This window comes from Doryrhamphus excisus, linkage group LG8 (assembly GCF_037039965.1).
Source record: "Doryrhamphus excisus strain RoL-2023G ecotype Guam linkage group LG8, RoL_Dexc_Guam_v1.1, whole genome shotgun sequence".
In the NCBI taxonomy this organism is placed as follows: domain Eukaryota; kingdom Metazoa; phylum Chordata; class Actinopteri; order Syngnathiformes; family Syngnathidae; genus Doryrhamphus; species Doryrhamphus excisus.
The window spans coordinates 11,469,938-11,596,411 of NC_136364.1; the positions used below are offsets into that span (position 1 = coordinate 11,469,938).

General features: G+C 40.5%; 3 protein-coding genes and 1 long non-coding RNA gene across 8 annotated transcripts; 2 read left to right on the top strand and 2 right to left on the bottom strand.

Annotated features, from left to right (window-relative positions):
• The first annotated feature begins 14,077 nt into the window (after positions 1 to 14,077).
• On the top strand, positions 14,078 to 74,156 carry LOC131134684 (uncharacterized). The gene is made up of 5 exons (XR_013627981.1): positions 14,078 to 14,180; positions 47,270 to 47,361; positions 70,693 to 70,901; positions 72,088 to 72,253; positions 74,014 to 74,156. It is a non-coding gene; the product is annotated as an uncharacterized LOC131134684 (long non-coding RNA).
• Positions 18,568 to 48,687, bottom strand: kcnj5 (potassium inwardly rectifying channel subfamily J member 5). 2 transcript variants are annotated; one of them, XM_058080202.2, is made up of 4 exons: positions 48,456 to 48,685; positions 38,513 to 38,595; positions 34,143 to 35,016; positions 18,569 to 25,455 (listed from the first exon to the last, which is right to left on the bottom strand). In XM_058080202.2, the coding sequence occupies exons 2-4, from the start codon at positions 38,573 to 38,575 to the stop codon at positions 25,070 to 25,072; spliced, it is 1,323 nt and encodes a 440-aa protein (XP_057936185.1). In that variant the 5' UTR covers positions 38,576 to 38,595; positions 48,456 to 48,685; the 3' UTR covers positions 18,569 to 25,069. The 2 variants fall into 2 exon arrangements, with proteins under 2 accessions (XP_057936186.1, XP_057936185.1); XM_058080203.2 differs by lacking the exon at positions 38,513 to 38,595 and having other exon boundaries at positions 18,568 to 25,455; positions 48,456 to 48,687.
• Positions 58,714 to 62,013, top strand: LOC131134683 (ATP-sensitive inward rectifier potassium channel 1-like). Its single transcript, XM_058080204.2, has 2 exons — positions 58,714 to 58,805; positions 59,396 to 62,013. The coding sequence occupies exon 2, from the start codon at positions 59,414 to 59,416 to the stop codon at positions 60,533 to 60,535; it is 1,122 nt and encodes a 373-aa protein (XP_057936187.2). The 5' UTR covers positions 58,714 to 58,805; positions 59,396 to 59,413; the 3' UTR covers positions 60,536 to 62,013.
• On the bottom strand, positions 68,336 to 100,596 carry fli1 (Fli-1 proto-oncogene, ETS transcription factor). 4 transcript variants are annotated; one of them, XM_058080199.2, is made up of 9 exons: positions 100,393 to 100,596; positions 92,421 to 92,632; positions 90,505 to 90,656; positions 89,501 to 89,704; positions 82,436 to 82,504; positions 72,275 to 72,334; positions 72,110 to 72,169; positions 70,862 to 70,909; positions 68,336 to 70,765 (listed from the first exon to the last, which is right to left on the bottom strand). In XM_058080199.2, exons 1-9 carry the CDS (start codon positions 100,408 to 100,410, stop codon positions 70,236 to 70,238), a joined length of 1,353 nt encoding a protein of 450 aa, XP_057936182.1. In that variant the 5' UTR covers positions 100,411 to 100,596; the 3' UTR covers positions 68,336 to 70,235. The 4 variants fall into 4 exon arrangements, with proteins under 4 accessions (XP_057936182.1, XP_057936181.1, XP_057936183.1 ...); XM_058080198.2 differs by having other exon boundaries at positions 90,505 to 90,659; XM_058080200.2 differs by lacking the exon at positions 100,393 to 100,596 and adding an exon at positions 100,058 to 100,370 and having other exon boundaries at positions 90,505 to 90,659.
• Positions 100,597 to 126,474: the final 25,878 nt, after the last annotated feature.

Sequence of the window (126,474 nt, forward strand, 5' to 3'; positions counted from 1 at the left end):
TAAATCATTGATTCTAAATAATATATGTTAGAATATGTCTAAATGAGTAAAATAAGTGTAACATAATGATATCACTAGAATACAGTAAATTCATCAAACCAAAAATAGCAATAGTGACTGGTCCAGGATGTAGCAGGACGACCTAGCGAGTGGACATCTGGCTTGGATGAGCCACCGTGTGTCAGGGGCTCTCGCCGTGATGCCCCCCCCCCCCCCCCCCCCGTAATAGGGGTGAGGGAAGTTGACTTCCTTCCCAACATTCACCAAAGCATTTTTTTTTTGTTCTCTCCCATTAAATGTCCCAAAACGAAGCTACAGCTTCATCCTGAACCTCGATTATGCTGAGTGTGTCGGCTGCAAAGGTCAGCCAAGTCAGCTCATTTGAAGGCTAACATCGCTCTCAATGGAAAACCTGTTATTGCTGTGTTTGCTCACACTTTCTAATACAAACACGTACAGTAGATGCTAGTGCAGTGATGTGTGGGCCCTGGTGGTACTGCAGGTGGGCCACGAGAGGTCATTAAAAATATTCATTTTTGCAAATATTATTTTTGAAATTATGTTTATTGTAAAATATTTATTGCACGATTTAAAAAATATATCTATAGTTCTAAGTAATAACCTATTGAGTGTTATTGACCTGTCACAATATTTTAGGCACCTTATACATTTTATGATTGGAACGTACCTCTCTGGCCATCATTCCAGTCTTGAATACATACTTTCTGTAATATTAATAATACTATAAAATATTATATATGTATATTATTAATATTTTATAATATTAATATTTCAAAAAAGTATATATATATTAATATTAATAAAGTTTAATAATATTATTATGACAAAAAGTATGTATTCAAGACTGGCATGACCAGAGAGCTGTATTTTTTATTATTATTATTATTATTTTATTTTGTATTTTTTTAAAATACTAAATACTATTTTCTACCGCTTATCCTCACGAGGGTCGCGGGATGTGCTGGAGCCCATCCCGGCTGTCTTCGGGGGAGAGGCGGGGTACACTATATTATTATTATTATTATTCATTCATTCATTCATTCATTTTCTACCGCTTTTCCTCATGAAGGTCGTGGGGGTGCTGGAGCCTATCCCAGCTGTCTTCGGGCGTGAGGCGGAGTACACTATTTATATTATTTTTATTATTATATTACCATTTATATTATTATTATTATTAATACTAATAATGATTCATTTTCTACCACTTATCCTCACGAGGGTCGCGGGATGTGCTGGAGCCTATCCCGGCTGTCTTCGGGGGAGAGGCAGGGTACACTATTTATATTATTATTATTATATTACTATTTATTTTATTAATATTATTAACACTAATAATCATTCATTTTCTACCGCTTATCCTCACAAGGGTCGCGGGATGTGTTGGAGCCTATCCCAGCTGTCTTTGGGCGAGAGGCAGGGTACACCCTGGACTGGTGGCCAGCCAATCACAGGGCACATATAGACAAACAACCATTCACACTCACATTCATACCTATGGACAATTTGGAGTCACCAATTAACCTAGCATGTTTTTGGAATGTGGGAGGAAACCGGAGTACCCAGAGAACATGTAAACTCACACAGAGACGCCCGAGGGTGGAACTGAACTCTGGTATCGTAGCTGTGTGGCCATCGCGCTAACCACTCGGCCGCCATCTGTTGCTTCCAATTCTATAAAATGATACATTTTCTTTTAATGTATTCTGACAAGTCATCATGACGTCGGTAAAAGTCTGATTCAGCCTCCAGAAGGAAATGGTGGTGAGAAATTGGGGAGGGAGAAATATGCTTGGTGTCAGGACATATTCTCTGGCTTAGTCATAACCAAGTTGGAGTGGATGCAGCTGCTGTTATGTGACCTCGAGGTACGACATGTTCTACTAATGGGTACTACTCTTTGTACATCATGCTTGTCTCTTGTATGTACAGTACACCAATGTACTGTACAGTACACTAATGTAAATAGCTGTACAATAGCTCATGAGTCTTGGGACGGTGCAATTACCCAGCTCGCCGCTGGATGCCACTGTTTCCCACATACGAGTCCTGTGGGGATAATTCATGGAGTTGAATTATTTAGCTACTAAAGGAGCTACTTACATGCAGTTGATGTGTTTTTTATTTATAATTCGAAATAAAATATATTTCATATGTATTACTTATCAACTTTTAAAATGTAATATATTAATTAATGTGGGTTTTTTTTTCTTACTTTTAAAATATGAAATATATTTGTCTTTGTGGTCCATGTGACTGCCACTGACGATGACTGTGATGGCAACAGAGAACGTCCCATGTGTTCCCCGTCTTTCTAAGGCGGACCTTACGGAGTATTTGTTCTCTCGTCCGCTTGTTTGTTGCCACACTTGACTGTTCAAGCTCTTGTTGACTGTAAATCCAGTGCTGAGCCATAAGTGATGATAGAACCTGTCAATCTTACTGTTATTGTTATATACAAATACGTGAAAAGTCCACACACACGCATGTGCTAATATTGTAGGGCAGTGGTTCTCACCTGGTTTGGCTGCAGGTCCCTTAACGACAAGCGCTGACCCAAACTGTCGTCTATTTGAAACTCTGATATCTGATAGCTAATATTTAATGAAACGTTAGTGCAGGAGAACACTGGATGCTTTTTCTGTATCCATAAACCCAGAATGAGTGGAACAAAATGTGTGTACTTGCCATACCTGACAAGCTGACTGCATCCGTCCGTCCATCAATCCGTTCATCCATCAATTCGTTCAGCCATCAATCCGTTCATCCATCAATCCGTTCATCCATCAATCCGTTCATCCATCAATCCGTTCATCCATCAATCCATCCATCCATCAATCCATCCATCCATCGATCCTATTCTAGCTGACTTCGGGCCAGAGGCGGGGTGCACCCTGTACTGGTCCCCAGCCAATCACAGGGCACAACAACAAAGAACACAAATGAAAACTATTATTTCATTAATTTTTGCAAATATTATTTTTTTAAATTGTTTTTATTGTAAAATATTTATAGGCCTAAGTAATAACCTATTGAGTGTTATTGACCTGTCACAATATTTTAGGAACCTTATGCAGTTTATGATTGGAACGTACCTCTCTGGCCATCATGCCAGTCTTGAATACATACTTTTTTAAATAATAATATTAATATCAATATAATAATAATATTATTAATAACAATAATATTATATCATTAATATAATAATATTAATGTTACGTTAGCTACGTTCCAATCATAAACTGTACAAGGTTCCTAAAATATTGTGACAGGTCAATATTATTATTATTATTATTTATTTATTATTATTATTATTATTATTATTATTATTATTATTATTATTATTATTATTATTATTATTATTATTATTATTATTATTATTATTATATAAACGTTGTAGCTCACTGTAGCTAAACTGTACAAGGTTCCTAAAATTTTGCCCTGCTCAATTAGCATCGAAAAAGTTGCTCCCACAAGGTTACCCAGCATGCATTGCGGGTCGTACCATTTCCTTTGTTGCTCTTCTTCTGCGACAGCCAGCAGAGCAACCCACCGCTAGTCCACCAGTTGTGAATGCCTGTTAGACTGACCTGCCAGCGTAGTGCTGCCTCTGTCTTTACCAGGGGAAGTGTTTAATAGTCATTTCCTCTCCTGGGAAAATGCCTTTTGGGCTTACGTAATGTAATGTCATTTTTTGAATTTTTTCGCAGGCTTTTGTACCTGTCAACCCGCTCTCGCTGCGCTAATATCCTCCCACGTGCCTCTCTTCCTCCCTGTCTGCTTGTAACGCTGAGCCTTGAATAATGACCGTCCACAACAATGGAACCACGAGAGGGTGGTTTCATAAGGCTTTCAATTATTACTTTGCTTTTTTTTTTTTTTGTTGAGGGGGGCCTGATATAAAAATGTCCACTTGTCAGCTTGTTCACTGTAATGAGGACGGTAGAAGTTTGGATACAGGGATTTATTTTTGACTCCAGTTGTAGGGGAATGCGTTCTTTATGATACCTTTATCCAAGAGGAGGCCGAGGACCGCAAGAGACCATGGGGCCGCACAGTGGGGACTGTGGACTACAATTCTAGCTAACCTCATTTTAGCATGTTAAACATGTTGTTTATTATTGTCATTTCTAGCTTTGTCCTCAGCCAACGAGGGAATAGCAATCACTGTATTTGCTCGCAATGCTAACCAGTACCTGCTACTACAAATAGTACCCGATTCTTAAAAAGAGTCAAAAGTAATCCCGGTAGGTACAAAAACTCCAAGTGTTCTCATTATGGTTCAACGCTCTGACTGGTGCATGTCATTGCTAGTCTTTTGTCGTACCATCGCGAAAAAATAATGATTTCATTAATTACCTAATGGGATGGCACGGCGATCTAGTGGTTAGCGCGCAGACCTCACAGCTAGGAGGCCAGGGTTCAATTCCACCGCATGTTCACCCCGTGGGTTTTCTCCGGATACTCCGGTTTCCCCCACATTCCAAAAACATGCTAGGTTAATTGGCCACTCCAAATTGTCCATAGGTATGAATGTGAGTGTGAATGGTTGTTTGTCTATATGTGCCCTGTGATTGGCTGGCGACCAGTCCAGGGTGCACCCTGCCTCTCGCCCAAAGACAGCTAGGATAGGCTCCAGCACCCCCCGCGACCCTCGTGAGGAAAAGCGGTACAAAATGAATGAATGAATGAATAATTACCTAATGACATCAATTTGCTGCATTTAGGTGTGCTCGGAAATCACAGAAAATAAACTCAAAAACCCCTCATAGCTGATACACTTGCTATATCACGGTTTGATTATCACTTCCTGGCTACATCGTGGTTTTGAGTGGTCTATTATTCGTCAAAACTTGGGACACTCTGGTATTAACAACCCATTTTTGTGATCGGCATCCAAAGCCGATGACAAAAAACAATCGCCAAAATGCCAATTAATGTCATGGCAATACAAACATGACATGAACGTGCATTTTGCTGAATCTCCGCTCCACTCTGAACACACACAACCAAGACTCCTGCTGGAGCAAAAGCCCGGATCCTTCCAAAATGGCACACATTCACGGTCCTTGAGCCCTCAAATGGCCGTGATAGATGACGCTGTCGTCAGAAAAGCAATGGAGCTCATCTACGGGGGCCTTACTTGATGCTTCCTGGGTTGTTGTCTTGGCGTCTGCTCCTGCTTCTTGAAAGAAATGCATGCAAGAAAGCCATCTTAAAATCAATGAGGCTCTGTTTTAAAATAACAAGCTTGAGTATCACAACCTCAGCTCCTAATCTGCAGAGCCAGAAGCATACATATATAAATATATATATAAAAATAAAAGGAAACATATTAAGCTCAAGGCGACACACGTTTTAGCTTGGACAAGTCATCCATTCTTCTCTGACCACATGACACAACCTCCACTATATGCATTTAATCCACCAACAAGCGAGAGGAGGGTGGAATCCACACATGAATATGAACACCCGGGGGTGTCTCTGTAAATATGTTCAATGACGGTACAGTATATCCTGTATATACGTGATTAGAAAAGCAATACATCAAACATATTGCAGTATATCTGTAAAACAATATTTGCATTACTACATTGACCAAAATATGCCTCAAAGGCAAACGCAGTCAGCGTGTGTGACGAGAAAAACTATATTACTTATGTATGCATACCAAGTAGACGCACCAACATTTGGGAATGACCTCATTTATTCAGGTTAACTGGTTCCAGACCCTACCATGACAAATGGATTTCCGAAAAGCAGAATTGCTTATTTATAAATTGAATATTTTCATAATCAACCTGTACCATTTTTATTTTATCATTATTATTATTATTCATTATTATTTTTATCATTATCATTATTAGAGGGCGGCACGGTGGTCTAGTGGTTAGCGCGCAGACCTCACAGCTAGGAGACCAGTGTTCAATTCCACCCTCGGCCATCTCTGTGTGGAGTTTGCATGTTTTCCCCGTGCATGCGTGGGTTTTCTCCGGGTACTCCGGTTTCCTCCCACATTCCAAAAACATGCTAGGTTAATTAGCGACTCCAAATTGTCCATAGGTATGAATGTGAGTGTGAATGGTTGTTTGTCTATATGTGCCCTGGGATTGGCTGGCGACCAGTCCAGGGTGTACCCCGCCTCTCGCCCGAAGACAGCTGGGATAGGCTCCAGCAGCCCCTGCGACCCTCGTGAGGAAAAAGCGGTAGAAAATGAATGAATGAATGATTTATTATTAGAGCCCACGAGACATGAAATAACACCCCTATAGACACCTTTACACTCATATTACCCAATATAGTCGACATAAGAGAAAATAACCCGACTCGGATAAAACCTGTGGGTTGCGGCCGCAACATTATCCGTATTATCATTATGATTGTTATTATTGTGACTATTATGAGATCATTTAAACCGGTGATTGTCTCACTGGACAATTACTGACACCTAGTGACCAATTTAGATTACTACATTCACAATTTGAATTCCTTCTGAATGCCTTATATATTATTTTAGGTCATTTAGACATTTTTATGCTTGTAAATGATTAATTTGGACCAAAACAATTTGCTTAAACGTGCATAAATTTGACTTAACATAGGCAGAATTTAACTACAAAGCAGGGTAATTAATATATGATTGAAAAGCCGCAAAATTGGAACTGCGATGTGGTGAAGGAAAAACTATACAGATTTTCACATCATATTTCTGCACGCTGCTGGTTATACAGCGGAACCTTGGTTAGCGTATGGCCCAGTTAAGGTGTTTTTCAGTTAACACTGAAAATTTACACCAAAAGTTTGCCTGCCTATGCTAACTTTTGGGTTAGCATAGCATCAGAGCATAGCATATAACATGTTAACATTTTGGCAGTCTAGTTTCAGTTGGAGTCGGGACATTCCGGAATGGATTCATGACACTAACCAAGGTTTCCGCTGTATTTCATTTATTGAAGTTTTATTCCACAGTGGTTAAATTCTTTTTACATTTTTAAAGACAGCTAACCGAAAAGTTAGCGTAGCATCAGAGCATAGCATATAACATGTTAACATTTTGGCAGTTTAGTTTCAGTTGGAGTCGGGGCATTCCGAAATGGATTCATGACACTAACCAAGGTTTCCGCTGTATTTCATTTATTGAAGTTTTATTCCACAGTGGTTAAATTCTTTTTACATTTTTAAAGACAGCTAACCGAAAAGTTAGCGTAGCATCAGAGCATAGCATATAACATGTTAACATTTTGGCAGTTTAGTTTCAGTTGGAGTCGGGGCATTCCGAAATGGATTCATGACACTAACCAAGGTTTCCGCTGTATTTCATTTATTGAAGTTTTATTCCACAGTGGTTAAATTCTTTTTACATTTTTAAAGACAGCTAACCGAAAAGTTAGCGTAGCATCAGAGCATAGCATATAACATGTTAACATTTTGGCAGTCTAGTTTCAGTTGGAGTTGGGGCATTCCGAAATGGATTCATGACACTAACCAAGGTTTCCGCTGTATTTCTTTTATTGAAGTTTTACTCCACAGTGGTTAAACTGTTTTCCACTTGTAGGACAGGCACAAATGCTTTTTAAAAAGCACTGCAGGGATGTCAAACGCACAGAGATGATGATGACGCATAGTGAGACGCCAGTACGACTTTGTATTCATCACCACGCCGCCTTCGTTGTAACCTGCGGGCCTGTTTTCACAATTAGAATGCGAGAGCTGCAAAATGTCACTTTGGACTACACTTCTATTCTTCATCTGTCTTGTTCTCACTACATTTGAGACACTCTCCCCCCCTATCTAACCCTCTCAGTATAAGTGTGTGTGCACAATGCAAGTGTATTGGTCTCCAAGGGGCCTGTTAACCCTGGGGTACAGAGGCAGGGAGTAGCAGCTGGAGATGGACTCTCCCTTGGTTCCTGTCCCAATTAATTAGCATGGACAAAGACGTTTACATAAACACACGTCTTTCCCTTGCCCACACATGCAAACAGACACAGCAAGGTTTAGCAAATGATGCTTGTGTGATGTCATGATTCAAAAAGAAATAAAAGTGTGTTTGCAGCAGAATTTCCTGTGCCTTTGTGTTATTTTTAACTATTTGAATCTGTGCACTATATCTTCAGAAACATGATGTAGGCCTAATGTACATGTAAAATGTGACAGGGTAGTGTATCATCCCAATATTTTGTGCACAACCATCTATCTGCATATGACTGAAAGCTGTTGGAACATGTATTATTATTATAATATTGAGAATTCACAATTTTCATTGATGCATGTAATTGTTTCTTATAGTCTTATTGTTTCTTATATTCTTTCTCTCTCCCTTATTGTACTACTCTATTTTATGAGCTTGCATCAGATCGGATTTCAGTGTTGCCAAATAACTAAATCTCCCTTGCGGAAGTTTATAATACACATTTATTATTTAAATAGGCTTGACAACATACAGTGTCTACTTTAGCTTGTTTATATTTGGGAAAAGGACTGAATATTAAACGTATTTTTGGCTAGCTACAATCATCAGAATGGGGGAGTGAACGATCTAAACACACACCTGTTCTTTGGCTGCTGCTGTCTCGCCTATTATTGTCATTTAAAAGTAACTCGGAACTTCAAACTGTTACCCAATTGGCCATCAATTCACAAGTCGACTTAAATATATGAATGAAAACCGCTCCAATGATGAAAAAGGTGTTAAGCTCAACACTAAAGTCCGTTAGCAGTTTACTTATCACAGCAACGGAGAAAAAACAAATACAACTGAACATGATTGGCTGGCGCAAAACCCAATTCCCAAGATCCTGTATTCTGATTGGCCAATGATTCATTTAGCCAACCCTGGCCTAACTTGTTTTGGGAACCGGAAGTCTAATTGGCTTTGGCGGATGGGCAGGAGTGTGATGACGTCATCGCTTCTCGTGATTAGCTGTCAGCATCTACAACTGTATTACAACTGCAGCAGTTAGCAAGATAAGATCAGTTTAGATCGATTTATTAATATGTATTTAAACTCACAGTGGTCGACGGTGGCCAAATAATGGGTTAAGTGGTGCATATATACATACAAGAGCATAATTATCAGCCTTGAAGTGGATTAAAGGGACACAAGGAGAATTGTTTTTTATTTGACTGTTAGCATTAGCTTCCATGGCTGCAGGAAAGGACTGTTGGAAGAGAAACGAGGAGCAACTACAGACTTTGTCCGCAAAGAAGCAGTCAGTGAGTGTACTATTTATATTTATTCAGTATACGATTTTTAAAAATAGGTTTGGGGATTTATATTCTATTATATTCTACATATTGTACAGTTGAATAGATTAAAGTATACCTTTTCATTGGTACGGTTAAGTAAACTGGACATCAGTTGGACATTTCTTTATAATTAACAGTATTGAAATTATAAATGTATATTATCAAACACGTTTATTTACAACTTGGGAATGGTAGTCCATGGTGGTCTTTGGGTTACAAACTTGTTCCGTCTAATTTTAGTGTAGGTCAGATCACTTATAGTAAGTCATTTACATTGAATTCACTCACGCTGGACACAGAACCCATGAATAACATGAAATACAGTAATAAAACAGTATATGCAATAAATAAATGAAGCAGTAATACTGTGCTGCTTACTGTATACTGTATACAGTATATTTTATATATTATTCCTTTGGAGTGAATTGGAGTTGGAGCTAGCCTTCGTCGCACTTCCTGGTTCTGTTGTGTTTTTATGTTTTCGCTTCTTGTGAGCAGACCAACAAAATAATTTAATAATCTATATTAGGTGAGCATTATCTAAAGTTGGTGCCTAAAGTGGTGAGAAGAGGTGTGTTCTTTCTATTGAGTAGCTTCTGCTTAAAATTTGAAATTAAACTGAGCCCTCTTAGCATTTCCACCCACTGGGAGACACGGAGAAGCAACCCACACAGATCATGAACTGCATTTTGTTTACTTGCCGCTTGTGTATGTCTAACTATCTTTGCTAAAGTTGAGATAGAAGTGGGCCTGCATTTAAATCATTTAGAGCTGGAACACACTGCAGACTCTGCTAAAATGAGAATAAACTCTCTTTTTGTACGGATTGAGTTGTGAAACGGTGTTGTGTGGGCTTTCAGTGAAAATTCACAGCAGGATTGGCGTCATGCGCATGTTTGAACACAAAGCTGTGCATGGATTTTACATTGCACTAAGCTGGAAACACCCTTCAATTACTGCATGTGTTCAAGTCCTCCCCCCCCTTCTGTATGAGGTGCGGTGAGCTCGTCAAATCACATGACATTTCCCTGATGGTTCTGTCACTCAGCAGATGGCTGACAGCTCCTTCACATCTGCCCAGTGGGGATGTGAGCGCTTAAAAAAGAGAAAAATAACGACGTGAACTAGACGGTGTATGCAGACTGCACAAATCATTCTGAACGCCGCCTGAAATGACCACATGCTCAAGAAAGTTGGTTTCCATGGTGATTAAAAAAAAAGATTGCCTCAAGAAACTCCCGGATACCCGATGATATAAAGGTAACATCAACATTTGCAAGTAGAATGCGTGAATACACTTTAGTCGTCCATTTTGGACTATGCTAAGATGGTCCCACAGGAGGTCATCCATTGCTAATTAAATCCCCTTTGCAGCTGAGTCCTTGCAGCAACACATAAACAGGAACTCGGTTAGAATTGGCTGTTCTTTTGGGTTGGGATTTTATGGTTTTAGTAATACTTACTAATGGGTATTTGACGAAATATCAACTACCTAGCAAATGAACTAACCAGTTATTTAAAAAAATAGTTTCCATATTAATTTTAAACTTTTCAACATGGATGTCTTTAAGTGTCAAAGTGTTAAAAATGTATTTTTTTATTTCATGATTTATTATTATTTTTAGTTTTCTTTAACCATACATTTTCTACAGTTTATCCTCACAAGGGTGCGGGAGCCTATCCCAGCTGTCGGGGTACACCCTGAACTGGTGGCCAGTCAATCACAGGGCACATATAGACAAACAACCATTCACACTCGCATTCATACCTATGGACATTTTGGAGTCGCCAATTAACCTAGCATGTTTTTAGCATTTTTACCCGGAGAAAACCCATGCATGCATGGGGAGAACATGCAAACTTCACACAGAAATGCCAGAGGGTAAAATCGACCTCGGGTCTCCAAGCCGTGTGGCCGTGCAGCCTCCTTATTTTAATATCTATTTTAGACCGTAGTATTGCAACCATCATTTTGCCTCAGTTACATAATCAGGGAGTAATAAATTCCACCTCATTTATATAAGTCGACTAATCTATTGGTACATAAATAATTAATAATAACAGCGGTTAACATATTTTTACACTCGTGACAAGTTGGAAAGTAGTTTTTTTAAGAACATTGCCCATACTAATTAGTTGTCTCTTTCAATTAATTTTCAGTCAGTTCAGGGAATGTTTTGCAGGGTTGGGACGGAAGAAGCATTCCGACACTTTAAGTAAGATTGGGCTTTGCCTCATTTGCCAGAGGAGGTGTATTGGCAGGTAATAAAGGTTATAATGCAAAAAGCTGGCTTTACGGCCTGTCGTGTATTTTAGATGGATGATAGTCAATGGCTTCTCTGTGGTAGAATATCCACGTGGCCAGTCGAGGAAGAAAGTGGAGTCGGGAAGCATGAGGGATGTGTATGCATTATGTAAACACTTGCACCTGCATGGCTTGATCAGTCCACGTGCAATAATTGGTTTGGAGATGCAAAAAAATGGCAGCTTCCAAACATAGGTTTTGGACACATTTAAGCCACTTTTGATGGTTAGCATTGCAAATGGCACTGCTAAATTATCGGACTGTATTAGTAATTAATGCAGCAGCATTGTTTTGCATTTATATTGACAGGTAAAAAAGACAAAAATCTATCATTTACTGTTTTTTCTTGACCATTCTTTTTTTTTTTTTTTTTTTAAACACTATTAGAGATTTGAGCCTCCAGAACAGTGAGAACACTAGATGGTGCTTATGTTTCTGTCAGCGTGGGTAAAGGTTTGGCTTTTCCGACTGACCTGTTACGTCACATGTAAACAAATCATTGTGGTCAGCGTTGCCAGATTCGCTTATTATAAGCGACTTTGGCCTTGTGTTTTTCCAAGTTTCTTGTTGTTTTGGGGTTATTGCTTGTAAAATTGCTTGCAAAGCCCCATGTTTTCTGTTTTGGGCTCGTTTTCAAAGAGTTAGTCGCATCTTTCTTGAATGAGACCTGTCAACATGTTTTGGCTACATGAGAGACTTATACGGTGGTGACGGCAGAGTGATACACATAACGGTGTTCCAATTACAGTTCAGCCACATTTACTTTTCCTTGTCTTTTGTTGTCTTGCCACTATTTGTAGCCGCTTCAATCTTCCCCCGTTTTCTAACACCCGCTTATTTGTAATGTGGAAAAAATCCTCTACAACTTTTTGTAAACGAGATATTTGAATTATCTTTATATACCGTATTTTCCGTACTATAAGTCACACTTTTTTTCGTAGGTTGGCTGTTCCTGCGACTTATACTCCAGAGCGACTTATAAATGAAAAAACTGTTTCTGTTACATAAACACTGGACGCCTTTTCTGTTCATGTTTATTTTTTGTGTAGCTGAATAACTATTGTGTTATCTTACACCTATTCAGCCTGTTCGCTATTCTTTTATTGTTAGAACTTGCCTTACGTGATGTCTGTTTTGGTCAAGTAATTATGTACTACATACGTAATTATTCATTTTTGTCCTTGTGCGACTTATACTCCAGAGCGACTTATAGTCCAGAAAATACGGTGCGTGTATATAAATATATATACAGTAAAGTCTCGTTATATCGATATCGGTTAAAACGAATTACTACTTATTACGATACTATTTTCATTTCCCGGCAAATTTATAGTCTTTTATGATATAATTAGCTCCGTTAGTACGATACACGGTTATTATGATAATCCGGTTACTAGGATGCCCTTTTCCATCTCCCGCCAGCCAATTTGGTCTGCATATATCGATACAAAAGCATCTTAAATCAATCTTTGCTTAAGGATTTCAATACCAAAAAAGAACACGGTGAACGACTGCTTCCAGTCAACTTTATTTTTCACACTTCCACCACCAGAGTGCAGCACACACAGCGGAAAACACCCGTCCCTCGCGCCTACCCCTCCGGGTGGCAACACCTTCCCTATCGATAGTTCCGGGGTGAATTATGTCCCGGTAACCGGTAATCACTACAGCGTAAGTTTATTTTTATTTACTGTAGTACAAAATTTATTGTAGTACAAAAGCATGCTAGATACGCAATCCATGAACTCAAGGAGAAAATTACATGCCATATCAAAGATCCGCCCACTTTTAATGCAGTTCGGCGCAGGATCGGATATATGGATAGTCCGGTTATATCGGTATTTTTTCCGACTCCCGAGAATATCGATATAACGAGACTTTACTGTGTGTATATATATATATATATATATGAATGCCTTATGGCAAATGACAATCTTGAATCGTACGTAATACAACACTCTTAGGTATTACTCTATTTTATTTTGAAATTAGAACTTGGAAGACAAATGTTTAACTTTGGATCTTCCTTGAAGGTCCTTCCTTGATGTCGGCATTCAAATACTTGCTTCTTTCCTTTTTCTCAGACTAATCCAGATGCTTACAGATAAGCGATTTCCAGGGGTTTAAAAATAGCATCCATGGATTTTAGAAATTGACTCCTAATTAGAAACAGCGAGCCCAGTCTTCCTACTGCCAACTCCCTCATTTATATGTACCATCTATTATTGTCCAATATGTTTTTTTATGCTTTAATGTTTTTTTTCCCCTTACTTTCTCATCCTAAATAAGAAAAACCGGCTGTCCTGAAAGTGGTATCAATTTTAGATGAAACAGGCGGACTTTGCTTGTCTTCATCACATCAGGAAGCCAAGCGAGAAGAGACTTAACAACCCGATAGAGCCTTAAGTTTTATTAAAAATGCTGCAGATTGACAGCAAATTGTTTTTTTTTTCAAATCGTCGTCAGAGATGCTAGTTATGTAATACATTTCCTTCTCTTTGCTAGGTGTCAAACTGAGATGCACTTCAGTACCTGAACAACGTGAGAACTCCCCTCGCCCCGCACACCCATCTCCAGCTTATGCAAGCATTTCAACAATTAGATCACAGTAAGTGTGACCTGGGAAAAAATAGAAAGCCAGAATTTGGGGTAAAGATTATGGGCTTGGCAGAGTGTGTGTTAGAAGCTGTCAGATATGCCTTCCAGAAGCTCATTAGCATACTTCTTTTGTCTAAATATAGCCATGATCCCAAGCTGAAGGGCAAACAAACGAATCCATGTAAAAGGGTGTTGTTGATGAGCAGCCCTTTGAATGTTATCATGATGACGACACGCTGTTGTCGATGTCTCAAAGGGTGCGATGCCAGTGCCCAACATGCCGTTTACGACCCCGTTTGGAAGCGTTTACTATGCTGCTTGTGACGGAGCAAACTGCAAATGACTGCGGGCTGCAGTGATGCCAGGGGAATCTGCTGAAAGGTCATGGGCAAAACAAGCTTGGCTGCAGGGAGGACACGCGGTGACAAGGAAGCACGTGTGTCAAAAGACGCGGAAATCGCCCGGGACTTAAAAACAGTCTTGAACAGAGGCTCGCTGTCGCACTTTGCATGAAGAGAGTCAGATGCTGAGCGCTGTTCCCACCGGCCATCTCTCATTGGCCCGCTGTGTGTGCATTGAAACGGCGTGTGTTGTGCTGTACACTTGATGTGATTGTATATGAATCATAAAGGCTCGCTGCCTTATGCATGAAGTGTTGTAGCACAAAGCAGGTCACAGATGCATGTAAATGCCATGGCCCAAAGGAGACCATCGCTCTGGTTGAAATTATGTCAATTCAGCATAATTCAACATTGAGACACAACAAATATTTCATGCAATAAGTGCTCTAATTATAGCCAGGCTGTTTATTTACCTAAAATACAGTTTGAGGGCGGCATGGTCGTCTCCCGACCTGAAGGTTGCAAGTTTGATCCGCCATCATGATTGCCGTCGATCATGTGAAAGTATCCTTGGGCAAGATACTGAACCCATAGTTGTGCATCATCAGCAAGTAAAGGTGCTAACAGTGTCAAAGCACCTGGAGTACCTTGGCGGCGGAAAACCATGCAAGTGTTTACCATAAATGGAAGCGATTCATGTTCAAAGCTTGTGATATATGACGACGAGGTGTACTCCAGTCAGGGTTTCCGATACCGATCATGATTGGCCAATCAGTGCCGAAACTGATCACCAATTTTTCAACATATTTATGATGAGTGCTATTTAAAAGTTAATTAAATGAGGAGATTTCTTTGTGTTGTTGTTTTTCATGGGGCCCAGAATCCCTGGCTGCACCCTGGATATATTATCACCACCACTACCACTACCGCAAACCTTCTTCCCGTTGACATTGTTGTGATCATTTTAAAGGAAACTATTGGTGTGAAAGCCCAAATGGCATCACATGCTTGTGTGTGTGTGTGTGTGTGTGTGTGTGCCGTGATGCTGTATTTGCCCTGCAACAAATTAGTCATCCACAGGTAGGTGAGAACCGGACAGCACTCTCTTCCTATTCTCGTGTTGTTTTGGTGCGTAGGAGACCGAGAGGAGCCACAGGGGTTACCTACTCACTGAGCAGGGGAATGGGTGGAATTTATCCGTGAGATAAATATGCCGCACTAGCTTATCTGCCCATGAGGTAATGCAGTTTCCTAAATCAGTGATTCTAATTTTGTTTGCTCGCAGAGATGTCCTGTAGATTCTTGCATGCCTTATTTGTGAATATTTCATGGACTCCACTCTTGCTTTTATCAAAGAATATACATTTTAAGACCACTGCAAAATGTGAACAATTTGCATTTTGCACTGTTGGAACATAAGGGGTTTCTAAGTAGTTCAAAAGGCACAAGAAGAAATGGCCATTAAACTCAAAAAGGCTGTTCATCAAATGTTTAAAATCATAGCTCACAAAAACCCGTCTGGTTGCATTTTTTGGGGTCTACTACTTGACCCCTTTTGTGTCATAACCTTCAGCATCATTTAAGAAGACAGTCTTAGTGTGTTTTAACCTCAGTCGCAACGATGCGCCACAAGAGGTCTTGCAAATATTTTTTTGTCTTTGCCATCAAGAGGTTGTGACCGTGTGAATAACCGATGGGAAATGACACATTTTTGCCAAGATTTTGGCTTTTGAAGGCCAAACTTTAGATCAGGTGATGAACTTTATATATTTTTGCAAGATGTTGCTTACTGAAAAAAACGGTTCCTCTCTCTCCCGTTTCTTTGTATTGCATTTTGAAGCCCAACTGAGAACCTCTCAAGATCCAACAGTGCATCATGTAAATTCTTGCAGTTTTTCGAAATGGTCTTTATGTAAGAAGGCGTTTGTGAGTTAAAAAAAAAGCCTAAGAAGAAAGTGGGTTGTCCACAGTTCTGCTCTGCATTGCTTGATGGTACCAACAATTCATACCCAACCAGTTTGCCACTTCATTGGGCTGCAGAGGAAGATTGAGTAGCCTTTAACTTGCAGTGCTAGCCTTCTTTTTCTTCATTTTACATTTCTCAAACATAAAGCCCAGGCTCAAATAATGGCATCCATGTTTTTACTTTCAAGTGAAAAAAGAAATGAAAAGCATTGAATTTGTTTTATTGTTTTGCCTAATCAATAGCCAATTCTAGGCGTAAGAATGACTCCTGGTGCAATCCTTTTGTTATTTGGTGTTCAAAATAAAGACAACCAATCTCTTTTGCGGACAGCTGAGGTAGCAACAAGTTCAAGCCCACCCTCGTCCATCTCTGTGTGGCGTTTGCATGTTTTCTCCGGGTACTCCGGTTTCCTCCCACATTCCAAAAACATGCTAGGTTAATTGGCGACTCCAAATCCATTCCCTAAACCTCTTATCTTCATCAGGGTCACGGGGATATGCTGGAGCCTATCCCAGCTGACTTTGGGCGAGAGGCGAGGTATTCCCTGGACTGGTTGCCAGCCAATTGCCTTTGCCGTTCTTATCCGCTTGTGTTTGTCCATTTTAAATATTTCACAGGAAAGGCTAAATATCAGGAGTCCTTTGAGGTGCTTTTGTGATTCAGAGCTTTTACTTGGCACTATTGTTAGTTATGTCTGCAAAATAAATTCAGCAATGTGCCATTACACCCTTAACAACTACCATAATAAACATATTAAAGCGAGTTTACAGTTAATGTGCTGCAGGTGGGTTTGGCTCACCAAACCAAGCGCTCGTTTTCTGTGACGTTTGTCACAGTTTCAGAGGAAGACATTTAGCCAAATTCCGTTGTGATGGTAAAGAACATCAAGCTATCAGCAACTTGCAACGCCGGCATTGCTACAACACCCGGTCTGGGGCTTGTTCCTATCGCCACTGCATTTTAAAAGTGCAAACAAAGACGACTTGAGGGCTAAAGCGATCTGGGATCTTGGAGCCACAGTTTGTACTGCTATATTTTTTTTAACATGTTTTGGTAATAGTAGTACATGGTTAAGGTGAATCAATAGGTACAGTTTGTCAAATCCAACTTGAGTCTATACCTCCAGGTGTGCACAAACTACCGGTAAATCCACATTGAAAATAATCGTAAATAAATATCAAGAATCCTTGATTAATACCTCAAATAGCAATTACCTTTTGTTAAAGAGAGTATTTAATACAGCTCTTATATTGCTTTTTAATTCATGTGGTTTCCTGATTGCTCCCATATATAATTTACATTGTATGCCGTTATCCACTTTAATAGGCGGAGAATTTAAAGTGAAACAGTAAATCCAGTCTTGTCTCCATCACTGGTATATTACAGGAGGCCAAGATGAGGCATGCCGTCGAGAAATTGTGAAAACTCATAATGTTTACCAAGTCAAAATTAGGAGTCGGCAAAGTGTCTGTGCTGGGAAATGGTTTTGTTTTCATCTGTGCTTCTCTGCAGCTGAAATTTGGAAAGATGCACTCTGTGAGGCGATAGAAAGTGCCATCAAAGGCAAAAAGCTCTGTTTGCCTCCATGATGAAGGCAAAGGTTTCTCTGTCTTCTGAAGCTTTTAGTCACGACTCTGTCTTTCTAGCAGCCACTGTTTGATCTGTGTGCAAGGCACCGTGTTTTCTAATGTGGTGAGATTGCATGTTCTTGTATTTTCTGTATAGTTGCATTGGGACAAAATACAACAGCACTCTTTATCTGTGAGGGTAGTCCCACTTTTGTTGATGTGAGCACATTTTCTCCCTTTTTGAATGTTGTCTTAAATTGCATCACCTCAGTACCTCTCCTGATTGGTTGGACGCCTCTGTCAGGAGCTGCTTTTATACCCAAGCTTTCCATGCATGTTCACTTTCGATTCCCGGGGCTTACAGTACCTCCTTTTGTTGGAGGGAAAATACTTTCCAGGAAGCTCTTGAGGGTTTTTTTTCATGGGGATGCATGTGATGATGGTGCAGTGTGAATGCATCTTTATCATCCAGGTAATTTAAAGTAGAAGGAGGGGAATTGTGCATGAAACCTTACTTTCTTGTGGCTGTGAGAGAAGCAGTCACAGCAAGGTCAGTTCATTGGCAATAAAGGGCAGATGAGTGAACAATCATAACAACCCCGTTTTGGGCTGCACAATTCCACAAACAATGTAAAATTGTTAGGTGAAATATAAAAATGTAGAAATTGGATGTGTTAATGTGAATCAAGCTCACGCTCTTTCCTTTGTGTTGCCGTAATCCTCCGGCAAGTATTGTCTTTTTCTTCTGCAGCTGTTTTATTCCGACGACACATGTTAATGGCCTCATGTGCTTCCATCTTTTTCCACATGCATGCATAATTTAAAGGAGAAGACTCGTGTATTAACTAGCAATGGAGCAAGAGAGAGAGCGAGAGAACGGTGGTTCAATGTTACACTTTTGTATGGGTGTGCTTTACTCATGAGCAAATAACATCTACAGCCCAGCGTGACAAAATATTTTATTCATGAAAAAAAAAAGCAGCGCCTCTGTAGATCGAAAACAAAGAGTACAACTGATCAACTGATTACCATGAACTAATGCTGCAGTACATAATATATAGCAACCGTTTGAAATAGCGTTAGCCGTCCTTCCCTATTAGCGTTGGAACCAAGGTCAGGAGGCACAGGGGAGATTCAAATTGCAACTGCTCCAGGGCCCCACTTAATTATCTCTAACATCCGGGCTAAGACCTTGCCCTTAGAGATCATTGCTAACTGTCGGCGCCGTGCTCCCCCTACTCCACCATCATTCTTAAAGTGAAAGTAAACTAACCCAGAGGTGTCTTTGTTTGTGATTCCCTGGAACATATACCTTGGGGGAAATATTTATTTGAGCACACTTTTCCGCAATCGACTGAAATCCTGCAGTTTCTCTGCTCAATGTACAAAGCAGTCTAAAGTTGGCCGATGAAAACCTCAACTATTCACTGAAAGATCTTTGGACAATTTAATGTGATGACATTTTACATGACATTTTTTGTAGATCGGTCTTCTAGCCTAACGGTGACCCAAAACGTACAGTCAAGGGGACCAAGGAATGGTTCAAGAATAAGCACCTTAAGATCTTTGCGTGACCTAGGCTGTGTTCAAAACCGCATACTTACCTACGACTCATACTAACTCAGTGTGTCTACACTGGCAATATGCGATGTTTTGAGTATGTGAGAAGTTCCCGGATGCATACTGCATTTGCCAGAAATGTTGAGTATGAATCATCAGCTTACTACTCATACCCATATTACCGAGGATACGACGCGATGTGATGTCACCACATTAAAAAAAAAACATTGGCTGAACACTGAAGCAGCAGCAGCGGGACGTATTGCGAGTTGTTTCGCTTCTTGTTTTCAAAGTAAAAGCAGTGATTTATTGTTATGTTTTGTTTTGGATGAGAAAAGTAAGGGGGTGTTTAATTTTGTCAAAATAACCGAAAGTGCGTGGCTCACTTTGGCTAGCTTAAATTTTGCCGAATTTGTCCAAACGAAATTGTAAACAGTTGGTATTTGGACAAATAAATGGCACACTTGGGATCTAAACGGACACTTTCTCGCCTGATTAAAAAAAAAAAAAATCTCAATAAAGTGATGTATTTAAAGAGTTTAGAGCTAAAGTGAAATCAGCTTCAATTTGTCTATTTCGGCTCGGGTAGGAGTGCAATGCATTGTGGGTTATCATGTAGTACGCTGTAGTGTAAACGCTTTGCATACTGTCTGATAGATTGAGTATGCAGTTTGGAGTGTGGATAGTATGGGCATTGAAGTATGTAGTAGTTAGTATGCGGTTTCGAACACAGCCCCAGTCTGCACACCTTAATTCTATAAAAAATCTGTAGAGGGAGCTGAAACTTTGTGTTGCCTACTACTAAGCTTGCGGCTCAAATACGACCTTTTAGCTTTTACTTTGTTTTTTGTTGATTGATTGTGTCTTTGTTAAAATAAACCTGCTAAAAACCATTTATGGCCTCTTCATGTCCACTTACAAAACAGTGCGGATAAAATAATTATTTCCCCCCCAACTGTATCGTAACCCATCATGTCTCTTGCACAACACTCAACATGAGCACCCTCTTGCACCTGCCACGGGTACCGATCTCAACATGTCATTCATCAGATGCATTATATTACCATCGTGCATTATTCAATTTTGAATCAGGGACTGCCATCTTGCTGACGATCTGCCTTCCAAATGTAATAGCTCAGACAGAAATAGCCTTGACAGCACAGCGCTGTGATTATGTGAATTTGGACGACCCTCCCCTCCCCACCAAATGTAATATCATGTTTCTTTTTTTTTTTTTTTTGACTGGTGAGCTTGTTAAAAGTCCTCCTCGTGTCTCCATTGTTGCTAGGTAGGAGCATTAATCTGCTTTGACAACATTTATGTGTAAACCTGTAATGAGCGATAGAAACTACATACATTTGGCCTTATCAAGATAATGCATGTTGATGCCGCAATCTGGCTGATATACCAGCAATATTGAGCGAAACAAACTACAAGCAAACAGGCTGACAGGGAACAGAGCAGGTGAAAAAGGGCGGTACAAGATTGGACTCGGTTTGTGTGTAAGCTGTCCAACAAATCAGCAGAAGTCAGAGGGGGCAGCAATTATAACAAATTTGTTTTACCACCCAAAAATGATACTGACTTCTGCCATGTTTGCCGGTTTTTACTGTTGGCATGGCACTATTCCAAGAATTCTTTGCTTTTAATTGGAAAAACATATATATATGTACAGCACCAAATGTTGCCAGCTATTTTGTGGCAAACAAAAAAAATATATCAATATTTTTTCATATAATCCACTCTCGATTATCATGATTGTTTTATTAAACCATGTGGTATTTTTGATTGCTGCCTTGGTCCGACGCCTTCTGCAGACTCTGCTCGCATTTTCTCTGTCTGCATAATCACTTGTGTGGTATTTCATGAAATTATTAATCAGGTTTCTTGTGTTGCCAGTTTTTGAGGCCATACCTTGCACATTGACTTGATTTGCTAAACATCACTTGCCCAAACCCAAACCATGGCCACAGCCGACGCCGAGTAACCTCTGTGGGTTTAGCTCCACGTTTGGTCATTCTGTTTACCTCTGTGGCAACTTGTAAGTGGTGCAGAAAAAGATCAAATCTTATCATACTTTTCCACCATGGTTGAAGTAAATACTGTATACTCGCAGCTGATCCTTGTACTTGACCTGAAATTTATGGTGATCACGATCATATAATCTCCCACTGTTATTTTTTCACATTCAAATTTCATCAGGAGTGTTTATTGCAAAAGGGATTTTAGTCCATATCGCCCATCCCTGGTGTAAAAGTAGCTTCCATGGCACACAAAGCTGACTCAGGGATGCTGCTGACTTCTGTTTTAATCCTTCAGAATCCATGCGACTGTTAGACTTCAGAAAGGGACACAGATAATGTTCCTTCTGAAATGTATCCACTTTTCCCCAGCATGCACTTGACCGCCCCAAAAAAATCAAATACAAGAAAAAGTGAGAGACATTGTTGTTGTTCTTATCGCACATATTTCTTCCCCAAAGCCTTCACTGTATTAGGTTTTTTCCTCAAGACAAGATAGTGCTATACTGATCTTGTCATGCACCGCAAATCCAGTTTTCAGGTATATTTTGCTCACCCGGAGCTTTGTCAATTTGTTACACCACCATGCTATGTCATGCTCTTTTAAATTAAGGTCATTTCTATTCCTTGTTTGCATAATAATCTGGGAAAAAAAATATGTTCACTGATGGATGAACACAGAACATGTTGTTCTTTTGGTCGTATTATGTTTATTCCCATGAGAACACGCATAAAACAGATGACATTCCTGCAATGAAAGATGAGCACTCTCTAACAACAAACCTAGCAAATGGAATCTAACGCAATAATGTCACAGTGAAAATAAATGAACTGATTGGACAAGCATCTGTAAAACAATCGACTGGTGCGTTGGAAGGATTCAAACATGATTATGGATCTATAATTTATTTCAATAAATGAAAGCTGGATATTAAAATCATGATTTTTGTATATTGTAGAAATTGTTTTCGTTTTGCATGCCTAGAAAATACCCTGTATCTTTTAATATCGCTGTATTAAACATATTCCGAAGTCGAGGACGTCTAGGGGTCACCTCATGCAGGCAGTCTCAAATCAAGTCAGTCAGTTGCTACTGTCCGTCTCCATAAGCCACCACAAGGGCCGTTGAACAGAACACATGGAAGGAAACGAGTGAAGAGACGGAAAATGTGGAAAGACAAAGAACACTTCAAGTAATAGGGTGAGGACCGAAGGGAACCATGATGAAAAAAGGCAAATATTCCTGATGATCGACACAAGATGAGATCATCATTGACAGTTGCATTGTTGCAAGTGGGACTCCATTTGGAATAAAATATACATGGAGCATTTCATTGTCATCGTGTGTCTCATCCAGCATTTCGTAGACCATTTGAAAAATACATTTTGTATAAAATCCAGAGCCACAACATGCATCAGCCAGCAGCAATAGCTAGGTGATCTACAGCGATCAAACTGCCGCCATTTCCTCTTAATGTAATACTGAAAGTCACAGTACCGTTTTATTAACCGAGAGGTGGGTTTCAAGAAAGAATATGTGTACAACTGGACGTCAATCACAATCTGAGTGAGCAATGGCTTAATTTCTACTGTCTGTATCATTGCCATACGACACGTTCTCTGAACCTGCAGAGATCTTTGCAAAGATCTTTGATTGCATGTACATTTTGAAATTATTAGTTGTAGGTTAAATGGAAATTAAAATTGTTACGGTATTGCGCTATAATGATGGCAGATTGAATCTTGGTGTTTTTGTTTGATTTGATTTTGAGTGACTCTGATATTAACTGAAATTGCATCCAGTCAAACTATTTATTTATTGATGCGCTTTTTCTGCTGCACAGATCATGTTGAAATAAGTACAGGAAATGTGGGAAACCATTCAATCCATCCACAACAATTGTTGCTTTTTGTGTCAGCCGCCGTCACACGTGTTTACATTAGCCTTGAATGCCGCACACCCGCTGCGATGCAAGAAGCTGGGTTTTCGTTATGCAACTAAATTATTCCGTGTGAATAAAACCTGAAGTTAATTACATTTTCATACCTAAAAAATTATGTGTCCAGTCATCACGATCGTTATCATTTTTCACTGTACTATTTTTCATGAATTTAACATTGTGCAGTTATCGTTTTTTTTTTACATGTTTTTTTTTAATGAAAAGAATGAAAGAATGCAACTCTTAGTTGGCGGGTTTGAGAATTTGCCATACACTGCGCTGTACACACTTCAAGGGAGGCTTAAAATATTTTTATTTTTCAAACCTGCTGAGCTAACTTCGGTTGTGTTCAAAGGCAAAATGAATAGATTTTTACTTCCCGCAGTGAGAGTGAATAAACAGAGTCTGGGGTTATTCTCCACAAAATCTGTTTTTGTGGAGTTCGCATAGGCCAATTGTATCATATTCTCCAAGGGAGGTCTTGCTGTACCACACTTTGAAAACCTCTGGTCTGGCCTACGCCATTGCTAGAGTTATTTCCTGCAGCCATCTGTTTGTTGGTTAGCAGGCCATTTCTTGGTTTGTGGAGAATGGGGGTTGATTAATCCATTTCCATTATAAAATAATCATAAAACAAGAAAAGGATCCATAGTCTTGACCGCAACACTTGTTGAAGACATGATGTTTATGCTACAGACAAGGTTTGTTAGCTTCCAGCACATATAACGTATTAATTGGCATGAGTTTGGTCTTTTGTCAACTAAGAAGTGCATGGTAACTGCTGTCCACTTGTAATTTACCACCGCAGCTTTTAAGTAAATGGCACTTCACAATTGCGAGGGGAAGAAACAAAATCAATCAGTCACTCAGTTGCATTGTCTTCTTTTACCAGCCTGTGTTGCAGCTAATTACCCTGAAAATGAGCATAGAATGAGGTACAAGCTGGCTTATTTTGGGGCAAAGCTCCCAGTGTGTGCGACAGAGACAATTAGTCACACATAAATGACGATATACGCTACACTAAAGACAGGGATTTGAAAAAGAAAACTGCATATCGGTTGCATTTGGATGGCTTCCTATGTTTTCCTATGAGCAAACTATTAGCCTTACATATTCCAGTGAAGAGGAAGCAGGGGATGGAAACTGTTTTCTTCCATCACTGCAGAGAAGCCGTCTTTCAGACGCATTAGCTTTGTTGAAATCAATCAATACTCTTTAAAATCAGAGCAATGGTGTATCCATAAAGTGCCGGATAACCTGTAATCTTTAGATGGCGTTTCCCTCACACAACTGCAATCGTAGCAAGTGGACATGATTATAGGATTATAAAAAGACAATCGGCACCACCAAGTTTGAAGTGAAGATATAGATGCTGTACGTATGTGTGTCGGTACTTACAGTACAGTGTCTAAAAACCAATCTATACTATAGATTGACACTCTAGTAGAGGAGTATTGCATGAAAGTGTCCTTGCAATGGAACAAGCTGGCCATTAATGGCTTATCAGTCAGGTAGTCCATCGGCAAAGGGCGTCTCTTCCAAAGCAGCCGCTGAGCCATTGGTCTCTCCTCTATCGCCTCCTGATTCCCTCTCCTCCTTGTCCTCGTCCTGACTCAGTGGGTCCAAGTCGGACAGGCGGTTTAGAGGATCAAAAGAATGCATTTTTGGTTCCGGGCTGAGTAATGACAGCTGAGGCAATAGCGGCCCTTCCCGGAGCTTGGCGGCCATCTCCTTGGCGCTGCAGGTGGGGGTGTTGGTTTCGTAGACGTCGTGGAAGTTATTGTAGTCGACCTCATAGAAGCCCTTCTCCAGAGAGAGAACGGGTGTGAATCGGTAGCCCCAAAGCACTTCTGTGTCCAGGTAGGAGCTTCTTGCTTGGCACGTCATCCCTATACCGAGTCAGGCAGACGGGTGAACACACACACACACACAAAACATATGGAGTACACACACATCCACAGTGCACAGGTAAACACAGAGAAATGAAAAGAAATACGGAGAATGACATCAGTAAATTATTCATGCTTGTACACAAATTGAGAAAAGGCCAAAGCTGCAGAGCAGCTGGTAAACGCTGGTAGAAAATCATTGCTTTCATGTTCAACTCTTCAATTCATTTTATAGCATGCGGCCCACAATCCATTTTCAGTTGGTCTGTGTCAAAGTCTAAAAATATGACCCCTCATATACAGTAATATCTACTTAACTGTTTTGTTCTTCATTGTGAATCAAACCTGATTAAAGGTGATGAATGTAGCCGAATCCTCGGCCATCATAGCTCATAAGAAAATGGCTGTGTTCGAAACCGCATACTTACCTACTACTCATACTAACTCTTTGAGTATGCAGTGTGTCTACACTGGCAGTATGCGATTTTTGAGTATGCGAGAAGTTCCCAGATGCATACTGCATTTGCCGGAAATTTTGAATATGTATTGTCAGCTTACTACTCATACCCAAATTACCCAAGATGCAATGCAATGTGACGTCACCCCCCCAAAAAAAACAAAAATGGCTGAACACTGAACAGCAGAATGGACCAAACGGCGGTGTCAAGCAGGATATATTGTCAGTTGGTTTGCTTCTTCTTTTCAAAGTAAAAGCAGTGATTTATCACTGTTTTTTGTATGAGAAAAGTAAGAGGTGTTTTATTTTGTCAAAATATCCGGAAGTGCGTTGCTCACTTCGGCTACCTTAAATTTTGCTGAATTTGTCCGAATGAAATTGTAAACGGTTGGTATTTGGACAAATAATTGGCATACTCGGGATCTGAATGGCCACTTTCTCGCCTGACTAAAAAAAAACAACAAAAAAAGTCAAAGTGATGTATTTAAAGAGTTTCGGGCTAAAGTGAAATCAGCTTCAGCCGGGTAGGAGCGCAATGCATTGTGGGTTATCATGTAGTACGCTGTACTGTAAACACTTTGCATACTGCCAGATGGATTTGGTATGCAGTATGGAGTGTGGATAGTATGGGCATGGAAGTACTATGTAGTAGTCAGTATGCGGTTTCGAACACAGCCATTGTCTTCAACTCATTTTATTCAGAATTTGAGAGAGGTGAAAAAGTGAAAGGTTTGAACTTTCAACAGAAAAAAAATGGACACACTATTCCTGCTCGATCTCCACAGTCGTGTGCAAAAGTGATTTAAAAATAGAAGGACAGTAAATTCAGCGTCTCTTATGTTGCTGCACAAGAGAGGGCTCTGAGACTTTTGTTATTATTCCCTCTGGATATTAATGGCCTAGTTTGTACTTCTTACAAATGTTTGTCTTTTACTATAAATTTTGGATGACAAACACTTTTTTTTTCACACGCTTAAACAATGGTGTGGCTAGTTTATGGCTAAAATAACTACAATTCCCATGATACTGAGAACACAGAGTCAGGGAATTTGACTGGTGAAGTGGACGTTAACACATATGCAGTGGACTTTTTTAATCTGACAAATATTAAGTGAGTTTGATCCACTGTAGAATTATTACAGCTTCTGTTTAGTGTTTGGACCGCAACAGCTGTTGAATTCCGCTGAACTCACATCTCAGCACCGGCGCAGTCGAGTGTTGGTAGGATTGCAAGGTCTGGGTGGTAGGGTTCTGTGTAAATATCCCCTGTTACATCATGGACACCTGAGGCTTATAAGCAAGTATTTCTTCATTAAATTTGGTGGGTGCAGAAGTCTGGAATTTACTGTCAGAATAATTTCCTGTATTGCCATCTTTCCCTATGTAAGTTGCCATTTGTGACATGTACTGTCTAATATGCAATTTGTACTGTCCGTCAAATGTTTGCAGCATTTCTTGAAAGGCTGGCTTTTCAATAGAGATGCCAACATAAATTGTCCTGACAAAAATGTTGCATTCATTTTCCGGTTAGCGTCCAATTATGGCTTGTGTTTATATTTGTAATATATAAATTTATTATTGTTGTGTTATTAATACAATGTGTATCAAACTGCGTTCTTGTCACATTTTGTGCTACAATTAGCTTGCTAACGCAGTCATCCGTTGCACATCAAATTTCTGTTTATATATAAACATTAAAAGTCATGCTGTTTCATGGTTGAATACAGCCTATTCCATCAAAAGATGGGCTACTGTTGCAGCCGTAAGCCATACCACGATGAAACTCTGAACCACTGATGCCACTTCCTGTCCGTGCCACCACAACACGTTTACTGGAATCGTATTTACGTTTCAAATGGTGTTATGTGTACTAATATTGTGCAATACCAGTATAAACAAGACTGTAGCGGTGTTATTTCATGTTCATTGCTGTAACTACAAAAATATTCTTTTTAAAAATAAGAATTCCTTCTTGATGGAAATTCACTTTTCACAGTTGGGTCTGGAACCAATCCGTTTTGATAAACAAGGGATCATTGTACAGTTTACTCAAGTACAGTGTTCATTACACAAGCCAGTCCAACTTATAAGGTCAAACTTTTGGGGTTTTGTAGCATAAGAACATGGGGTTGGCCTAAACTTTTTCACGTTATGCCGTCAAGGGCGCTTACATCTTTAGGATCTAACATAACTTTTAGCATTCATGTTTTGCTAGCTGTCAATAAGCAAGAACAAGTACACTACCGCTCAAAAGTTTGGGATCACTTGCAAATTTCTTTCTTTTCCAAAGAAAAACACATTCTCATGCATTTCACAAACAATTAAAATTATTTTTCAAAGAAAGATCTATATTTTTGCATAGAGGCCTACTATCAACAACTGTCAGTCCTCTGCATCAATCTCCTGGTATGGCTTCGAATCCAAGTTCATCATTTTATAAGGCTAATAGATGATTAGAAAAGCCATCTAAAAATCTAAACTAAAACTAAAATCTCTTACCATGCTGTTAACTACTCCCTTCAGAGAGCAGCACAAACTGGGTCTAACAAGGACAGAAAAACGCTGCACAACTGTGCAAGAGAGTGTGTAGTTTAAGACAAAGATGCCTCACAGCTGCACTAAATAGTAGCCATCAAACACCAGTGTCAGTATCAACAGTGAAGCGGTGACTTCAGGATGCTGGACTTCATAGCAGGACTGCCAAGAAAAAGCCATATCTCAGACTGGACAAAAACATTTCCAAGTCATCCCAAACTTTTGAGCGGTAGTGTACATAACATTTAGCTTTCGTATATACTGTATATTAATACTTTATAAGATCACTTACAGGTAGGTGGATCAATAACACTGATTACTGAATGTAATCCTGGCCCATCCAGACATCTAGTATGGAAATACCCTTTTAGACCTTTTAAACCATCTAAGTAGAAACATAAAAGAGCACCTAATAACATAATTAAAGTTGTAGTCCATTTTCGGTGAGACACTTCCTGCTACTGTGCATGCTGACTTAATGGGATGAAGACATCATTAGCCGCCACTCCCCCACATGCATTCCCCTGCGTTCGTGTGGTCAGAAGTAATTAGCATGCCTGGTCTTATTTCCACAAGGTTTCTTTTAATCGTGGTAGCACGTGTTATGTCAAGTGTTCATACGGTGAGGACGACGACATGTCCACGTGTTTTTGTCCTTGTGTATTTTGCCCTTCTGTGTGGCCCTCAAGACTTCCCCGTGCACGCTCATGTCTTGCGCTGACTAAGCTTTGTTGCTGGTGGAAATCGCCCTTATGTGTCTCTTGGGGACTTTACTTGGCCCCCTCAAGGCTTCCATGTTCTTAGTCATCTCATGAGCTCGGTTTCAGCCCGCGCTATGCAGACGACTCATGCTTGATTCATTCCTGTCCCAAAAATGTTGCAGCTCAGGACTTATGTCAAATAATAAAAGGAAATGACGATTTACAATCTAGCAGGAAAGGGAGCGGCATTTAATAGGGGACATGTACTTTTCCATGCATTTTACCTTTAAATGGAAACTTAAAGCACTGCGCTGATAATTTTAATAAGGATAAGTCATAGTTAACCACGGGGTGTTAAACTCCCAATTAGATTCAGCTGAGTGAAATGATGCTTTTCTTGTAAAATCATCAGCTTGAAATGATCAAGGTTGGCACTTGAGGTACTGTATGAAGTAACCATGAGAGGGCTGTTAGCTCTCGCAAACAAATCTAGCGCAATCCGTGCAATGTGAAATGCTAAACTAATTAGTCACTTTAGACATCATAAAACAGTCAAACCTTCTATGCCCCAGTTTTTGTATGAATTGTTTTTTTTGTCAAAAATTTAGCCACGGGACAATATTGCACATAGCAAACTAGTCCATGTTCCCTGTACTGTATTGTTCCTTGAACTCAAGGGCCCGAATAAAGCAGCCAATGCGTTGTTGACTTACTGTCCATGCATTTTTTCATTGAGTGAGGCTTCTAAATAACTCACAATGGGGCCAAAGAAAGTCTTGTCATCATTTAAAACTATCATTGTCTCTAAAATCTATTTTTGTTCATGTTATTTGATGTCTGTAACATATTAATTAAATTTACATGACTTCCTTTGGGAAGAATTGCCTCGGTTTTTGGACGTCTTAGAACAGCTTAATGATGAAAACCAAGGTTCCACTGTAGTGTAGGGCTACAACTAATGATTAATTTCTGAGTCGATTAATCCAACACTTGTTTGATTAATCTGATAAACGGTCATGTTCCAGACGGACCAAATCAATATGAGGCCCATAACATATCAGAAAAGAGGCAAAAATGTTTTATATTAATAATGTTTTAATATTTTTTTTTCCAAAATCAAAGCTGATGGCTGTTTAATATATTTAGTTTTACCTGAAAAATCAAGAAAATAGGTTGACTTTCATAGACGACTGAGGAAATGTAAAAATTCACGACAATTTTTCTAGTGAGAAGATTAAATCAAAGGATATTTACATTTTATATTAAAATAAAATGATTGATGAAATACCAAAATAGTTGTGGATTAATTGGATAAAGTATTAATCATCAATTCATTCATTAATTTTAATTGGCAAGTTTGTACAAGAGAGACAAACTTTTTTCCCCATTTTTGCTGTTTTTTGTCCCAAATATTTTATCTCACAATCTTACAAAATTGCATTTTCCTAATTTAAAAAAAATCATGATGTTATTCATTATTTAAAATAAAATATCAAACTCATATTATCACAACAGTACTCAACAGTAAACTTACATTTTCTTGTTAATTATATATTTCTTTTAATATTTTGACTCTATTCCTGTCAAATTACTGCTGATTTTTCAATTTTTGCTGTTTTGATAAATTTTGTGAAATTATACTTTTAGAATCTGATGTGGGGCAATAAAACCAACAGCCCCGGGCCGCAGCTTGGACACCCCTGTACTAATATAACTGGCAAAGAGCCATTGCATTTGTCATTCTTTTGAGCTAAGCTCCACATATGCTTGTCAAAATGACATCCTCCCCCTCTGGAAACACATTCAAGTGCATACATGAATTACTACATTAATTAAGAATAATAAACTATTTGCTTCTATCGGTATTTGCATGGTGATGGACTGACTCAGTCTTAGAACATCTAGTACTAGTTCTAAGGTCTTCTGTGATAGAAAAAAAGCTGTATTGCATAGCAATAACCTTATTTCATGTGCCAATAACACACAGCGACGGAAACGAGATGACAAAGCTGTCATAAAACGTAACTATCGGACCTTTTGATAACGAAAACAAGGTTTGTTGTCGGCAACATGGGCGCACACATGAGCGGGCCTCTGACACAGAAACTCTGAAACTGTGCATCATCACCGAGGTATTTGCTTAGAAGTTGTCATAACAATAAACAGGAATATCACCATTGCAAACATGGATGGCCAAAGGGTATGATTGGATCGTTTTGCTGTCAGCTGGGATCTAAACCAACCTGGCTTTGGTTATTGTGTTGGCGTTGTCTATAGTACGTGTTTTATATGATGCAGCTGGAACTTGCATTGGGTGAAAACAATCGATAGTTGATCTGCACAGCTGCAGCAGGTGCTTAGGATAGGGGCGGTTCTTCCCTCTGGTAGCCTTCATTCATTTGCTTTCACATTCATATTTATACTTTGTAATATCACTTCTCTGGCAAGGAAAATTAAACCTTTTGGAAGGAGGATTTCACCCTTTTCAAATATTTAGCAATTATATTAGTGAACAGTTACAGAGCTGCGATTAAAAAGGCACGTGGCTTCATTTAAGTAATACACTACCGCTCAAAAGTTTGGTATCACTTGGAATTTTTTTTTGGTCCAGTCTGAGATATGGCTTTTTCTTGGGAGTCCTGCTATGAAGTCCAGCATCCTGAATTCGCCGCTACACTGTTGATACTGACACTGGTGTTTGATGGCTACTATTTAGTGCAGCTTTGAGGCAACTTTGTCTTAAACTACACACTCTCTTGCACAGTTGTGCATCGTTTTTCTGTCCTTGTTAGACTCAGTTTGTGCTGCTCTCTGAAGGGAGTAGTTAACAGCATGGTAAGAGATTTTTAGATGGCTTTTCTAATCATCTATTAGCCTTATAAAATGATAAACTTGGATTAGCAGCCATACCAGGAGATTAACAACTAACAGTTGTTGATAGTAGGCCTCTTTGCAAAAATGTAAATCCATCTTTGAAAATCATCTGAATTATTTTCATTGTTTGTGAAATGGATAAAAATGTTTGTGAAATGGAAAAAATTGTTTGTGAAATGCATGAAAATATGTTTTTCTTTGGAAAAGAAAGACATTTGCAAGTGATCCCAAACTTTTGAGCGGTAGTGTAGGTGCAGACTGAACTACCACAAGTCGTATTTCCAGACCCTTAACATTGTGATAGTAACCCAGCTTGTTATGCATTTCTCCACCTTAGGCTTGTGACCAGTTTAAGAGTCTTCGGAGGGAGATTGTAAAGGGGGGATGGGATACGAACCAGTCAGGTTGGCTGCTTGCCCAGCGGTCAAGGACAGTGACAGCATAACCCCCAAACGCTACGCCGGTTTGTGCTGCTGAGACGAGGGGGTGATTTAATGGCTGAGTCAAGTATCCAGCAGAGTGTGATCAGGGAGCATGATGACGACTAGTACTTACGGGAGAAAAAATATATATATATTTAAAAAAAGAAATAAATCAAACGGGAAATAGAGCAGAAACGTTCACATGCATGCAAAGCCATGCCTGATTGCATCAGGGAGCGCTGTGCCTTGTACACGTTTGCCAAGCAGTGGTGAGCACTCTTCCTATCCGTCACTGTGTCTCATTTACTGACGCAAACTGTATCCAATGCTGTACATGTCACGATAACCAATTGTACTGGACGATATTTGTCCTATAAATGATTGCTGATCAGCGATATTATATATTATATAAATTGTCATTTTTGTTGTTTTTCAGTAAGATATCATGCCTGCCAGTGTCAGCTGGTGTCAGGAAATTTTTTGGGAACTTTACAGAAGCACCTGGCGCCGTCTGCCTTTTTAAATGTAACCAGCCTGGAGCGGTTTTGGAGAGCTTGGCATTTACCCACAACAAGGACCAGCAGTGTGGGTAGCTACACTCAACTCATTTTGAAATAAACAATATATCAAAGATGCAACCTTGAAGTAGCAACAGTGGAAATGCGGGCCGGGGGGTGATGCCTTAGTTTGAGTGACACATACTTTTAAATGCAGAGCTGTCGGATAAATAAACATCAGCAGCTCTCGAGAACTGAGTCAGCTAGTGGAAAATCCTCACTTCAACAAATATTGAATTGCATTCTCTTCATGTCCCACTGGCGTACCCATTGCCATCTCACTTTAGAACGTGATGATATTTTGTCAACCAACACATTTAAAAGAAGTTGTACTTTTCAAGTTACATATTTCAAGAAGAGAACTGCATCCCAGCTTTGTGATAAAGGCGAAAGAGCGTATTATTAGTATCAACTTTGCTCCTTGCGCTTTGCCATTTTATGTCATTTTCCGCATATTTCAACTTTCTTCTTAAATAATCTTTGTAAAGTTGGAGTTTTCCGCAACCTAACTTTCAAAAAATGTCATTTGTAGTTTTTCCTGAATATTTCGACTCTATGCCACTAAAACTGAAACAGTTCATTCTTGTAAAACTGCTACTTTTTTGGGTTAGAATACAACTGTTTTCTCTAAATATTTTGACTTTCTTGAATGAAAATGACAGCCGTTTTTTTTTTTGTTTCTGCTGTTAGTTTTCCAAGCAGTTCAGCTATCTTTTTGTAATTTTTCTTGTCTTTATTACTTTTTTCCATAATATTTCGACTTCATTCTCATAACATAACTTTTCCCGCAACCACGTTTTTCAGAAATTATGTTTTTTTGTTTTCCATCTTGACAGTTGGAAAAAACAACATGTTTTTTTTTCTTTGGTATTTCAAAATTTTAATACTAAAATTGTGTTATTTAATCATTCTTTTTTATTGTTAGATTACAACTTTTCTCTTAATTCTATCTCTTATTAAGAGATAGAATCTCTTAATATTTTGACTTTATTCTTGTAAAATTACTGCAGATTTAAAATTTTTTGCTGTTTTTCTTCTTGTAATATATTTTTAAAGCAGGTAACTTATACTTATACTCTATGCAATGTATGTATCACCCTCCCACCCGTCAATGTGTTCCCTCATGTACCCAATTTCATACCTGTGGCCTCCACCATGCCCTCCAGGATAACCACGATCTCAAACTCCTCCTTCTCCATTTGTGCCAGGGACATCTCCCAGAAAGGACTCTTCTCGTTGATCTCATGTGAGATGATGAGCGGCGACACCAGGAACAGTCGGTCGTCCCCCGTGTCGAAGCCGATGTTTATGTCCGTTTGGTTGAGCGGGATAAACTCCCCCTCCTTTGTCTGCTGTGAGCGGATCAGCTTTGCTCGGATGGAGGCTTCCACAATGTGAGAATTCCTCAGGTCCCCCACCCGAAACATCAGGCACATCTTGTTGTCCCGCACCGATATCACAGCGTTGTGTGAGAACATGAGGGTCTCTGCTCGGTTCTTTGGCTGTGAGATCTTGACGAACATGCAGCCCACCATCATGGCGTTGACAATGGAACCCAGTATGGCCTGCACCAAAAGCAAAACGATACCTTCAGGGCATTTCTCCGTGATAACACGATAACCGTACCCGATTGTGGTCTCTGTCTCAATAGAGAAAAGGAAGGCAGAGACAAAACTGTTCAGGTTCTCCACGCAGGGGGTCCAGCCCTCTTCATCTGCATGCACGAGATCTCCACGAATTAGTGCAATCAGCCACCACAGAAATCCAAAGAAAAGCCAGTTGACGACGTACACCAGGGTGAAAATAAAGAGACTAAGACGCCAGCGGAGGTCGACTAGTGTTGTGAACAAGTCACTGAGGTATCGGTAGGTCTCTTGCACGTTTCCATGGTGGACGTTGCACTTGCCGTCCTTTTGCACGTAGCGCTGACGTGGTTTCTTGCCAGGGTCGGATATCAAGTGCGTTCGCTCTGTCGAGATCTGGGCTTCCCGTAAGTGTTTGGGAAGTTTCTTCACCTGTATGGAGAAAGCAGATATGGCGAGACAATGTCAGAAGTACAGGAACACCCATAAATGATCTCTTTCCATGAACTCAACAATCATTTACTGGGGTAAGGCTTTTTATGTGATTTTCTCACAAAATTCACTGCAATAAAACAGGAAGCACTCACCAACGCATCGGTGGATGGTGCACTTGTACACGTTAACATTTGGTAATGGTAATGGTTTTATTTCAGTTGAACATGCATCAGATTACAATTGAGTGCATCCCATAATCAGTTCACATTTCCACATGTCCAAAAGGAGTAGGAAGAAGCAAAGCTTATTAAATCCTACCCCTCCATCTGGTACTTTTACAATCAGTAACTGTTACATTTGTTCACTTCCTGCTTTCCTAATCCAAGTTTTTTTTATATTTATTTTAATTTTAAAAATTAATTAATTAATTAGCTAATTAGTTAAAAAAAGATTGTTACATACCGAAGTACGAGGTGATATGACCATACAATGACATAATGGGTACCATAGTAAGTGTCAATATAGTGATATATATAGCACATCATGACTGGTTCAAGACTCTTCATCCTTGTATTTAGCAAACATCAACTGCTTGTATTGTTTCTTGAATTGGCTCATCGTTGTGCATTGTTTGAGTTCCTTACTCAATCCATTCCATAGTTTGATTCCACATACTGAAATGCTATGGCTTTTTAACGTAGTCCTCGCATACAAGTGTTTCAAATTGAGTTCTTCCCTGAGATCATATCTATTTTGTAGAGAAGTATCGGATGACATTTTTAGGTAATTGGTTATTTTTAGCCTTATGCATTATTTCAGCTGTTTGAAGATTAACTATATCAGCAAGGTAAAGTATTTGTGATTTTACAAATAAGTTTAATATTATTAAACTGTCAATTTTAGAGGTTAATAGTTCTAATGTATTTCTCAGAAATTACAACCTCCAGAAATGATCGTCTCGTATTGCATTGATTTGGTTTTGGATTGGTTTTGAGCGCTCATTGATCTTGGTTGACCAGGCGTGTTGTGTTGGCAACCATTCAGCCCAAGTCTCTTGTTGTTGTTTAATCTGCATTGGTGTATACTAGGAGAAAGAGTGGAGAAAACCTCAGTTAAACAGATAACAAAACAAGGATGCTGAGTCTTTGTTGGCTCAACTCCAGAGAACCGATCTGGCTCTACTGCAGCTTCCTCTCCTTCCCCCGTCCCCTCTCCCCGATCACACTTGGGATCCTGGCAAGCCTCCACAGGAACAGCCGTGCATCCTCCATCCATCCCGTAGATACTAATTACATCCTTCAAAAAGAGTGATCACTCTTACTGCTCTCTTATGAAGACGACTCGCTTTCCAGTCCCTGCCAATAAGAGGGATGAAACACCAACACCGATACCGAACTTTGCATGACTTGTAACGTTCACAAATAAGAAAATCAATGACTGTCACGCTCTTGTCCCTATTTTTGGAATTGTGTACGCATGAGATGATGCTGATGGAGGGCAGCGGCGCCTTTTCAACGAGACCCAAGGACATGCTGGCATCACACCTGCAATGTTGACAACTGAAAAATGTTGAGTCAAGAAAACGTCTCTCTTGCCACTAATCAGACACCTGTGATTCATCGCTCTCCTGAGACGCAACCTCAGTAAAGTTGTTCTTATTGTGTACTCCTACTCAGCTTTTCATTTCAGGCGGCAACGGTCTTAAGGTGTCGAAATAACGTCCTTGCCAAGCCTTTGATTGTCGTAAAGAATGTCGTCTACAAGATGTTTTATTCAGGACTGGCAACTTCGACTGAGATGTCACCTCTCAATAAGAAATAAATTTACTTAGTCCAGCGCCTATTGAGTGTTCAGCTATCAATTGGAGGTGATCTTTATTTAAGGAACATTTGGACAAAGCAGACTTGAAAGACGATGCTTATTGACTTGGCAGTGCAATTAGTCCTTTGATGACTGCGCATTTACTAGATGTCAGTGGACGACATTTAACCAACTGTGCTCAAACTCCTTGATCCACAAGCAGACACCCCCTCATTTTTGAATGTGCTTCATATGATAAGACCAACAACTTTACAGAGAATTTATACAGCTTTGCGTATGAAGGGAAAAAGCAAGATGAATGACAAAATCTCTTCCTGGTGTGGGGCTGGAGCTAACTGAGTGATTGATGAAGCTGTCGAGAGCGGTGCCACCCAATCTTTGGCCTCTCAAGTCAACACAGTCCCTGGAGCAGGGTGACGGCCCTTTTACACTAATTCATTAATGTCTCCACACTGCGGTGCTAAGTGGGTGATGCGTTTTCTTATTGAGCTTTCCTGGCCACTAAGAGTATAAGTTGTAGTTTGTCTCAGAATCGGGCAGAGATAACAAAACCATCAAACTTCACCATCTCTTCCCAGGCCATCTTTGCCTTGACTCTTCATCCGATCAGCGCTAAGCAAACTTTACATATGGTATTGGTAATGGTTTAATTGTATTTGAACATGCATCAGGTTACAATGGAATGCATTATTTAATTTTATTTTAACGGTCAGTACGTTAAACGTATGCAGGTGCGTTTTAAATATCGATTGCACCGCTCTTGGTGTGTTTACATTTACATTCCTATTACTCATGACACAGGCTACGGGATCACTGTAGAGACAACGTCTCCAATTTACTTATTCTAAAATTGACATGTTTCAAAGAGAGACTTACCACTTCCACACAGACTGGGAGAACTTTTTTTCTACTCTGTCATTTAGTTCCATGCCATGGCTGACTACATGCAGTGTTAAGGTAATGCAATATCGTGTCAGATGTCATCAATGTAACATTGCTGATGCTTAATGACCAGACTACTACAAATAACTTTCATTCATTCCTTCATTTTATATACAACTTATCCTCACTAGGGCCGCAGGTGTATGCTGGAACCTACCCTGACTTTGGGCAAGGGGCAGGTTACCTTGGACTGGTCGCCAGCCAATCATAGGGCGAACAGCCATTCACACTCACATTCATACCTATGGACAATTTGGAGTCGCCACTTTACACGAATTTCCTTTTTATATTTTTTCACTAGTAATAGGCCATAGTCAACCACAAAACAGCGATCATTTATTAATCTCCCTTAGTCTCCCTTGACTAGGGAGTCCCCCCCGGGATCAATTTTTGGGCCCACCCTTACTGCTCTGTGTCTTGTCCCACTGTATACCTACCATTAACAAAAAAATCCCCTCAAGAACCAAAAGATATCTGGAATCGACATTGGTTCGGAACACGCCTACCTTTTCATAAATGGCCTTCTAGCCAAAAAGTTTTCATTTCCACTTTTCCATGCATTATTAAAGTAAAAAAAATGAAGTTGTTATATATGATTTTTCAAATATACATAATAAATGTTATCATTTTTGAAACAATTGCCCCTTTCAAATTATCGCTAGCTTCAATTAGGTAAATATTTATGTAGGTTTAAATTAAGTCCATTGGATAGATGGCTTTGCCTTATTACCTGTGCAGGTGTGACGCCTATCTCTATGTTGTGGTCCATGAGGACTCTGGAATCTCCTGCCATCCTCAACTGAAGCTGAACACCTACAAGACATAAGGCAATTATACGTAAGACGTCAGCTGCCAAAATGGGACGTTCCCCATATTGACCCGTCACAATAAGACCAAACAATACATCTGATGTTACCTTTAAACCCTCTTTCAGTTGTGGGAAAAAAACATACATGCACACAAGTGTTGTGCTGATGTCAAGTGCCAACCCTGCAGGCAAATTTATTTTCTTCCTGTCATTTAAATCGCCGCAATTTGTCATGATGTCAGTATATATCAGCGGCTATTAGACAGTACACAAATAACACAAGTGTAAGGTTAAAATGGGCACATGTTCTACAAATTACAGTTGTTATTATTAGGGGTTGATGTGTTTTGTGTGTGTGTGTGTGTGTGTGTGTGTGTCAGGCATATGAGAAAGCAAGCAAGCGGTTGTCTCTGGTGTTCAACTGACATAACAATAGATGGAAAAAAGCGGCACAATCAGAGCCCTAATTTCTGCTGTAATCCAGTTAAACCTTTTGAGTTCCACAAGAGGCAATTAATTTAAAGAGCCCCGGGGTGTAGTTGGAAAATCTGCTACTTTTAATTTAACAAAAGGACCAATGGAGTCCTAGCCAGCGCTCTGTAATCAACCGGGCAAAAAAGCAACACAGATAAATGACTTCTTATGGCGACTTCCTGACCCCAATGCCATCTGACATTTCCTCATCTGTCTTTAGCGTCAATCTATTTGATCACCAGCAAAGCCAAGGAGAGGTAGCGCGGAGGCGAGAGAGGAAAAAGTGAGAGGAACACATCACAAATCAGGCCCACACAGGAATGTAGTGTTGACATTGATGGGCCAAAGCAAAGGGCAGAGTGACGTGACGAGCATCTGAGCAGGCAGACAGACAGACCAACAGTGAGACAGACAGGATGTGCAGGAACCATACGCAAAATTTCTCTCTGAATACACAAGGAGAAAAAAATCCCCATGAATTAAACATGATTTCATGGAGATCTGTGAAGTCCAAACCTGTAGCAAACAACAGCTAGACTCTGATTGCGGTCTACTCGACCAACCCTGAATGGGAGGTATGACAACATGCTAATTTTGTTGTTGTCATAGCGTATTAAGAGGAGTGTATCCAAGTTGAATTTATATAGTATTGTTCCTTCAGACCATGTACTATAATAAAAATGTAAGTGCTGTACTCACTGTTATTACGATATATACACTACCGTTCAAAAGTTTGGGATCACTTGGAATGTTTTTGGCCAGTCTGAGATATGGCTTTTTCTTGGCAGTCCTGCTTAGAAGTCCAGCATCCTGAAGTCGCTGCTGGTGTTTGAATGGTACTATTTAGTGCAGCTGTGAGGCATCTTTGTCTTAAACTACACACTCTCTTGCACAGTTGTGCAGTGTTTTTCTGTCCTTGTTAGACCCAGTTTGTGCTTCTCTCTGAAGGGAGTAGTTAACAGCATGGTAAGAGATTTTAGTTTTAGTTTAGATTTTTAGATGGCTTTTCTAATCATCTATTAGCCATATAAAATGATGAACTTGGATTAGCAGCCATACCAGGAGATTGATGCAGAGGACTGACAGTTGTTGATAGTAGGCCTCTATGCAAAAATGGATATCCTTCTTTGAAAATCATCTCATTCATTTTAATTGTTTGTTAAATGGAAAAAAATGTTGGTGAAATACATGAAAATTTGTTTTTCTTTAGAAAACAAAATACTGTGCAAATGATACCGAACTTTTGAGCGGTAGTGTATGTTGTGTTCAAAAGTTTAAACCTGACTTTGACTTTAGTTTCCTTAGTTGCTGATGCTGCAAACTGCATTAATCTATTCAGTGAAACTTTGACTGCAAAACATCCATTACTTATATTGTATATCAACTCTAGTACAATTGTGCATTCATGCTTTCTGCTACAAAGCATGCCGTGGTTACAAATGGTAGTCGGGCGTTGCAAACTCAGCAGTATTCCTTTTATTTTACAATACAAATGTGACTTGCTCATCTGTAGGCTTTGTGGGTCACACATCACAATTTAGTTTTGTAGAGTCAAAACAACCTTCCTATTGGGAGGAAGCAAGGAACTTGAATGAAAAAGATGGAATCAAACACCAAAGCTTATCTTTTGTCCGTGCTTCTTGGCCATGGAGCAAAAGCAAAGAGTTATTGTCACGGCTATGGCCGCATAAAGTAACATAGCCTCATCCGTATCTCTGCTCACTTATGACACTTCCAGGTCGGCTAGGGCAAATGTCTAAAAACGTCCCCTACTCGTTTGGCTCCAGGCTGCACCGACACTGATATACACCCTCGTAGACTCGTATATACAAAGTTCTTGCCAACCCTCCCCTCCCCGTTTTCCCATTGTGTCCGATAGTGAGCCCAGTGTATCAAGTTGTGCCCTTCTCATGAGTGACCTTCTCCAAAGTGACACTGCTGCACTGAGACGTCCCTCTCACACTGGAGAAACAATTTCCCTAATGATATGTCAAACACTGTCAGTCACTCTCCCTCTGTCCTTGATTTATTCTTCACTTTATTGTGCTTGAGCCTATAGTTTCACGTGTGTCACTCATGCACATCATACAGTGGTGTGAAAGTGTTCCTGGTTTCTTTTTTTTAAAATTCAGATTTATGTAAATGCTTCCGATCATCAAACACATTTAAATATTAAATGTGATTGCGCCCCCGTTAAAACATTATTTGAGATCTATCAGTCTGTAAAAGGTTATAAAACTGTTTCTAAAGCTTTGAGTCTCCAGCAAACCATGTTTCAATGGTGAAAACATGGAACAGCAGTGAACCTTCCCAGGAATGGCCGGCCAAACAAAGTGACCCAAGAGTGTAGCGACAACTCATCCAAGAGGTCACAAAAGACCCCGCAACAACATCCAAAGAACCGCAGGCCTCACTTGTCTCAATTAAGGTCAGCGTCCATGATGCAACCATAAGAAAGACAGTGGACAAAACCGGCCTGAATGGCCTTCCAAGACCAAAACCACTGCTGAACAAGAACATTAAAGCTCATTTAAATTTTGCCAGACATTGTCAACTTTTGGAAGGTTTGTGTCCTATTACACCTGGTGTAAAAGTCATGGCAAATGTCAGAAAAAACGTCATACCAACAATAAAATATGGTGGTGGTAGTGTGATAGTCTGGGTCTGTTTTGCTGCTTCGGGACCAGGAAGACTTGTTGTGACAAATGGAACCATGAATTTTGCGGTCGGTGAGGTTGGTGACCTCAAGCAACCAACTTGGGTCCTGCAGCAGGGCAATGATCCTAAAAACACCAGGAAGCCCATCTCCGAATGGCAATGTGGAAGCATGACATCTTTGGAGTAGCCCAGTCAACGTCCTTCCCTGAATCCTATTCAGATGCTGTGGCATGACCTTACAAAAGGCGCTTCATGCTGGAAAACTCTCTAATGTGGCTGAATAACAACAATTCTGCAAAACAAGTGGGCCACAGTTCCTCCACAGCACTGAAAGAGACTCAACACTTGATTGCAGTTGTTGTTGCTCAGGGTGGCCTAACCTGCTATTAGATCTACGGAGCAATCATTTTTTCCCAAAGGGCCAATGTGGGTTTACATTGCCTTAGTAATGAAACTTTCATTTAAAAACTACATATTGTGTTCAGGTGTGTTGTCATTGGCTAATACACTACCATTTAAAAGTTTGGGATCACTTGCAAATTTCTTTGTTTTCCAAAGAAAAACAAATTTTCATGCATTTCACAAACAATTTTTTCCATTTCACAAACATTTAAAATGAATCAGATGATTTTCAAAGAAGGATCTCCATTTTTGCATAGAGGCCTACTATCAACAACTGTCAGTCCTCTGCATCAATCTCCTGGTATGGCTGCTAATCCAAGTTTATCATTTTATAAGATGATTAGAAAAGTCATCTAAAAATCTAAACTAAAATCTCTTACCATGCTGTTAGCACAAACTGGGTCTAACAAGGACAGAAAAACGCTGCACAACTGTGCAAGAGAGTGTGTAGTTTAAGACAAAGATGCCATCAAACACCAGTGTCAGTATCAACAGTGAAGCGGCGACTTCAGGATGCTGGACTTCATAGCAGGACTGCCAAGAAAAAGCCATATCTCAGACTGGCCAAAAACATTTCCAAGTCATCCCAAACTTTGGAGCGGTAGTGTATTTAAATGTTCTTTATGATCTGAAACATTTAGGTGTGACAAACATGCCAAAAAATAGAAAATCAGGAAGGGGGCAAACACTTTTTCACACCAGCGAACGTATTTTAACATTAGACATGCAGCTGAGTGGAGCTTGTATGGTTTACAAAGTCAACACCTCCTGAAACCACACCATCACCCTCTTAAACCGTGTTGGCTTAAAGTGTGAGCGATGGGGTGGGAAGACACGCATGGAGAGGGAGATGTTTCTTATCTGCTAGTGGTGTCAGACACCTGCTGTGATTGAGGGCTTAGATCTCATCCGCTCAGTGCTGCAGGCCTCACGGAGCTTTAGAGAGTGATGGACAAATAAAGGACTAAAGTGGACTGCCTGTATGTGTTTGTGGATGCTAACTCTTCTACCCTTGCTGCACATAAAAAAGAACATTTGAAAACTTAAAAAATTGTCAAAACCAGCACTCCTACTGTGTTGACTTACAATTATTTTTCTGGCAAATGCACCACATGGTTGCACTGTTATTAAACCCCATTAGTCGAATTGACTTTGTTTTTATTTTTCACACAGCTCAATGTGCTTTACAAACTAACTATACACTACCGCTGAAAAGTTTGGGATCACTTGGAAATGTTTTTGGCCAGTCAGATATGGCTTTTTCTTGGCAGTCCTGCTATAAAGTCCAGCATTTTTATGAATATGAATATGGTTTCACGGTTACAGGCGGCCCTCAAAGGTAACCGTAACGTTGAAAACAAGTTTGGCGGCCCTGAATGGTGCAATGAGACAGAGCTTTACAAACAATAAACAATCCAACGCTGGATAAGCTTCAGACAAGTTTCGCTAGCCCAGTTAAATCTTACCCTCTTTTATCTGCTAACATGTTAGAGGCAACGTTATTGGAGGCCATTGTATGTGGTATGCCTCCATACGACTACTCACATTCAAGGATTATTGTCCTTTTGTGTCATTGTTATTAAATATTGTATTGTATAGTTACCCGGTATATAAGTAGTGATGAGCGTAATATTTGATTTGTCAGTGTTTGTTTGATGATTAATCACATCTTGATGTAATTGCTGCATAATATAGTGCAGTATTGGCTGCAGGCAGCAGAGGCGCTGGTGATTCCGTGTCAACTACTTTGCAGATTGAAAGAAAAATTTTATTTGACTTAAATTTTAGCAGATCTCTTCTATTCAACTCCTCACACACTGGTATTGAAATAGGGATTCAGAACATTCAACATCCATTTCTTTAACACTACATTGTAGTTACCAAAAAGTAGGTTTAAAGTATCCCTGGCATGGAACAGCTCTCTAAAAGAATGGTTCAGGAACCGACTGACTCTGCAGTCCGTACATAAATCTGAATAAAAAGGGATTATAACTTTACATTTCCATGACAAGCTTCACCTCTTTGCTCCGGCAAGTGCGCTTCTAATATGCGTCGGTGCCACAAACACCTGCCCCCAGTCACTCCATCATGGAGAAAATTTGTCAATAAAAGAATACATCACACAGAGAAAATCAATGGTGTCGCCTTGTTAGCCGTCCCTCAATTTCCCCCCTTCATCCGTGTTAATGAGCTGCAAATGTATGGGAATATATTTCCCCTGGGTGACAAATGCTCACTTGCTGGATGCTTACGTAAAACCCGTGGGGGAAAAATTCTCCCAGATGTGAAGTAGGACTGAATGTGCTCGCTTCCCACGTCTTAATAGCACTGCAGTGATTAGCAGCGTCCATACTCAAAACAAAGTACAATTTCCATACATTGTCGTATCGGGAGACTTTCTCTTTCTTTGTTTACAATGATGATTTGTCCTTCCATTGCAGTAATCAGGATGTTGTAAGTGGATAGTGTGTTAGCTTGCAGCTTTACGAGGAACTACAATTTATGGGCCTTTTTGCCAGCGGGCCAATTAAAGTAATTTTGAGGTTGTGTTTTCCATTCTAAATTACACGAGAGCATTGCAACTGGAGGAGTCTTCCTTAGTGGTTCAGTTCAACTGGCCTGACCTGATTGGTTATCTTCATTGGGTAGACATGAGACATCAACGTCGACCTATCTTAACAAAAGGACCCCTCTTGAATTGGATAAAGGATGACCCTTTATTAAATCATTAAAGCCAATCTTAACCTCATTGGGCCCCAGGACTGAATGTTAGGGTACTTAATCTCACATAACCTGCTGCTTACAGATAAGAACAGAATCCATCCATTAATCAAGAATCTTCAGCAGACGAAACATAAGAGTCAAGAGGTCATCGCTGAAATATTCAAAATGGACGGTTTGCACCAAAGCAGAAATATAATAAGTCTGGTAAGGCTTACTGGTGATCAGTGAGTAGGCTGTACTATAAATCTCCATGCTCGGACTCGTAGGTGCAGTTGAATTTGCATTGCTAGATTTATGAGTGCTTTCCCTATGGGGGTAAGCAAATTACATAAGCAATTCTAACTGCTTAATATATTCATATAAGGTGAAAAGGCAAATTTGAATTAAAATTCAAAGCTCGCAAAGTTAAATTATACACTGTCATCTTCCTAGGCCCACTACATTCTAGAAGCAAGCAGTAATATTGTAGCTGTCTCATGAAAACCTAAAATGCCAACTTTTTTTTTTCCGTCACGGACTACTAACAACTAATATAAAAATGTTTAATTACACCACCGCTCAAAAGTTTGGGATCACTTGGAAATGTTTTTGGCCAGTCTGAGATCTGGCTTTTTCTTGGTAGTCCTGCTATAAAGTCGCCGCTTCACTGTTGATACTGACACTGGTGTTGGTAAGAGCATGGTAAGAGATTTTAGTTTTAGTTTAGATTTTTAGATGGCTTGCACAATTGTGCATCGTTTTTCTGTCCTAGTTAGACCAAGTTTGTGCTGCTCTCTGAAGGGAGTAGTTAACAGCATGGTAAGAGATTTTAGTTTTAGTTTAGATTTTTAGATGTTTTTTCTAATCATCTATTAGCCTTATAAAATGATGAACTTGGATTAGCAGCCATACCAGGAGATTGATGCCGAGGACAGTTGTTGATAGTAGGCCTCTATGCAAAAATGGAGATCCTTAATTTTCATTGTTTGTGAAATGCATGAAATTTTTTTTTTTTTTTTGCAAGTGATCCCAAACTTTTGAGCGGTAGTGTATGTGTAGTTTAGACGCGTATCTACTGGAACTGTCCATCAAAATATGTACTCTTCAGACATGTCCTCCATACATTTTGATGAAAGAAAATTGGTCAAGATGAGAGTTATTTTAATAAAGCAAATGAAGACAACCTTGCATTTATATGGTTCCTTATTATGAAACAGTCCCAATGTTCCAAAAGTAATAGGTGGCCCCAGGGACTGTTTATGAGCAACCAACGTGCACTTTAATAATATTCATATTCGGTTTGACCACCACCAGACTTGAACATTTTCGATGGCGCTTATCCTCACTGGAGCCTATCCCAGCTGTCTTTGGGCAAGAGGCCAATCAGATGGCACATATAGACAATCATTACTCTCACATTCATACCTATGAGTCACAGATTAACCTAGCATGTTTTTGGAATGTGGGAGGAAACCGGAGTACCTGGAGAAAACCCACGCATGCACGGGAAGAACATGCTAACTCCACACAGATGCCCAAGAAGAGATTCAAACCCAGGTCTTCCCGTGTGGCTGACATGCTAACTACTTGGGCACTGTGCTGCCCTGGGCTTGAACAACCCGCTTTTATTGCAGGTTTAAATGATCTCACGATAGGCACAATAACAATAACATAATAACAGAAACATGGGTTATTGTTGCGGCACACAAAAAGCTAAAACTCAACTCTGAACCGTCACTTCTTGTCTGCTTCCCTTCAAGATAAACTGTCTTAAGTGGCTTTTCCAATTAGGTAGGATGAATGTAAATGGGGATTATTTGCGGAAGTGGGTTTTCTCCGGGTACGACTGTTTCCTTCCACATTCCAAAAACATGCATGTTAGGTTATTTGACTACACCAAAGTAAATTTGAATGCTTCCTTTGTCGATATTACTTGGCTGGTATCTGTCTGTAGTGTCCCAACTCTAAAAGTATGTCTACAGTATGTTTGGCCACTCGACATGTTTGTTAGGCACACTTTTATGCCTTACAAAAGCCGAGAAATGTTTTTCGCAATATTAAAAATGAATTCTATGAAAAGTGAGGTTTCACAGTAATCTAATTGATGCATGCAGGCCAGAAAAATGTTGACTCCAATGTAAGATATCAATGTAATTTAGATAAACATTAGACATGAATGGTAAATGGCATCCATGAGACGTCCTGTTAATGTGGAAAAATAATCTCATAGTTGTTACAAGTGCATTAATGATTATAATTATGTATTTCTTGGGAGATATTTGACATTTTCCAAGGCAAGGGATTATTCCTGCATAAACCATTGACAGAATGTACGCCTAATTTTCCATACATGGCTTTGACCTCCAATTCATTAATCACATATCCAATTAATCATTCCCAGCTCCACATCTAACCTCTGACCCCTTGTACCCCATTTGCTAGGGAGATGCGGACATACAGTGGATAGCAGCCAAGCAGGAGTGGAGTGAAGTCCGCACTGATTCGCAGCTACATCGTGATGTGCGGATAATAAGGTCAAAAGGCTGTTCATCACAAAGCGTCACATCTTGGTTGTTCACACTTTCCCCCAGCACGCTTAAAATAGCCAATAATGATCCAAGCATCTGTGAGCGGGGGTCATTAATGATTACAGTGATATACTGTAAGTAGCTGCTGTGAAGTGCTTTTCTTGCTGAGACATTTCCAAATGTTAGAACTTGCCCTCCCTTCCCTGTTAATGAAGAGCGCCGATTTGGCTCGCTTTTGATGTTTTTCTCCCCCAGCCGACCCGAGAGAAACATTAAAAAATGATCGATTCGGCGTGTTGCCTACTTTTGACGCCTTGGCTCTGATGAGACAATAGCAGCAATGGAGAGATGTACTTGATTAATTCGGCCGCTAAGCCGCACTGCATTGCCATAAAAGTTTTACGGCTACTACTCTCGAGATGTTTCCTCCAGAGAGCACTGGACTACATGCAGGCCCTTACGACATGCAGAGCTAATCCAAGGGAATCAATATAAATGATTCCAACTCAATGCTTCGGTGTAGCCTGCAATATTCATGAAACCACAGCCAGCAGATATCACCGCCGACACTGCTGTATCGTCTAAAAGCAAAAACGTGCTATACAAGCCACGTACTATACAATACGGGCCACGTACTACCCCCTTCCCCCACTTATAGTAGCGCAGATGCACTCTGCAAACTCCTGCATTGCACTGTATGCAACTATATGGCACCACGCTGCGCACGAGGGGGGCGGACATGCGGCCATCACCCTGCTCCCTCCCCGGCCCTTCTTCTTCCTCCTCCTAACCACGAGGGTTGGTGGCTGACGTACGCCTCACCGCAGTGACACCGGCGATAAAAGATGAGGTGTGATGTGATTAGATTGATGGAGGAGGCTAATCCGGCCACATTTTCCCCATCATCACTTTTTTTGCTCCGTGTTCTCTGCATCTGCCTTTGTCACTTTGATTCCTGCTCAAGTTGCAACATACTGCACACTTTATTCAGCGACACCAGATGGGGAAAGCCGTCATGCAAACAGATCCACACTATGAGGAAGAGCTTCGATAGCTCCGCTCTCCCTATCGCCATCATCAGCGGCATTCATGAGGCTTACCTTCAGGGCATTGTGGGAGTAGCTGTCTCTTCCAGGCATTCTCTTCTTCTTTCCAGGACTGTGAACTCCTTTTTTTTTTTGTAGCTCTCCTACCGCTCCTCTCTCTTCCTGCCAGCCAGCTCCTTCTGCTCCTCACCACTCTATATCAAGTCCTGTGTGAGAGAGGGGGTCTCGGCCAGAGAGAATGGTAATGGTGGTGGTGAGATAGATGCGGAGTCAGAGCGGGAGAGAGAGAGAGAGTGAGAGAGAGCAAGAGAGGGGACAAGGCAAGGGGATGTAAATATGTGTGTGTGTGAGCGCTCTCTTGATTGCTTCTGTCTTCTCACTTCCACGTACATATTGCACCTCTCGTCCCTCGGGATATATCCTTCCTTGAGTGTGTGTGTGTGGATAGAATACACACACACACAACCATTTTAGACGTGTGTTTGTACCACATGGCTTGCATCTTTTCCCCTCAACGTAAAAGTCAAGTGTAGTTTTTACAAAGAGAGCGAGGATGAAGAGAAGACGGTGTGTGTGTGTGTTGAGGATGCAGACAAGGCAGGTCGTCATGGTGAGGAGGAGGAGGAGGAGGAGTGAGCTGTAATCGTTTGCCAGAAAATGCCTTAAGGGTTTGAGGGAGATGTAAGAACAGAAAAAGAGAACGGACAGGATCAGGGTTAGGGTTAAGAATTGTCAAACCCCAAGAGGTCATTTTGACCCCCAGCACCACCCCATGAGAAGGAAAGCTGTCATGTCAAATACAGCATGTGCCCACTATCCTGACTTACAGTGATTCAGCATTCACAGCCCCGTAAATACTTGAATGCTTGATAAATATATCGACAAAGTCACTACAGTCGGCGACACTGATCCCCCTCCCGCTGTGACTTCTGTCTTGTGCGTATGCGGTGTGGTCAGAAGCAGACATACGATGCATACCGCCACCTACTGTACAGAATTTTATAGACAAGCTTCATTCATTGACAGTCCCATTATAATGTGTTTGAGTGAGGGCGAACTGGCACGGTCAAATCTATTTGTGACAATACAAATTTATTTCGTCCCTTGAATTTGATCTTTTCTTGTTTAAATTCATCCCGGGGTGCGATCTTTTAGCGCATGCTCAGATACGCAGAACACGCAGCTCGAGACGTTCTTCAGTTTTAAAAATGGAGGCCAGCAATCGGCACTGGACTGCTGCGGAAAGTTTGTTTTTGATCCAAACTAAATTTCAAGACTGGATGAAGGAAAAACTGGCAATACGGAGTTATTCCAACAAGTGAAAGAAAAACTCGGGGAAGTCTGTAGCACGTGATGTTGATGTTTACCTTATTCTGTGTGATTATAGCGGCGCATGCAGACAAGAGATTGGAATATTCCTTTCCATGTATACCATTGTTTTCGGAAAGAAAGACAAAAACTCCTCATGTAAACGTGGCTACTGTAAATGTAATATATTGGATTTGGGTCACTTGGAAGTACAAACAGTCAACATCAGACCTGCAATGTTAATTCAGCCTAAGATGTTATTGACCTTACGTTGGCCCCAGTTGTCATTGTGTGCTCCATAAATTGCCAACAGAATAATGCAAGCTCATTTATGCAAAATTCTGCACCTCTGGAATGCACTGTATGCGTGCATATACATTAAAGCATGTCAAGTTGTCACCACCATACTACAGAGAAGATGTTCTGCATGTAAACGAGGAGGAGCAACAATGGCGGCAGACGGGGGGGGGGCTTTGTTGTCATCCCAAAGAGTCCTCATGTAGTACTTCCTGCATTGAGTTTCAAGAAGAGATTTATGACTCCGTCGCACCCTTTTGTCTCCCACCCCCCTACCCTCAATCTCCATCACTCGGGTGAATTGCTGGACCATGGCGAAAATGGAAGATGGCTGTCAGATACATCTTCTTGTGTTACTGGCTGCCACCGACCAGGGAGCCAATTATAGTGGATTATAGAACATAAAGGAGAGCCCGTGCAATAATGAGGAGCTTGGGATCTGCCAGAGGGATGGAGATACAAGTTCTGGGTCATTCTCCCAGTCCTCCCTACAGCGGTGCTGATCTTCATTGGAAGGATTCTAGTCCGCCTTTTGACGACGTTGATCTGCCGTTTGGTGCCCCCCTTTCCCCTGGTCTACTGCCTTCCCGATGGGCTAATCCAGGGCATGTGATTATTATTCCGCATCTGAGATCACACCCCTCCCCTGCACACTCACACCCCATTTGAGAAATCCATCCGGTTAGCTGTACCACCTCTCATTCATCACATAACACACATTGACAAATTGCTGGCACGTTCGTTACTGAGGAAACCTGTGTACAGTCCAGCCTTATTTGCCTAATAGGGGTGGGCATTGCTTTATAACGGGGTCTTCTTGGTTCAGCACATTAGAAAGATCAAACTGTGGATGCCCTGCAGGGTGAGCACACATCGCATCACTGTACAGAGTGTAATTTGATATCCCCCACTGCAGATGTCTGCATGTAAAGCTAGACTAGCACTCCATCAGGGATAGACAATCCTAATTTGCATCAGCACCAAATTATATAGATTTACATTACATATGTATATGTGGGGCGGCACGGCGGTCAAGTGGTTAGCGCGCAGACCTCACAGCTAAGAGACCAGGGTTCAATTCCACCCTCAGCCATCTCTGTGTGGAGTTTGCATGTTCTCCCCGTACATGCGTGTGTTTTCTCCAGGTACTCCGGTTTCTTCCCACATTCCAAAAACATGCTAGGTTAATTGGTGACTCCAAATTGTCCATAGGTATGAATGTGAGTGTGAATGATTGTTTGTCTATATGTGCCCTGTGATTGGCTGGCGTCCAGTCCAGGGTGTACCCCGCCTATCGCCCGAAGATAGGCTCCAGCACCGCCCGCGACCCTCGTGAGGAAAAAGCAGTAGAAAATGAATGAATGAATGAATGTATATGTGGCGGTCTTTACATTTAAGTTGCAATGCATTCTTTCTTGGCCCGTGTTTTTGCATATAAGCCACAATTAGAACAGCTCATCACCCACCAGTGCATGTTACTGCTTAAAGCGGTTATGGCTGTATTGAATGAATACAGGTTGAATTTGCCGATATTGATATACAGTATACGTATTTCAAGCAGCGACAGCTACTAACAGGACGACAAGAAGTCTGTTAAAGTCATTAGCTACAGCAAAAAGTAGCCAACCCCATGTCGGTGGTGAGTAAAGTCGGGTTTAAAGGTTTAAATGAGCACCTCAAATGTTGCTATATTATCCCTGGCTACCAATGCATTGTGGGTAAAACTATACTCCACATGCTTAAAGAAATAAATGGGTCAGTTTTTCCTCATATGCGTAATAAAAGTATGTATGGCTTGTATTGACATTGGTATCTTAAATATTGGTATTATATCAGAAGTTATAGTTATTCGATTTCATTTGTTTCTTAAATTAGGCAAAAATGGCAAAACTACACAATATTACACACATTTGATCATAGTAACAACAAATATCTCATTAAAAATGACATTTTTCAAGATCTCACCTTTTACTTAAAAGCCCCCAAAATACTTAATACTTTGTGTTTTGAGGAGGTTGAGTGGGAGTATTTTTTGTAATCTGATACTATCGGAAAAACATAACAATGCATGCAAATTACTGATATACGTATATCAGGAATTTTTGTTGTTCTATCTATTTGTGTTTATAATTTTTTTTAATTTGAAAGGTCATCATAAATGACGATGCTGGGTCACCCTCACACTCCTTTTGTGGGCGTAGGGAAAGAGGTGGAATTAATGGATGATAGAAGTTTCAGTCATGCTCGGGAAATATTTAGCAAATGAACCAAATAGCCGTCATACAGTACATGCAGTGTTGGCACATACGTGGGGGGGCATGATGCGGTGATTGTTTGAACAGGGAAGGTAAAATAATACACAAAATAATATACCAGCTTTGACTTCTGTCATTGGAACGGGAGTTCAGAGAATGACTATTAGGCTTTAAATTATGAATAATATGAGCATGTGACTCTACAGAGCAGCGCTGCGTTATGCAATTTAGACAGTGTACATTGTGTCTCTTTGTATGCAGCCTGAACATATGAGACGATGAAGCAGAAAGGCCGAAGACAAAACACCATTACCGCCGATGTGTATGTCACAGCACGATCTGATATGTTGTTGTTGCAGGGACGCAATTAACCCCCATCTCCACCCCCACCGTGACCTCTAACTTTAATGATGATGCTTCTGCTCACACCGACACGGCGACAGCAGTCGTGATATGGAAATCTGTTTGTCGTACGGCTCGTGAGATTACAACTTTAACTATGTTAAGCCATCACCTGGCACAATATTACACCGTGTGTACACCTGGAATTTTGTTTGCTCATTTTTCGGCATTTTATATAGAATTGTGGACTCCTAGAGAGCAGCTCCACACAATAACCCGCACAGAAAGCATTAGAGATCTTCCAGAATCTGCACCTATTCTAGCTGTATTTCCTTCACAGTGCAGCAGAGTGGGGGATGGCATCTTATATTCAGGAACACCCATGTAAGGAAGTATGGCTCCCTGTGATGTCACAGGGAGCCAAAATATACACTACCGCTCAAAAGTTTGGGATCACTTGCAAATTTCATTGTTTTCCAAAAAAAAAACAAATTTTCATGTATTTCACAAATTTTTTTTCAATTTTAAAATTAATCAGATGATTTTCAAAGAAGGATCTGCATGTTTGCATAGAGGCCTACTATCAACAACTGTCAGTCCTCTGCATCAATCTCCTGGTATGGCTGCTAATCCAAGTTCATCTTTTATAAGGCTAATAGATGATTAGAAAAACCATATAAAATCTAAACTAGATCTCTTGCCATGCTGTTAACTACTCCCTTCAGAGAGCAGCCCAAACTGGGTCTAACAAGGACAGAAAAACGATGCACAACTGTGCAAGAGAGTGTGTATTTTAAGACAAAGATGCCTCACAGCTGCACTGAATAGTAGCCATCAAACACCAGTGTCAGTATCAACAGTGAAGCGGCGACTTCAGGATGCTGGACTTCATAGCAGGACTGCCAAGAAAAAGCCATATCTCAGACAGGCCCAAAAAATTTCCAGGTGATCCCAAACTTTGCAGTGGTAGTGTATATTTAATTATAAAAATTATTTTTGTTTACTTTTGCTTTTAAGGGGGGAAGAAGGTGAGGGTCGCGGGGGGTGCTGGAGCCTATCCCAGCTGTCTTCGGGCGAGACCCTCGTGAGGAAAAAGTGGTAGAAAATGAATGAATGAATGAATGAATGAATGAAGAAGGTGAGGGTGATTAAATAAGATCTGCTTCTCCCGACTCCTCGTTGAACATGTTGAATTGTGCAAGTGCAAACGTGAGGTAGTTCTTGCAACACCGTTAAGCATGTTCACAATAAAGCAAACCTTAACCACAACCGTGCCTGGTACTCTTTGGGAAGGTTTCATTGTCAAACAACCATATCAAAAGGGCTAAGAGCTGCTGTCAGATTGGGGTGATTTTGCCTGAGCAAAAATAATCAGAACGTCCCTCTAGGCGCAGTCATTGCAGAGGTTTCCAGAAACCTTCAAGCAATGACTGAACTGAGAATGCTGTGATATGCAAGGAGATAACCCCCCCCCCCCACCCCCCGGCTCTTCTTTCACTCTCTGTATGGCCGTCATTACAGTGTAAGATGTAAAGCTGAGACCGGGCTTCGGAACATTATGTTCCTTGGAAGAAAACGACTTTGAGACAAAAAAAAGTACTTGCAAAACTGTGAAGAGAAATGTGATATGGTGACGGTGTAGCTGTATCCACAACGGAGGAAGGGTATTACCCCAGCAGCATTGTCATTGCTCGGTGTCACTTTACATGTCACACTTCACGTTGGAAGTAAGAGGTGACCGAGTGAAGTGATTTGGAGCGCTTAAGTCTGGCTATACACACTGGATGTTTTTTTCTCTTTCATTTACTTTATTATTCCGGCCAGGAAGCCGCCTAATCAAGCTGAAGTCCTTTGAGTGAGGGGGGGGGGATTGGTGACAAGAAGACAGAATCACAACTTGAGCAAAGAATACTGAGTAGGAACAAAATTACACACTTGATTATTTTATGGCTATGGAAGTCCATTGATTGAGCGGGATGGGGGAATCAATCAACTCCATATTTCATTATTTGATTGCCTTTTTAACCACTACTTTTATGTTTCTATATTGTTATATCGCGGTTTCCTTCCTCTCTAAATCCCCCTGGAACTAAGGGGACAATTCAAGATACCAAAAAAAAAAAACACTTTGGGTTTCTAAATGGCTGTGGAGCCTACAGTTATGGTTTGATTTATTTCTAATAAGCTTAATAAAGTTACAGTAAGGGGCATGTTATTGTGCAGGTACTTGCATGATTCATTGTGCCTGGAAAGGAGTAGGAACAAGCAAAACGGATTTAAATGACTCCAATTGATTAAAGTTTGTTAAAAACAATAAATGACATTTTTTCGGGTCATGTATCGATTTTTTGAATTCATCTAAATGAAAATACTCCAAGGCGGGGGCTTTTCTCAACAATGTAAAAAGGAGATTAATTACAGATTAATAATAAAATAAATTCAACAATTTTTTTAAGCTCTTGATAGCATATTTACTGATCACTTTTTTTACAACTAATAAACTACTGCTCAAAAGTTTGGGATCAATTGGAAATGTTTTTTTTTTGTCCAGTCTGAGATATGGCTTTTTCTTGGCAGTCCTGCTATGAAGTCCAGCATCCTGAAGTCGCCGCTTCACTGTTGATACTGACACTGGTGTTTGATGGCTACTATTTAGTGCAGCTGTGAGGCGTCTTTGTCTTAAACTACACACAATTGTGCAGCATGTGTCTGTCCTTGTTAGACCCAGTTTGTGCTGCTCTCTGAAGGGAGTAGTTAACAGCATGGTAAGAGATTTTAGTTTTAGTTTAGATTTTTAGATGGCTTTTCTAATCATCTATTAGCCTTATAAAATGATGAACTTGGATTAGCAGCCATACCAGGAGATTGATGCAGAGTACTGACAGTTGTTGATAGTAGGCCTCTATGCAAAAATGGAGATCCTTCTTTGAAAATGTATTTTAATTGTTTGTGAAATGGAAAAAATTGTTTGTGAAATGCATGAAAATTTGTTTTTCATTGGAAAACAAAGACATTTGCAAGTGATCCCAAACTTTTGAGCAGTAGTGTATATTTGTATGTCTTATCATTAGTAATAGTTTCTGCCTACCTTTTAAATTATTTGTGCAGCGCTTTAAAAACATTTTTTGGTAGAGGTGTTATCAAAAAAGGGTGCCAATTTTCAAAGGTTTGCTGTCACTACCCGATTAATAAAATAAAATACAAAACTCATGAAACCCCACCAAGACCGTTACTTACTTTGTGTGCAAATTCCGACTTTATCCCTATTAGAAAACATACTGAGAAGCATCTGAGGTTACCTGCTGTATAAAACCCAAAAGCATTTAGGCCCGGAGGCCAAGCAGTGAGTGGACAAGCGAGTGGAAAATTCCCACAAACCCCGTGGGCCTGTCGCCTCCTCCGTATGCTCGTACAGGCCTGGCAGCCCCAAGTTGTCGCCTACAGGCTTCTATTGATATGCACATTGCACCCAAGGACATCAATACTTGATTCGCAAGATCCCACAAACATTATGACCTGAAGAAACCCAAAGCTGAATATTTCAGACAAAAGCGTTTGCAAATAAATGATTCACAGCTTGTAACTGTACGAGCGTGGGGCGGGGGTCGGGTGGGGGATGGGGGTAGTTGGAAATGCTGTACAAGCAGATTTCCTCTGCTCGGGATTGCAAATGGTTGGCATTTAGCACGTTGCCATTTTTACCCTGTGAGTGATGGATGTGGAATATGAATGCTCAGTGACATGATGACCCAGCAAAACGACTATCAGTGCACACTAAAATGCGTAGAGCCATCCCCTGGCATTTACGTGAACCCTCTTTAAATTAAAATCCAAGTCCCATATCTCGTTAAAATCAAAGAACTACCGTTAAAAGCTTCATCCCAATCAATAACTATTACATTAACTGTTGAATCATCATTTGTTGCTCTCAGAAAGCTAAAGAACCATACCAAAATACACACTCGTCCGTTGTATTTATGCATGATCACCTGGCGACCAAAAGCTAATTGCCAGAAACTGATACAGAAACCACCATTGTTTATGAAAGGGCTCTTTCCAATGGGTGTGGGAGGGGCCAGGGGGTGTACTGCCATTGTTCGTTATATTGCTTTTTCGACCTTTACATCACCCTTTTCTATCAGTTTGGCACCAGATCAGGGGTGTCCAAATTTTTTTCCACTGAGGGCCAGCTATATCTACATACATCCGTGTAGATGCTGTATGCTGAGGCTTTAAAAAAACAGACTGAATCCCACCTTTGTGTTATCGGTGACAAAGTGTATTATTCGTAAATTCTCTTTAAATTACACCTTTTTTTTGCATTTTTTGTTTATTTTTACAAATATTTAAACTTTCTTGTGCTTTTTTTGGGCTTTCTTAATATTTAAACTTCCCGGGCACCCGGACTGTACTTTGGACCAAATCAGCAGGAGCCAAACATAGTTAGTGCTTCGGTCCTTGGCATATCGGAAAATGGTAAAAAACAAACAAACAAAAAAGCTGTTTTGCCTAAAACACAAAGATAATAGGTCTGTTATAATGGATCACTTAGGAAATGTTAAAAACTTGCACATTTAAATCACAATATTTCAGAGGATAAAAAAAATGATTAATTGAATACTAAAATAGTTGTTGATTAATTTGATAATTGATTGCTCATCGATTAATTGTTGCAGCTCGACTTCACATGCTTGAATGTTTTTATTTCCATGACTGTCAATGATGTTTGTGGCGCCCCCAGTGGGCTATATATGGCTTATAGCCATTTTTTTTGCTAAGTTGGTGTTGTTATGTGGAGCCCACCCCACTTACGGGGTATTATGCGGGTTTTTGCACAGACAACACACCAGAGTTGCATGTTTTGACACATTTTCACCCTTTTGTGAGCGTTGGTTGAGGAATAGAAGATGCATAAAACACAGGGTTTGCAGGACTGTTGCGGCTTGCGACAGAATCGGCATTATAAATGACCAATAATACGATCAATAAATGGATTATCAGGTCCACACAATGTAGTTCACATTGGGTTTAAAGTTGCCAAACCAGTATGGCATCCGTATGGCAACAAAGTGGCTATTTCCTGGCCTCATTGGCTACAATAAAAGGCATGGGGAATGATAGACTTGATCAAACAATGGAGAATCAAAAGAGCCTTTGAAAGCCTTGTGCTTGACGTCCTTTTGCAAGGGAACAAAAAAATAGTAGGACCTTAATGGTGCTATTTGCCAACAATACCGTGTAGTGGATACAGAGCACGTGTCCTACAACATGAAAAGTCAAACCATAGCCCTTTTTCTGTCACTTTTGCTCAAACAATAGCACTGAAAAACGACTCCCTGACTTCCCAACTTTTTTTTTACCCTTTCCTCTCAGCACAATATGTTGCTTTTTTTTTATCTTTTATCGGTATCTCTTGTCTCAATCCATCACCTACTTTTGTTCTGTGTTTCACATTTCATCACAACACCACCCTGTGGTTGCGGTTAAGGCATTGTACTGATGTTTGATTGACAGCGGCTACTCCGCGCATTGCGTTTTGTCCAGAACGGGAGGTTTATTTAAAAAAAGCTGCATTTTCTTGATAGACCTTGACCTTTTTTTAATCTGTACTATCAGTTCAATGGTGCTGCAAGATGACAGTGTGATAGCCAATGGACTGCAGCCAAATAAATGTGTTTCCACAGTAAATAATATCATGTGATTAATATAATAATATAATATATCCTGCATATACAGTATGTAGCTTCTCTATGAATATTGGAAAACACTGACTTGGCCTTTTATCCTAAATTGTGCCATATAATAAAATAGGAATTTTGCCCCCCCCCCCCCCCCCCCCATCACTCCTCATGGGGAGTGGATCGAGGTCAGCTTAGTCCTTGGTGCCAGGCGTCTGTGGGGTAAACACAACTTTGTCTGCGCAGCCGGGTGGGTGGGGTGGGGTGGGGGGTATGAAAGCATGCATGCATGCATATATGCATGTGTGTGTTTGGGTGGTTGGGGGGTGGTAATTAATGTCTCTGTGGGCGTAAACATTACCTGGGCCCACCCGTCGCGAGAGGACAGTATAAATGTACACAGGTGCTGTAGAGCAGGCACAAGAGGCGGACACACCTCAATTCTGTCATTCATCAGTGAGGAGGACCTAAGAGCTGGAAGTGGAGATCAACATTTAGCTGGATGTGCCTTCAAATCCTCAGAGGTAAGTGTAATTTCCTTATTATCATGTCGTTCACTTGGCTTATTTACCAACCAAAGCAACTATTTTGACGTTCATTACCTCATTTCACAGTCTCGGTGGTCATTAGCAAAACGTTTAGAAGATTTCATATCCCTGGGGGGGGGGCTGGTTTTACTCACCTCTTTAATGCATTTAATGTGCTGCTACTCCGACATCAAACCTTTGATGCTTGTCATTAAATTATCACAGCTAATGCATGCGAGGTAAATAAGAACTGAATGTGTTGTATTCGTGAAACAGAGCTTTCTAGCTGCAAGATAAGAGTGAAAGAAGCTAGCAGAGCAGTGTCATGATTTCATTTCCTGCACTTTGAGTTTGAAGCATGAAAAAAAAAAACTCCCAGAGCTGCCTGTACAAATAGTTTTGTACCAATTATTAGGACTCCAAGAAGCCTTTGAAGTAAATTTCATGACTCGGCAAGAATAGACGTTGAGGAGTTTGAGTCAGCTAACTGTGCCAGTCAGATATCGTTTTACTCGAGCTGCTTTACTACAATTCTTTGTAATTCGTGTTTCAAATACCAGATAACTCGTGTTTTTGCTTGCTTTAAGGTTTTGGACTCAAAGAAAATGTTCGGACCTTTCCGCAAACACATCCAGGACTACCTGTCTGAGAGAAGGAGTCGCAGGACCAGACTGGTTACCAAAGACGGGCGCTGCAACATCGAATATGGAAACATAAAGTACAGCAAACACTTTGCCTTCCTAGCCGACTTCTGGACCACATTCGTGGAGATTCGGTGGCGTTTTGTGCTCTTCTTCTTCATCGCGTCGTTCACCCTGAGCTGGTTCATCTTTGGCCTGCTCTGGTACTGGATTGCTCGCAGTAACGGAGACCTGACATGGCAGTCACCCCCCACGGATCACACACCTTGTGTTGATAACGTTGTCGGACTGACCACCGCATTCCTGTACTCACTCGAAACCCAGACCACCATCGGATACGGTGGCCGAGCGCTCACTCCAGTGTGCCCCGGGGCTGTAGCGCTCCTCATCATCCAGTCTCTCTTGGGAGCGATCATCAACTGCTTCATGTGTGGAATCATTTTGTCTAAAATTTCCTTACCCAAGAAAAGAGCAAAGACCATCACATTCAGCGACATGGCCGTCATCAGTCCAAAGAACGGCGCTCTCTGTTTGTCAATACGAGTGGCCAACCTTCGCAAGACCTTGATGATAGGAAGCCAGATCTACGGCAAGCTGCTGAGAACCACAAACACAGCAGATGGCGAAACAATCATCATGGACCAGGTCAACATTGATTTCATGGTGGACGCTGGAAAGGACAACCTTTTCTTTGTATGTCCGCTCACGCTTTTCCACATCATTGACAAAAGTAGTCCCTTCTTCGAGATGGCAGTGGACACGCTCCACAAGCAAGAGTTCGAATTGGTTGTCTTCTTGGACGGTACCGCAGAGTCCACCAGCTCCACCTGTCAAGTCCGGACATCCTTTATCCCCCAGGAGATCATGTGGGGATTCAACTTCTTACCAATCATCTCTCGAAGCAAAGAAGGCAAATACAGGGTGGACTTCTCTAATTTTTCCAAAGTGGTGCCTGTGGCCACTGCACACTGCGCCTACTGCTTTCACAACATCAAGGGTCATCACCACCACTTCAAAGATGGACACGACAACCAAGGGTTTGAGGTCATTGATATCGGTGATCCTCCAAGTATCACCAAGATGTAAGACTTGGGATACACCGTGAACAACAGACTCTACTTAGGAAGAGGGAACAGCATCAAAGGGAGTACTCCCAACTATTATATACTACTGTATATACTATATGTACATTTTCATTAGTAATGCTTAAATGATGCTGGTAAAAGCAACTCATACAGTAGTTTGTACACATGGGGGCATGTGAAAAAAATATCGGTCCCCCGTTGGGGCATGACGGTTCATAATTAAGAACCACTGTGTAAGGCTGCACGGTTAGGGCAGTGGGTAGCGCGCAGACGTCACAGCAAGGAGACCCGAGTTCAATCCCACCCTCGGTGATCTCTGTGTGGAGTTTGCGTGTTCTCCTTGTGCATGCGTGGGTTTTCTCCGGGTACTCCGGTTTCCTCCCACATTCCAGGTTGCTAGGTTCATTAGTGACTCCAAATTGTCCATAGGTATGAATATAGATAAATGGTTGTTTGTCTATATGTGCCCTGTGATTGGCTGGCCACCAGTCCAGGGTGTACCCCGACTCTTGCCCAAAGATAGGCTCCAGCACCCCCCGCGACTCTTGTGAATATAAGCGGTAGAAAATGAATAAATGAATGTGTAAGGTCAATTGTACCACGTTTGGGCCCACTGAACACCTCAAGTCCAGCATTTTTGGCTAGTGTGAGTTCAGTTCCGGATACTTCCATCCCTTTAGACTAGGCCATGGCCGTGTCAATATGTGGCACCTCATGCACCTGAAAGTGCTAACAAGCGATTGACAATAGAAATAATCCAAACAATATGAAATAAGACTGGAAATCATCCACAAAGTTAGATGAACCTCAGTGTAAAAGTGACAGCAATCCCGCCCAAGTCCAGCTCAGTACTACCAATGGCCTTGTGTGGGTACGCTCTACTTGTTCGGTCAAGCAGACCTACTTATTTCTTTCTATTGTGTTTAACAGCCAAGGAACATGAACGGGTCAAGATGTAAAACCACACCTGTCATTGTCTAGCCATCAAGAACCTGTTTTCGGAGGGGCTGCCAGGTCATTGGCTGAAATGCAACACGAGGGGTGAAGAAATGTATATACATATAGTACTTGTATTGTTGTACGAGAAATGTACTGGAATGAGCTCTTGCTGTATATGAAGATGAAACACTGTATTATTCTGTCTATAAATCTTACTTGAAGGACTTGCTTTAAGGGCCTTGCAGTTGTCACAGACGAGAAAACTATGTTTGTTGTTGAATAATTCATGCCAGCGTAGTCCAAAGACAAAAAGGCACTTGGACTTGAAGTTGTTGCTCAAGGCACCAGCACAAGCTTGGTGGTATCAGGGACCAACGACCGCCCATGTTGAACTTTTTTCATCTTGGATAGTAAAAAGACGACGTGGGAAAACACTCTCAGGAAACGCTTCAATGATGAACTATTGAATGAAAATCAAATCTTTAAGTCTTTTTTTTATTTCATCAGGGATATACTGAAATAAAACTATTTTTGCACTCATTATGTCTGTCTGTCCTGCCTGTAACATTATTAACATAATCGAAAAGGTCAACGCGACATTCTGCCAGCTGCCCGACCCCTATTAAGGATTTTCATCTAAACAAAGTAAAGTTGTGACAGCAAACAAGTTTCCAAACACCAAGAAGTAAGCCGACAAAGAGGCCATGTCCTGTGCTGATTAGCCTTGGATTCTTTAGTGTCTGGTTCACGGATGTGTGTCCGTTTATATTTGTCAGCGTGTATTTTCAAATTCTACTTAAGCTCCTGGGACCCGGCACTGCATCTTTGTCTTCTGTAAGAGACAAGTGTTTCATATATTAATTGAAATCCAAAACAACCTACAATAATCAAACCTGTTGTGCTATGGACAGGACATCCTAGGCTTTCTAGTGATTTTGTGGGCGTTTTCCATCCATCCATTTTCTATGTCGCTTATCCTCACTAGGGTCAGCTGCCTTTGTCCAATTGCAGGGCATATACACTACCGCTCACAAAAGCTTGGGATCACTTGCAAATGTCTTGGTTTTCCAAAGAAAAACACATTTTCATGCATTTCACAAACATTTTTTTCCATTTCAAAAACATTTTTATCCATTTCACAAACAATTAAATGAATCGGATGATTTTCAAAGAAGGATCTCCATTTTTGCATCGAGGCCTACTATCAACAACTGTCAGTCCTCTGCATCAATCTCCTGGTATGGCTGCTAATCCAAGTTCATCATTTTATAAGGCTAATAGATGATTAGAAAAGCCATCTAAAAATCTAAGCTAAAACTAAAATCTCTTACCATGCTGTTAACTACTCCCTTCAGAGAGCAGCACAAACTGGGTCTAACAAGGACAGACAAATGCTGCACAATTGTGTGTAGTTTAAGACAAAGACGCCTCACAGCTGCACTAAATAGTAGCCATCAAACACCAGTGTCAGTATCAACAGTGAAGCGGCGACTTCAGGATGCTGGACTTCATAGCAGGACTGCCAAGAAAAAGCCATATCTCAGACTGGACAAAAACATTTCCAAGTCATCCCAAACTTTGGAGCGGTAGTGTATAGTATGTAGCCATTTGTGAAGGTTTTGTCCAGTGTACAGTACTTGAATATTTGTCTTCCGAAGTTGACTGCCAAACTGACCAACATGGATAATGTTAGTTGTTGTGTGGAAAAAGTGAGTGTTTAATCGATAGATAATGACAGTATCAATATTTGTATCTGTTCACCAATTTATATTATCTGTATCTGTGTCCTTTACTCTGAGTGGGTGGGGCATAAACAGGAAATTGCAAGATTGCAAGCTGCAAATTTCTAGCAAAGTGTACCTAATGTATTGGCCAGCCAATTGGCGTCATGCTTTGCCTGTTTTGTGGCACGCACTTTTTTTGCGATATTTTGGCACCTGTGGCCGGTTGGTGGAGGTGTGAAATGATACTAACCAGATGGAAGGGACAGATGTACGTACTTTGGGCCCCATCAGATATTTTAATGAGTATAACAGGGATACAATCCCCTTCCGGCTGGTCTAATTGTAATTTGTTAAAGTGCTTTTCACTTCTTGACTACTAACATTATTCGGAAAAGGAATGTAAGAACTCCCTGGAGCTGACCGCTCCAAACATTATCACTTCCTATAACCGCTGGGATTTGGTACATTCCTTTTTTGGGTCATGTATTTGTAATTTGTTTTGCTTTTTTTATGTGTTTTTCACTTCTCGTCTTCGTCGTCTTTGTTTTGACATATGGAATAATTGTTCTGCTGTTATGAAGTCGATAACATTTTCCACTGCAGAGGACATTGCATTAAAAAAATATCTGTCTACCCTTGAAAACAACATTGCGGAATAATGTATTTACCTCGACAACACAATTATTTAATGCAAAAAAAAAACTTTCTTGGCTCTCATGGGGAAAACTACAGTATGCATGGAGTTGCGTTATGAAGTATTAATAGTCTCTGCGTTTCCCATGTGGATGTTTATACATTTTCATGCACTTCCAAGCAGGCAGGTTATAGTGATTACACACCCGCTGGTAAAAAGTCATGACATGCGGTGAGGTTCATGGCTTATGAGGCACTGAGTTTTGGATTTCAAATCTTCATAGTCCCATTTATTTTCATTTATTTATTTTTATTTTTTTATGAACTTGAAAATAGCCGGCACGGCGGTCTAGTGGTTAGTGCGCAGACCTCACAGCTAGGAGACCAGGGTTCAATTCCACCCTCGGCCATCTCTGTGTGGAGTTTGCATGTTTGCATGCGTGGGTTTTCTCCGGATACTCCGGTTTTCTCCCACATTTCAAAAAAACATGCTAGGTTAATTGGCAACTCCAAATTGTCCATAGGTATGAATGTGAGTGTGAATGGTTGTTTGTCTATATGTGCCCTGTGATTGGCTGGCGACCAGTCCAGGGCGTACCCCGCCTCTTGGCTCCAGCACCCTCCGCGATCCTCGTGAGGAAAAAGCAGTAGAAAATGAATGAATGAATGAATGAACTTGAAAACATTTGTGATCTGTGTATATGCCGTTCCTTCTCCAGAAGATACTTTGTTGTAAAAGTCATATTATTTTACCCTCATCCGTTCAGCTGAGCATAAAAAAAAAACAAAAGGAAAAACGGCAGTGACGAGTACCTTCCATCTCATACGACCCCTTCAGGATGCCTCCCACGTACAGTTTTATTTTCAGATTAGCAAGAATAATGCTGTCACACTTCCATTAAAGACATCACACAGGCTGTAGAAAGTCATGATATTATTGGCCACATGCTGACAAACACAAACTCATTGTGCTCTGAGATGTGTTATTGTTCGTTTTTTTGTATTGTTCATCATGAAAGGTGAAGTCTTTACTGACCGTGTGTTGCCGACATTTGGACACTTTACCAAGCTTCTTGACAAAAAAAAGCAGCCCTTGATACTATTCGTGTTCTGCTGTTACAGTTCCAATTCCGCTTGAATGGCGAAAGTGAGGTCTGAGCTCGAGATGGGCATACATTTGTTCATGATAGCAGTGTCGGTTGCCTTGTTGCATAATCCTTCTATTGAAAACACGGCACACACATTCTTCCTGCGTTGGTTTGCCAGCAGTGCAGCAGTTGTCTGCCGATAACTGCCGCAGACGCCGTGTTGTTTGCAGTCGTACAGTGCAAACAAATGACCTGGATCAACGTGAGGCGTTCTCGCTGATGGGATATTCTGCATGTAATCTCCTATTGTTATGACTTGATTTCAGCTGTAATGAATGGTATACAAAACTGTGGTGAGAGCAGCCATGTTGTTGGGTCTAGAGACAGTGCCACTGAGGAAAAGACAGGAAGCAGAACTGGAGGTAGCAGAGATGAGGATGCAGAGCTTCACATTGGGAGTGACCAGGATGGATAGGATCAGGAACGAGTACATCAGATTATTAATATTACTAACATTACATGTTAGAGGCCTTGGAGATAAAGTCTGAGATAGTTGGGACATGTCCAGAGAGGGCATAAGAGGAGGTTTATGGATGTAGTGAAGGAGGACATGAAGACAGGGTTGAATGGAGGAGATTGGTTTGCTGTGGCGACCCCTGAAGGCAAAAACCCAAAGAGAAAGAAGTTATGACTTGATTATTGTGGTAAAATTTGTTGTAATATTTCACCATTCTATTGATTCATCATCTCAATTGAGCATTCCATTGTGGTTGTAGCTGGAAAAATAAGCTAACATTACATTTCTCAGCTGTTCTTCTGGTCATGCAAGATCTGCTGAGTTCCATTGAGTTCCATTGAGCTGAAAAAAATGTTAAACGTATATGATCTTTCAATTTGCAAACAAAGGGCATCACAAATGTAAATCGGGTTGCCTTCGATGTTCCCAATAAAGCAGCGCCCTGAGTGCGTATCACATCTGCCAGCATGCGGCATTGTGTCTTTTCACGGTTTGTGCATGAATTACATTACACCGCCATCAGATAAGATTCCCATTGTTGATCAAGATAATGGCTACAAAGCATAGCGGCTGCTATCTTTCTGTAAAACACGTGTCATGGATGGAGAAGTCACTGGATGGCAAGTCATTATATTACAAGTGAACATCTTACCCGGAGAGAAACCTCAAAACAAGTTTCTTAAGACCGATTCCTCTCCAAACAAAGAGGCTGTGTTGCCATGGTGATACTGCTGAAGCCATTGACGGGTATCAAGGGAGAACTTGAGAGGTAAAAACATTTATTTGTCACATTTTCCTATACAAAAGCCCTTTTTCGAAAGGTATGACTTCATACATTGCAGGAATGACAATAATAATAATAATAATTATAATAATAATAAGGCATTGGTTACTTGTAAAATTATACACACGCAAAATACATTGCTTATAAGAAGTAGCATAGATCCCTTTTATTTCTTTAAGGCTGCAGTACAGATTTTGGGTTCCGTTTCTCTTTATTTCAGCTGGAAGCATGTGGATGTCAATACTAATTTGCATAATATGTCTTCATTTCCACAGATTCCAGGACTATTTGGTTTTGAATGTGATTAAAAGAAGCATCGGAATCATACGTTGCGTACAGAGTCAAAAAGTCCCTGGTTATTGCATGCAAGCAGCAGTCACTTGTGTTACGGGGAAGGCCAAAAAAAAAACAAAAAAAAAACATAGCTTGTGCACCCAAAGGCACTTAGATTGGTACACAGTTATTCTCAGAAGAAGTAATAACAATAAAAAGAAAATAAAAAAAGTACAAAAATGTACTGCCCAAATGTACAAATATAAAAACACTTCAAATGCCGAACAAACTACTGAGCAGAAATGGACTTCAAAGGTTTGCATTTTTGACCGAGGTCAACTCGTATTAATTCTCTTGTCTCTTTTATTTTTTTAATACTGTGTCACATATGAAAATAACTCTGCATAATTTATACAGTAAGTTGCTTTAATGCCTAGTTGACTGATGCATATAAAACAATACAAAATAGGTCTAACAAACGCACAGCGTTTGCGAATCTGAGGAATTCTTTGTTTCATCTCGTCATATTTTAAAATCGGTTTTGTTCTCTAATAAAAAGCCCAAAGTCGCTTGCTTTCAAGTGTTTTGGAGCGCATAACAACTTGAAAACCTTCTGATATGATGCGATAACAAAAGTTGGAGGTCCTACATTGAAGTTCGTGTACATTTTGTCTTTTTTCCTCTGGCCTTTTAGATCAGTGAGAAACTAACATTCAAGCATACATGCTGCTCTCAAACTAGGATCCAGCCCTGGTAAAATGCAACTTATTGAGAAAGACACTTCTCAAGATCCTGACTAGCCCCAGAAGGAGATGATGACACAGTGGCAGTCGTTACGGAAAAAAAAAATCTAATATTGTCAGATTTTTCATCAAGGAAATGAGACCAATTAAACTGTTAAAGGATGAAAGCAACACTGGTAGGGTTTGCTGTTAGTTAATGAGTCTAGTGACAGCAGCCATGTCTAAACCTGTACTACAAAAGACTGCATATGGAAAAAATGAAGTATGTGAGTGTAGCGTTTTATTTAATCGGTTACATGCAAAAATCAATGCGTTTTGCATTTAAACATACACTACCGCTCCAAAGTTTGGGATGACTTGGAAATGTTTTTGTCCAGTCTGAGATATGGCTTTTTCTTGGCAGTCCTGCTATGAAGTCCAGCATCCTGAAGTCGCATCGTTTTTCTGTCCTTGTTAGACCCAGTTTGTGCTGCTCTCTGAAGGGAGTAGTTAACAGCATGGTAAGAGATTTTAGTTTTAGTTTAGATTTTTAGATGGCTTTTCTAATCATCTATTAGCCTTATAAAATGATGAACTTGGATTAGCAGCCATACCAGGAGATTGATGCAGAGGACTGACAGTTGTTGATAGTAGGCCTCTATGCAAAAATGTATATCCATCTTTGAAAATCATCTGATTCATTTTAATTGTTTGTGAAATTGATAAAAATGTTTGTGAAATGCATGAAAATTTGTTTTTCTTGTGATCCCAAACTTTTGAGCGGTACTGTATGTAAAAGTGTTGTGTTGTCAGTGGACCCCCGCATATTTGCTATTCAGCATTTGCAATCCCACATATAACAAAAATTTTGATCTTTGATTTCCAAAAGTAGGCCATTTTTCTTTTGTTTTGTTTTTCCTTAAAAAAACCGATGCCTTTTACCCAAATTTCATGTCCTCCCTTTATAATGGGTTTTCAAAAATATATCAATTCATCGCTGTTTTGGGTTTGAATATGGCCTATTATTTAAAAAAATGCTTATGAAAGGAAATTGTATTTTTTTTGCTTAAATTGAGCATTTTCAAGCATAACATTTTTAAAGTAAGTAACAATTATAACAATTATGAGGGATGTAGAAGATGCATTCAAAGAAGACATGATAATACGTCATAGTCTTCTACACTGGTCACAAGGTGTCAGTAATGTTACATTGATGAGACAATAGCCACCACAGGAAGTACTCAGAACAGGAAGTAAAAAGAGTTCCCCAATGCTAACATGTGAAATTATATTATGTCTTGTATGTCATTTTGGGTAGACCTATAGGGGTGTTATTTAATGTCTAGAGAGCTCTAATAATGTCCATCCATCCATCCATTTTCTATACTGCTTATCCTCACAAGGGTCGCGGGCATGCCATCCCAGCTGTCTTCGGGCGAGAGGCGGGGTACACCCTGTACTGGTGGCCAGCCAATCACAGGGCACATATAGACAAACAACCATTCACACTCACATTCATACCTATGGACAATTTGGAGTAGCTAATTAAAGTCAAAAACTGTATTTAGAATACACGCCACCCTCTACTTCCTGCTGGTGCCAGAATAAGGTAATAATACTGCAGATGTACGGATATTTTAAAGCCGGGGTTTGACTACGGGACCAGGCATCACCTCTCAATTGACAGGCAGCCACCCAAATTGTGGATTTTTTCAAACAACTGTTAGCATCGATTACGTGGCTGCCAAAGCTCACACTTTGCGCCGGCATGGCAAGCGAATTGCACAGAAAAAAAACGAAAACACACATTTAACGGGTCACGGATCATCGTTCATTATCATTCATTAGTGGCAAGTAACTACATCCTGTATTTTATGTATTCTATCACAGCTGAATCTAATCTAGTTACTTTTATTGCAATTGTCATCAAGCTAGCAGGAGGCCTTGCGTAGCATACGACGGTGCCGCATTGCAGCAGTACAACCCAGGCTTGATTAGAGTGTTGTTATGGACTCTCGATTTTTGGGTGGTCTCTGACGTAATAGCGGGGATCAACTGTAGTTTGTCATTGTGGTGTCAGTCAGTGTTGAATTTTGGGTTTAGAATATGCAGTGGGGGGCATTTCGATGTTGGACACGCCTGAGTTAGACTGTACTGACTATTGTTTTTACACAATGATAAAAAATCTGACAATTTTTGACTTTTGCATCCTCTTTAAACACACAAACTGGACAACGGTTCACATTAATACGAACACGATCGAGAGACAAAACATGGCTTGGAGGCAACAACGCGGTAAACGTTTAACAGCCGGTCGTCGTTGCAAAAACTGCTCCGATTTACGTCTCGACTCTCTGCTTCCTCGGCGCAACAGAGCTGGACACACGTCGCCCGTCGAGGACTCCACGATGCGGAAAGCATTTTAAAGTTAACAGTTCAGCAGACATACAGCGCTTCCTTCTCTGCGATTCCACTCCTTCTCTGTTGCCTTCCAGTTTGGAGGATAAATTAAATGGTGAATGGCATATTCCAGTTGCCAACTTTCATTCAGTGCCGAGAAAGGTCTTCAGTGTGTGTGAGGGCTCCTTCTTTTCCAGCAATTTCCAGAACACTCTCCCTACACACACACACACACACACACATACAAAATGATACAGATGACAGGGGTGGGAGGACGAAGGCTTGTTGTGGATGTGGTGGGAATAACAAACCCTGACAAGGTTGTGGATGGTGGAAAAGAGCAGATGCTTAAAAGCATCATGCACTCAGGAGGATGGAGATTGAGACCCGTAAATAAAGGGCCATGTCTGGTCGTGGGACCGAAGGAGGCAAGTGTCCTTAACCTTTGGCTCGGGAGTACTTGGAGAGCTTTCAGGAGGATGTGGAAGTCTTCTAAAGGTAAGTAGTATTCCATTTTTGGATGGTAGCATCCAGTTATTCTTAAAAAATATAAAATAATCATCCGTCTTCGTTGCCTTCAGCAAAGGCGGGCTTGGCTAGTGGGTGGTTAGATAGAGGTGTCTAATAGTAACTGCCCAGATGGGAAGGCACGTGGGCGTTTGGGTGTCGCGGGACGTTGGGGTTGGGGTAGATGCCAGCGGTGGGCGAGCTCCAGTATGGAGCGGTGGGTCCGAAGAAATTGGAGGAGGTAACCGGCATGGACGGCGGGTGAGGGGACACAAAGTTGACCTTCTGCTGGTGGGTGTGGTAAGAAGGCACGTAGGCTAGGTCCGAGGGGTACTTGTACATGGACGACTCGGTGGGGTGCGGCTGCAGCGCCTGAGCGATGCCATGGAAGTCAAACTTGTAGGCGTAGCGCTTGCCGTGCACCTTGGTCATGATGTTCTTGTCGTAGTAGTAGCGCAGCGCCCGGCTCAGTTTGTCGTAGTTCATGTTGGGCTTGCTCTTGCGCTCGCCCCAGCGCCGCGCCACCTCGTCCGGGTCTGTCATCTTGAACTCGCCGTTGGTGCCCTCCCAGGTGATGCAGCCGGCGTTGGCGCTGTCGGACAAGAGCTCCAGGAGGAACTGCCAAAGTTGGATCTGCCCTGAACCTGACGGGAAGAAGGAGAAATGGCGTCGTTCAGTGGGACTCCAAATGGACGGCCACCTCCGAGTTGAGGGTTCGTTTTGATACTCCACAGTCTTACCTGGATTGGCTAGGCGACTACTGGTTGGACCAAGTATCTGGTAAGGATCTGTGGACAAAAGCGGGCAAAGCGATTAATGGGCCATTGGAATGGTGTCGGACTACAAATAAACAACAGATAGGCCGACATGCAAAACAAGATCTCCCATCTTTCTGAGCTTCTAATTGATATACAGTGGTACAAATTGTCCGTAAGTCACTGACCATTTGTTTAATGTTGATAAAACTTTTTATTACGTTTTTTTCCTTGTGTATTACTCCACACTCTTTATTGCTCTCTCGTTCTACCATATCTTACTTATTGTGTGGAAATATGAGGTAATAACATAAAAGCAATCTTCACTCACTAAATGTACTGCAAAAAAGGTCAGTAAGGATAATTCATAATGCCGCCTATAAAGAACATACTAACTCCTTATTTCTAAAATCACAAATACTTAAACTTGCTGATATAGTTAATCTTCAAACAGCTAAAATAATGCATAAGGCTAAAAATTACCTAAAAATGTCATCCAATACTTCTCTACCAGAGAGAAGAAATATGATCTCAGGAAAGAACTACATTTGAAACACTATGTTAAAAAGCCATAGCATTTCAGTATGTAGAATCAAACTATAAAATGGATTGAGTAAGGACCTCAAACAATGCACAACGATGAGCCAATTCAAGAAACAATACAAGCCGTTGATGTTTGCTAAATACAAGGATGAAGAGTCTTGAACCAGTCATGATGTGCTATATATATCACTATATTGACACTTACTATGGTACCCTTTATGTCATTGTATGGTCATATCACCTCGTACTTCGGTACGTGACAAAAAGTAAATGAAATAATAAAAATAATAAAATAAAGTTTAAAAAATGAAATAATAATAATAAAATAAAGTTGCATTTTTTTAAATGACATTTACTCACTTCCTGCTTTCCTAATATAACAGTTACTTATTGTAAAAGTACTAGATGGAGGGGTAGGATTTAATAAGCTTTGCTTCTTCCTACTCCTTTTGGACATGTGGAACTGTGAACTGATTATGGGATGCACTCAATTGTAATTTGATGCATGTTCAACTGAAATAAAACCATTACCATATGCTAGCATGTATTCCAAATACATTTGAATACAACCAATAGGGGGTGCCACAAGTGCCATTTACAATCATGTAAGAAACAATTTAACACGGATTAGAATACAGCAGTACGATGAGCTTCTTTCTACTTTGCAGTGTTGCAAGTGCTGCTTATTACCTGGCTGAGCTCTGGGCTGCTCGGCTGTCTTGGTTACATTCTGAGTCACCACCGGTGAGCCTGCAGGTGAAAAATGGAGGAAGTGAGGAAGAGTTGGAATTGGAATTGGAATAGGACTGACTGGCTACCATTCATTAAGACTGGGTAAGTCATTTTTGTCCTTACCTTTGGCACTGTGCATGTTGTTTGACCATCCCGTCCGCCGTACAGCATCATACGTTGGGTCTGACAAGGGAAAGAAAAACACATTATTTTTAAGAGCTGCTGAGATAATTTCAGTGTCAACTCAAGGACAACATGAATTGGTTGTTTTTTCTTACAGTGAAATGGTTTAGGTTAAGTATGTAACCATGCACTTCAGGTTTTGCAATAATTTCAAGGAATAACATTGAATATGCCTCATTGTGGCTGCGAGGCGGCCGAGTGGTTAGCGCGAAGACCTCACAGCAAGGAGACCTGAGTTCAATTCCACCCTCAGTCATCTCTGTGTAGAGTTTGCATGTTTCTCTGGGTACACCGGCTCCCTCATGCTAGGTTAATTGGCAACTCCAAATTGTCCATAGGTATGAATGTTAGTGTGAATGGTTGTTTGTCTATACAGTACCGCTGAAAAGTTTGGGATCACTTGCAAATGTCTTTGTTTTCCAAAGAAAAACACATTTTCATGCATTTCACAAACATTTTTTTCCATTTCGCAAACAATTAAAATTAATTTTCAAAGAAATATCTACGTTTTTGCATAGAGGCCTACTATCAACAACTTGTCAGTCTTCTGCATCAATCTCCTGGTATGGCTGCTAATCCAAGTTCATCATTTTATAAGGCTAATAGATGATTAGAAAAGCCATCTAAAAATCTAAACTAAAACTAAAATCTCTTACCATGCTGTTAACTACTCCCTTCAGAGAGCAGCACAAACTGGGTCTAACAAGGACAGAAAAACGCTGCACAATTGTGTGTAGTTTAAGACAAAGATGCCTCACAGCTGCACTAAATAGTAGCCATCAAACACCAGTGTCAGTATCAACAGTGAAGCGGCGACTTCAGGATGCTGGACTTCATAGCATAGCATAGCATAGCATAGCATAGCATAGCATAGCATAGCATAGCATAGCAAAAACATCTCCAAGTGATCACAAACTTTTGAGCGGTAGTGTATATGTGCCCCGTGATTGGCTGGCGACCAGTCCAGGGTGTACCCCGCCTCCTGCCGGAAGACAGCTGGGATAGGCTCCAGCAACCCCGCGACCCTCGTGAGGAAAAAGCGGTAGAAAATGAATGAATGCTACATTGTCAGCATTCACAATGCATCTCTCCCCACATGCGGCGCCAGTTCATCATCACCATCATCAGCGTAGCAGACTATTTGTCCCTGAAACATAATTCCGGTGCCAACAGTGCATTCATAAATCACATTTTGCCCAGGTGAAGTGGCTTTTACAGGATATCTGGACGCGGCAGCGCGGTTGTGTTTGGCACACGCCGCAACGATTGCGGCCCGCTGTTTGACAACGATTACAGCTTGCGACACCCTCACCTCTCTGATGAAAGAGGTGAAACGGCAACACTGACAATTTTTCAACGTGTGTTCGCTTCTCTCCAACCGCACAAGCAAGCTTTTCGTGCAACTTTTGACAAACGGCCAGCGGATTCTTCCAGATGCTGGGCGGCTTCCAGTAACAATCAATCATATCTGACACAAACAGATAAAACAGAGGATGTGATGATCTCCCTGCTTTACTCATACTGCACCTTTTGATGGCTTTAAATACTCTCAGCTCAAACGGCTGCCAGAACACACATAATTACAAAACATTTGGCAACCACATTCATCTTTTTTTTTCCTTTAACGTTACCACTTTCTATTGGAAGTGTGTCCACTAATCTGCTTGTGTTTCTCCCAGGAGGCGGTGGAGGTGTGAGAGTGATGACAGAGGTTGCGGCAGGAATCGACACACACTGCTTTCAAGGTCAAAGCAATCCCTTTTCCCATCAGCGGAAGCAGAATATTTGGAAGGAACTCAAGTTGACTAGGCAAGTTTGTAGACACTCTTTCTAAAATACAAAAATACGCAACACTTTTGTTTTTGCTTCACTTTTTCATGAGCAGAACTCAAAAGATGTAGAGATTTTCTATATACACAAAAGACCTCTTTGTGTCCCTCTCTCAAATTGTGTTCACATATCTGTCTAAATCTGTGTTAGTGATCCGCCTCCCAGGTGTGCCTTAGGCTGGCTACAATGAAAGGCCATCCCAAAAGTTCAGCTCATGAAAATTAGAGCAAAAACATGCGAAATGACACAAACAATTAACGCTACCGTTATGTTTTTTGTATTGTGTATTATGTACAATTTGCAAATGGTTATCATAGTGAACCGGTGTTTCTGATTAATCAAAACAAACAAAAAAACATACAAATCATTGAAAAAGTAACTTGAATACCACAAGGTTTGGATCCACTTTCATGGAACTGCTGCAATCCAATCAATCTCTGTGCTATACTGCCCCCTTGTGGACAAATATATGTTCACACCTTAATCAAAGGCCAAATGCTCTCCTATGTAAGTACTAAATTAAACCATTTTAAAGACAATCCAACTCTTGAACTCTGGAAGTCAACTTTCACTCATTTCATAACTTTAATACGTTATTTAAGTGGCTGTTTAATGTTGGATGTTATTTAATGGGGTCATTCCTACTGCGGAATCATCCTCTTTGATCTCTGTCATCTTGTCCGACTTTTAAAAGTGCCAATATGTCACCAAAGGACTCATTTGGTGAGAGCGATATTCAATGTGTAAGTGTAAAATAGCAACAGACGGATCCAAATACGGACTTCAACTTACAAAAAGGTAATTATGAATGATAAAAAGAGGCGAGAAATAGCCGGTTGAGAAAAAAGGAGCAAAAAAAAGGGACAAAGAACAAGCGCAGCGCCGTGGCTCGGAGGGCCTGTCAGGTCCAATCTGGTGGGCCGACAGGAGAGCCGAGGAGCAGCGAGTATAGGGGCGAGTCCTGGGAGACTTGTATTTCCTGCCTACCTCGCCTGTAGACAACCTCTCTTTGTTTTACCCCCCCCCCTCTTTTTTTTTAACCTCCTCAACTCAACGCCAACCCCTAACCACCCCCAAGCCAACACAACATCCACTCCACACCACCTTGAAAGGAACCCAACGAGGCACAGAAGATGGCGGAGACAAGGATGGAGGAAGAATAAGTCATCAAAGGAAAAAGAATATTGGAAAAGAAGACAAAATGATTGGAATTTTAAAAGGAAAACAAACTGTGGTTGGGAATAGCCAAGCTCGTCTTTTCGGGGCGTATTTCCAACATGAAAGTACATCATGTCTGAAAAGGAGTAAGAGGAAGCACAAGTTTGTATGCTGAGTAAAAGAAAAAAAGGAATGAAATGATCCTTGTAGGTATTGTAAAGTAGCTGGCAGCAGGTTAAACCACAAAGCACGATGTCGCAACGCAGCGCTGAAGAATGAAACAAGAATGAAGCAGCGCCGCCGCAAAATGTACGACACCGCAATCCACTTTTCTGCTGTTTTTGTGGAGCTGACCACGCCGAGCGCTTGCAAAACACGAAGCGAGAAGCAGCGGCTTGTAAAACATACAAGTGAAGTGAAGGGGGGTGGGGGGGGTTAAGTAAGTAAGTAAGCAAGCAAGCAAGCCAGCCAGCTAGCCCAGCCACGCAGACACGGACCCGAACGTGCAACAACCCCCTCCCTCCTTTGCCTTCATTTTTCCAGGCTTTGCTCTGACGGCGACTCCAGCCATGTTTCCACTCTTGTCTGGGGCGTGGTACACGCTCCTGGGAGACTTTGACTGCACGACCAGTTAGTCAAAACAAGGCCTGAGTGCTAGACGGAGAGGGCCAGGAAGGTGCAAAGACAACAGGGTTGCAATGATAGCACTAACCGAGACGGCGTTCTACATACTGTGTAGTACGTGAAAGACAACAGAACGACAGGGGCAGAGAAATTCATGCCATGTTGAGTCACGCTATCGCTGAAACACACAAAAGTGGTAGCCTTGACTTAGCCTTCTGACCGACTTTTGAAGGCACACAGAATATTGCATAGGGTGACTTTATAAACATGATACCTACCAAAAGAAAGGTTCATCACAAAAAAAAGTTTGTTTCTACCCTTTTCCGTTTGTTCTGTTCCAATAAGTTTCAGGAAAATATCAGTTCCCGACTAAAAAAAAAAGCTTTTAGTGAAAAGAAAATGAATATTATATTCATTCATTTTCTACTGCTTCTCCTCACAAGGGTAGCAGGGGGTGCTGGAGCCTATCCCAGCTGTCTTCATGCGAGACGCGGGGTACACCCTGGACTGGTGGCCAGCCAATCAAACAACCATTCACACTCACATTCATACCTATGGACAATTTGGAGTTGCTAATTAACCTAGCATGTTTTTGGAATGTGGGAGGATACCGGATTACCCGGAGAAAACCCACGAATGCACGGGGAGAACATGCAAACTCCACACAGAGATGGCCAAGGTTGGAATTGAACTCGGGTCTCCCAGCTGTGAGGCTTGCATGCTAACCACTCGTCCACCGTGCAGCCCAAATATTATATATCAATCCATCAATCCACAGCTACGCGTAACCTTGCGCATGCTTCCTGCTTGGTGTGGAACACTAGTAAAGACATATGCCAAGCTCCTATCAAATGCACTTGTGGCCGTTTTTACGGCTTAAAACCACACCAGAAACAATTTCAAACAATACAAAAGATTCATAAATACGTCTTTGGGATTGGGCATTCGGTGTGGTAGCAAATGCGTTAGCTATGTTCACCCTAGCACCCTAGTTAGCTATCCTTTGCATGGTATTGTGTTGCAAACGTTGCACTGAGCAACTTCTTTGGTGTTTGCGGCTATTTGTGATATGAGCATCGAAAGTAGGAATTTAAATATTAATCCCGCTCAACGCTAGTCCCGAGATGAGTTAATTCTTGGAAGCGACATTGCTTTTCATGCATTATTATCATTTGAGTAGGAGGGCGCCCCTGCAGTAAACAGTAAAGGGTGGGAACATTTACTGCATGCTTTGCATGGGAAAATGTCAAAAATATGTGATTTGAATTATGTGATGTACTCCATTGTACTTTGTATGCATGTTTTTTTTATTTTTATTTGTTTTATTTATATTGTATGCATGTTTAAGTAAAATCAAATACAAATATTCAAAATGTAAATCCAGCCATCCAAATTGAAGTCTTAACATAAATGATTGTGTTGGTTTATGTTAAGATAAATCAAAACATGGGTGATTTTTCACACATGTGAATATACATTATACAAAATGAATACCACAAAACATCCCTTGGATCTTTTTTTCCCAACATATAAAAGGCAAACAGCATGTTAGCACACACAAGGATGGCTGCCCCGAGGATGAACCACCGTATTTCCTCGTGCGGCCAGAAGAACTGAACCATACGAATGAAGTTCCAAGTCCATGAATCGCAGCATTTGCATTGCAGCCAACACAAAACAACAACAACTTTAATGACAGACTCAACCAACAGCGAGAAGTGAACTCTGCATGGACCCTGATTTACCAAAATGTACCACATATTGCCAGTAATAAAACATCTTACATGGCTTTACCAAATAAGCAGCCCACTTAGGGTCGTTTTTAAGTTGGGGAAAGACTGCTGAAAAACAATGTAGCATGCTACAAGCCACACACACACACACAAGACTCTACGCAGTGAAAGACAGACACGCACACCCTTTCATTGCCGCTACATTCTGTGTTTTATACGCTGCCTCTTTTATTCATAACATTGCATTTTACACCCCAGCGTCTGGGGCAGATTAGGGCTTGTCTCCTGCGGGATGCTCATGCTCATACTCGACCCCGAAAGTCTGCAAAGTATTTGGCTCCTCTGGAGTAGCAATATGAACAGCAACATCTGGCAGTGCTGATCTGTGAAAGCGTCTGATAAAGGTTTATCCTGCAGCAAACCGTCTCTCCTATTGATGCACATTTTTGACATCATTGGGATGGGAAACTCATGGTTGACCGTTCTGGCATGAATTTAGTAGGAAATTTGACAAAAAAAAACACCTTCGACAATGACACGGCAGCTTTATAAAAACTATATAGTCTTGAAAACTTTATTTATATTTTTAACAGCAGTGGTTAACTTATTTTTACACTCGTATATTTAAAATCTTTCTTTTTAAAAAAAATGCCATACGTCCATAGTTTTTATACCTTTTATACCTTTCTTTTTAACTTTTTTTTTTCATACAATTTTGGGGAATTTATTACATTAGGACAGGACCCAGGAACACATTTTGACTTCACTTCATACAGCTTTATTTTTTTTAAGTAGAAAAAAGGGATACAAATCTAATCATAAATTATATTATTTAACAAATAATAATAATAAAAAATTATTATAAAAATAATATATTGAATGAATATCATAAATTATAATCATATAAAATAAATATATATAATTATTACCTTAATATATCATATACTTATTCTATAAAATTAGAATAAATTATCATACTAATACATAATACATATATATTTTATTTTTTATTATTTTTACATTGGGGAAAAACTATATATTTCATTATTATTATTTTATATATTATGATTGCAATCCACCAAAGCATTTTTAAATAACGCATATATTATTTCATATAAGAATTGCAGGACATGACTTTTTCAATAAAATTGTAATAATATTAATTTGAATTAAAAAATACTACATACAAATATAACATGATTGCAATGTGACAAATCTTTAAAAAAATTAAATCGCATCGTTTGACTTGTGATAATAAAATATAATATATATGGGATAAGGAATACAGTATCGTACATTTAATATGGGAAGAAAATGTAAGGGATTGTGTTTGACCTTAAGTGAACCTCGTCTTTGAATGTGATTTTTTTTATACAAATAATGTGACTTATTGTGTAAAGTGCTAAGTTGTCATCCAGTACGCTTGGGCACTGCTATGAAAATGTATTATTGTTTGCATCTCGATGCAGTTTGAGAGGAAGAAATCAGCAAACGGGAAGCTGAGGAACTTTTTTTTTGCAGAAAAGAGGAAGAGGATGCATTCATCCTCTTCATTTTCTGATGTTTTATGAAAGATTTGGACCACCAAAGTGTACTCGGACAATATAAATGGTAAATTGCATTATTTCTAAGGTGGACAGGGTCACTGAAGGTGTTGTGTTTCAATTGGGAAGATATCAATGTGTTTGTATCGACTTTTTCTCAGCTGGGAGGCGGCTTTGCCTTAGCTAAAGAATGGACCACATGTAGATTCACAGCCTGGCGGCCCATAATAGAATTCACCTCTTGCGAAAAGGGAAATGCTCTTGAAGGGAGTCACCCTCTATCCCTGCCAGTCCAAATACCTGGTGCTGAGAAGCAGGAAAGGCCCGGGGTCGAGGGGGTGACCAAGCAGAATCTTATCAAGCTCGCCCCATGGTCCGCTCGTATTTAAGCCTTGTAGCATCGGTCCCCGCTGGGCCAGATAGCGAGCACGAGGGCATTCTCGAACACTTATCAGACGCAGCGTTTCCTCTTTTTCCTGCCTGGATGGGCCTCTCATCCTGCTCGCCCGCGCTATCTTTGTTATTGCAGTCCTCTGTGGTGGTGACACCATATGGACAACGTAAAGGATGTGTAGCTTTCTTTTAGCAGTAGGCGGTGCAGTGTTTGTGTTATGTCAGCACAGTCGTGTTTGTGCAGTGAAAAGGTATCCAGAGGAAGTCATCCTGGGCGTTGTCCTCAAAGGCTTAAGCTTGGCTTTTTTGCTGGGATTCTGGTGGAAAGATCTTGAATATGATGAAGAATTAGTTAAAAAGCTATTTTAAAAGGAGTGCAACGTTTAATGAAGATGTCCAATCCAATATTTTTGGAAATGTTGGGTACTTTTTGGCCTAAACTAAGCAACCATGTTTAAATGAAGATACAAATGTAAGGCATTCAAAGATGTGGTGATTTTTCTGCATTTGCATTATTTGATTGCTGCAGAAAACACTGCTAACATGTGAGAGTCTGAATTATATCTTATTTTAAATCTTATATGTCTACTATATTGACTAATATGAGCATAAAGACTATGGGGGTGTTATTTCACATCTGGAGGGCTCTAATAATGTATTTAGAAGGTCATAAACAGGTTTTCTACAAAAAATATTCTGTTTATAAGGGCCTGGAACTAACGAACCAAACAATAAACAAGGGGTTACTGTATGCTGTAACTGTGCCAATTGTCGCCATTGTAGTGGTGTACAAAAGTTAACGCATTGGTTTTGACAGCTTTGGCTGTAGGCAACCTACTCATGTAGGGTTTTTTTCGGATGGCGGTAGCTGCATGTGCTTTAAAAATGTGCTTTAAAACTACTCAGCTATTGGGGTGTTTTCCTTGAAACTGCTGTGTTTATTGTTATTATTCTCCCAGTCTATTCACAATTATGAGGGCCTTAACATGCATGGAAACCAACCAAAATATTATATTCCAGGGGTCCTAGACACAAACCTGCATGTTGTTATACTTGAAGGAGAGTTAGGACTGTTAACACATAACTTAAAAATTGCAGGTAGAGTTAACAATTTGGATAAGGCAACAGTTTGACCCTGGAACTGATTTATTTAGTTAATTTCCAATGGGAAATTTTACATTTGTTTGATTTCTGCAGGGCTGCACGATGGTTAGCACATAGGCCACACAGTCAGGAGATTGGAAAGGATTGGGTTCGAATCCCCGCTTGGGCATCTCTGTATGGAATTAGCATGTTCTTCTCGTCCGTGTGTGGGGTTTTCCCGGGTACTCTGGTTTCCTCCCACATTCCAAAAACATGCATATTAGGTTCATTGGTGACTCCCAATTGTCCATAGGTTTGGAATGATTGTCTATACACTACCGCTCAAAGGTTTGGGATTACTTTTTCTTTGTTTTTCAAAGAAAAACAAATTTTCATGCATTTGACAAACATTTTTATCTATTTCACAAACAATTTAAATTAATCAGATGATTTTCAAAGAAGGATGTGCATTTTTGCATAGAGGCCTACTATCAACAACTGTCAGTCCTCTGCATCAATCTCCTGGTATGGCTGCTAATCCAAGTTCATCATTTTATAAGGCTAATAGATGATTAGAAAAGCCATCTAAAAATCTAAACTAAAATCTCTTACCATGCTGTTAACTACTCCCTTCAGAGAGCAGCACAAACTGGGTCTAACAAGGACAGAAAAACGCTGCACAACTGTGCAAGAGAGTGTGTAGTTTAAGACAAAGATGCCTCACAGCTGCACTAAATAGTAGCCATCAAACACCAGTGTCAGTATCAACAGTGAAGCGTTGACTTCAGGATGCTGGACTTCATAGCAGGACTGCCAAGAAAAAGCCATATCTCAGACTGGACAAAAACATTTCAAAGTCATCCCAAACTTTGGAGCGGTAGTGTATGTCTATATGTACTCCTGCGATTGGCTGACGACCAGTCCAGGGTGTATCACGCACCACGCCTGTCGCCCAAAGACAGCTAGGATAGGCTGTGAGGATAAGCAATGATTTCTACAATAGGTCCTGTAGGTGGCGCTCGTCGATGCAAGCGGACCGTAACAAAACACAGTATATTCTTCAACCCGCAATTTAACTTGTAAAACCTCTGGCTTTGTACAGTTAATCGACACTGTAGTTTCAGTGTGTAAAACAGTACTGCATCAAATACTGTATTATTTTGTATGAGGCGGTGGGAAAAACCCATGCAGTGCAGTTCTATAGCGCTCTGCAACAGAAGGATTGACCTCCTAAATTCCCCCTTTTGGTCTCTTTTCGACCCCAAAGCAGTATGCACTGTCGTCACATCTCTGATATACAATCAGCCTCCCAGACCATATCATACACATGAATTGTTGCCTCAGCAACAGCTGCCACAGACGCACGTCAACCCCCCCTCCACCTCGTTTCCGTAATCACAGCATTCACCATCCTGTCTTCACCCGTCAACACCGCCGCTTTTTACATTTTATCTCCTAGTTATTATGCTGCTATTCATTTCAATTGCCCGTGTCATTTTCTTCAACATCACAAAAGCTACACCTGCCGCCCGGGGCTTGTTCAAAAGCACAAAACAGACAAGTACCTTCTGTTTTTTTTTTTTTTTTTTTTTCCAGTGTGTGTCCGACAGGCTTACCAGCCAGTCGCTGACTTCTTCTCTCTTTTCTCTTCATTTTCCCTCACCTCGCTCGCCCATTGATGAATAGAAACATGGACTTGGAGAGAAACAATAGCGGATAATAAAAAGTGCTCTTACCTTCTTTGGCAGGCAGGCGTGGTGCTGGGTCTGTGTGAGATGGTGTGTTGTAGGATAATGATGAACTACCTGCAAGGACACACACATATTTTTTTTAAAAAAAGTCACATTAAATGAAAATATTTTCAATTTCAAACATTTTGGAGCACGTCTGGCAATCAACACCTCAAAGGAAAAACTGCTCTTTTTATTTAATTTTGCCCATCATTACATGAGACATGAACACATACTGTATGTCTTTCTCTAAAGAGATAAACCAGACGGCTCATTAATGCACGTAATGTCTTCATTTTATATTTAGAATATGCTAAGGGCCAATTACAAACAATCCAGTGCTGTACTTTGTACACCCTTTCCTTAAGGAAACCGGCACTAGTATGGAAATGTAATAGAATATTATATAAAACAACCAGCAGGTGGCGGTACAAAGGCCACACACCCACCCACCCACACACACACACACACACACACTAATGCTTTTATTCCTGAACCGGTGTCCCCATTTGGACTTAATAAACAATGTCATTGGAAAATAATAGACAGTATAGCATAGCATTGCACAGTCCGCCCCCTAAAATGTAAGGAAAAAAATCACTATAACATCATTTAAAGCGCATTTAAAGTCCTACCCTGAATAATTATACAAAAAAATCCCAATAATAATAATAATAATAAAGGTGCGAGGCTGGCTGCCGAGTGGTTTCACCTTATGTAGCAGAAGCCATGCCAGCGCTGCATTCCTGCACTTACACACAGGCAGGCACCCTGGGCGGCACCAAAATGCTCTCTTAATTTTAGCTGCCCCAGGCATAAATCAAGCCAGTGGAAAAACAGACCCAAAAAATGCACAGAGAAAACACAACGATGTGGAGCGTGTTAGGATTCAGCGGCTGCTGAGTTGGGAGGAAAGTTTTCTCTCTTTTTTTTTTTTCTTCTTTGTCGAAATTGGACTAAATGAAAAACTGTGGAGAAAAAGTTTGTGTGCGATTTGATTCAGATTCTCTGTGCCTGTTATGGGATGGGGGGGCGGGGGCGGCTTGGTGGCCAAGTTAGCCTGTGTTATTTTAGGGGGTGCTCCACAAATGCATGCTGGCCTCCCAACACCCCCCCCCCCCCTGCCCCCCAGTTCTACCTATTCCGCGGCACCCCCAAGGTTCTGCGTCTCGTTTAGAGACCTGGGGGCCTAAGAACAGGGGAACCATTGTATGAGGCAGGGTCCCTGCACAGCAATCAAACGCAGCTCCTCATAGAAAAATAATTCCTCATGCTGAGTGCAGGCACGCAGGCAGCCATCTTTGGAATAAGGCAGAAAGTGTATAAGGGGGTGAGATGAAGAGAAAAAGGAGGAGGAAGGGGCTGTTTAACCCTTTTCCGACTGTGCGCCACATATGTGGGCTGACCCAGACAGGCAAACAGGCAGCATTGCTGAGAAAACCTCAAACCATCCCGCAGAGAAATCCAGGATGGCTGTTAGGACGGCTAGCAAGGAGGGGTGAGCGACGCGGAGCGAGGGAGGCAAATGACAGGGAATTTTGGCTGTGCTGCGTGTTTATTTGGAAGGCCTCTTCCTCTCTCCGAAAACAAACAGATCCTGGTAATCTGACAGCACAGTGGCCCATGTTAAACCTTTCTCTGCTGATACACTCCATAGGATTGCATAATGTAACTCCAATATGCCAGCCAGGGTTGTAACACGGACAGATGGGTTGTTTATTCTCTGGAGCCATAGGATAGCATCACCTAAACATGTGGCGTGGCCTTTTGTCAACAAACAGGACCCAAGTCAGTCACGTTAGAGTAATAATGTTGACAAATACACTACCGCTCAAAAGTTTGGGATCACTTGGCAGTCCTGCTATGAAGTCCAGCATCCTGAAGTCGCCGCTTCACTGTTGATACTGACACTGGTGTTTGATGGCTACTATTTAGTGCAGCTGTGAGGCATCTTTGTCTTTGTTTCGTCCTCATAGACAGACTCCAAGGACACATATTACTGTTGAACTATCATTATATTGCCCATTTTGCATAATAAGGCTACTATAGCCATGTAAATGACATAGTAAGGTGACAATAAATGAATGGCAGATGATATTAACAGATGAATGTCGCTAAAGTCCACCTCTGTTTCTGACTGCTGATTGGTCTGAGGGGGTATAGTATATCAATCTAAATCAACTGGGGTCTGAGCAACCCCCCCACCCCTCTTGACTCTGCTTTATAGAAATGTATGGATAATCCCTGTAGGATCCCCGCCACAGGGTCTGTCCAACTGGTTATCCAATTGTCCAATATCAACATTCCTGTTTGGCAGGAGCCATCTGCATCTCCACTTATTTCAAAAGCGATATAAATTCTTGGTATCGCCGCGCGTCTGATGTCTCGCGTTTAAAAGTGAGCAGCTGCATAGTAGCTCTGTTTGCGGCGATGCATGGCTAGCAGCAGACAGGCCCTGCACACCAATGATAACCTGCCAATAGAAAGAAAGTCCTGCGCAAGGAGCTCAATAAAAATGTTGCGAGGGTTGAAAGGGAGGGAGAAACGTTTTCCCGACTCAGCCTTCAAGGCCAGATGTTTATGGTCTGTATAAACTATTGAGGGCTCGAGAATGTCCCCCACTCAGCAACAGTGTGGTGCAGCTCTTTTTTTTTGATTTGACTTGACTCCCACTGTAATCCGTTCAGATACACAAGAAGAAGCAACAGTATTTCTGTTCACAAATGCTCCATTTTTACACCATTTTTGTCAAATCTAAGTGTCTAAATGTGGTGACTAAATTCCAGCGTGTCATTAAGCCCCGAATGTAGACTGGCCCGCCGTGCAAAGGTGACTATAGGGATGTTGTTTTTTGTGTAGAGGGCTCAAATAATGTTTAAAAAACGTATCTAGAAGGTCGTAAATAGATTTTCTATGGTCAAACTGTGAAAATAATCTGTTTATCAATAAGAAATCCTACTTTGTGGAAATTCGTATGGATGGATGGATGGGTGGATGGATGGATTGATTGATTGATTTACTCACAGATCCAGCAGCTTACAGATTTGGAAAACACCGGGGCATGCAGGGTTCAAGAAAATAAGCGAATGGTAGTATATATATAAGTATATATATAAGTACTATATAAGTATAGTATATAAAGTAGTATTGTAAAATAAAATAAGGCACAAATAACAAATACAGTAGAGCAAAAATATCAAAAATATAATAGCAAAACAAGCAAAATGGTCAGGTCTGGAACCAATTAACCGTGATAAACGAGGGATTACTCGAGAAAGCACCCCTCGAGAAAGTGAAAGTTAAGCTTGTGTGAATGATAAAAATGTATTTATTGTGTAAATTATTTTTCCATCAGTTCTACAGTACTTAAGTGTTCAACTGTGAGTGTGTTAGGTGTGTGTGTCATGGAGGGTGGGCCTTTGGTCTCGTGCTAAAACTACCAGTGGGAACACTACGCAAATTGCAAGTGTCTTTTTTTGGTTCGGACCAGAGTACCCAACCACAACTGTAAACGCAGCCTTACTCATACCCACATTTTTTTGTCTTGGTAGTGCTGTCTTTCCTCTTTTTCCCCCCACTTTCTGTGCACTCTGTTCCCACCACATGTGGTATCAAACCGACCTACGTGGGTGCGATAAAGCAAACAGTCCACAGTCCCTCCCCGACAGACTAATTTGAACAAATTCTCCAATTGCACCCCAAATTGAAAGCACATTGGGTTGCGGACAGCCATCATTTATAAAAATCTGCGTGCAAGAATGAAGCCAAAATATTGCACTGGCAACTACCCTTGTTACTGAGAGCAGCTGCTTTGCCCAGACAGATGCTCTCATTGTGCTAGTGAACGCACTCGGTACCTGAATGATGTATCAGCGCAGGACACTGCGGCGATGTTTGTATATGGAGTGGCCGCAGGGTGGGGAAGTGTGTCCCAGCCACGGCGGGCCAGTCTACATTCGGGGCTTAATGACTGTATGGAATGTTAATCAGAGGTTCAATAAACAGACCGAAATCACGCATGATGCACACAGATGTCTATGAAATGATTGCAGCAGACCCTTTAGACCATCTACTGTTCGGGATAATGAATGAAGGAGTCCTCAATGAGGGAGAAGTCATGTGACTTGTAATCACTAATACATTCAGGGTTTGGCTTAAATGTTCCCTCCATCAATTTTCAGCTGAGAAGCTCGGCCTGCCTCCAGCATTCATGAGTGAATCCAGAGGTCTTTTTTTTTTTTTTTTGCTCTGGACGTCCCACTATGATTGCTCCAAAGGAGGAGACGAAGAAACGGATTTAGTTACCAAATCATTGTCCCTGCTGGGTCCACGCGAAGTCTGCCTCTTTTAGGCATTTCAATGTGAGTTCCTAATGGCCCGTAGGCTTCCTAGCGTCAGTAATATTCTGTGTGCTTCCCAGACAGCTGCTCCGAAGCAAGGCAGTCCAAGCACGGGAAGGGAGAATTCATTGCTTTTGTTTGTCGGGAAGGGATCCAAAGCAATTTTAACCGGGCAAGCGGAGAAGATTCCACAGCGCACACAAGGTCTAAATAATGAATAAGAGGGGCAGCAACGGGCAAAGTCACGATACAGCACGCTTAAGCCGCGGCTAAGTCGTGCAGCCGGCAGCCATAATGAAAAGTGCTGTGCCGAGTGGCGGTCAGACAGATCCAGCCGCTGCCGCGTTGCACAATGAGGCTGTTATACTCCTGACAAGCATCCCTCTCTGCCCTGACAACGTGCACGGGGGAAAAACTGTTGACACCCACTAAAGCACAGTTCCCATTACATCACGCTGAGGCCCATCACAACATTTTGGGAGTTATGTTAAATTTAGTGGCGGCATCAATCACTCCACCCAGCGTGGTTTTGTGATGTTAAAAGAAGCTCTTAAAGTTGTTTTTAAACTGGAGAATGCAAAATATTCATTAATAGGCGCAACAGGTCTCTGTGATAATCACTGTGACTTAAAAAAATATTATCCTCTCCAGATGGTATGTTTTTTATTTGAAAAGCATTTGCATACGGCCTCAGCAAATTGCTTTGCGTTCCCAGCTGAAACATATGAAGCGGGATTCCATCGAGAGCCTCTTCAAAGGTAATAAGCTCAAATTTAGTTGCCTGGACACACTGGCCTAGCATGCTTCCCCAGGCAATGCACCTGGACCTGTTTCTTAGGACCATGTGGAATACAGCACAGTGAAGTGTAGCGAGACATGTAGCGGGTGGACCACTTTGCTGAGGACTGGAAGCCATCACGGCGGATAAGAAAGTTTCCGAGTCGACGCTAGCATCCATGTCAACACTGGCCAGGTTGACATAAACATAGTAGCAGGACATTTGGTGCTTTTCTTATCCACTTCTTGTCAAATCAACACAGATTCTACCAACGTTATCGAGCTAGCATGATATATCACACATTTACATAGAGCAGGGGTGGGCAAACTACAGCCCGGGGGCCACATCCGGCCCGCCAAGTGTTTGAATACGGCTCGCCTGTTCTTTCCAAAGTATTTCATTTAAACTTAACATACAACCTGGCATCATGGCTTGAGCCAACCTTTTGATGGTTTGAGTAGCTGTTTTATCAATATTATTATTATATTATTTGATGTGGTCTGTTGTTTACAAAGTGCTCCTGAAAAAAGGGACATAGCACATAATAATTGTAAATTAAATTAAATTAAATTAAATTAAATTAAATTAAATTAAATTAAATTAAATTAAATTAAATTAAATTAAATTAAATTAAATTAAATTAAATTTATAATGCACTTTACATCAAAGGAATGATCTCAAAGGGCACATATAGCAGATTGTATGACACTTTTACAGATACAATAATTCCAGGTGGACAGTTATGTGTAAAATATGTACTCTGCCCCCCCCCTGTCAATTTTGTTAAACCAATGCGGCCCACGAGTCAAAAATTTTGCCCAGCCCTGACAAAGATTAAGTACTGTAAATGCTCCAATCAACGCCTCTATTTATTTAACTGCAAAGTCTCCCATGATCACCTACAAAATGATCGCCTACGAAAGCGAATACGGTAATACAGTAATCTCTCGTTTATTGAGGTTTGTTTGATTCCAAACCTAGCCGTAATAAGTGCATTGCCACATTGTAGGATTCCTATATAATGTATTTTGATATTAGTTTTATAAATTGAATAGTTTTGTAGTTAAATGATAGAAACACTGTTGACTTCTCAATAGGGGTTTTGACGTTAGAGCCCTCTCGAGACAAAATAACAACCCTATAGTCACCTTTACACCAATATAGTACATATTAATAAGAGGAATTTAAACATTTGACATGAATAAGGCATATAGACTAACATAGCATTGGCGGAGTTCTTTGTTGTTGTTGTTTTCTTGACAGTACTTTCTCCGGCTATTGTAATTGTGCCATTACTGACACCTGGTGACCAGTGTAGAATACTACATATCACAACGTCTTGGAATGGGACTTCTGAATGCTTTATATTTGTATTATGTGCTGCCATATTTAACCATGAAACAGCAACGATCCATATATCATTTTTATAAACCGTGATGGGGGAATTCACGGACGTCACTCTTATTAACTCCTATTACTCAATCTCCTGATGTACTTTTGTTAGTCCTTCCGCAAGATGAAGCATCCGGCAGGTTTATTTATCTCTGCATGTGCTTTAAAATGCCACTTATGATACCGAGCTGCTGGTTTGAATCCCATGTGCGATGTACTGTTGGTGTACTGTTGTTTACAATGAACATATCAGCCATATTAGTGAGCAGTTTGTGCTTTACTGCTCCTGCAACATTGGTTCTGTTGCTGCTGTGTTGTAATGATAGTAGTAGTTGTTAATTAATGACCAAGTTAAAATTCCGAAGTAGTATTCTCTCTAATTTATGGCCTGCTTCCAATTAACACTCCATCTTTGAAGTTTAAATAAATGAACTTTCTCAAAACTTTCCCTTTCTATCAGCAGTTTCAATGGATCGTTTGATAATTCTATCTGGGAAAAAGAACCATTCTTCAACTGATCTAGGATAAGTTAGCTTGACCATTTGTGGAGAGCGCACTTACTTTCCCTGAGGTAATTAAGATGAGAGAGAAGAACCTCGGCGTTGTACATGGTGGTGAGCCGAAGGAAGTCGTCCTTGCTCATCTTGCACAACTCCTTGCCGTCCGTGTTCTGAAACAGGGACGTGTCGATCTCCAACAAGCCGTACTCCTTGATGGCCCACTCCAGCCACTGGCGCACGTGGTCCTGGGACCACAATGAAGGATCTACAGAACAGAAGACAGAAGACATTGATCGCCTGCAGATATAAAAGTGGAGCCCGCCTTGTGCCTCAGAGCGATGGAAGGAGAGTTGAGAGTCTCTTGTGGAAAAAGTGAACAAGTTGGAAACAGAATGATTGATCAGGCGTGGACGTGGCTCGGTTATTTGTTATAAATAATTCTTCGTCCTCCTCAAACCTCGGCGGGATAGTATAATGTATCAGGTGAAGTAGACTTGGACAGGAGGAGTTTTCATTTTGAAAGCTACAACATTTCTTACATAAAGTTCCATCTGGAGAGACTTACTTAACACACCGTAGTGCCGTAATGTTTAATAGGCTGCTCAGACAATCTGGAATCCAGAACCAAAGCAGTCAAGGTGCAGCCGCTGTTTAATGTCATTAGACTAGTGTGCACTTGCATCAGTTTCCAATCAACTTCACTCTTCGGACTTCATTTGCTACATTTCTTGTGATTGTTTTTTGGGGGAATAGCGTCTCTCTTGGTTGCAAATGAACTCCGCTGTAAGCTACATGACGCGTATTTAATGATTAACCATAGCTGTTAAAACAAAATATAGCTCTGGCAGACCCAACGCATACTTGTACTTGTGCACGCTCAGCCATACTCTCGAGGGAGAGATGAAACGTTGGCACTCGGTTGAATAAAAATAAGGGCGGCACTGGCAACCTTCTATCAAAACAGAAGCACTACAGAAGTAAACACTAAGATTCATTGCTCCTGTATATCATATCCGCACTGCTTCTCCGCCCCAGTTATGTACGTACATAAACATTTTTGCTCACCGGCCGGTACGATGACTCTTCGCTCATTGGTGGTCATGTTGGGGGGAGGGGCGTTCTTCTCGTCCATGTAGTTTCCGTAGTTCATCTGGGACGTCTCGTTGCTCCCTACCAGCTTATTGCATTTACCCACGCTGCAGTCCACCGGAGACTCCCTGCTGAAGGAAAAAAAAAACACATTGAAGACAAATGACAGTTCAAAATGTCCAGTGAAAGGAAATACAGTAGAGCAGGGCTTCCCAAACTTTACCAACTCAGGGCCCACTTGAAAATATAAAAAATGTCTGAGGCCCACCCTTGTCCTATAAACAGTACATAGACGAAATGCTATGTTGTCAGAGCACTTAACATAATAATAATAATACTTAACATCATAATAATAATATATTATAATATAATAAATTATTAATATACTATTGTTTTATTATTATTTTATATTAATATTAATGTCAATATATTATTATCATTATTATTATTAATAAAGGATAAGGAAGCCCAAACTACTACTACTACTTCTACTGCTGCTACTACTACTACTACTACTACTACTACTAATAATAATAATAATAATAAATTATAATATAATATATTATTAATATATATTTTATATATTAATAATATAATTATATATATTTATATTATATATAATATATTCATTGGTTAATATATAATGTATTAATAATATATTATATGATTAATATATATTTTATACATTATTATTATCATTATTGTTATTATAAAGATTCAGGATTGAAATGAAAGCAGGGGGCTAAAGGAAGCCCAAACTTTTAACAGAATTAATTTTCATACTTTTCATAACTGCATTCAAGACTGGCAAGAATCATGACCAGAGAGCTACGTTCCAATCATAAATTGTATAAGGTTCCTAAAATATTGCGACAGGTCAATAACACTCAATAGGTTATTACTTAGGCCTATAATTATTTTTTTAATCGTGCAATATTTTACAACCCTCAAATCTTCCATTGTGGTACAATCCAGGTTTGAACTCTAAATATGCCTCAACCACACTTATTAAATATAATGTAAGCTCATCAATAAACAGAGGGAATCTGAGTCATGTTGTAGCCAGCCACAGCACGCAACTACGGTGTATTCAAGTATCGTTGAAGAAAATATGAAATATTTTATCAGTGTCATCATTTATCAAGTCATAAATGTGTAAAACTAACAGCGTTAGCATTGTAAGCATTGTGTTAGCATATCTTACATCTATTCAGCCTGTTCTCTATTCTTTTATTGTTAGAACTTGCCTTCCATGTGGACGTAATGTCTGTTTTGGTCAAGTAGTTTGGAAAATAAATTACCCGCAAAAAATGCGACTTATACTCCAGTGCGACTTATGTATGTTTTTTCTACCTAATTATGCATTTTTGGCCTTGTGCGACTTATACTCCAGAGCGACTTATAGTCCAGAAAATACGCTATTATCACATACAGTACTTAGAAATGATGATGATTTATGGAGATTTTTGGGAGGATAAAAATAAAATATGTTTTCAAAACAAAATCTCTAAAATTTAAAGGCCTTGAACGCTGAATCAGGATTGGGCAGGGATCCACTGTACACTGCAAATCATAGAAAACAGCTACTTCAAGGCATTGCTTGACGTCCCTTTGAAGACTCGAAACGTTTTCCTGGTGACATATCGCTTTTTCAGTGAGGCACGTCGGCCATGTTGTTCTGTGTCAAATCAACTTATTTTTGGACACTGCTGGATTTCACACGTTGCTAGAATATCAGGAAGTGTGAAAGTATATTGAGGACAGTATTGGCATGATGACATAATTTATGGTCTTTGACCATGGCATGTGGCACGAGTATCCAATTTCTTCAAATAGTAGCTTTCCTTGTAACCATCCTCCAACCTGGGCACACACAGTCCTCTGTTTCTTACCTGGATCCATTCATATGCTCATATTCTCTCTTGACGTTGACCCGCACTGGCTGGTTGATCCACTCCTGCTGTGGGGGTAATGGGTTGATTTTGTGAGTCTGGCCGTAGTCCTGCGCGCCAGATGCAGTCATGTCTGTCTTGGGGAGAGGGGCAGCGGCGGCGTACGGAGGCTCAAATAAGGACTGGTCTTCACTCACCACTGATAGTGCCTCCTGAAAAGAGCAGGAAAGGGACATGTGGCGTTTGTCTTTCTTCGCTCAAACAGGCAGGGCGTAGTGATGCTGAGTCATGAACATGGCTTTTACAAGGGTTAGTGATGAGTTACGTAGTTGTTAGAGAATTAAGACAAGGAGCATTTGAAGCACTTTGCAAGAGTTGTAGGTTACTGTGGCCTAACTTTTTAATGACATTTTTTCACTGCGGTCATAGTTAGACATATACTATTACCCTATTGAGTCAAATACGTGACTGGCGTCAATGGAACCTGCTACTAATGATGTGCAGACCTTTTGTTTACTGCTATTCCGCATTTTGTTTAAAGTATAGGTTATTGTTTTTGATGTACATATATTTACATTTTTTTCTGAACAGCACCTGTCACTTTTTATATATATATTCTTATTCCTTATTTTATTTTAATTTTAAAAGTAAAAATAACCAATTACCTAAAAATGTCATCCAATACTTCTCTACAAGAGAGGAGAAATATGATCACAGGGAAGAAGTAAATTTTTAAACACTTATATGCTAGGACTATGTTAAAAAGCCATAGCATTTCAGTATGTGGAATCAAACTATGGAATGGATTGAGTAAGGACCTCAAACAATGCACAACGATGAGCCAATTCAAGAAACAATACAAGCAGTTGATGTTTGCTAAATACAAGGATGAAGAGTCTTGAACCAGTCATGATGTGCTATATATATCACTATATTGACAGTTACTATGGTACACATAATGTCATTGTATGGTCATATCACTTCTTACTTCGGTACGTGACAAAAAAATAAAAATTAAAATTAAAATTAAAATTAAAATTAAAATTAAAATTAAAATTAAAATTAAAATTAAAATTAAAATTAAAATTAAAATTATTTTAAAAATACTTAAGTTATATTAGGAAAGCAGGAAGTGAACAAATGTAACAGTTACTGATTGTAAAAGTACCAGATGGAGGGGTAGGATTTAATAAGCTTTGCTTCTTCCTACTCCTTTTGGACATGTGGAACTGTGAACTGATTATGGGATGCACTCAATAGTAATCTGATACATGTTCAAATGAAATTAAACCATTACCAATTTTAATTTTTTTCCTTATTTTTTACTTTTTACTTTCTACAAAATGCACCATGTAGTTGCACTCAAAGTTTGTTGTATGTAATACAATGACAATAGTGACGATTCTGATTCTGATTCTGATACTATAGAATAACCAACGCAGTTCAGTCATCCCTCGCTCTATTTTTAAAAAATGGTCAAAAAATATTGAAGGACAAGTCATATGTTATGGCTCTCTTGGAAATGCATTTTAAAATGTGCTGCCAAAAATGCTCCTGACTCCTGCATGTCGTCCGCTCATCTATTCTTTCTACCGCTTGTCCTCACTAGGGTCGCAGGAGCAAGCTTGAGCCTATCCCAGCTGACTTTTGGCTCAGAGGCAGGTTCCACCCTGGACTGGTCAGCATGTCCGATACGATAGAGTGAATGAAGGTCTCCTCCCATTCTGTGTGGAAGTGGTAAGTTTTTGCCTTCTTTGTTTTTCTTCCTGACTCCCTCTGTAACACTACAAGTTTAAAACAAATAATAACACCTAACTAGCTGGATTGGTATGAACAGTATTTTGTAAACAAAAAATAATAGGAGTCTAAAGGGGTGTTATTTTATGTCTAGGGGGCTCTAATAATGATTTAAAAAAACAGACAATAATAAACAGACTTTCTATGATTTCTAGAAACATTAATCCTGCTTCACGGAAGTTTCCTGATTGCCATCAGGTGTGGAACCAATTAACCCTGATAAACGAGGGGTGACGTTATCTCATTGTGTACCCCAGATTTATTCACATGACTGTAAATGATGTTAATGGTGCCCTTTGTAGTGGCCATGTTTTTTGTCCAATGTTGCTCAAATTTTACACACATATATTATATTATATATATTTATTTATTATTTATTTCTATCATTCCGAAGTGCCACATATGTTTGCGAGGGGAGCGGATTGGCGTTCATCGAAAGAAATAATCTGCACCAACTGGCCTTTTAAAAACATACAGTTCACACCACAAACTTTGATAGCAAGTTCAAATACGGCCGGGCTGTCCAAACTGCATATCTGCTTTGTAACAGAGAGGATTTTTTTTTTGTAATTTTCCAAATATTTAAGCTTCCTCAATAAATAATCTTATTATTTTTAATGGTTAAAAATGTATTATTCTCATATTGCAACTTTTTCTTCAACTGAATTTCACATAAACTACAACTTTATTTTGTTTTTCCCATATTACCACTTAAGAAATAACATTTTTTTTCTTTAATATTTCCAACTCTCCGCTACTTAAATATCAAAATTTTCCTCATATTATTATGAGTTTACATTTTCTTAGGTACACCAAAGGTGCATACCCAATTTGGTGGCAATTGGGCTTAACTTAAAAACTTAAAATTTACAACGGGTGTTTTGCCGTGCTACATTGAGCTGTGTTAGAAAGTCAAGTCAGTAAGGGGTAAAACTTTGTTAACACAGACAACACAAATGAGTTAGCTTTACACTCTGCCTGAACAGAGGTCTGTGCTTTCTTGAGTGACAGACTAGTCCCATATATATATATATACGATGCATACCATAGCTTTTAATAAAAACAAAAACCCAAAACCACAATTTCCAGCCTCTATATTAAGAAATTAAAACAAGATACAACAAGGAAGTTAGTGCGCTTTGGAGGCTGGCAGGCAGATGTTCACCTCCGCCATTTCCTGCCAAGACATGAGAATGACATCAATCTTCTCAACACTCTCTGGGCCAAGACGGCAAACATAAAGACTGGCAGGTGATGACTGCGATAAGACCTCATTTTTAAACTACACACAAACTTGTGATGTCAAATATTCCCTCTCCTGGGGACCTTTTTAACTGTTTTTTTTTTTACTGTAATTACGTGCAGTTATGGGTCATATCAAAGTCTGGCATCCTGAGTCGTTTGACTAAACAGCCCCCTTCAGCTACTGTAGCTTCCTGTTGACGTTAGATGACTTCAATCACGCTCACAGTGGAGTGAGTAAACACAATCTGATTTGCTTACGTTGCTGTCAGCGTCCACCCTAACCCGAACCCTCAGATTGATGAAGCCATCAATGTTCATCTCTCCTGTACTTCTGTCTGTCTGGCCCTGTGGTGTCTCGTCTGGGTGAAGCGAGACAGGAGGCGGGGGCGGGTGGGGTCACGGTAACGCTGACCTTTCTGCTGTGTCTCAGCAATGTAACTTTATTAAAGAAAACAACAGCCAAAACTCTCCACCGGATGAGATATTACACGCTATCATCGGATTCTAACATGTCAACATCCCCGAGATGTGACAACCGTCGCCGAGCCAAAAGTCTGGAGAGGAATAAGCTGGGAATATTAAGTATAGTCACTGCCGTCATCCGTGTCTGTGCTTTTGACTCGGGATTCTGAAACACATCTGGATCTGATAGGCTTGATGGCACGACGCACGACTGAGACGTGTCTAATCCTCAAAGGAATTATTTATTTCTATCATTCCGAAGTGCCACATATGTTTGCGAGGGGAATGGATTGGCGTTCATCGAAAGGAATAATCTGCACCAACTGGCCTTTTAAAAACATACAGTTCACACCACAAACTTTGATAGCTAGTTCAAATACGGTCGGGGTGTCCAAGCTGCATATCTGCTTTGTAACAGAGAGGATTTTTTTGTAATTTTCCAAATATTTAAGATTCCTCAATAAATAATCTATTATTTTTAATGGTTAAAATCATCTCATATTGCAACTTTTTCTTCAACTGAATTTCACAAAAACTACAAATGTATTTTGTTTTTCTCATATTACCACTTAACAAATAACAGTTTTTTCTTTAATACTCTCCGCTACTGAAATATCAAAATTTTCCTCATATTATGAGTTTATGCTCAAAGAGATTTTTCTTTTTAAAATATTTTTTCCTTTAATATTTTGACTTTTATTCTTTGAAAATATAAAGTAATTCTAGTAGTTTTTTTCTATTTTTGCATTTTTAAAAATGTTTTCTTAATTATTATCTAATTATGGCTTTAATGTTTTATAATATTTTCATATTATATTTATATTATATTTCATATATATATTATATTATATAAAAATATTTAAACTTTTTCCACAAAGTAATTTCCCCCAAAATTACACATTTCAACTCATCATATGATGACTTGATATTTTTATCTTTAATATTTATCTTTATGCTACTGAATTGATACATTATTTTATTTTTACATTTCAACATTTTTCTCATAATATTTTGATTTTATTCTATGTAATTACTCCTGATTTATCCATTCGTTTTTTTTCTTGATAAATTATTATTTTTAGACTTTGGAGCGTTTCTCAACCGGCCCTCAGACTGCACTTTGAACACCCCTGAAATACATAGCAGTAATCATATTCATGTTTTCATCACTTGTCGTCAAAGAGCTGCCATACGAAGCCAGGCGTACCATATTTTTGAAGTGGGCTATGGAATAAAAAGCTCCCCCGTAGGTTTTGTAAACAAGCATATAAAAGCTAAACCCCCTCTCCAACATTGAACCTCCCTCCCCAGAATTAGATTTTCCAGGGATTTGATCGGTGGATCCATCGTACAGTCAGTATTAGCCACTATCTAAGAGGCGCACACCAGCCAGCGCCAGCACGATAAAAGCGCGGGCCGAGCGAGGGGGACGTCCAGCCTCGACCCGATAAGGCCTCGCCGCCAGGCCGTGATGACTGTTAGGAGTCGTGGTCCGCGAGACGCATCATGTGGCCTGTCATATGTTAACCATGATTGGCAGGTGGTGTGTGCCCATCAAGATGGAGGGCGTTTAAAAATAGGAGAGGAGGAATCTGCTGTGTTTTCTCTCGTCGTATCTGCGAGGAACACAAACGTGCTGCCAGTGAAGGCATCAGTCTGTCTCAAAACCTGGAAAAGTCAAGATGCACCCAAACGCCACGTTTGTGCACACATGTCCCTGCTACTATCTTAAAGCATCGTCACGATAACGCATCAAAGTGCATTAACCGAGTCCACTCGTGTCCCTTAAGGTCCAATCTACACTCAAATACCTCATAATTACTTCATTAGGGACTGGCAACATGCAAATCAGGTTAATTATGTGCCATCTGCCCTCTAGTGGAAGAGCATTGCATTGTTTTGTTTCTCACTATAGGTCACAGATACATGAGCAAAAATAAATAAGAAATTAATAATAATTTCATAGGAATTATAGCATACATTGTTTAGGAATGAATGATAACAATATCGACCCCCCCGATTTAACCCATTACAATATTAAACACAATGGGGGGGTAGGTTTAAGGTACCACCTAACCACTGTACCGTTAAATGTATAATATAGCATGCTGGACAGTGGAAGCTCTCCCGTTAGAAGTCACTGAGGTTGAAATGATCTGTTCCAGGGTCAAACTGTGCCCCCCCCCAAACTGCAATCAAACCTCCAGTATCTCTACAGCCATTTTAATGTCACATTATGAACTTTTACGAAGGTGAAAAATGTGAAGCAATGTTAATATTAAATGTCAAAAGCATAAATGTATGTGTATTAGCATGTGTATTACCACTGTAATGCAAGTGTAATAATAAGTTAACCACTGTCAGTATTCAAAGTACTGAAAACTTTGACATGCAATGGTCACCTAGCATGTAGGGCTAGTTGGCTCGTATAAACGCATCATGCATTATTTTTTTTGTTTTTTTTTACTTTCCTGAACCACCATAAAAAGTGTAAAAAGAAGTTAGCCACCGTTAAAAGTGAAAAGTCCTGGACTTTGAGGACACACAATAATATATGTAATTAATATGTATGTGTGTGTGTGTATATATATATATACACACACACACACACATATATATATATATATATATATATATATATATATATATATATTTACACACATCTATGCATATATGCATATATGCGCACACACACATATATATATATATACACATATATATGTGTGTGTGTATATATGTATATCTGTATTATATATTACATATATGTATATATATATATGTAATATATATATTTATATATACATATGCATATATGTATACATATATATTTTTAACACATGTATGGCTTTGAATAAAAGTGATGGATATATGGCTAAAAGGTGGATATACGTATATATACATATATACATACTGTATATGTCATATAAACATACATTCTTCAACTGTAATACAAGTATAAAAATAAGCAAAACAAACCCCAACCCAATAATGACCAAATACACCTAGCTTTCAGCCATGTTGTACTGAGCAGCCGGGACAGAGATATATTATTACTACTTTCCTATGTCACAGAAAGCTCTGCGGTCATCATCACATCCACAAAAGTACTTTCTACTTAAATGACCCACGTGCCAACACGTACAGTATATGTGGAATCATCAGCCATATTGTACTGACCAGCCAGGACAGGTGTGTTTTCACCACTTTACTATGACACAATGTGTCCCATTTTCTGATTCTCTGATTCCGACAAATCACATCTAATGTGATGGATGCTCACAGAAAAGTTTGACATCCCAGCTTCCACCGTCATGTGACGCACTTTAGCCAACACCATGCTGATTCACACAACACCTGCCGCGGTTGTTTACATCAGCCATCGCTCCTTGAATGCATCACGAAGCCACATGGAGACTGCACGTGGATGTGGAAAAGCACAGGAATGGGAGGGGGTGCGCGTGTTCCTGTCTTTTGTTTTACGTAGGAAACCTGTCAGGAAAAGATTGTGTCGAACAGGAAGCTCTCATGCTCTCCAGAGTGCCTTCTTTCTTTAAGTTGCGTCCTTTTTTTTTTTTTTTTGCTTATTTTTTTGCATCCCATCCACCAACAAGCCAAAATGACAAAATAATCACAGATGCACAAATGCAGACTTTGTTATTTTTTTTGTGTGCCGCCAACGTTTACACTCCGTCAACAACCACACCCAGCCGCCACAAAGACCACTATACTTGAACTGTCCCCTCCAAAATGCTGCATTTTTGGGAGCTGACACTTGTTGGGAACCAAGAGGGACTTGCCATTCAAACATCTGGAGCATCTGGAATGTCTAGAAGTGCACAAGGGGGTGCAGTAGCTCATGTTAATACAACCCAGCGCTGTATAGCAATCACACCAATTGCACAAAATAGTTGTGTAAGTACAAAAAAAAACCGTCGTGTGGTTTTAAAGTGTTGCAAGTTTTGCAGGTTGCCAAATAACAGCTTTAAAATGAAATAAATCCCCCAACCATCACTTTCTTCAGACTCAATGACAAGCTCCTTTTTTTTTTTTTTGAGGGAGGTGGACCGGGTTGCGCAGTTCCATCCACTCCGTTAAGAAGACGCTTTTAAAAGTGAAAAAGAAGTCATACCTACATGAAAAGCTTCAAGAAAACAGACGTGTTGTTTAGAAAAAGCCTCTCCAGACGTGCGTAAAATGAGCGCTCGCTCCCCCTTGGAAATCCAAAGTGTGACTCAGGCTTCCATGCACATCCTCGCAGCAGCTTAGGGTGGAAATTATAATTATTTAAAAAAAAAAAGAAGAAGAAGAAGAAGGGGGGATGGTTTGAAGGAAAAGCGAGAGAAAAAGGTCCTCAGTGTGGAGCTCACATTCCGACTGAGAGGGGGAAAAAAAGGAGGCGCAACTTTGCGGGGAAAAAAGAAGCGGTCCCCCCTACAATCCTCTTTTACACCCCATTCTCCACCCTTACCTTAATAGTTCCGTCCATTTTGCGCAACTTTCAGTGGACTCCGACGGTATCCCAAACATGACACGCTCCTGAATTAATTCCAGCTCCAGTCCTGGTATGTGCGGCACAGAGAAAGACACACTTTTTTTTTTCTTTCCTCCTAAATTTGGGAAGTGAAGTCACCGCCACCTCCACCACCTCCTCCACTGCTGCTGCTGCTGCTGCTGCTGCAGAGAAGGAAGCTGTGTGTCACCCAAAGCCCTGCCTTCAAAAAAAAAAAAAAAGAAAGAAAAGAAAAAGCAAGCAGGATACTGTCCTGAGGAGATAAGCAGGCAAAACAATTGAGCGTCCACTTCGTTGTTTTTTTTTAAGCTGGGAAATATTTACAGGATGACAGCCTACTGTGGAAAAAAACTCTTGTGTGATTTTTTTTTTGCCTTCCCAGAAATAATTGAATATGGATGACCGACATTCATATCATTTTAACATCCAAAATGATATTTTCCCGTCTATTTTTTTTTACAACCAGCATGATAAAAAAGGTGCAATAAATCCTGCAAAGATGACAAATCTATATAAGCACTACTTGTTGCAATATGTCTTGCCCTTACAAGCCTCCACGTCAAGGTGAAGACTTTCCTAAAAGATGGCATAAATTATATTCAACCATTCAGAACCCAAAACACAAGAAGTCTGTTCTGCACATGTGCAGCAGGACCAGCGGGAACTACACCGTCTATTGGGATTATTCATATTTTTTATTATAGCTTTTCTGTGGTACCCCCCCCCCCCACACACACACACAATCCCCCCGTCAGAGTCCAGCAGCTCTACTCCCAACTTTTTTTTATCCTGTCTTCCCTTTAAAATTGCTTCCATTTCAGTTACAATGAAAACACGATGGAATGAAAAACATGAAAGTTCTGTTTGAACACTTTCTCTATGGAGTTCTACATGGAGGTATGCCTGGAAAAATAACATTTGTGTCAACATTTTTGTTGACACAAAATACATCAACTTTCTGTACGGAGCCGTCCCCCCGGAAAAAAAAAAAATCACGAAAATCGACTTTTTCTTGTGAATTTTCTGGAGTGGAGTTCCGTATAAAATATTGCAGTTTTTCTCTGAAAGGTCTACATGAAAAATGTAATATGTCCTCTGTGGAATTGCATCCAAAAATATTGACATTTTTGGACTTTATAGTTCTATGTGAAAAATTCAAAGTATGCATTTTGTACATAGAAAAACTTGATTTCTTTTTTCGACAGCATTCCACATGAGAACCACCCACTTCCTCTATGGGGTTCTGCATGAAAAACATAAATTTTCTCTTTGCATTAAATGCATTTTGTCGACATAGGAAAAGATTAATTTTCTCTACAGATTTCACCATGATAACCATCCTTTTTCTCATCTTCTCTATGGAGTTCTGCATGAAAAATAAATTCTATGCGAAAACAGAAAAAACATTCTCAATACCATTCTCCGTGTATTCGAAAAAGAATTGTATATTTGTAGTATCTGCTTGATGTACATTTAGGGGAAAGAAACGCATTCTCTACAGAGTTCAACATGAGAATCACCCATTTTCTTTATAGAGTTCTGTACGAAAAAAACAAAAAAGGTCAATTTTCTCGATGCAGTTCTGCATCAAAAACATCTAGCGTGAGTTTTATATGGAAAAATCAGATTTTTTTACATTTAGGGGAAAGAAAAGCATGAATTCTCTAGTTCAACATGAGAACCATACATTTTCTCTATGGAGTTCTGCATGGAAAAAATGCCCAGGTTCTCAATAGAATTATGCCTGGAAAAGATATTTTAATCTATTGAGTTCTAGACAAAAATACCTTAAAAATGCCAAATTTAGAGTGCCAAGAGTAATTTATTGAAACATTTTTTCTCTTTGAGTTTTTTTTGTTTTTTTTTTTGCATTTTTCGCTATGGAGTTCTGCATGAATAACACCAACAATTGTCTGTATGAAAAATACACATTTTCTCTATGCCTTTTCTGCATACATTTTTTGGCACATATGTTTTTTTTTTTTCACAATTCAATATGTTCTTCACAACCAATAGACAATGCTGTTTCTCAATAACTGCTTATTGATGAATACAATGTTCAGCCGCCTCAAAGTTTAGCCAAACTTTGACAGCACGGTCCAGTCTGTCTGCTCCCCTCTTGGGGGTCTGGCGGGGCTCAGGGCCCCACCCATGGGACCACCACATCTGGATCCTGCTAAGGGTCAAGGCTTCTCCTGCCTGGGGCCAGCTCAGACTTGTATAATTAAGGGAGACACCTTGTTTAACTCTTTGGTGACTGCTTTGATGCACCCCATCCCTTTTATTTTTCATAAACTCCATAACTTTATGTAAATAGATGTCAGTCCCAAATAGGCTTAAATATGCGGGAAAAATGTTCGAAACCTGAAATTGTAATAGTTTGACTATCATGCAGTCAGCTCCCAACCTAAATGTAATGATTATTGGTGAAAGAAGACGTTTTCCTGGGTGAAGAAAGTAAAAAATAAAATAAAACCATCCTTGAGATATAATAGAACCATAAGGCGGTTGACTGAGGGTCTTCCCATTACGGATAGTCATAATGAATCCAGTGGTAACAAACATTTTGGAAGGCCAATAAACAGATGCAAGTCGGTTTACACAGTCAACCACAGACCATCTGGCTTGACGCTGGCTGCAAGTAGACAGCCAGCAGACATGTCTTCCCCAGCGTACACACACAAACACAGCAGAAAAAGACATATGCATTCATGGATCATGCAGGATATAGAACGCGCTTTGCAACAATTGTCATCATCCGGTATTGGGAGGAGAGCATTCGTAATATTGCTTTTTAATACTATCAATAGAAATATTACACGGATTTGTGTTTGCCTGCCTTTCATTTGCAAGCTCTCACATCATGCCTGTCCGGTCTAGAGTCCACATAACCCCAAAAAGTGGCTGTATGCTGCACGTATGCCCCCCCCCCCCCCCCCTCATTCCCCCACCCCTCTCCGTTACCTTCAGGCCATAATTAATTTGAGATTTATTTTTATTGGAGAGTTCCAGTCTCGCCTGGCCTTAACCAAACAAAACCAAATGCTTGGACCGTGGAGTCTTTTGAAGGATGAGGGAAAAGGGATAGTTGGAGGGGGCGGGGGGGCTGAGGGGGGCATGTCCTCTATAGTTGTGCCACATTCTGAGCGATATTTGAATGTCTGCAATGTGAGTGCGCACGCAACAAAAATGTCTGTCTGGCATCCAGCGTGCTGTGTGACGAATGCACATACACTACCACTCAGATGTTTGGGATTACTTGCAAATTTCTTGGAAAAACACATTTTTTTCCATTTCACAAACAATTAAAATGAATCAGATGATTTTTAAAGAACGATCTATTTTTGCATAGAGGCCTAGTCCTCAGTCCTCAGTCCTCTGCATCAATCTCCTGGTATGGCTGCTAATCCAAGTTCATCATTTTATAAGGCTAATAGATGATTAGAAAAGTCATCTAAAAATCTAAACTAAAACTAAAATCTCTTACCATGCTGTTAACTACTCCCTTCAGAGAGCAGCACAAACTGGGTCTAACAAGGACAGAAAAACGCTGCACAACTGTGCAAGAGAGTGTGTAGTTTAAGACAAAGATGCCTCACAGCTGCACTAAATAGTAGCCATCAAACACCAGTGTCAGTATCAGTATCATTAAAGCAAACAAACAAAAAAAGCATGCATGACACATGTGACACATTCACAGTGTTTATTTCAACAACAAAATTCATAGAATCCATTTCATCAAAGCTTTGTTGTTGTTTTTTTTAGAAACAGAACAGGAATGATGTAAGAAAAGCTCCGTAAAATCTTAAAAACAGTTTGTATTCAGAATTGAACAGACATTCAAATAATGTGTGCTTGGCTAAATGAACTCATTCATTCATTCATTTTCTACCGCTTTTTCCTCACGAGGGTCGCGGGGGTGCTGGAGCCTATCCCAGCTGTCTTCGGGCGAGAGGCGGGGTACACCCTGGACTGGTCGCCAGCCAATCACAGGGCACATATAGACAAACAACCATTCACACTCACATTCATACCTATGGACAATTTGGAGTCGCCAATTAACCTAGCATGTTTTTGGAATGTGGGAGGAAACCGGAGTAGCCGGAGAAAACCCACGCATGCACGGGGAGAACATGCAAACTCCACACAGAGATGGCCGAGGGTGGAATTGAACCCTGGTCTCCTAGCTGTGAGGTCTGCGCGCTAACCACTTGACCGCCGTGCCGCCGCTAAATGAACTAAAATTCAAATACAAGGCATTCAGAAGATGTATTCAAGCCCCTTGTGATATGTAGGATTCTACACAGCTGACTAGGTGCCATTGACGATACTAGAATGTTCCAGATGCGATACACAAGTCCCAGACTTTCATTGCAGGTTTGACTTATCTCTCAACAACACGGGCTACAGGTGCAGCCGTAACCCACACCAAGCTAAATCTCTACTCGAAATCCCAGATGTCATTTCCTGTCCACCCCTCTCTTAGTTCCTTCGAAGACATTTACAGCAACAGACATGTTTAAAATGGTTTATTTTCTGTCTTTTACGTCTTACATCTTACTGTATTGGGTAATATGAGTGTAAAAGTGACTATAGGGGTGTTATTTAATTTCTGGAGGGCTCTAATGTTAAAAATTTGTGTATAAAAGGTTAGCTCTGATAACAAAAATATTGCTTTATGGAAATTCACACACCTTAGTCAGGGCTGGAACCAATCAGTGGCCATAAACAAGGGACTACTGTATAATATAAACTATATTCTATATAGTAAATTATACAGTAATATATGAATTTCATGTTTTATCATCACACTTATTTTATGGGGCTAGTCAGTTGTGTTGTGGTTGAGCCCACCTGTTGGAGGAAGAGGAGGCGCTGCCTTACCTTGACGTAAGACGATGTGTCTGGGACAGTTTGGAACATGGCTCTAATGACACCCACGGGTGCTGCCGGGTGTCCAACAGTAGAAGCAGGACCCTGGCATTGACAGGAATATAGGACGTCATTTTTTTAATCTCCCCCCCCCCCTTCGTCGCCCCCAATGAATCCAAGTTTAAAATTGTTGCAGGTTTTATTCAAGTGTCACCAACATGGGTGAATTATTAGTGGTGGCCCTCAGGGTGTGTGTGTGTGTGGAGAGGACTTTGGCCTTATGCATGCATCCCAACCCCCATCACGCCCCCCCCTCCAGTCCCCTAAAGCTTAGCACATATTGAAGCACTTTTGGCTTTAATAAGTGCAGCTTACAAAGTCTAGGGTGAAAGGGCACTAAGAGGACGCTCCCTCCTTTTTGTGACTGTTGCACATGCATACATGATACATGCATGATATCAACAGGGAAGAAAGGAAGTAGTTTGGAGTTCAAATGACAGTTATGAGTGCACCGGATCTACTTGGCTTATTGTTTTGCTGTAATCTCACACAATTAGGTGTTAAATGAAGCCCTTCCAGCAATAAAACACCATTTTAACCACCTCCTAGCCATGATGATCAATTGTCACTTTTTTTTTTGCAGCCCCCCCCCCCCCCCATCCCACCTCCCCAACCCCCAAATGCATCCATTTTTGCTGCAAAAAAGTGCACAGAGCCCAGCATCTGCAGCCAATTAAGCAGGGCAGCTCTGGTGAATAACGGCATGAACCTTCCTCCGAGACACCCCCGTGGGCCCGTGGGCCGGGACCCCTCTAGTGTTACATTTTAAGCATCTTACTTTGCTGTTATCCATCATGGGCGAGACCAGCCCACTCATTCTCGGCTAATACCCGACCCCTATTGCTTTACATTGATGTTTTAAGTGCACAAAATGCGCACTTTCTAATGAGCTTAACCTTAAAAAAGCAATTAAGCAAGAAATAGGTGAACACCACCTGACGTTCCTGTATCAGTCCGCAGCTCACCTGTTCGTAAGGCGTCGTCGCAAGGGCTTTGCCGCTCCTGTTCTTAAAAAAAAATTGTCCCCCACCGCGCGTTGCTCCGTTTCTTTGTGAGTTATTTCAGTTAAAAGCTCAGCAGCGGGTGTATGAATGGATACGTTCCTGAGATGAGAGGGAGAAGTCATGCGGCCAATGAGCGGCCAGTGAAAAACCTCCCCTTGTCTGCATGCAGTGCTCTGAGGCCACTCACGCGTGAAATAACAGGGACACACACACACACACATGCTGCTGCTTAAATCTGCTTCATAAAGTTCTCTTCATGCTCAAATTTATTTACTTTCGTTGTGTTGCTGAGGGAAAAGACACAAATGTGAGATTTTGTGAAATGTCATATTCCTAATCAATGACACACAGGGGCATCTCAGTCGCCAATTAAGGTTGTTGCAGTTCATTTGCTGATTGGAGCACAAACCAGTCTTTAGAGTATTCAACTAAGATGCAATTTTGTCAAAATTTTAGAAGTTTAGAATTACACTATCCCTCCAAAGTTTGGGATGACTTGGAAATGTTTTTGTCCAGTCTGAGATATGGCTTTTTCTTGGCAGTCCTGCTATGAAGTCCAGCATCCTGAAGTCGCTCCACTGTTGATACTGACACTGGTGTTTGATGGCTACTATTTAGTACAGCTGTGAGGCATCTTTGTCTTAAACTACACACTCTCTTGCACAGTTGTGCAGCGTTTTTCTGTCCTTGTTAGACCCAGTTTGTGCTGCTCTCTGAAGGGAGTAGTTAACAGCATGGTAAGAGATTTTAGTTTTAGTTTAGATTTTTAGATGGCTTTTCTAATCATCTATTAGCCTCATAAAATGATGAACTTGGATTAGCAGCCATACCAGGAGATTGATGCAGAGGACTGACAGTTGTTGATAGTAGGCCTCTATGCAAAAATGGAGATCCTTCTTTGAAAATTCATTTTAATTGTTTGTGAAATGGATAAAATGTTTGTGAAATGCATGAAATTTGTTTTTCTTTGGAAAACAAAGACATTTGCAAGTGATCCCAAACTTTTGAGCGGTAGTCTATACTGCTGGTCAAAAGTTTTAGAATGCTCCAATTTCTCTGGAGGAAAAAGATGGTCTGTTTCTATTCCATTGTTCATTCCATTTTTTTTTACCATTTTTGTTGCAAAACTGTTGGGTATAGTACCACAATGTGTTCCCAACACTGCTTTTATGCAGACAGAGGAGTTATTGGGCACCCCAGAACTTGGAACACCTTTTCATTCATTCATTTTCTACCGCTTTTTCCTCACGAGGGTCGCAGGGGTGCTGGAGCCCATCCCACCTGTCTTCGGGCGAGAGGCGGGGTACACCCTGGACTGGTCGCCAGCCAATCACAGGGCACATATAGACAAACAACCATTCACACTCACATTCATACCTATGGAGTATGGAGTCGCCAATTATCCTAGCCTGTTTTTGGAATGTGGGAGGAAACCGGAGTACCCGGAGAAAACCCACGCGTGCACGGGGAGAACTTGCAAACTCCACACAGAGATGCCCGAGGGTGGAATTGAACCCTGGTCTGCTAGCTGTGAGGTCTGCGCACTAACCGCTAGACCGCATCTAAATGGTGAAAACTGAAATTAATTAAATGTATTTTGATTTATTAATTTCTTTTTTGTTTGATGTAATCTGTTGTAATCTAGTCCATTATTTTTGCTTTAACATGCCCCATTTTTAATGTAAAACAAAAACAATTACTTACAGATAGTCACCTATATCATATTTTCTCTCTCTCTAATACAGCAATAGAGGACGGGTGATCATAGCATATCATAGCAACTATCAACTAGAAATAGAAATTCAATAAATCGTGTAAATGCTGAAAGATGCTGTCATCAAATGGAATGGTATTTTAACCCCCATGCAAAATACCATGTATATTTCTAACAATTATATGAAATATAAAACAAATGATATTTCATTAAAATAAATAAAATAATGTATATATTAATAAAACTAAATAAAGAATTTGAAAAAAATTCCATCATAATTTGAGAGGGTTTTTGTCTTAACATAACACATGCAGCAATGATAGAAATCAGATTAAATATTGGAACAATCAGATTGAATGCTATCTGACTGCTCGTCACACATAAGCAGTATACTCAAACCTTATTGGCTGATCCTCCAAGCCGGTGCCGTTACAAGATGTCTCTGTCTGTCCCCTTGGTGAAATTTCCTGCAGGAATCAAACAACAACATTGACACAAGTTTATCTGTAGGACCCTACATTGGTCTTTTCCTGCCCCCCCCCCCCCCCCCCACACCCTCGCAAACCCTCACCCGGCTCAGCTCGCTAACTTCATTTCCTGCATGCTGCCCATCATCTACCAAGCAAAAGGTCCCACCAAGGGATGTTGGTGGGAATCCACATACTGGTGCTCGCCCAAGTGGGGCCTTTTATTGGCAGCCGTCAAGGTCGTCGTTTCACGCAACGTAATCACAGTCAAACAAACTATGGATTTTGTCATCAGGTTGTCAATGGAAGGCCTGGAATTGCACAGAATGCGTTTGAAATGCATTCTATCCATTTTGAATCTAACTTGGCCGTACATACGGATACTAAATTGTGAATGTTGTGGTGTATTTTGTCGCCACCTCGATGAAAGGTCATCTGGTATAATAGTTTCCTTTCATCAGCGGCTGTTTGCGGCCACGTTTCCTAATGCAGTGATTATAGGAACAACAGCATCAATAATGTTGTTCCCAGCGTAGAACAATGGGCGGAAATCCTCACATCCGTTCTTAGTGAAAAACGCCATTCATGATCCTGCTGTGTTGCCTTCCTGAGGATATTGGGCAACAACATTTTCTAACACACTTGAATGGCAACTCAAGTGTTTTTTCAAGGAGGAAAAAAATACTTTTATTTTATGGAATTCTGGCCATCCGTCTTGGCGTACATGTTTGATGTAGTGGGAGAGTAGCAATTTTCATTTCTGGTCAAAAAATAAGTTAACGGCAAAACTTTGTGTGTCATCATCAAAAGTTTCTTTAATCAAGACAGTGCATGATATGCTACTTGCTGCTAAGCCTCACTAAAGTCTTATTGGAATCCAAATTTGCGCAAATCTGCCGACAAATAATCATATGCTGCGCAAGTGAACATTTGTACTTTGACACACTGTATTTTTTAAATTTAAGATGATGCATGATATGCTGTTTGTAGACATGAGTCGTGTAATTGAGCTTCGGAGCAAAACGTGAAAAGGAAAGTAACTGTTTCACGTCTCATGTGCTGCGTGTGCTTAGTCTTCACAGACTTAAACTTTTTTTTATTTAAGACAGTGAAATTGTGCTGATAGCATCAGCGTCACATGGGAAAAAACTTCTTTACTTAGGACAGTGCATGATATGCTGCTTGCTGCTAAGCCTCACTAAAGTCTTATTGGAATCCAAATTTGCGCAAATCTGCCAACAAATAATCATATGCTCCGCAAGTGAACATTTGTACTTTCACACACTGTATTCTTTAAATTTAAGATGATGTATGATATGCTGTTTGTAGACATGAGTCGTGTAATTAAGCTTCGGAGCAAAACGCGAAAAGAAAAGTAACTGTTTCATGTCTCATTATGTGCTGCGTGTGCTTAGTCTTCACAGAATTAAGCTTTTTTTAATTTAAGACAGTGTATGATATGCTGCTTGCAATGCATCACTCTACTAGAGTAGTAAACAAAAATCAAGAAAATGGACCCGAAATCTGTGGACAATTTGAGAAATTGTGCTGATAGCGTCAGCGTCACATGGGGAAAAAAAACTTCTTTACTTAGGACAGTGCATGATATGCTGCTTGTTGCTAAGCCTCCCTAAAATCTCATTGGACCACAAATTGCACAGGTATGCGAACAAATAGATGCATGACGCTGCGATCACATGATCTACGCCGTTATGGGTCACATGATCAATCTATGGAAGGTGTAAAAAGTACAAATTAGGCGCTGTTGCATTTTTTGTACTTTGGCATACTTTTTTAAAATTTATGATGGTGTATAATATGCTGCTGACTGACATGTATGAGTCGTGATCAAGCTGAGAGAAGTGATGCAAACGGCATCATGTTGCATCATGTGATCAATGTGGTTGGTCAGGGGTAAGCGTCTTTATTTAAGACAGTGTATGGTATGCTGCTTGTTATGAGACTCGAGTAGAAGAAAAATCAAAACTGAGGCATTGCTGACATCATGCGATGAATGTCATGCTGCAATGACTTGGAAATAAGTTTTTCTTAATTGAAGATAGTGCATGACAGGCTGTTGGCTGATGTAATGCTTCCATCATACATGGTCGAGCTTTGGAAGGAGTATATAAAAGTCATGTTAGCTGGCGTGATGAGCACAAATTGATCATGATTATAATCACAATAAAATAAGGGTTTGCACAAAAAGACCTTTTTGAAGATGGAATCATTACATCAATGGAACAATATGAACAACAAAATTAAGATACCTTATTGATACTACCCTTGGTATCGATACTTTCAATATTTACACTACTGCTCCAAAGTTTGGGATGACTTGAATGTTTTTGTCCAGTCTGAGATATGGCTTTTTCTTGGCAGTCCTGCTATGAAGTCCAGCATCCTGAAGTCGCCGCTTCACTGTTGATACTGACACTGGTGTTTGATGGCTACTATTTAGTGCAGCTGTGAGGCATCTTTGTCTTAAACTACACACAATTGTGCAGCGTTTTTCTGTCCTTGTTAGACCCAAATTGTGCTGCTCTTTGAAGGGAGTAGTTAACAGCATGGTAAGAGATTTTAGGTTTAGTTTAGGTTTTTATATGGCTTTTCTAATCATCTATTAGCCTTATAAAATGATGGATTAGCTTGGATTAGCAGCCATACCAGGAGATTGATGCAGATGACAGTTGTTGATAGTAGGCCTCTATGCAAAAATGGAGATCCTTCTTTGAAAATCATCTGATTTGCTAGCGCCCCCCCCCCCCCCCCCCCAAAAAAAAGGTTCTTAACTAGAGACAGTGCATGATACGCTGCTCGGATCTATAGTATTTTAATGACAACGCTTGTAAAGTCAATTGTAGCCACTGCAGGTCAGTGGAGCTTGTCGTGACCTGGATTAACCTGCCGTCTAAATCCTGATTTATGCATCAGGTCAGCCATCAGGAGCTGGTTCTAACGACGCACCGTGATTACTTTCAGCTCGCTTAGTCTGATTGTGGCAACACTGTCTTTTCCACCGAGGTGGAAAAAGAGAATATTCGCAAATTCTTTGCACGTCTGGTTCCCCCATCAAGTCTCATACCGTCTCACTCTGCCCCCCTTTTTCTTTTTTGCACATTGACACGACCGTGAGGTGTTTGTGTCAAAGTCAATGTTCCAAACAGCTTTGCAGTATTTCCTCCTCGCTTGTTAATATTTCAAAGCCAGCTCCTCCAGGGATTCTACCCAAAACGATGATTTAGGCGACCTACAGACATCTGTGATTGCATCGCTTGGAAGTAAATGAAGCTCCTCACCCTGGACTGTAATGAATTATTTATTTAGTTTAAGGGGCTGGCAGGCAGAGATGGGAGATGTGGGCAGTTCCAGCCCTCTTTGAGCTCCTCGGGGACGGAGCAAATGGCAGTGTGGCACCAGGGAAGGCTGGGCCCTCATGTCAGATCTTTTTATTTCAGACGTGCAACAACACGGAATCTTAAACCTCCCTACCTTAACATTCCTTCTTATCAGTAAAATAGGCTCCAGTTTATATTGTGGGGGGGTCTTCAACTACTTTACACTAACTAATGACACCAGAATAATAACAATGCACAATTCTGCCTCAACAAAAGTACACTCAAAAAATATAAACGCCACACTTGCTTTTGCTCCCATTTCTACTAAGCTGAACTAAAACTTTTCTCACACCCGTGCAGTGTGGCATATCAAGATGCTAATTAGATGCTGATTAGCGTGATCATTACACAAGCATGCCTTAGGTTGCAGTGGCCTTTTATTGTAGCCAACCCAAGGCATGCTTTGCAATGATTAGTTTATATTTATTTTTTGTTGGGTGTATTACATTGAGCAAAAACATAAATATGAACATTTAAACGGCACGTTTTCAGTGGCCTTTTATTGTAGCTAACCTAAGGCATGCTTGTGCAATAATGTGTATTACATTTAGCAAAAACATAGAGCAAAAACATAAATATGAACATTTAAACTGCACACTTTCAGTGGCCTTTTATTGTAGCCAAACTAAAACACAGTTGAGCAAAAATCTTTCTATAGTTTTGTTGAGTGTAATGATGTTCAAATTTGAGAATTATTCAACTCGGCAAAAATATAAACAATCTTTTGAACTGCATATTTTGGAGTTGCCTTTTATTGTTGCCAACCTAAGGCATACCTGTGCAATAATTAGTTTTTATTTATTTTTTGTTGGGTGTATTACATTGAGCAAAAAATAAATATGAACACACACACTTTCAGTGGCCTTTTATTGTAACCAAACTAAAGCACAGTTGAGCAAATTTTTTTCTATATTTATGTTGAGTGTAAAGATGTTGAAATTTGAGAATTATTAAACTCAGCAAAATTATAAATAATCTGTTGAACTGCACATTTTGGAGTGGCCTTTTATTGTAGCCATGGATGGTTGCAATTGCAAACATTTTGCTTCGCCTAGTTTGCCAGCATCAGCAAACATAATATTAACAATATATTGTTGAATGAATACCTGGTTAACCATGTCAATCCAAATTGTATATTTGATATTTCAATCCGACTTTATTGATATCAGATTTGAAAACATCGAACGCAAACTAGTGTGACGCTTTTTGGTTCTGAAGGAAACAAAGTAGCAGTCTTCTAATTATTTCATTACAGTGAACCCTCAGTTAGCATAAGTAATGAGTTCCAGAAGGTTCGACTGTCATGCCAAAAAGTTTTCCCATAAGGAATCTAAGTAATTCATGCCCAGAAATGTTAACACAAAACACCTTTAATTTTGAACAATTATAGTTTTACTTGCATAAAACAATCCAAAATGCATATCAATGACAAGTGAAAAGAATGAATGAACATTTAACATCACTTTTACCTCAAATTAGTTAGCAAAGAACTACTCAGTCAACTGCTAATGATGTCATAGACGGCCGACAATGACTCCTGGTTTTCGTTTTGCGAGCATGCTAACATGCTAACGCTGCGTTACGATACATTGTGGTGGTCTACATCGCTTCTACTTGCCAGCTGCTACTCTGATTTTAGACCGATTCGTGTGTCATGATTACAAGATACGATTGAACAACTTCAACAACCATCTTTTAGCCATTTTGTAATGCATCAGGGGAAATCTACACAATGTACATTGGGATACGTTGGGGTGGTCTACAACATTTTTTTTTTGAAGGTGTAACTCAATTCAAAAGCGCAGACAGTACTTGTGTGTGTACTGTGTAGTAATAATTAGCAAGGGGAAGTATTAAATTAAAGCAAGTCAGACATTTTATGAGGCGAGCATTTATGACGCTAATAGCATCCCTATAAATTAACGACCTCCGCAACGCCTCCCGATGTGCCGCCACTCATCGGGTCTACCATGTGACCTCAGTGGCGTATCCCCGGCACCGCAGGCGGGGAGGTCTGACATGAGAGCTCAGACGGGAGCGCGGGAGGATGTTTGGGGAGTGACATGTGGCGGCGAGACAAGCGGCGTGTTGTCGTTGCAGACAATATGTTCTGGTATGCGCTTAATGTGAGTGTTTACGCTGCGAGAGCGTTGCATCTCTGCTCTGCGAGCTTTTCCAAAATCTTGCATCAGCTGCAAGAGTGGAAAGACCCCGCCAGGAGCCAACAAACAAGCCCTCGGCTTTAAAGCGTTTTAAATCAGTCCATGAATAACAGCGAGCAGCACCCTCCAAGTCCAGTGATAAATCTAGCGGCTCGTCATTCAGCAGCGTTTTCAGAAGGCCCTTGAAGGAAAAACACCGGGGTGAAATGAATATGCTGTCACCTCTCATTTGGGTCTGGGCCCCGGGCCCGCCTCAATAAGAAACGTGTTGTTCCCTGGAAGGCTGCAGGACTTGAGCCCAGCTCTCAGGTTTTGGGTTTTACCCCCGAGTCCCCGCGTTCTCAAAGCATTTACTTTGAGGCCCACGTCTCTGCTTCCTCCTCCGTAACCCCCCCACCCCTTTTTACCCCTCCACCAGACATGTCTGACAGGCTGAACTCGACGCGGGCTGCTCGGCAGACTACAAAAATCATTCATCTGTGCCTTGAGACGGTCAAATCTGGATCTAATAAAGGGGCGCTCGTTTGGTCAGCCTGTTCAGGAGGAGAGGCAGTACCTAATGTGACCACTGGAGGGCTCTGTGGCACCATTGAGGACCTTGGGGGCCTCAATGGATTTAACACGAAAACCTCCTTAACTAAATGCTGTCATGTTATGTCTATTATGCTTTAAAGCACATTGAACTGGGATCTCACAAATGTTTAGCTTTGCAAGTCCCACCTCGACTTTCATCACAGGTGATTTGCTTGTAGTTTAGCATGTCAGCCGCACAATTTGAGGGTTTGAATCTCCATTTGGGTAGTATGGCTTGCTCCCACATTCCAAAATTCCAAAAACCTGCATGTTAGGTTAATTGGAGACTCTAGATCAGGGGTGTGTAAAATGTGGCCTGCTGGTCCTTTGCAGCCCGGGCCTGTGGCACATTCTTAAAAATAGAATTAAAGAAGAAAACTGAAAAAAAAAACAACAACAGCAAAAATGACAAAAAATACCAGTAATTTTTACAAGAATAAAGTGAAAATATTAACAATTTTTATTTTACAATACAAAACCTGTAATGTTATGAAGGAAAATGACATTATTTTGGCAGCATAAAGTTCACACTCGACCACCGTGCCACCCATGTGATATTTTTTATTGATTTTTTTTAACAAAAAAAAAAATCTCTGACAAATTTCATGTAAACAGGCAAGACAATAAACAGTCTGATACTAGCCTACTACTAGTAGTAATAATAATCAGAAGAAGATTAATGATGATAGTAATAATAATAGGCTAATTAATAATATATTAATGATGATTATATCACTGTCCACTGGACAGAATTTTTTGGATTTTTTTGAAAGCCCCCCCTGTCCTCTGAACCTAGTGACGCCCCTGGCTTTACTATAAACCTAACTTATTATTTATTATTTATAGTATTTTTACACCCCAAAATTGATGTTTTCCATTGTTTTTTATGTGAATCGTTGTGTTAACATCTGAATAAACTGGATGGTATTCAACTTTGTATATTCAAACAGTAAAAAAAACAGCTATTGCTCCAGCGCTGTCTTAGATAAAGCTACACATCCTCATGCATGCCTACAACATCCAAAAATGTCGAAAGAACCACCGGAGTGAGTCACTTTTTACAGCTGCGTTTATGTGTGAGTGAGGGCACTATTATACCCCAACCGAGGCAGAGGCAAACCACAGCATTCCAGCCCGGGTCTTAAAGGGGCAGAGCCAGGCTGTCATCACGGTTGTATGGGAAGTAAAGTGTTAACATATGGCGGCGGGCAATTTGAGATGCCTGCACAAGTCAGTAGATGTCAGCTTTAGTCCCCGCATGTGTCACTTTGACTTTTATTTATTGTCTTTTCTTAAAGTGAGCGAACTTGTGCACCGATGTAGACAATCGGTGTTTGTGTGTCATGCGTTTTGATTGACTTGTTGTTTGTAGTTCAGCAAGTGACAGATAGAGGGCACAATTGAGCCGTGAAATAAGCTGCCATACTTTTGACTCCTGATGTGCTTCGTTCTAATCAGATAATCTAGTCACCAACGCGCAATTTGAGTCCAGGATTGGTTTTACTGTGTGTTGTACTTAATTGCAATGTATGTTATGTTTGTCTATACAGTGCAGTCAAAGTTATGGCAATACATGCTGTATTTTGGACATGTTTAGGTATTTGATGAAGAGGTCTTTTTGTTTGTGTCTGGCACTGTAGAACCTTGTTTTTGATCAAAGCTATTAACAAAAATATGTTTTGCATGTTCTTCCGTGCATGTGTGGGTTTTCTCCGGGTTTTCTCCTCCCAAACTCCAAAAACATGCTAGGTTAAGTGACGACTCCAAATTGTCCAAACGTATGAATGTGAGTGTGAATGGTTGTTTGTCTATATGTGCCCTGTGATTGGCTGGCCACCAGTCCAGGGTGTACCCCGCCTCTCGGCCAAAGACAGATGGGATAGGCTCCAGCATACCCATAACCCTTGTGAGGATAAGCCACATACAAAATGAATGGATGGATGTTTTGGTTATCGTATGGCTAAATACTAGTTCCCAAACAAAGCAATACCAAGTTGGTGACTAAGGCTCTATAAGGACTGAATAGTGGTTCTGTTAGGGTTGGGACACTGTAGACAGATTCCGATAATGATCCGATTCCGATAATAATCATTTTTATTATTTGTGTGGGTGCATTATGTGTTCGTAGAAAGCACACAATACGATCTGTCTCCTTTCTTCCTCTTATTAACTGGAGTAGGCAAGAAATACTATAAAATGTTAAATGTCTATTTATCGATATAATTTGTCATTTATATCGGTGGACCTCAACTGGTTTGGCAGCATTACCCACCATCACCCCTCAATGACAAGCAGCGACCCAAATAACAGAAATTTTTCAACTTAGACTTCTCAAATATTGCATTTAAAGGGACTGTTAGCAACAGAATATGAGCTGCACCGGTGAGACGGTGTGGGGGCACTCTTCCCCAGCAGATATCTGCAGCTGTGTGTCGGATGAAGGCACGTTAAGTCCCCATTTGAGGTCCTTCTCCTCCCACTTTAGATCTGCAGCTACTTTTGGGTCGTGACCCACCGATTTATATGCATTTTGCATTGTTTTCTGTGTGTAAAACTATAATTATTACCAATGAAATGTGAATTAGGTTCATATTTCTGAGTTTCTGGAACATATAAATTAGATTATTCCCTGGGATCAATTACTTCGGTTAACCTACATTTCCTTTTTTTGGAAGGGATTTATGACGAAAACTGGGGTTCTGCTGTATACAAATGCTTTGCAAACATAAATAGTTGTATTTAATGATTTGTTAATATAGTTTGGCAGCGGCAGACCACATGCATACGAGCATGGATAAAGGGAAAAGGGTATTAAGGACCAAAGAGGGGTCAGAGAAAGTGGGATTCCTGTGAAGGAAATGAAATAATATGGTAGGTCAAAAGCAGAAACAGACTGTTTCCTTTAAAAAAAAAAAAAAAAAAAAAAAGCCTTGGCCTAATGCGGACCTGACATTCTTAAATCAACTGTGCTCTATAAATAGCAGTGTGTGCGCATGTGTGTGTGTGTGTGTGTGTGTGTGTGTGTTAGGTGTGGGAGGGCAAAGAGGGGCTGAGTGAGGTGTGGATGAGTGGAGGCGGCCGGCGGTTGGAAAGGGGAACATGAAGCTGCCAAACAAAGACACACCTACTTGCCAGACAGCCCTGATGAGAAGTGTGTATGTGTGTGTGCGTGTGTGTGGAGGAGAGTGAAAGTGGAGAACCATTATCCCACTCTCTCTACTTTCCTCAAATCAAGTGTAGCAGAGATCTGCAGATACAGTTCTCATTCTAGGGAACATCTTTTTTCTCTTTCTTTAATCACATTTGGCCAAAGCGGGTATGGACAAGAAGCTGCAGTTCGAGAGCATCTTGGGGGCAAAAATAAATGTTTTTCAACTACTAGTAATCCACATTCCGAGTTTAATTAATCTGATATGCTCACCAGCAAACTGTGTACAATCGTAGCAGTCATAGAACAATCTTTGCATCACTATTAATTCATAAATCATGCTGTGTTGTTGTTGAATATGGCCTGTTATTTGTAAAAACAAATGCATATTAAAGCCAATATTTAAAAAAATGGCATAAAAATGGCTAAACGAAGTAAAATAGTAATACAAGGCATTCAAAAGGCGTATTTAAAGACGTGATGGCATGTAGTATTCTACACGGCTCACTAAGTGTCAGTAATGTTACTGTAATGTTCAGTGAGACACACACACACACACACACTCGATGGCTGGATCAACACTCTTTTATTGCAGGTTTCTCACAGGTTTCAGGTTTCTTTTTCATTTTCTACCGCTTATCCTCACGCGGGTCGTGGGGGGTGCTGGAGCCTATCCCAGCTGTCTTCGGGCGAGAGGCGGTGTACAACCTGGACTGGTGGCCAGCCAATCACAGGGTACATACAGACAAACAACCATTCACACTCACATTCATACCTATGGACAATTTTGAGTCACTAATTAACCCAACATTTGCATGTTAACCAATTACTCGATTAATCAAAACATCTAGATTCAGATTAATTAATATTTACATTCACACAACGATAAGTCAAGTACAAAATAGTTGTTGATTAATTGGATAATTGATTAATCCATGATTCATTGATTAATTGTTGCAACTCTGCACTGAGTCAATTTCTTTACCAATTTCACCCAAATACAAGTCAATAGTTTTTCCTCAGAAAAAGACAGTCCCCAAGAGAGTCAGAGCTTTTCTTCTGGTCACTCACACACCTCAGCGACCTTTGGGGTTTAATAACAGCACCCCCATGTGCTGCACTCACATTCATACCTATGGACAATTTGGAGTGGCTAATTAACCTAGCATGTTTTTGGAATGTGGTAGGAAACCAGAGTACCCGGAGGGTAGAACATACAAGCTCCACACAGAGATGGCAGAGGATGGAATTGAACTCAGGTCTCCTAGCTGTGAGGCCTGTGTGCTAACCATTTGTCTGCCGTGCAGCTTATTACTTTTTTTTATTATTATTATGCGTATTATATTGGGTAAAAAGTGACGATAGAGGTGTTATTCTATGTCTAGATGGCTCTAATGATGGTAAAAACTGTACTTAGAAGGCTGTAAACGGTTTTCTATGCATTCATTGTAAAAGTATTCCATTTATAATCAAGAAAGTCAATTTTGCGGGAATTTGCTTATCACGTTTGGGTCAGGAACTAATTAAATGTGATAAAGGAGGCATTAATGTTGATATCTTCTGCTGTTAGCTGGTGTAAGCTTCTTCTCCTTAGATGCTGCACATCAAACACATACCTTTTATTTTTCAAACAAATGAACTACTAAGTCAGACTGCCTTGAAATTTCTCATACAGCTCAGTGCGCTCTGCAGAACTGTAACTTTGGTTTGCTAAATTACCACCAAATTTGGTACACACGTACGGGGGACTGAAGCACATGTCTGTACAATTTGAGTAAGATTGGTTGCAAAACATGGCTGCCATCAACGCATAGGGGGCGCCAGAAATGCCATTTAGACAGGTCACCAAAGAGACACACAGTGAAAAACCTCTCATCGCTACTGATAAGCCGTCTGCCGGAGACAGAAGCACACCTCATCACAGGATGGGTGTCATGAAAGAAGTCGACAGTTCCACTCGTAGTGCTGACGTTGTTATCAGTGTTAACAACAGCGGCATGTCTAACAAGATACTCCGTACTGTAGTACTGTACTGACTCAGGTTGTTCAAAGAAACAAATATTTGCCTCATTCAGCTGCTTTTGACAGCCCCCTCCCTCCCTTCAAGTCTTCACTAATGAGGGACCTTCAGAAAGCCTCCTCTGCTAATTACATGACAAGCATCCCCTTCAGGGACGCTAATGAAGAGCAATAGCAAGCCGTAGACGCCACTGGAGAGGCGGGGATGGCGGCGGAGTTTGCCACTGTGTGTGCGCGCGTGTTTGTTGTGTGTGGGGGTGGGTTGGGGTGGGTGTTGTCCTGGCGCCAAGCCAGTAGCTTATCAACTGTGGCATGTTAAACTCAGCATCTTGTTCTTTCCCTCCCTTCTCTCCACTTCGATTTTTTTTTCGTGCTTTTATCTGGCAACATGCTCTTTTAAGGCAACACTCTTTGCGTAACTGCTTGATTTTCCTTCAAGTCCTGTTCTTTCACAAGGCTTACGTATATGCCACCTTTGACAGATGGCTAGAAATGACAAAAACAAACACACCTGCTAACATCAGCATACCCTCTTTCTGCAGTACTATGGTTCAGTCCAGAGGCGGACTGGACATCGGGAGTACTGGGAGTTTTCCCGGTGGGCTGATAAATAATGGACCGTTTGGTTTGACTGCCGTTTATTGCCGTTTATTTATGCCGAGTCAAACAGTTTCAACCAAAAAGTCCAGGGCAAATTTTTTGTCCCAGTCCCGCCCCTGGTTCAGTCTCCACTGCCCTCAGTCTCCTCTTGGATAAAATGTGTCTTCTCAGCAAGAACTACAAGGCAATTCCTTGTAGTTCCTTGCACATCGGCTTGGATTTTTTTTCTCCCTTGTGTGACAAACATGCAAAAACTAAGAAATCAGGGAGGGAGAAAACACTTTTTCACACTACTGTATGAAGGTGCACAGCCTTTCTGTTCTCCACGTCAAACACATGCTGTGCCCGGGGTCCCAATATCCACAGGGGGCCCCATATTGCGCAATGGGGCACATTCTTGGTGAACGCGCAAAGGATCCGCAACATCAAGTCAGCCTGGGGCAGAACAGAAAAAAAAGAGACAAGTAATCACACACTGCGCTCATTGCCATAGTGATTGACAGCACGCAGCAGAATAAGAGAATAACATGGCGGAATTTACCTACTCCCCTGTCAGACCCTGTTGGTGTAATGCTACAACTGCTGCCTTTTAACACCTTTAAAACCCCTGAAATTCCCATTTAAATTTGTGGGAAAAACCAAGCATCTCCAAAAAGGCCTGTGAGATCCTGTGGGGGCCAGATAAGTTGTTGTCATTGTTCAAAAATTTGTAGATTTATTGAAACCTCGTGTTTTTGGGGTTATGGCTGGAAAGAACACTTAAGTTAATTAAAAAACAAGCTAATATAAAAAAGTACGCATGAAAAACATTGCAAGCTTTTCTTCCCCCAATGCCCTGAAAATCCTGGAGGGACGGCCATATGACGAAAACTACTGTCTTTTCATGTCTGATGCATTTTTAAACTGCAAATTAAAAAAAAAAAACACCAAAACAACATGAAATTATGAAACATCATAACATTTGCTGTGATGTGCCTTCTTGTTGCTAGGCAGATTTTATCTGCTAATGAAAAGACGCGTCATATGCAAGCTGCAATAAAATCACTGTTCAGTATTCAATATAAAATGCGCATTGTAAGAACAAAAACAGGCTAATCTACTGAATCTTTTGGAGCAGTCTTTGTCCATTTGTTTACTTCCTGGTTATGAAACAAAATAAATTGAAAATACTAACCCATTAGCGAAGGATGACAGTGCACTGGTGGGAATATGGGCTTCAGAGTGACATATTGTCACTCCTCCGCCGATGGGACATACTGATGGCATCAGTATGAGATGCACTTGACCTTTGGCGTCAGTTTTGTGGTGGGAACGTCCAGATCTGGTCACTGGGAGTCAATAATCGGACAATTTGTCATCAACAAGAGACTTTACATGAACTTTGACCAACTTCAATGACGAATAGATTGCAATTCGGGTTCAAACAAACATATTGACAGGAGTGGCTTCACGGTGGATGTATCTGGCAGTATGCCTTGTCTTATACCGTTTAGATTTATATGTTTGTGAAAAAGTACTGTAGAATATGCACTCTATGTAGGACGAGACATTGCAAATACGCTACACCATCCATAGCTGATACTGTGATGAATGCGCACAAACTTGTCGTCAAATAACACCACATTTTTAGTATGTCTTACTTGTTTGTGGCCCAGAATCAGCTGGTCACCCTCAACAAGATAAGTACGAGTGGCACCAAAAAAATGTCTGAATGGAGACCCAATTTACTAGGGCACCTTGTCAGTCAAGGCCCTTCAAATCTGTGAGTTTCTGTTCTTATGGCACTCCTGAGGGTAATAAAATAAAAAAAGCAATCAATTCATGAAAGAAAGTGATCCTTATATCAGGGTCACCGGTACCAATGCGGTATCATGCCGATGTAAAGCGTAGGAAATGGACAAAAAAAGCTGTCTCATCTCTTGTTAATCATGGTTAATTGGTTCAGGACCCGACCGTGATAAGTGAATTTCCACAAAGTATAAGTCAATATCAATAAATATATTGGTATTCGTCAGGAAAGACATCCGGAATATAAAGTGGTCAAGCCAAAATCAGTACGTGGATCAAAAGATCTGCTGTGGCGACTCCAAAACCTGGAAAAAGCTGAAAGAAACAAACAAATTAATATATACACTACCGTTCAAAAGTTTGGGATCACTTGCAAATTTCTTTGTTTTCCAAAGAAAAACACATTTTCATGCATTTCACAAACACTTTTATCAATTTCAGAAACATTTTTATCCATTTCACAAACAATTAAAATGAATCAGATGATTTTCAAAGAAGGATCTCCATTTTTGCATAGAGGCCTACTATCAACAACTGTCAGTCCTCTGCATCAATCTCCTGGTATGGCTGCTAATCCAAGTTCATCATTTTATAAGGCTAATAGATGATTAGAAAAGCCATCTAAAAATCTAAACTAAAACTAAAATCTCTTACCATGCTGTTAACTACTCCCTTCAGAGAGCAGCACAAACTGGGTCTAACAAGGACAGAAAAACACTGCACAACTGTGCAAGAGAGTGTGTAGTTTAAGACAAAGATGTCTCACAGCTGCACTAAATAGTAGCCATCAAACACCAATGTCAGTATCAACAGTGAAGCGGCGACTTCAGGACGCTGGACTTCGTAGCAAGCATAGCAAAAAAATTTTCAAGTGATTCCAAACTAGTGTATATTTTTTCTACTGAGAGCATAGAAAACCAGTTTACGACCTTCTAAAACCATCTTAGAGCCTGTAGACATTAAGTAACACCCCTATAGTCACCTTGATCAAATATGCTAAACATGGTAAGGGATATTAAGACAGAACTCACATTAGCATTGGCAAAGTTCATTGATGGCCGTTGTAGCATCTCGAACATAATGTGGGTCATTCGCTTGGCATCAACACAAGTCTATCATCCATTCTCAACTATGACTATCTTTGTTTACGCCACATTGCACAACTCTTGCACAGGCTACGGGATCTTTACATCAGCAATGACGACATGGGTGGATGTAATTAAACTCCAACAACTCCAGCGCAAACTCATAAAATGTTGGAAGCAAAGTGGGCATAAATCCAACAAGGTGACCAGAGTGAAGTAGTGGTGTCAAGAGGCTGACGGCCACGAAGGACCACGACCGTGCCCGTGGCGGCATCTCTTGTGAAAAGGGGTCTTGAGAAACCAAAACCATCTGGAGGAGCCATGGAGTATTGAGGATGTTTGTCTGATTTACAGAGCCTATTTAGATGTGTTTGCACAACTTGGCTGGGGGATCGGTGCTTTAATTAAAGATAATATCAAGAGCTAATATTGCCCCTAAGACCCTCACAGTGCAACAGTCATGCTTCTCTCTGCGAGAACTTTTAAATAAATCCGTTACCATGCATGTTTCCTCATTTGCGTTCTGCCTGGCTGGTGTCAAGAGCCCGACCCATGGTATATTGATACCGAACAAAAGACAATATATCTTCACTTTATCTATTAGAAGTTGGCTTTCATCTAAAAATATCCCGGCAAAGGAATAAAACGTCAGAAAGATGAAGTCTTCTTTGACAGACTGGACTCCACATCTTGGGAGGCCCAAAATAGACACCGGCCTCATAAAGGGCTCCTTCTTTGTAGTCAGCATACAGCAACAACATCTGCAGGGCAGTTTCTATGGAGGAACACATTTGGGCAGGGTATCAAAGGGAAGAGGCCATCCCCCTGTGAGGAGTCGTAGGCGGACGCCTCACTCTCTTTTTAATTCCCTCCGTCCCTTCTTACTTCTAAAAATCTGCAGCAATCAAGTCGATGCTAATAAAAGGCCATTAATATCACCTACCTGTCAGATCTATCTTTGGAACATCCAAAATGAGAAAATGGTGGCGGGGGGGTAATCTGGATCTACTCTGCAGTATGTGGGGGATGGATTGGGGTTGGCAGAACGTTGTTGAAGTCACACATGATGACAACTGAGGATGACTTTATTGTGGTTTTGTTTCAGAATCACAGCTTAATATTCATCAACAGATCCAATGGCGGTCGAGATATGCTGATCAGTTTTCCAAATGTTTTCCAAAAAATAAATCTGTGTTAAGACAATACAGCCCAGCAGCATGAAAGCACATTTCTCCTGATCCTAAGTCATGTGGGCTTAAAACGTAGTTTAGGGGAATTTGGGTTATAAGTGTACTGTACGTGCGATTGGGGGATCTTGGATATTTTTATTGGGAAGCACTTTGCATTTTTAATGTATGAAATATTAAATATGTATGAAATATAAGTTCATTTTTTTCAACGTTTCAAGTTTGTCTTCATTGTTTTCTCTTCTGTGTGGCACCAAACCTTCTACTTGGTGTTCTAATGCATGTTAGATTTTAGGTCCAGTATTAACTCCATGTTTAGTCACACCCAAATATTGTCACAACTTAGTAACTCGTCACAGCCTTTGCAAAACATAAAGGCTTTTGTCCCTGTCAGTGGGGGCCAAAGTGTGGTGTAGGGGCCATTTGTGGCCCCCAGCTTTTTTTTGTTTTTTTTAATTGTCCCGTAGTAATTTTTTTTATAGTGCAAAACTTTCCAAAAAATGTAAATTAATCCAAATTAATGTTGCCTCAAAAGATTACAGGGGATTAGGGTCAAAGTGTAAAAAAAAAATTAAAAGAATAAAAGATAAATAAGAATAAAGATAAAAAAATAATTGAAATAAAATTGCATGTTAAGTACATTTACAAAAATAGCATCAAGTTGACTACATTAATTACAGCCGAAAAAATTGTTAATTCAAAAAAATGTACTTTGTAAAACTTAGGACCATAATTAATAACCCCTAATCCATGTGTAACAAAGTGTGTGATAATTAAAATGATAATTTTAATAAATAATAAGAATCCAGTATTAGATTTTATTTGTAATTCACATCCCAAAACAAGATTTCACATACCATCCAGAAACCAGATGGTTGGCGGTTCGATCCTCGCTTCCTCCACCCAGTCACTGTTGTTGTGTCCCTGGGCAAGGCACTTCACCCATCTTTCCTCCAGTGCTGCCCACACTGGCGTGTGAATGCCAATTAATGATTGGCGGTGGTCGGAGAGGTCATAGCCACAAATTAGCAGGCATGTTTCCATTTGACTACCCTAGGGCGGCTGTGGATACAGATGTAGTTTACCATCACCAGTGTGTGAATAAATAATGGGATTACTTCATTGTGGAGTGCTTTGGGTGCCTTAAGAAGTGCTCTAAAAACGTATCCAAACGCTTGGCGGACAGGTGGCAGCGTAACGAGGAGGTGCAAAACACGTGGCCGACATGATGATAGCGTCTTGATGCAAAAGACGACTTTGAAGTGCTGGAGCGTCTAATTGAAACAGCATTGCAGCAGATCTGGACTACATTTTGTCCCAACACAGGAGTGAGCCGTGTGCTTTTGTGTTTATCTCCACATGGCCATAAGTCATACCCTTTCACACTGGACGTGTTGCCCATCTGTGTCCCGCTGAGGGCCCGATAAACTAAGTGGGGTCTTGAGAAAAGGCAGGCTGCCTAACCCCTGAGCCCCCCTCTAGTACTTCTTCACGCCTCTCACCTTGGACTTGACTCCAACCCCCCCACTCCCTTCTTCCACAGATACACTCACATCTCCTCGGCCAGGCTGCTGAAGATTTACTGTTAAGACGAGTGGCTGTCAGCCTGCACTTTCTAATTCAAACAAATGCTCAACCGGGAGGGGTCACGGAATTATCATGGAGCCACAAGGTGTTCCAGACACGTTGCAGCTTTAGAAGCCCCGTCTAATCTCCCTTGGCTATCTGACCCCCTGTATAAATACATAAACCAATAATGTGTAAAAATAAGCAAAATGGCGAGATAAAGCTTGTTTGCCATTGGGTGCATATCTCTAGGCACTATCGAGGCTGAACAGGTGGACCTGAAGATCTGTGATGTTGCTTGAGGCAGCTTCTCATTTCGCAGAAGGCTGCTCAGCGTGCTGGGTCAGCAGGTATGGGGAGGGGGTGATATGACACCCATCGTGTCTTTTATGTACAA

What these genes read in the sequence shown, in the direction of transcription:
- kcnj5 (XM_058080202.2), bottom strand. Translation starts at nt 38,575, where the DNA reads ATGGCAGGAGATTCCAGAGTCCTCATGGACCACAACATAGAGATAGGC. An exon ending in TAGGCGTCACACCTGCACAG is followed by an intron (nt 35,017 to 38,512) that starts GTAATAAGGCAA and finishes TTCTCCATACAG; the next exon opens with GTGAAGAAACTTCCCAAACA. An exon ending in GGGCATGGTGGAGGCCACAG is followed by an intron (nt 25,456 to 34,142) that starts GTATGAAATTGG and finishes GACTCGGTATAG; the next exon opens with GGATGACGTGCCAAGCAAGA.
- LOC131134683 (XM_058080204.2), top strand. Translation starts at nt 59,414, where the DNA reads ATGTTCGGACCTTTCCGCAAACACATCCAGGACTACCTGTCTGAGAGA.
- fli1 (XM_058080198.2), bottom strand. An exon ending in AAGAGTCATCGTACCGGCCG is followed by an intron (nt 89,705 to 90,504) that starts GTGAGCAAAAAT and finishes TCTGTTCTGTAG; the next exon opens with ATCCTTCATTGTGGTCCCAG. An exon ending in GCAGCCCAGAGCTCAGCCAG is followed by an intron (nt 70,910 to 72,109) that starts GTAATAAGCAGC and finishes TTTTGTCCACAG; the next exon opens with ATCCTTACCAGATACTTGGT.